Consider the following 144,179-nt stretch of genomic DNA (forward strand, 5'->3'; position numbering starts at 1 on the left):
TTAGTGACATAAGATGTTCACCTAGAAGTTCTGTAAAGGAAAGAACACTTTTCATTTACAAGAAATCATCCAAAGGCACACCAAGCATTACATGTCCTTCAGTGTTTTGGAGGACAAAAATTCTGCTATAATGGGAGAATCAACAAACTTTGATCCATTTTTATTTTATGAATAGTTCAGGATATTGAAATGAGGTTCTGTCACGTGATAAAAGGCAGAGGGGCATATACTTTTGCTACACAGGTACTACTCTTAATGCTTGTATCAACTGAGATACTGAAATAAGTGTGGTTTTCTTTATAGCCAGATGTAATTTCTTATGGCATTTGGTACACGAGTACCATGGTATAACACTTGTTAATCTTGGAATTGGAATTTTGTCACAAAAATATCCAAGAAATGGTGCTCCTATTGTTTACTTGTTTGTCGAAATCTTTTCAGTTAAAAATGAGCATCTACACTCACTTGAAATAGCTTTCCTAAGCATCTTCTGATACACTAGAAGTTAGCTCACAGTCCATTTACAACAATCATAGTTGATTCTGTACCCACATTGTATAAAGTTCATTTACCTTAGGGGCATAGGTCTATCTTCTTGCTGTATAGAACAATGAAGCTTAGCATGAATATCATCGTATTTACCTTTTCAGGAGCTTCTGAATGACATTAAAAAGTATACTGCACCATTTTAGAAAAATGGTGTACTTGTTTTAATATTTTAATTTACACAAAAGTTACAAATATTAAACATACAACAAAATTATATTTCATCTTGCCTACTTTCGCTTTCCAAAATTCTCCTTTCATTCCCTTGAACCATTCATAAAATAAAAGGAGTGCAAGTCTCAGGTTGTTCAGCATTCATACATTGTCATCAGTACTGTTGTTCTCTTTAGGTCTGGCTATCATACCATATTAAGGAGACTTCAGTTCTGGCACTGCAGCAATTAAAAAGTTGTTTCTAAATTACAATGATCTGAGGAAATAGAAATGCAATTTCTTGGATCATATCAAATCAGATGATGAAACATTTGAAGGTTGCCATCACAAACTTAAGTCTATGCAACACTCACATAACAACAAAAAATTACAAACTAACCTCAATACAGAGAACTATAGCAACCATTTTTTGAGTCAGGAAATGATAACTTCTCAATGAGGGCCCATTAGCAATTTGAATAGCTTCTATAATATGCAACAATAGCTGTATCACATTTCTGAAGTCAAACACTGAGGTGTGTTATTACACAAACTTAACTGGATGACAAAATTTGTGTGTATTCATGGCGAAACAGTCCTTTGAGTTAGAAGTTTTCTGAAACAACTATTGTGCACTATAGCTCTGGCACTTATTAACTTTTAGTAGTTACTTATTTCAGAGCCTGAAACTACACCTGGATAGAATAGAAAATGTGTGGGAGGTAGGGGTGGATGTGGGGGGGGGGGGGGGGGGACATTGGCAGGCAGCAATAAAGGTCATAGGAGTCTAATAAACTGACTGAAGGAGCACATAGTTCAATGATGCTGAAATAAACATTATTAGTGACGATTACATGGAAAGATAACTTAAGGTGTGCAAAAGTTAATGTGAAAATATAAGGACTTCTGGAATATTTTGGGCTGTTTCTACTTTTGTATTCTGGATAACCCCTTTGCTTGACATCAGGACCATACTCTACACTACCATTCACCAAAGTGTCAAAGTACAACTTTAGTCTTCAGTGTTTTTTTCTCACAAAGTAAATAATTTCTGTTACCAGTTGTGGTTACTGTTTGATTTTGGCAAGCCCAATGCCTTTATAAAATATATTTTCATTTTCTAATGATTTATGTAAGTTTAAAAATAAGAACACAGTGTTCTACTTCCCACCACAAACTACTACTACTACTACTACTACTACTACTACTACCGCCACCACTCTTCATCAGAAATAATCTCTTATTCACAAAGTTTAATGCCTATTTGTGACTAATTTAAATGGATGGTCAAGTCAATTTAATATAATTTTCAGAAATGACAGACAGCAAACTTCTAATTATCTGGGTGCAGATTATTCAGCTTGTGAATTATTCATCTATTTTTTTCTTTTTTTTTTTAAAAAAAAAAAAAGGAGAGAGAGAGAGAGAAGGAAAAAAAAGGGGGTGGGGTAGTATTCTCTTATAAATACAGTAGTGGATATCAGTACAAAGGCATGGATATTTGCAGGAAAATTAACTTTGTTGGTTGGAATAGCTGTGCACAATGTGTATGCAACAGTATGAAATCCAGTATGACAATATGTGGAGTCAAATGGTATCGAATTGGTGTCAGTAGTAGAGTGTGTAACAAGACATCAACAATTGGTGGTAGAAGATGGAGCTCAGTATAAAGACAGTCAGCTCTGTTTGGTGTTAATGTGTGCATACATACCTTTACTGCAGACAGGAAACAGACACCATTAGTGACAGTGAATGTTGTGCACATAAACCATGACTGTGACAATTCCGTGCAGAAAACAATTATCATGGTGATGAAAAAGAAAAAAATGCTACATACAAGGAAACGGGACTCTCTAATCATCAAATTGCCAAGAAAAAGAACAGATCAAGTACACTGATTGATAATTTTGTCAGACTAAGCACACCATGTGGACAAAACGGAAAATGTGGCCAAAGTAGAAAACTATCTGAGGCATAGAAAGAGTTATTTTTGCACAAATCCAGAGCCACAAGCCATTATTCTTCTCAACTTGTTGCTGATTTACAGTTACCAGTAACTGCCAGACATGTACAACAAATTTTGCCACATGACACAAGAAACAAGTGCAGAAACCCACATTAAAACCCAAATATAAACAGGCTAGATTTAAGTTTACTGAAAAACATATGTCATGAACTTCAGAATGGGATAAAGTGATGTTCAATGATGAGAAGACGTTTAATTTAGATGGCCAGGATGGATTTCAATATTATTGGATTTTTTTTTTCAAAGAACAGAGCAGCAGGTAAGAATGAGGAGTAATTTAAATGTGAAAGTGTTGTTATTTTGGCAGCCTGCTGCGCTGAAGGTAAATTACGCATTGGTTGGCTGAACACTAGAGTGAACCCTATGTACAACGAAATGCAGAAACAGGATTGATTAGAATGTATGAGGATCCAGGGGATAAAAGTCAAATGTTTTAATACATTAAAGCATCTGTGTATGGTTCTGTTACAATCAAAAAGTGGTTCGAATGTAAAGGTATAGATGTCTTGCCCTGGTGTGCACATAGCCTAGACTTGAAGCTCAATACACTTGCAAGGTATGTTTATTGTAATGAAAGGTAATTTGAGGCTGTGCATGAGCTGAAAAGAGCAATATACGAAGAGTGGGCGACAATCTCACTGCTGAAACTATACACCCTAATGAAATCTATGCCGAAGAGGATTTTTTAGGTAATTAGGAGATTTGTTTTGAGGCAATTAGGAGGATTGACAATGTAATAACAATGAAATAACACAACTGGACACTGAGTCCTTTATACCAGTTCCCATCCAGGAGATCCAAGCTCCTTATATTATTATTTGTGTTATGAAAGAAACTTTTTAGTTCTGTTACAGCTGTTTATGTCTTATATGTATCTACTACTTTCATAGTGAATTCGATACATATACGCTTCAGACATTGTACTATTGCTTTCACAGAACCCCACCTTTACACTGATTTCCACTACTATAGTTCTTTAGTTTATAATAAAAATTTCTGGATGTGAAGACACAGATGAGAAAAAACATCCATGAGTGATTTAACAGCAATACCTGTGAACTGAGATGAGAGCAACAAAGAGGCACAATATAGGGAACAAAGTGCATTTGGTACAGAAAGGCAGCAAAGATGAGGTGATTAAGGAACCTTTTATTAGGCACACCAAAGCACTGAAATGCAATAATCTGTTATCAGAGTATGCACAAAAATTTCTTCTGACTGTGCTAATTTTTTGACTCTCAGGAGAATGAGAACCTTTGTCAGGAAAAACAAGTGAAGCAAGACAGAAGAAAATGGACAGTATTTTCTGAATGTGAACTGCAAGTGAGTTAAAAAATGAATTACAGTGTGTCTTAAGTGCCTTTTTGTAAATAAGACATCAGTTTCCTGTGTGTATTGCACAAATAATGCAGTGGGCTTTCAAATATGATTTTTTACACATTTATACATATAGGAAAAAGCAGGCTGCAGTAAGAACATAGTATTTGGGATTATCTGTGCTTTTCAGTTATTTGTGAAGTCTCAGTTTCGTATTAACTCAGATATTCAGGAGCTTGCTACATTTGTGAGTAAAGAAGCACAATAGTCAGTGTGCAGTTAGAGGGTTAGGGTTCAATGTGTTGTTGACAATGAGGTCACCAGAGATAAGGCAAACACTCTGAGAGGGCAAGGAAATCAGCCCTTCTTTTCAAAGGAACTACTCTGACGTTCACTGTAATCAATTTAGGGAAACCACGAGAAAACCTGAATCTGGATGCACACAGAGAGATTTGAACCTTGGTTCTCCCAAATCCAAGTCCAGTACCCAACTCCCATGCCATTGCTTAGTAATGTACTATTATCTACACCTGTTTATTCTCCAAAGTAGAAGAAAGTGTAACAAACTCATTAACATTGGCTTCATAAATAGTAAGCACTAATAACAATTACAGTCTTAACTACCATGTCATTACAATCCTTGAATAGTATTTTCCTCAAACAATGTATTGGATACTTTATTAAACAGCTTTACAACTACCTAACTGTATATAAATGAACTGTGGAGATTAATAAAGCTTGTTATCATGCATTTTTACAACAAAATACAACACATTTTCTCACACATAATAGAATTGTACCAATTCATAGTACCAAAAAGTGATGGCTTTTATACTGTTCTATAACAGATGCTTTTACCGATTCTAAACAGATTTGCTGTGCATTTTCATATGAAGAAACAAATTCTGCATATTCAATGGGATTTTTGAACCCTGTATGGTAGAGATCATCTCAGCAGGCATTTCTTTTAAATGTGGTACAGATACAACAGAAAAAGGCCTTTTGTAGTTGACATTGCTTGAGAGTGCCAACTGTAACTATTTCATTTAAAGGGCTATAATGTTTGCAATATAAGCAATTTTGTGTTTGTCTTGTTGGCCTCACTGATGCAGATGACGATAATGGAAGGGAGAGAATGAAACTCAGTGCTGGTACTTAGTCTACTCCTCTCAAATAGTTCGAAAGAAGGCATTGAGATTAATATCCTGACCCAGAAGGCTGATCATCAATAGTGTTACTTGCCTTTATTCTATGAGATCTTCCCCTCCCCCCCCCCCCCCCCCTGTCCAAAAGATGGAGGTCAGAAATTTTTACATAATCAGGTTTTAAACAGGCTGCCTCTGAGTCAAGTTACACCACAGAAGTGTGAATTATCAATGTAATTACAATAATGGAAATTCTTGGGTGGAATATAAATTATGAAATGAGTGAAATTAATTCACTGTACAGTTGAGTTGTTGTGCGGCCAATAAGCACATAAGAAGACTGAAAATACTGTTAGGCTTTCGAAGGAAGCTCATTTTGAGAGCTAGCTAGTACAGAATACACAGCCACGCACACAGACTGTGAGTCCTGTCCAGCTGTAGTGCCAGGGCAATATAGTCGATCAGGACAATGAAGATGTGCAGTTGTATATATGTATGTGTATACTGTGCGTGCTGAGGGAATTGGGTTAGAAAATGAGACACTATAAGTACTTGGTGAGTTTTGCTTTCTGAGCAGAAAAATGACTGATGATTGTCAAAGTAAGATGATACAAAATGAACGCCTGACTAGAACAAGAAAAATAAATATTAAAAGGAGGAATCTGTTGAATCTAATATAAACTGATGTGTTAGGAATTAGTTTCTGAAGATATTCATCTGAACTTACAACTGAATGAAAATGACTTGTATGAATGATCAACAGTTCAGACACAAGGAGAATAGATTTTCAAATGCGGTGCTACAGAAAATGCTGAAGATTAGATGGATACATCGAGTAACTAATGGTGGGATATTGAACCAAATTGCGGAAAAAAATGTTTATGGCACAACATAACTTAAACAAGGGATTGGTTAATACAGCATTAGGGAATCATCAATTTGGTAATGGAGGGAAGCACAGAGAGTAAAAACTGTAAAGCATGATCAAGTGATGAATACAGTGAGTAGGTTCAAATGGATGTAGGTTGCAGTAGTTATGCAAAGAAGAAGAGGCCTGTCTTGGGACTGAAGACCACAACAGCAAACTGTTTACTAGTTAGCTCTGAGGGAGGAAATAGTTCCGAAGCCTTGAAATATTTTCAGTCTCATTTATATCTATTGACCATTCAACACCTAAACTACACAGTGAGTTGTTACTTTTCCACTTACCAGTCATCAATCAAATTTGTGGAAGTGAGAGTGTTGGATGATGTCACAGAACAAGTGAGGCAAAGATATGTTTGAAATTGTACAATATCAACATGGAAAGCCATTCCCGAACTTTGTGGTTTTCATTTGACTATTCTGCAGATAGTAAGGAAATGTCTTCTTAAACTATACAGATTTCCAATAGTGCAAGAAATGGATAACACCGATAAAGTAACTAACAAGGAGATTAAAATAGCAATTAAGTGGTTAAAATCATATGTGTGTGCATGAATAATAGGATTTAATTAGTACTTCAACTATCAGTGCCCTGTTAACAACCTATATTCACAATCATTAGCTATTGTCTTTCTGGTAAGTTTGTATTCGTCAATCAAGTGGCAATATCTGTACACACTTAAACATATAGTCTTCAGCATTGGAATGGGAAATAAAGGAGCGTGTTCTGGGTAATTAAAATAAAATAATAAAACTCAGAAATGAAAAAAATAATATATTTGCTTAATAAAGAAAACAAGAAATACACAATATGATCATAATCTGGTTACTGAATCAAAGGTTCAACAGTATCTGTGACACACTGCAGCTACTACAGTAAAGTCTCTATAACAGACAATTCTTTAAAGCTTATTTTATATTCTGGAATTACTCCAGCACCATTTAGGAGCACATTTCATGTATTTCTATAATGAACTATTTAAATAGCGTAAATATTTAACTGTACCCTTACATCACTGTCACGGAAGACTGCATTAGTTTCTGTCCTGAACATATATCAACAAAGAAAGTCAGCACTAAAGGCAACGGTGCATCGGGACGGAATATACAATACTGTTTTGCATGATTTGTGTACAAGATCAATATTTACATATGTTCTGAAGATGCCAGTGAAAGCTGAACATCTATTTTACTACACAACTCTGATAAATACCAACTAAGTATTTTTGCATGCTTTTTCATCAATTACCTTCAATCTGCACAGAATCAACGCTCTCACAACAAAGCAACAATAGTTGTATCTTTAAAGGGGATGACACAGGATGATTTGTCACATCTTGATGATATAAGGCAAGGAAAAATCTGACAAAAGAGGTGAGATTCTACTTTTAAAGCTCATACAAATGAACATGCAACGATATTCAGAGCACCACTCTGAAAGTCACATTCAGATCAGCAAAACACAAAGACAAAGGAAAATTCAATTCCTGGGAAACTGTGGTATTCAAAAACCAATGTAGCCTCTCACTCAGCTGAGGAATGAAATTGAATAATGAGCAATGTAAGTTAGTATCAATACTATCAAACTATTTACTTTACTTACTGATAGTGAAAGCGAAATGTTGATTAAAATTATGAACCAAAAAACAATGTTGCTATGTATAAACTATTCAACTCACTCAACGATATTTTTTAATACTGAATGCTGTATGTTTAAATATTCCACAAATCACACACAAGACAGTGAAAGAACAAGCAATACTAATAAGCATAACTTTAAGAATGTCTGCTGATTGTACGTTTCAGAAAATAAAATACAGTTGAAGTGAACAAAAATAATACATACAGATACAGTTTTTTGTGCCTATTATTGCTGGAACAAGATAACGCAGATATAAAACAAACAAAATTCCAGAATTTCTGGACAAGTAATACAATGAAAAACAAAAAGTTTAACTTAGATCACATCACATACAGTGATAAGGTTATATTAAATACATGGGACCTAGCCATAAGACAACATTTAAGTATAACAGAGATTAACAGAACAAAAAGCTCTCTGTTAGGCAAAAATGAAAGTTTCAAAATATGCACGAAATACCAGCAATCAAGAGAGTGGTATAAAAGATAAGTGAACCACAAAACAGGGAAACTTTTAGAAGCAAACAATATACTACAATTTGATGCTCAAACTGACCATAAACACATATGGTTCAGCAAAAGGCAACAGCTACAATTAGATTATGAAATTTTCGGCCTGAAAAACTTCAACAAAAGAATGAAACTTATATATTGTTTACCGAAACATCACAACCCCCCCGCCCATGATAACAGAAAAATAGCAACAAAATGATTAAGTTAATCCTGCTTATGTGTTATAGGGCTGAAAGAATGAAGAGCAATGTGTATGTAGTCAAAACACAAAGGAAGAAATTGTAAATGAAAGGGGACACACCTCTTCCACTTCCGGAACTGAAATACCTGGCTTCAAAATCTGGAATGTCGTCTTACTATTGGCCTTCTTGTCATATCCAATTTGGTAAGTGATCCTTCATGTCTGATATGTCACTTTACAGTCACATATCACACGACAGCAGAAAACTAGCAAAATATAAGCTGCCAAAAATTCATTAATTTTGAGAGAACTCTGTGATGGCACAACATTAACAGCAATAATGATGGTATGAATGAATAGAAAAGAACATTATCACATTACTGACAAAATATGTGGGGCTTTGGATTCAGTTTTACACTATATAACACTTAACAGCTGGCAATGTATATGATATGGAGGCCATTCAGGAAAAACAACAGAAAAACACAATATGCGAACGAAACATAATAATAAACACAGCATATTTTTGAGCAGCACACTGAATACAGAAGACAAAAAATAACAATTTACACGGTGTGATACTTCAACATAAACACTATGAAAGTATAATACCAAATAATTCACTTTCTTTAAAAATTAGCTGTCATTACAATCTCAGTCAAATATACAATAACAAAACTAGCAGAACACTTATTATATTCAGACTTACTAAATATGTCTACTCTCAAAAAGGAACAAGCATGAAAGAAGAACAAGAGACCACCCCATGTAGACAAAACAGGTACATTTCTTCAGTGATCTTTTCACAACTAACAAGATAACACACAAAATATTGTGCATTTTGCAATTGAAGTTGAATAAAGTAGTGAGAGAATGTAAATTAACATGATTGTTTATATGTTTAAGGCTATTAGTTACACTAATTACACCAGGACATGCTCAAATCTGTCTACAGAAGCACGAGCCTCAAACTACAACAGTGCAAGAAACTATAAACACAATGATTACACAACTACAATAACAAAATATATTATAACTATAACATTTCTTTGGAATGGAAAAATATTGGCTACATGTGTACATTCATCTTGCGAGCTGTTGAATCAGAGAGCACTTTCAGTTATCTCTTGTTTAGAAGGTGGTTGCCGATTGGCTGAAATATTCAGGCATTACACATTTCATTCAGAAAATATTAACAAGTCTATTACAACTTGCAATAATTGCAAATCAATGCCAATAGCTGAAGTTTTAAGAAGTTAGCAGTGCAACATGCCACATGCAACACAAAATGTTTTCTGCCTTATCAAATGATACAAATGTTAATGTGATCTCTCAAAACGTATTGGCTAGATCGAAATAAAAGTATTTACCAAATTCATATTTTTAATATTGATTAGATACTTAAATTATATTGTAATTGTAATGAGATTTTTAATAAGCCAGACATTTTTAACAACACACACACACACACACACACACACACACACACACACACGTAATTCCAGAAAGACAGTTCAAATTTTATCTATAAATTAGTGTGAATTTAGAAAGCATCACCTGTGCAAAACACAGTTTGCCCTTTTCATATGCAATATCCTGTGAACCTTGGATTCAGGTCAATAGGCAGACTGTCCCTCGACACAAAAAAGCTCCAAGCATATGGCACTGTTTTGAAAATACGCAAATGGCTCAAAACTTTTTTAGCCACATAACCCAGTATTTCACTCTGGATGGCAAAAGTAATAGAGACAAAAATTTTCTCTGGAATGTCCCATGGAAGCAAAACCACATAGCTTAAGGACACCTGTGCACTGCTTACAAACAAACAGTGTGGTGGATCATAACAGCAGCAAACAACTAGTATGGTGTAGCATTATGCTGAGTAGGGAATACATGAAAGTTACACAGTGACTGTTTTGAAATTATTTTATGTTATTCATGTGGTGTGCAGGTCAAATTTGTGGTCATAATGGACAAAATACCTTCCATATGTTGTGTGTCCAGGTGTACAGGAAATTCTTCAACATGACTGAAAGTGCAAGTTTTTTCATATCCAAAGAAAAAAATAATTATTCAAAAAATGGGAACAAGCTAGCCCAAGGGAAAGTTCAACTAGTAGCAGAACAACAACAGTAAGTCATATACATTACTTCATGACTATACTGCTGTATAACATAAATAATGTGAAGCATGATCTTCAATTTACACATAACTTACTACTTATTGTGTTACTGTTTTGACAGTATTATATTATTATTATCATTATTATTATTATTATTATTATTATTATTATTATTATTATTATTATAATTATTGCATAGTGGGATATTGAAACTGAATAGTGTGCATGAAATGTGTCCACAGCTCTAGATAAACTCTATATACAGATTTAATACCTGTTCATTTGAAATTTTCCATGAATGTTTCAATGTTGTCATTGCATTCATAACAGTTAGAGGACACTAAACTACCAATTTATTGTTGGGCTATGCATGTAACACTTGTCTGCAAATTTTAGTTTACAACATTTTATTATTTCCTGTTCCATATCAGTGGTTTGCTTGCTGTGAAGTGAAGTCTGGTACGAAACAAAAGTGCACAAATGTTTTGGTATGCTCTGTGTCATGTGTTTAGAGAGATGCTTTTTTTTTTATCAATTTAGAACACTACCTATGTGAGGTTATTACTATGTCAACTGAGCTACTGGTAGAAATTTAAACAAGGCATCAATTCAAGGAAGTTGGCAAGAGTAGAGGTTTACATCTTACCCCCAAAAGATTAGAGAACCGACTCTATGTTTGTGTTTTATTAGTTGGCTTCTTCAGAGTAACAAACCTGCTTTTTGAATAATGTAACTTGGGAAAGAACAGGCAGCCTAACATGAATGGCCAGACACCAAGGTCTTTATGATAACTAGAAATAGTTATGAAATGTAGTATTTAGTGTTTACAAATATGAAAGTTTCCAAGATAAACTATCTTATACTAGTCCCTAACTAATATTATTACGAGCATCAGTTCTGTGTAATTGCCATGTGGATTATTGATTGTAGATGTATGAACAGCATTTTCATGCTCATGAAATTATATGATCTTCTCAGGATAGCAGAAGAAATGGAGAAGTACATCACACACTCAATGGACCAAATCTGCTTTCAACAGAAGTTCCATCTGTTTCCCAAGTTGTTCTCTCTACTTGAGCAAAGCTGGAAGCTACAGAGTGGATCCCGAAACAAAAAGACAGAAACTTGAAGAGGAAAATATTCAGGCAGTCGTTCAGTAGAGTCTGTAGGAGAGGGAAATGTATTTGGAAAATCAATTCTTTCTACAGCTACATATATACCCCGATAGCCACCAAGCGGTGTGTGGCGGAGGGCACAATTCACGCCAAAGTCATATTCCCCCCCCCCCCCCCCCCCAATCCCACTCGTGGTACGTGCACGGGAAAAATGACTGTCTGAACGCCTCAGTACAAGCTCTAATTTCCCTTATCTTTGAATGGTGATCATTGTGTGACTTGAAAGTTGGTGGTAATAATATATGCTCTACATCCTCGGTGAAGATTGGATTTCGGAATTTAGTGAGCAGCCCCTTCTGTTTAGTGTGCCGTCTATCTGCAAGTGTGTCACACTTCAAACTTTCTATGAGATTTGTAACACTCTCGCGATGGCTAAATGTACCAGTCACGAATCTTGCCACTCTTGTTTGGAACTTCTCAACCTCTTGAATCAGACCCAACTGGTAAGAGTCCCTTAGAGATGAACAATACTCTAAGACTGGACAACCTAACATATTGTAAGCTATTTCCTTTGTTGAAGGACTGCATTGCTTCCGGATTCTATCAATAAACTGCAATCTAGAGTTTGCCTTACCTGTTACTGTTAATCTGATCATTCCATTTGAGATCATTTCAAATAGTCACACCAAGATACTTGACGATGTTACTGCTTCCAAAGGCTGGGCATTTACTTTGTACTCATACATTAATGGGGATTTTCGCCGTGTTATATGCAGTAGGTTACACTTACTAATCTTGAGAGATAACTGCCAGTCATTACACCACGCATTTATTTTCTGCAAATCCTTACTGATTTGTTCACAACTTTCATGTGGTACTACTTTCCTGTAGACTACAACATCATCGGCAAACAGTCTAATGCCGCTGTCAGTACCATCAACCAGATCGTTCATCAAGTTGCTGTCTGAGGAAAAGCAACAATTTTCAATGATAAAACTACCTGATTTCAGGGATATTGTTACAAAACCTACATCTGTATGGTTTGCTAACATTCAAATAGTTCCTGCTCCTGCGATAAAATATTCTGTTCTTGTTAGTGAAACTCTTGATGTGTCAGTATTTGTTTGACCAAGCAAACAAACAAACAGGGTAAGCCTAAACGGGGATAAGTTTTTACCAAGTGTGTCAAGCTTGGGTGAATTAGGTAATGTGTTAGACTGTGTGGAAAAAGTTGATATGGACATGAATGCACTAAATGATATTGAGCAAATTTTGAGTTTTGTATGTGAGATTCTTCAGACACTTGTTTTATCTGAGTACAGAAAGAGCAAAAACATACACTTTCCCATTGAATTGTTGAAATTACTAAAATCAAAGAAACTTTCACACACTCCACCACACATGATATTTTATTGTTTATCTTACAGTACTTCTCTATGTGGTTATACATTTATCAGAGATTCAGGTTTTTTGTAGGCCCTCTTCTATCAACAATTCAAAGAGTGTTTTGGTATTACTTAGGTCCTCAGAAGGAGCAATGTGAAAATCATTTTTTGCCATATATAAGAGATAAATGTAAATTTCTTAAACTGGATGAATATCATGTCAACCTTCTAAAAGATGAAATATATCTAAAAGAATATTTTGACTACAAAGGAGAAAGCGTTGTCTGTATGGTTAATGATGAATGTTTGACAGCAAATGCAAAATATGTCTTCATGATTAGCAGTATACTGAGGAATTTTAAATATGTTGTTCATATCATACTACCCTAGAAATTAAAAGGTGATAATTTATACCAATGAATAAAAGAATAATACTGTGTCTTGAAGAGACAGGATTCAAAATATTGTCTGTAATTTCATATAATAATTCTGATAAGAGAAAGGCAATATCATAATTTTTAAATCCACCTTCAGTCTCTCATGTACATAACCATCCTAAAAATTCAGCATGTGACTTTTTTTTTTTAACTTACTGAGTGAACATTATGAACTGCATCTGGTATAGCTGTTTAAAGCAAAAAACAAGAAAAATAAAAAAGAAAAAGATAATTCCTGTATGAACAATGTAGGAAAAGATGGATTGCTACTGACAGTGAAGAAGAGACATTAAGTTGCAGACAGGCACAATTAAAACACACTTACATAAAGCTTTTGGTCAGAGCCTTCATCAACTAAAGAGGAACCCTCGCTGTTCATACACACTAGCAAGCACACCTCATGCACACATGACCAACAACTCCAGCATCTCAGGCCGGCCTGAGGTGCTGGATGATCTTCATTGTGTATGAATGGTGAGTGTTCCTCTTTTGTTGATGAAGGCAGTGACAAAGTTTTATGTAAGTGTCTTTTAATTGTGCCTGTCTGCAACTTAATGTGTCTTCTTTATGGCAAGTAGTAGTCTATCTTTTCCTACATTATTGGTATTCCTACCTGGAGTTTCCACTGTTTAATTCCTGTATGATTTATCCCACATTTCAGAAAAGTGATTCTCATATGCATTACGCATGTTTTGACACCTTACTGATGACCCTGAATATGAAAAACTGGCAACATATTGTTATGGTCTAATTTTGAAAGTAATAGGACCAAATAATTTCTAAAAACAAGCTGCTAAACTAGTTCCGCAAGTTTTTGATGATGTCACAGCTAATGCCCTTCAAATACTAGAACACTAGGCCCAAAACACTCCTTATCTCACACTGTAGAAACAGAATATTACATTAGTTTGTCTGTAAAATGGTAGAAAATAATAAATGTGAAAACACCATTCAAATGTAACAGGTTAAATGATGCATTCATGAGCCCTTTAAACCAATGTACAGCAGCTGAATCCAAGTATGCATAACTTAAGGGAACAATTGAATGGCTAAATAGATGGTAAAAAATAAACATCCGACATCCTTAGGGCTCATTAACAAAAGAAACTTGTTCAGCATTAATGCAAACAACAAAGGGTTTTATAAAATTTTCTGAATATTGTATTACTGAGTTGCAGTTTTCCTACTTTCTTCTGGAAAGTTTCAAAGTAATTTGCTAAGGGAAAGATTCGTAAATGATGGGCAGTTATGTGGAGGTCAGCAAAATGCATCAGGCATATGTATCAGGTAGAGCAGAAGCTTTACTTGCAATTTTGTAACTAGGCTAAATTTAAAATCAACAGTTTTCGGCAAGATTAGTATAAAATCCATAAAAGATATTTTGTCACATGTACCAAATAATGACACTGAGAATTCCGCTATATGATAAAACAGAAGTTAATTCATCATAAATTACTAAAAAGTGAAAATTTGGCTATTCTTACATACATAGAAGGCTACTGTTGCTATTTTGTTTTGACACACACAAACTGTGAGTTTTCAAAAGATATTTTGCTGTTAGATAACATTTTAGATGACAGCACAATGCAATCCCTAATACAGAATGCAAGTAGAAAAAAACTAATTCCTTGCTCTCAAATTTTCAGTGTGGCTGTCCTCTTATCTGATTTAAGAAATTGTGTGATAAGTTTGAAAAGTTTCTTAAAGTACCACACCAAAAAGAACTCATTTCAAACCTGGCTTGGGACTCAGTTTTAATGAATGAGCTGCTTTGGGAAAGGAATGTGGTAGTCACAGTGGCCCCTTTTGCTCTCCATGTGTATAAACAATCTGTCTATATGTACATGAACTATCTGTCAGATTAGGTAGGCAGCAATCTTAAGACTGCCTGCTTGTGATGCTGTTGTGTATAAGAAAATGCTGACATTGAATGACTGTAGGGATATTCAAGGTGACTTGGAGGGGGTTGGGTTGGTTGGGGGAAGAGACCAAACAGCGAGGTCACCGGTCTCATCGGATTAGGAAAGAGTGCGGAAGGAAGTCGGCTGTGCCCTTTAAAAGGAACCATCCCGGCATTTGCCCAGAGCGATTTAGGGAAATCACCGAAAACCTAAATCAGGGTGGCTGGGTGCAAGATGACTTGGACAAAATTTCTATTTGGTGCAATGATTGACAGCTTGTATAAAATGTGAATAAATGGAAGTTGATGTGGATTAACATAAGTTAATGTGAATGGATGGGACGTACATTCTTGTAATGCTTGAAAACATTGTTAATGATAACCTGCTTGACTCAGCCACCTCAATTAAGTATCTAGATTCAACATTGTGGTGTTGAGCAGACTAAAAGCCATTTCCTTCAGTGTTCCTCATCACCAACCACCTGCACCATGCACGACCTTATGAGAGCTACACCAAATGCACTTGAAGTGTCCAATTTTTGGTCTTCTTTTATGTATAATTATGTCAAATATATATATACACACACACACACACTTTTGACATGATAAATAAATACATTGCAAAATGACATGACATGCAATGAGCACATAGCATTAGTTCAAGGAAGATAAATGGCTAACTGGTTTATTGGGTGAGTCCTGCACCTACACAGGAACTACAGACAGAGCAATTGTTTGAGCCTTTTGAGTACTACATAAGAGTTACAGATCACCATGTGCTGTTGTATTTGTCACTGGTCAATTTCATTACCACAAGAGTGTTGTGCAAATGTTTTGTAATCTTGGATGGGAATCCTGGGAGGGACAAAGAGAATATTTTTGTGACACACTATTGATTTTAGAAAACCAGCATTTGCAATAGATTGCACAATGATTCTACTATCTACAATGTTCATCTCGTGTAATGAACAAAGTAAGGGAGATTAGTGCTCTTATGTGGGCATAAAGGTAGTCATTTTTTCTCTCACTCCATTAGTGAGTGGAACAGGAAAGGAAATGACTAGGAGGTTAAAAAGTACCACTGCCACACACTGTACACTGATTTGGTGTTTTGTGTGTGTGTGTGTGTGTGTGTGTGTGTGTGTGTGTGTGTGTGTGTGATCAACTGAAGGTATAAACACACAGTGATGGCAATGTCACCCCCACTGATGGCTCGGACACTTCCATCAGTGGAGTGCATGCGCTCTACTCAAATGATTACCAAAACACAAATGAGGGAACTGGCCTCAGAAAAGTTTCATATGCTCTTTTACACTCCCACTGGTAGCTTACATGCTGAATCAAACTTTTCTGACATTGTACAAACATACACAACTTCCTTTATAGTTAGGATGTAGAGTACATTGTGAAACAAGTTTCAATATGCAGAGGATGTCTTTTTTATGTGTACAACACTGACTTGTGTCTCAAATGTGCTAATATGTGTGGTGTAGTGTCGTGATCATGTTGGAGATGATGACAGAAGGGAGAGGGTGAAACCTGGTGCCAGCACATAGCCTCTCCTCGCAAATAGCGTAAGGGGGCCACCAAGCTTAACAGCACTAGCCAACGGACGGATCACCATCAGCAGTGACACATGTCCTCAATTCACAAGACAATTGCGGAAAGGTTTGGAACTTAATCAAAGATGTTGGCGCAAAAACTGGTGATCAAGAATCATATGCCACCACCTCTGCTTCCCTTTCATCTACCAACAGGATTCGAACCAGCTGACATCCAAGTCAAGCACTACCACACAAGCGTGCTTTAGTGATCTTCGTTATGGATCTTTCTGTTCTGTATGTTGTATGTACTGCAAGTCTGGGGAGTTCTGTGCTTTTTGTGTTCCCTTTTTATTTACATTTTTCTTTAGTTTTATTGTGATTTTATGGTGGAGTTTTTGTATTACATTGGTGTTGTATCCATTGTTTTTTAATATGAGTTGTATTGTTTCCAATTCTTTTTCATTTTCTCTGCAGAGAGGAATTTTAGTAAATCTGTGTATCATATGTTGGAAAGCTGCTATTTTTTTATTTTGTGGGTGGTTTGATGTAACATGTATATTTATGACTGTTGCTGTTCGCATTCTGTAAATGTTAAATTTGTGCTTATTGTCATCTCTGTTTATTCATATATATGGGAAGACAGAGAGAGAGAGAGTTGGCACACTACATCATACAGCAAATAAACCACACTAAAACACAGCAAACTGTAGAAGAGAGGTGTTATGTTGAAATGTGTTCATAAAATGCTGAAAACTGGGACAGCCTGGGTACACAAACCGTCAAACTATTTCTCCAGCTAAGCACATATGCACTAATAAGACCACAAATCATAAGTAGAAACAAATTTTAATTTAACACACTGAAATTGCGCTACAAAAAGCTGTTTCTCACCTAATAACGGGACAATTTTAACTACAAAAAACTATAATGTAATACCAAATCTATGATTATTATGTAACAAATTATTATCTACAAAAACAAACATGTATTACATTTAACAAATTAAACGAAAAATCTGGAAAGAAGAGCAGCTTCCAGAAGGTTGCACATCGGCACTAATACATATCCTATACACAAGCAAAGCGGTAAGACGGAACCTGGGAACTACAGGGGAATTTCTTTAATACCTGTGGCCTATAAGGTATTGTCAAAAGCACTGCTAAATAGAGTGGAAGAACAACTAAATCCACAGATTGATGAGTACCAAGGGGGCTTCAAAAAGGAGAGATCATGTGCAGAACAGATCCTGAACCTAAAACTGATAATCACTTATCAAAAACAGAGGAGCAAAAAGGTTGTGCTTTCATTCACAGACTTCAAGAGAGCCTATGATTCTGTAGACATAGTGTTCCAAATTTTAGGGGAGACGAGCTTTGATAGAAAATCCAGTAAACTGGTTAAACAAACCCTAAGCAACACAACATTCAAGGTCAAGTTCAGAGGAAAGCTGTCGGGGGCCTTTAAGATTAAAATCGGGGTGAGAAAGGGAGACGGACTCTCCCTCTGCTCTTTAATTGTATCCTTGATAAGGTGATCAGAGAGTAGTGACAAGGAATGAAAGGAATGGGTGGAATACAACTAGGGTGTAAGAATAAAGGAATACGGGTAGATTGTCTAGCATTCACAGATGATATTGTGATCTTGTCCGAGTTACTAGAAGAGACTGTTAACCACACCTCAGAACTGCACATACAGGTAGCTAAAGCAGACCTACAGATCTCTATTGAGAAGACACAACATATGACAAACATCATGACAGCTCCTAAATGGATGACAACAGGAGGAGGGAAACTTCAGAAGGTGGAGAGATTCGAATGCCTTGGAGAATGGATAGACATTGGAATGACCAAAAAAGAAGCAATGGGAGCATGAATAAACAAAATGAACTTAGCTTATAAACTAACTATCAACACCTATAATAAGAAGAATATTTCAATAAACGCAAAATTGAAACATTACCAAATAGTGATCCACCCTGAAGCTCTATACGCAGCAAAAACTCTCAACTTAGCAAGAACCGGAGTGATCAAGAGGCTAGAACTGATAGAACGAAAGATCCTCAGGAGAATATTAGGATACCGAAGAACAGAAGATGGTCAATTTAGAAACCGAGCCAACCAGGAACTGTATACTAAGACAGAAAAAAATTCTGACGTCATCAGAAAAGAAGGAGCATGTTCTTCAGACACATCCTCTGAATGGACCAGGTGAGGTTAACATGGTGAATCGCACAATTTCTAATGAACAAGAAAACCAAAGTACGATGGATCCAAGAGATACAAAGAGATCTGGAAGAAATGAGAAGACACGAACAAGATACACAAAAGGGTGATTTTTAAATAAAAAATTCAGGCCTTCAAAGCTTTCAAGCACAGAACAAGACCCAGAACAAAATCATCTTCAACAGAAGAATGAAGAAGGTTGCAAATAATGAGAATGAAAGAATATTGGGAAAGAAGAAAGACCAGAAGAAATGAAGCTGAAATGAATTACATAGTCCTAAGATGGCCAAAACAAAAGAAGAAGAAGAAGAAGATAACGGAACATGTAAGATAATATGAGAGTAATCCATAAGGTAACAACCTACACTCCATGCTCCCTGTGCAGTGTGATATCAGACTTCTACACATGGTCAAACTCAACCTCAGCATCTTGTCTCAGTGATATGTGAGTGCCAGTCAAACAAATTATTATTGTGTATTCTGTAACTGTTTAAAATGAACTGTGCAACACAAATTATTTCCAAATGTGATGCTAGAGGTTTATTTGATTTTTAAATGCACTGAAATTGAAACCTGAAGGAATTTACAGTCAACTGTAGGGAGTGGTGACACAGTAGAAATGTGAGAAATTGGTGTTAAATGTTCAACAATGGGTGAAACTCACCCTGATCTGTGTCAATACTCATAGATGACTTGAAGATTCAAATAAAGAAGAAACCTGTGAAACACGATGTGTTGCCCTAGAGCAACAACACATTTTTCCCCAAACATTTTTGCACCTGGTGATACTGTATACTAACACACAGGCCCATAGTAAAGTTTTTGCCTGACTAGTTCCCCTACAACTGAAAATTCCTGCATCACTGATATTTTTGATGTGGTATGAAGCAGATGCAAATGCCCTTCTTTATCAAAAAGTTACTAGAAATAAGACATGGGTATCTCACTTTATCACAGAGATCAAGTGTCAACCACTCAAGTGGCATCATCCCTCATCACAGAAAAAAACCTGTGAAAATGCAAACAAACTTAAAAAACAACAATGCAACAGTTTTTTAGGATATAAGTGGTTTTCTCAAGGTCAATTTAATGCCAAGAAACACTAGAATCAATGAAAACCAATACAGTGACACCCTACAACAACTACAAGTAGCAATCCAAAATTGTAGGTGTGGAATTCTTTCTTGTAGACTGTCTTCACAACAATGCTTAGCTTCATATTCACTAGAGGCTTGCTTTGTTTTCCCCACACTGCGAATTGAGTGAGATGGGTTTTATGTTACTCAATCTGTATATTGAGAAAGCAGTACAGGAAAAATAGAGAGAAATTTGGAAAAGGTATTTAAATTCAGAGAGAAGAAATAAAAACATTAAGATCTGCCAATGTCATATTAACTCTCTTAGAAACAGAAAAAGGAGAAAGTTAGTGTAATTGAATGAATAATGTGTGGAAAAAGAGGTTAAAGGGTGATGAGGAATAAAAGTAAAACTAGGGTAATTGAGTGTATTCAAATCAAATCACAAGATTTGGAGAGAATTAAATTAGTAAACAAGACACCGAAAGCAGTAGATGAATTCTGTTCTTTGGCCAACAAAGTAACTGATAAAGGTAGAAATAAATCTGTAATAACATGTTAAATCACACTAGAAAGAAAAGCTTACCTGAAAAAGAGAATTAACATAAAATGCAATTGTATGAAGTCTTTTCTGGAAGCATTTGTCTTGCATGTAGCTCAATACCTCACAGGGTCAACCTGCCATCACTTTTCTCCTTCTACCTCTTAGAATTTGGTCGTAAATGTCCCGACTTCAACTCAGTGAAAATGAAGAAGTGTTAAAAGTGCCAGTCCCTCCTGAATATCCTTTATCCAGCAGAGTTAGTGCTTTTGTTAGCAAGAAATCTTCTGTGAAGTGAGGGAGGTTAGAGAATAACATTTCACATCAACTGTGGTTTCCTATTGTAGGAACTGTTCTGGCAGTCACCTGAAGCACTTTGGAGTATCACAGAAAATTTCAACCAGTGTGGTGAACACACACACACACACGCACACACACACCACCACCACCACCACCACCACCACCACCACCCCAAAGTTCACGGTCTTCACCACCACTTGGTGACTGAAGTTTAGAGTGAAATGAGACTGGGTAAAGCAGACTGAAGTCGTGGAATGGAAGCTCAAGATATATGCTTAGCTCACTGTAACAAAGTTTCAATGAGAAAGCATACGATTTCTAATCTTCTTAAAAACAAGAGTTTGAAGATGATGCCTCAAGGATAAATGTAGCTATACTGGATCAAAATATGGTGTCAGATGTACGCCTTTACTAATATTTGTTTCAAATTTATTCGTCAACTGCTGATCCTGTATATCATAAGGGTTTTGGTATGTACAAAACAATACAATTTATATTAAAAATTAGACATAAGATTTATATTTTACATTAAAAAATAAATGTTTGGTTTAGGATACCACAGTGTTATAGAATTATTCTACTTCATAAACACGGCTGTCAATTAGTAGGTTCTATGCATACTTCTCACAAAAATTGTATGGTAAGTCTGTCACTGCGAAGGGTAGCTTATTATACGGATTTTCTGCCAGTATATTTGAAAGTTTTTTGGAACTTTCTAGACATTATAAGCCTATATTCTTTCTGTTCCTTGTTCAATAATTGTGGATAGACAGAAGACAGTCTTTGAAATAGAGAGAAGGCAAGTTAATATGTTTAATTCTTTGAAATGTGGTCAGCATGACACTGTTTGGAATACAATGCACAATTGATCTGCTTGAGCATTCCACTTAAGATGTAGGTCCAAACTGATTCTGTCTGACAGATTTATTTTTTCACTTTTTTGCAAAGTAGATGTAAGTACTTAATTTCTGTTTTGTTTTTATTTAGTATTAGCTCATCCTTTTGCATCAGTTGAACAGACTTGTCAACCATTCTCAGTGTTTTCCTTTCCATTTCATTTGTATTAGGATTTGTCATTATAAGGATTGTATCATCACCATATATTAACCCTTTTGAATGTCAAGGCAATAATCTATTGTTATCCCTTACCGACAACAGTACTGTCAGAGTGCCACTTTGTTGGTACTCTGTTTACTTTGCTTAACTTATAAAATTCACCATTAGATGTATCTAGTGTGCTTGGTATGATGCTCGATGTTTTGATTTGTGTGTACACCACTTGTTATCAACTTTTGAGCATTGTCACTGTGATATTCAACAACTGATAACTCTGCTATTGCACTGTTCATTTAGACATTTTTCTTCATAATACTTGTTTGCATTTAGTTATTTCATCTACAGTTGCTGTTTTTGTGCGGTTTTGTCATTTAATATTGTTTCTGTGCAATTTTTCTCTAAGTTAATGATTTTGGTTTGTGTTTGCATTTGCATTAGTAATTTAATTTTTTTTTAAAGTGTCGAACAATGTAATTCATGAATTATTGAAAAATACTAGTGATACAGAGTATTTTAGTAAGTGTAGCAGTTGTATAGAAAGTGGCAGTGATGTTCTTGCTGGTATATTGCTTGAAAATGAAGACAGAATGGGAAATACACATTACATTGAAGTGAATGCACTTGAAACACTACAGTTGCTGCCACATCCAGTGGGATCTTATGCAACTGAATATTTCAGTTTATTTTTCACTGTAGCATTACTTCAACTGTCACCAAAATAAACCACTCGGCTAAGCAATTTACATCCAAACATGCTGCTACTTTGTCCAGCCAAATAAAGAGTGGAAGAACATCACAATAGCTACAGTAATAGGTTTTACAGCCTGCTTACTGAATATGGGAATCAACAAAACATACTGAATACAGAACTCAACGAAAGACCTACACTGTTTTCATTCAGGAGCACAAAACCATCTAAGGCATTTCCATGGTATGGTAAAATGTATTCTGCTCCAAAACACAAGTGTCAGGTGATACAGAACTGCATACTTCAGGAAGACTATAACACACTGTCCAATTATTATACTTATTATTTCTGTAAATAATATTAAAAATTCATTTTTCTTTTGTCATTTTACTACGAAATTTGTATTTGTTTTTGAACATTTGTGAACTTTCTTGAAATCAAGTGTAGTGTTAATTATATGGAAACAAAATCAAATATATATATTATAAAAACAAAGATGATGTGACTTACCAAACAAAAGTAATTTAATGATCCTAATCCTACAACTAATGATCCAACTCCCCAAGACACTATCCAAATTGAACCCTGCCTGGAACAGTTCCGTCCTCCGTCACAGCGGGACCCACCTCCTCTTCCTCAAAATCACCCTCTCCAAACTTTCCAGGAATTTCTGACTTCCAGCCTTGCCTCTCAATTCTTCTTAAAAAAACCTTAATCCTACTCCCAACATCACCACTGCTGAAGCCCAAGCTATCCATGATCTGAAGGCTGACCGATCCATCGTCATTCTTCCGGCGGACAAGGGTTCCACGACCGTGGTACTCAATCGTCGGGAGTATGTGGCTGAGGGACTGCGTCAGCTTTCAGACAACACTACATACAAAGTTTGCCACGGTAATCCCATTCCTGATGTCCAGGCGGAGCTTCAAGGAATCCTCAGAACCTTAGGCCCCCTACAAAACCTTTCACCTGACTCCATCAACTTCCTGACCCCACCAACATCCCGCACCCCTACCTTCTACCTTCTTCCTAAAATTCACAAACCCAATCATCCTGGCCGTCCCATTGTAGCTGGTTACCAAGCCCCCACAGAACGTATCTCTGTCTATGTAAATCAACACCTTCAACCCATTACATGCAGTCTCCCATCCTTCATCAAAGACACCAACCACTTTCTCGAATGCCTGGAATCCTTACCCAGTCTGTTACCCCCGGAAACCATCCTTGTAACCATTGATGCCACTTCCTTATACACAAATATTCCGCACGTCCAGGGCCTCACTGCGATGGAGCACTTCCTTTCACGCCAATCACCTGCCACCCTACCTAAAATCTCTTTCCTCATTACCTTAGCCAGCTTCATCCCGACCCACAACTTCTTCACTTTTGAAGGCCAGACATACCAACAATTAAAGGGAACAGCCATGGGTACCAGGATGGCCCCCTCGTATGCCAACCTATTCATGGGTCGCTTAGAGGAAGCCATCTTGGTTACCCAGGCCTGCCAACCCAAAGTTTGGTACAGATTTATTGATGACATCTTCATGATCTGGACTCACAGTGAAGAAGAACTCCAGAATTTCCTCTCCAACCTCAACTGCTTTGGTTCCATCAGATTCACCTGGTCCTACTCCAAATCCCATGCCACTTTCCTTGACGTTGACCTCCATCTGTCCAATGGCCAGCTTCACACGTCCGTCCACATCAAACCCACCAACAAGCAACAGTACCTCCATTATGACAGCTGCCATCCATTCCACATCAAACGGCCCCTTCCCTACAGCCTAGGTCTTCGTGGCAAACGAATCTGCTCCAGTCCGGAATCCCTGAACCATTACACCAACAACCCGAAAACAGCTTTCGCGTCCCGCAACTACCCTCCCGACCTGGTACAGAAGCAAATAACCAGAGCCACTTCCTCATCTCCTCATACCCAGAACCTCCCACAGAAGAACCCCAAAAGTGCCCCACTTGTGACAGGATACTTTCCAGGACTGGATCAGACTCTGAATGTGGCTCTCCAGCAGGGATATGACTTCCTCAAATCCTGCCCTGAAATGAGATCCATCCTTCATGAAATCCTCCCCACTCCATCAAGAGTGTCTTTCCGCCGTCCACCTAACCTTCGTAACCTCTTAGTTCATCCCTATGAAATCCCCAAACCACCCTCCCTACCCTCTGGCTCCTACCCTTGTAACCGCCCCCGGTGTAAAACCTGTCCCATGCACCTACTCCAGTCCTGTAACCCGGAAGGTGTACACGATCAAAGGCAGAGCCACGTGTGAAAGCACCCACGTGATTTACCAACTGACCTGCCTACACTGTGAAGCTTTCTATGTGGGAGTGACCAGCAACAAACTGTCCATTTGCATGAATGGACACAGGCAGACAGTGTTGGTTGGTAATGAGGATCACCCTGTGGCTAAACATGCCTTGGTGCACGGCCAGCACATCTTGGCACAGTGTTACACCGTCCGGGTTATCTGGATACTTCCCACTAACACCAACCCGTCAGAACTCTGGAGATGGGAACTTGCCCTTCAGTATATCCTCTCTTCTCGTTATCTGCCAGGCCTCAATCTCCGCTAATTTCAATTTGCCGCCGCTCATACCTCACCTGTCTTTCAACAACATCTTTGCCTCTGTACTTTCGCCTCGACTGACATCTCTACCCAAACTCTTTGCTTTTACAAATGTCTGCTTGTGTCTGTGTATGTGCGGACGGATGTGTGTGTGTGTGTGTGCGCGAGTGTATACCTGTCCTTTTTTCCCCCTGACGAAGCAACCATTGGTTGCGAAAGCTAGAATTTTGTGTGTATGTATGTGTCTGTTTGTATTTCTATCGACCTGCCAGCGCTTTCGTATGGTAAGTCACATCATCTTTGTTTTTTATATATATATATATTAAATACTTTTTATTTTGTCACTTATAAACAATTTAAAGTGATGAAACATGAAAATCTGGGTATACCATAATAAACTACTTACTTCTGTAGGTGAATGGCATTTTTTCATAGTTTTATACTGAAAGCAGCATGACATGTGGCAATTTAAATAGAACACTGTTTGACAGTATAAAGACTATATGACATTTTTAGCATTCACCACTCAAAATGGCTGACTGTAAAAGGGTTATGCCTTGCAGGGAAAAGAACAAGGCAGAGCATTCTAATTTGTACAAGAAAAACAAAAAGGCGTGGGACAGAGTGTTGCGACACTCCTGTAGTAACAGGCAGGGCACTTGATCTATAGTTATTTATGCTAACAACTTGTTTCCTAGCTACGAGATACTATTGATACATTATCCTTGATGCCATATTTTTCAAATTTAGATTTAGGAAATCACATGACACAGTTCAAATGCTGTACTTAGATCCAGGAGCACAGTACAGGCAAAAGAATGGCATTCAAAACATCCCACAACATCTGTAACCAGAGATTTTAGAGCTTCAGTGGTGGACAGACCAGGCCTACAGTTGTATAGCACAGAAGATATTAGCAGATTGTTCGCAATGTAGCTGCAAAGTAGTTGTTTCACGCAGTATTCTATGACAACAGATACAACAGGAATGAGGGATACTGACCTGTAGCTGTCAGGACTGTTTCTATCTCCCTTATTATAAACTGGGGCAACAATTGTAAATTTCAAGACACCAGGGAATTTTCCAGCTTGAAGCACACAGTCTATAAAGTAAGTCAGAGGAAACATTATAATATCAATTACACATTTTAGGATGTAATTTGAGAAGCCATAGATATCTTCACTATGTGAGTTACCTTGTTTAGACACAGTTTGGTATACAATCTGGCAATTAATCTGAGTCTACTTGAAAGTAACAAATCAGGTACACCTATATTGCCCAAAGTAACTTCAGAACTGTTTTCATCTGTTGCTGAGATAGTAGATTCTCCATGACTTGCACTGCTTATGAAGAAGTTATTTAGCACATCAGGTGAGACTGGAGTCACTTGCTTCATTATGAGTTTCCCCACTATGAAGTTTAGTACCTTCCAGGCTGCTTTGCATTTCCTGCTATTTGCGTTTCTGTCCTGTGTGTGTTTATTATTATTCTACCCCATATCTCTGTTTCATAACAGGATTGCCAGCTTTTGTCATGGTGTACAAGGCAAAAAGCCCACCTCTTAGTTCTTTTACATAGGGGAGTAGTTATTCTTACTTGTGGGCAACATTTACTGAGTAAGTTATAGAGGCTATCAATAAACATATCAAAGATAGGGCCAATGTTGTCACAGTTACTCTGAATTCCCCTCTCAACCTCGGATAACCCATACTTCAAGTGCATAATGTAATCTGCTTTTAATGTTCTGAACTTCTTAATATAGGAGGGTTGCTGTACACTATAATTAACACTTTCACTAGTCATCCATAAGCCTAGAAGAACCGACAGCACAGGATCTACTACAACACACTGTAATTCAGTTTCTTCTGGGTTGGAAATTATATTGTCCAAGAATACATTCATGTTTAGTTAGATGTTCATGTGACACACATAATGAGTCATATAAAATGAACTGTGTAGTTGACACAATAATTTGGATGATTATATATAGACTGTTGATAGACATTTGTAAAAGAAGTTAACAGACAAAGCTATGAATGAAAAATGAAGCTGATTATAAATTCAGAAGTATGCCTGTTCAACAGTGAAGTAGGCCCGTAAACCTCAAGAAAATGATAAACTACGGTGCTGTAAAAGAGTTGGAAATAAACAAATTGTGACCAAAGAATAATGTCAAGTACAGCTGATACACAAAATAACTTTAATACAGCCATGCTTATGATATGTTGGTTATGATTCTAACAGTATTCTTATTTTTTACATATCTGGCAATCATTATTATTTACTAGTCATTCACTTTCAAAAGCTGCATGCAGAGTTAACAGACAAAGTTAGTACATGTTGCTAAAAACTAATACTGTTGTTCCAGTTACAGAATGGTACTTACTAGATGGAATGTGACATTCCTTGTACAGCAGGTAACAAGTGCCAATAGCAAGCATCAGCAGTGTTCCCATGACGACAGCAACAGCTGCAACCCATACACGGGTGTCAAAGTTCTCAGCTCCCTCCAGCAGATGTCTGGCTAACTCTGCAGCAAACATGATAACTACAAAGATAAGCAATCATAAAGAAATTTCCTAGTCTTACAGAGCTTGCGATTTTTCAAGTACCACAGTGTTGTTAATGAAATAAGCAAGTGATTTTTATCTTACTAAGCATTATGAAAATTACATCTTGTTTTAATACATGACTCTCAGTTTAACTGTCCATGAAAGATAATCAAATTACATAAAGTTACTTCAGTGGATATGCCTTTCATGACACATATGGCAAAAACATTATAGCTTATAGAAAAGTATTGTGGCAGCTTTTGCACCCAACAAATGAAGTCTTGCATTACAGCCTCAAAGTCTTCAAAGTGCTGCCCAATCGGAGCATTTTTAGGGGATCTAAACAGATGTACACCACTGGAGGTGAAGTCAGGGCTATAAAGTAGATATTCCAAGCATTCCCTATGAAATATCTGAAATAACATGTGTTTATTTTGTGTGAAAGCAGGCATTGTCATTTAGAAGAATCACACCCATTGCCTGGAGCCCATGTCATTTTACACATATAACTAGTTGAAGTACCTACAGATCATTCAGTAAGCTGTGGCATTAATAGTCTGATTATGAGGCTGGAATTTCAACAATATGTATGTTCCAAAAACATAGTCACCCTAACCTTGCAAGACTCATGGAAGTGCTTTATACATACAAGTGCATGTGTGTGTGCATCCTATAATGAACCCTGTTAGAAAATCATCACATTCTTCAGTTTAATGCAAGAGGTGCTGTGTGGATAGACCTACTCTGTTCCATTTATGAGATGGAGTCAACCATTGTGGGTCCAACATACATGAGCTACAACCTTCTAGAAACATACAACCATAAAATTTAAAATAATATGCAGTTCAATATTACAGCATTTGTGACATATAAGGACCCGGCTCCATATATGTAAGACAAAGCATTATGACATCCGGCAAGAACTGGTCATGTTGACAGGCTGTTCATCAATTTCATACGCAGACAACTGATTGAAATTTCTCTCACCTTTACAATGTATGCAATTTCTTGAAGACATGTTTGTGATGGAGGAGGAAGGATAACTAGATCAATTTTCCATCTAATATCGCATTACAGTGTGCTGTGATTTACATAGATTCTAATTCTATTCATGTGCATCTCCTGCACTAGTTATACGAATTACGTATTGGTTTGACGTCATAAGCACGTGACTGCGTGAGAGATCACACTCTAAGTTTTCATATATTTTTAGGTTTCAGATACATATTTTAATGGTTTTTGTGATAATATTTGCTATATAAGTGACTTATTAGTGGTTTCTTCATTCACCTCTGCCTTTCTTGTGTTGTGACCTGATATTTATGAGTGTTTTGTATCGAGCAACTTAACCTCTTACCTGTGTTTACATTCCACACTGACCAGTTGCAGCTGTAGCGGCGCATCGAAAGCTAAGTACTAATTAATTGTTTGTGTATAGTGGTTTATTCAGGAACTTTAGTAGTCTCCAACAGGTGTTCTTGGTGTTTTCTGGTGAAATAATTTCAGAAGAAATTTTTGGGAACTGTTTTCAGTTTCATTACTGTGTCATTAGACATTTGATTTTCTTTCTGTGTTAGTCTTTTGTTATATTCTCATTTGCTGTTGATTAATACTGTTAATAATAGTAGTTACTTCCCTTGTAGAGTAAGTTTGTGATTTTTGTAGTCAGTTTTTTTAACATCTTCTTATTGCACTAGTGGAACTTAGATAAAGTAGTTTTCTTGTTTCAATAACTGTAAAATTTTACCATGAGTAAGAAGTGTGGGCTTTGCCGTAGGTTCGAGAGTAGTGGAGTGCGGTGTGAGACTTGTTCAAAGTATTTTCACTGGGGGGAATGCAGTGGGGAAGCCAGTGGGCATTCTGGTGAGATCCTCTCCTGGAACTGCAGATTATGTAGCAAGAGTAAATTGATAGAGGAGCAGGAGCGTAAGATCTGTGTCCTTCAGGTGCAGTTGAGAAACACGCAGGATGCGCTAGATAGGATGAGGAGGGAGAAGGGGGTTGGGAAATGAGAGCTGGCTGTTGGCAAGAGATCTGCTAGGAGAAGGAGATTTTCAGATAGTTTTACTATTGGTGTTTGCAATAGATATGATCAACTGTCAGAGTCTAGTGGAGAGGAATCTCTAGTAGCTGTAGATGTAGGAAGTATGCAGCAGACCTCAGCAGTTACGGTGACTAGGACAGTTGCAAAGTCTAAGAGAAAGAAGAAGGTTCTGCTATTAGGTAGTTCTCATGGTAGAGGTGTAGGCCAGCAGTTGCAGGAAGTGTTGGGGAATGAGCACCAGGTCACCAGCATTGTGAAGCCTAATGCAGAATTGGCTCAGGTGACTGTTAACATAGGGGGGTTATGTAGGGATTTTGCTAAAGAGGATCAGGTAGTGATTGTGGGTGGGGCTGGTAATAGTATTGATAGGGATGGGGAGTATGACATAGATGGTGACCTGGAAATAATAGCCACTCAGACTGGCAACACGAATGTGCATTTCGTGGAACTGTTTCAGCGTCACGATCGGCCTCATCTTAATACAGCCGTCAAGCGTAATAACATGAGACTTGGGGGTGCGCTGATGACAGAAGGCATGAGTCACATTTCAGTGGTGTCGGTGGAGTCTATCACCAGGACGGGTTTCACTAGACATGGCCTGCACCTCAACAGGCATGGAAAAGGGGAGTTGGCGAAGCACTCATGGGAAATTCTTGTACTAGTGGGTGTTAGAGCTGCACCTTTTTTAGATTGAAGTCAGTTGATAGGTATTCCTGCTTAAGGGGAGTCTCTCTAACAAAGAAACCACTTTCGACAAAGCTTAGGTATCCGAGTAATGAGGGAATTAGTATATTTCATCAAAATATACAAGGTATTAGAGATGAAATTATTGGTATATCTGAACACTTCTTAAATAAGTAGGTAATTCAGAGGCTTCCTTTACCAGGATACAGGTTGGCTGGCAGCTTCTCTAGGAGCTCTTTGCGGTGTGGGGGAGTAGCCATATATGTGAAAAATGGTATCCCATTTGAGTCAATTGATGTTTGAAAGTACTGCACTGAAAAGGTGTTTGAATGTTGTGCAGGTGTGGTTAAATTTAGTGGAGTTAGACTTCTAACTGTTGTTATTTATAGATCCCCAGACTCCGATTTCACAACATTTTTGCTAACGCTACAGGAGGTTCTTGGTTCACTTTATAGGAAATACAAAAAGTTAGTTATATGTGATGACTTCAATATTAATTGTATAAGTGATTGTGCAAGGAAAAGGATGCTGGTAGACCTCCTTAATTCATATAATCTTATGCAAACCGTATTCTTTCGAACGAGAGTGTATGGGAACAGTAGAACAACCATAAACAACATTTTTGTTCATTCCTCATTACTAGAAGGGCATTCTGTTAGCAAAAAAGTGAATGGCCTTTCAGATCATGATGCACAAGTTTTAACTCTAAAATATTTTTGTGCTGCAAGACACGTTAAATATAGTTATCAACTTTTTAGGAAAGCTGATCCAGTTGCTGTAGAGACCTTTGTAAACCTTATCAAGGAACAAGAGTGGCAAGATGTTTATAGTGCTGATACAGTAGACGATAAATATAATGCTTTCCTCAAGACTTTTCTCGTGCTTTTTGAAAGTTGCTTTCCATTAGAACGTTCAAAACAGGGTACTAGCACAAACAGACAGCCTGGGTGGCTGACTAGAGGGATAAAAATATCCTGTAGAACAAAGTGGAAATTATATCAAAACGTTAGAAACAGTCAAAATCTAAATGCAACAGCCCATTACAAACAGTATTGTAAGGTGCTTAAAAAAGTTATTAGGAAGGCAAAAAGTATGTGGTATGCAGACAGAATAGCTAAGTCTCAGGATAAAATTAAAACCATATGGTCAGTCGTAAAGGAAGTGGCAGGTCTGCAGAGACAGGTCGAGGATATAGAATCAGTGTGTAGTGGGAATGTCCGTTTTACCGATAAGTCGCATATATGTACAGTATTTAATAATCACTTTCTGAATATAGCAGGTGAACTAAATAGAAACCTAGTCCCAACAGGGAATCATATAGCGCTCACAGAAAAAAGTGTTCCGAGACTGTTACCTGAAATGCTCCTCCATGATACTGACAAGAGGGAGATTGAGTTAATAATTAAATCACTAAAGGCCAAGAACTCTCATGGATATGACGGGGTATCTAGCAGAATACTGAAGCATTGTTCTATGTATGTCAGCCCAGTACTTAGCCATATCTGTAACTTTTCCTTTAGGAGTGGTCAGTTTCCTGACCGATTAAAGTACTCCGTAGTGAAGCCACTTATTTACAGTTTGGTTTTAGAAATGGTTTAACAACTGAAAATGTTATATTCTCTTTTCTCTGTGAGGTGGACAGATTAAATAAAAGGTTGCGAATGCTAGGTGTTTTCTTTGATTAGACGAAGGCTTTTGACTGAGTTGAGCACAAAATATTACTGCAGAAGTTGGACCATTATGGAGTAAGAGGAGTAGCTTACAATTGGTTTGCCCCTTACTTTAAGAATAGAAAGCAGAAGGTAATTCTCCGCAATATTGAGAGTGGTAGTGATGTTCAGTCCTAATGGAGCACTGTTAAGTGGGGCTTTCCCCAAGGGTCGGTGCTGGGGCCACTTCTGTTTCTTATTTACATAAATTATATGCCTTCTAGTATTACAGGTGATTCAAAAATATTTCTGTTTGCTGATGACACCAGCTTGGTAATGAAGGATCTTGTGTGTACTATTGAAACATTATCAAATAATATAGTTCATGAAATCAGTTCATGGCTTGTGGAAAATAATTTGATGCTAAATCACAGTAAGACTCAGTTTTTACAGTTTCTAACTCACAATTCAGCAAGAACTGATATTTTGATCAGACAGAATGGGCATATTATCAGTGAGACGGAACAGTTCAAGTTCCTAGGCATTCTGATAGATAGTAAGCTGTTGTGGAAAGCCGATGTTCAGGATCTTGTTCAGAAACTAAATGCTGCTTTATTTACCATTAGAACAGTATCTGAAATAAGTGACAGTTCAACACAAAAAGTAGTCTACTTCGCATATGTCATATGGTATTATTTTTTGGGGTAATTCTTCTGATTCAAAAAGGGTATTTTTGGCTCAAAAACGGGCTGTTCGAGCTATATGTGGTGTAAGTTGGAGAACCTCTTGTCGATCCCTATTTAACAGTCTGGGAATTCTGACATTGCCCTCATAGTATATATTTTCTTTAATGTCATTTGTTGTTAGCAATATTAGCTTATTCCCAAGAGTTAGCATCTTTCATTCAGTTAATACTAGGCAGAAATCAAATTTGCATGTGGAATGCACTTCCTTGACTCTTGTGCAGAAAGGAGTGCACTATTCTGCTGCATCCATTTTCAATAAGCTACCACAAGAACTCAAAAATCTTAGCAGTAGCCCAAACGCTTTAAAGTCTAAACTAAAGAGTTTCCTCTTGGCTCACTCCACCTATTCTGTCGAGGAGCTCTTGGAAGAGCTGAAAAATTAAGCAAATTCCAGTGTTAAATTGTTGATTTTCTTTATTTAAACTTACGAGTTGTCGCCTGAATATGTTTCTTGTATTTCATTTTATCTGTTTCTACTATCGTATTATAATTTCATGTATTGACTCATTCCATGACCATGGAGTCTTCTCCTTAATTTGGTCCCACAGAACAATAAATAAATAAATAAAACAATGTCAGAATTCTGCATAGTGTTAACACATTTAATGGAAAATGGCCACAATTTGGGAGTGTCTATACACTGGGTCACCACTGATTCAAAAGGTGTTCTATGAAATGGTTGGTATAAGCTTTTCCAGCAGCCTTAAGTGCTCTTTGTGATGTAGCTTGGTAGATTGTGTGGGGACTCATTTTCTTGCTCTTCAGTTCACAGTTAGACTATAGTACAAATGGTCCAACCTACATAGATCATCATCAGTGCCAAATGCATTGCACATCTACCATAAAATAACCAAATAGTGTTGTTAGTTGCAAAAGAAAAAAGTGGAGAAATAAAATTTGTGAGTTGCAGAAAAATACAGTATGAAGCTGGAGTGACGCAACATGATATGACATTAGCTAGGGTCTAGTTGTTGTAGGTGACACTACTGATGTGGCCCCTAGGAACAGAACTATAGTGGAAGAAGGAAGTAACTTTGGATATTAATATCCTATTGACAATGGAATCACTAGAGAGACAGTGCAAAAGCTCATATTGTGGAAGAACAGATAAGACAATCAACCATTTCATTTCCACAGGAACCATCTCAAAATCTGCCATACATGATTTGCGAAAACATTGGAAAACATAAATTTTGATAGCCCCAATTCTCCCAAATGTAAATCCAGTGTCTTAAATGAGTCACTCATTTGGAAGAACTATAGGATAAGCACAAGGACAAATTGAAGTGAATTAAATGGAGACAGATGCATCCCAGATGAAAATGTGCATGTACAACAAACAATATACAATGTACAAACAAATGTACAGCAAACAATGACAAAAGTTTATAAAGTCAAATGAAATAGAAGGGAAGAATGACAGAATTAGCCACGATAATGTGTGTAGCAGTCCTGTTCTGCAAGTGTCAGTTCCTGAGTGAACAAAGATGAGAGTGTTGTTCAAGAAGTTCAGTCCAGGACTATGGAGTGCTTTCTTCTGGTTTTTTAATAATCCTAAAGCTACAATGCAACACTGAACATCCTGAACAACTTGCTAAACAACTTTTGTCATAATATGTCCATTATTCTGGATGACCACAGGTGGCTCATTCATAACATGCAACGAACGAACTAACTAACTAACTAACTAACTAACAAGGGCTGGTAAGTGCTCGACTCAGGCACGCTGTCAGTTGCAGGGTCAGAATTTGTATCAACTACTGAAGTAATGTGCACACACTTGAAAGCTGTGTGCATTAGCAGTGTGTTGTTATCCGTGAGAGTGCACCACGAAAGAGCAATAGTGTGAACTTCCGATAGAGCCCGCCATGGGCGAGTGCCTATTTAACATTCTCATGCTACGCTTGCGGAGTTCTTATGTTATTACTGCTTGCATACATTTGCCTTATCTTATTGTGTTCAGTGTATATTATGGTGACTGGTGTACATACCACAGTCTAATAAAGTTGTACTAACATTCTTGGTTTTGTTGTGTGTCCAAGTTATAACGCAAGTGACGACGAGTGTGGGATTCTTCTCCATGCGGTTTTCAGTCTCTGCTTCATCCTCTGTTGCATCTAAGATGTCTGATGGCGCTCCTGATGAGATTTTATGCCAGCTGGTTGATAAGCAAGGGGTTCTTACTGTGACATTGTAGCACCTCAGTCAATAGCTGGAGGCGTTTACCACACCACAACACAACCTAACCCAGGTATCACAAACAATTGCCCTTGCTTTGGCCAGTTCGGGTCTGTCTCAATCTACATCACCTGTTGCATCACCCCTTGCACCTCCTGTTTTACCTGTTGCTACCCTGTTGTTTATCCCTTGTTTCTGGCTTACGATGAGTCTGTCGAAGAATGGGAAGCCTCCGAAAAATTGTTGCAGCAGCATTTTCAAGCATCTGGATGGACTGATGTCACTTTACGCCGAGCTTTCTTTTTGTTTTGGTTATCGCCTCACATGTGTCAACTTCTCTGCCAAATGGGCCCCCCTGCAGAATACATCTTCACTCTCTTTTGATAATCTGTGACGCCTTCTTTGAAATACTACTGTAAACGGATGCCTGTCCAGGTTGAGTTCTATCAGTGTCACAAGAAACCGAAACATTCCTATAAGACTTGGGCAGCTGAGCTTCACGATTTAAGCCATTGCCGTCACTTTTGTCACTGATATACATAAGGAGTCGTATGCCGCCCAAATGATTTGTGTTGGTTGCCCCCCCCCCCCCTCCCCACCCCCCCACCCCCAGCGTCATTGCCAGACATTCACTTCTGCCCCACGGCTAAACATGTGAATGCTGATGTGCTCTGGCATTTTCCGGCTGGCGGCTGGTCTGCACACTTTTTGATCAAGAGGAGTCACTCTGTTTCCACGTCGATGAATGAGCTCAAAAAACCGTCAACCATTTCCCAATCACTAGCACTTGGGTTGCACAGGCTCGTGCTACTGATCTAATTTTATGAAAAGTGATACACTGCATATAACATGGCTGGCCTGAGGCACCTCCATTGCAGTCACCCGACCCCCTCCGTAACTACTGTGTGTTTTGGCATCGTTTCTCTGTACTCAATGGTGTTCTGCTCCTTGATGTGGACTATTCAGCTCCTCGCATAGTGGTTCCCTCAGCTCTCTGTTTGGAGATCTTACAATTGCTGCTCACTGATCATTGGGGGTGGGGGGTTCACGCACAAGTTGTTTGCCTGCCATCGTATTTTATGGCCTGGTTTGGATGGTGATATCACTAGTTTGATTACAGCATGCTCTCAATGCACATTGCAGCACACTACCCTGTGGGCAACATTGTCTCCGTGACTGCAACCTCCACAGCAGTGGGACCGTCTCCACATTGGTTTCACTGGTCCTCTCCTTAATGCATACTGTTTAATAGAAACTGATGCATTCTCTAAGTTCCCATATGTTGTTCATTTCCCCGTCAGCTTCAGCCTCTGCCACCATGACAGTTTCGTCAAAAATATTTTCCAACCGAGGACTTAAAGCAATGTTGTTCTCTGATAATGGCCCTTAGCTTGTGTCCCAGGATTTTGCTGCCTCTGGCAATGCCCATGGGATTTACCACATCTTTGACCCGCCCTATCAGCTGCAGTCCAACAGTGACATCAAAAGGTTAGTTAGAACGCTCAAAATTCAAATAAAAAAGTATGTGACTCTGTCCCGGTTTAACATTGCCTTGGATCAATTTCTGTCTTCCCATTGGTTCACACCATTCGACGACAACAGCCATACTAAACTGCTGCATGGGTTCAACCCCAAATGCTCCTGCACTTCTTGCAGCCTGGCCAGATATGCCACCCGTGCAACTATCGTCCAGTTTCCAGCCTAGTGTGGCTGTCTGGGCACGTGGGTTTGGTTGTCATCCAAAATGGCTTCTCGCCATCATCTCCTGATGCCAGAGTCACTGTCTCTGTGACATCTGTACAAAGGAGGGCCTCTGTGCATGTCATTATGACCAGTTGCACGTGCGTGTGGATGACCAGACAACCTCGGCCAGGACACTGACATCACCACGCCAGTCTGTGCCGCTTGGTAGATCACCTGATGTGACTCAGTCCCTGGCACAACAAACGAAGGGCCCCTGTCAGCGGTGGACGAACCTGGCATAGCTTCTTCTGCAACCCTACCAGCGCCCGTCCGCATCGGAGCAGTCTCCTCTGCCTCAACCACCAACTGTAGTGGCACCACCACCACCACCACCACCACCACCACCACCACCACCACGCCTTGAACCTGATGTGGACATGGAGCTCATGCCAACGTCATCCATCCTACCATACAGGTTGACACGAGAAGGCAGACTTTGATGCTCCCCGCACCCCAAGCACTGCCAACCATACATTCCAGTATAACACCTCATCTCAGTCAGTGCCTCGCGGGGAAAGACACCACGGGCATCTCACAAATCTGGCCTGTTCCCCAAGGGAAGAGGAACAAAGCAATGTGTTCACACTTGAAAGCCACATGCATTAGCAGTGTGTTGTCATCCATGAGAGTGCACCATGAAAGAGCAATACTGTGAACATCCGATAGAGACCACCACAGGTGAGTGCCTACTTAAACCCTGTGCGCTACACTCGCATAGTTATCACGTTATTAGTGCTTGTATACATTTGCTTTATCTTATTGTGTTTAGTGAATGTTATGGCGATTGGCGTACATGCCGCAGTCTAATAAAGTTGTACTAAAACTCTTGGTTGTGTTGGATGTCCAGATCACAAAAGTATATCTTAAGTTGAAGACATGACATTAGTCTAAATGTGTCCTATGAACAGTACCATTACAATATTTTATACAATACATAACATTTCCTCCCCTTTTTACAGCTACATCATTTTTCCGTGCATCTGTGTTAATGTCATTTCTCATGTGCATAAAAACTCCCACGCTGAATGAATGACTTACCAGGTACAGGTATTAATTTGGGTTTTGTCTGTACATCAACGAATTTTATTAGGCTTGACTGATTAAATCAATCCCTCCTAAACATAATCATGGCTGGGTTTTGCATTGAGATAGGCACATAACCAGGTACACAGTTTATCTAGGTTGGATGTTTAATCAGACTTACTAGCTTCCAGTGCATACTTAAAACCTTGGGCATCTTGATCAGCTTGAGAATTTGAATTGGGGTGATAAGGTGCAATCCATTTCTAGCACATATCTTACACTTTAGTCCCTTCTGATTTCATTGCTGCTGTTACAATTTCTGTAATTCCATCTTTAATATATATTAAAAATAATTATGCAGGCTAGTTTATTAGTGTAGCCCACACTATCTGTTCCTTGAACCATCTTTTTATTCACAACATGGTACAAAGATAGAAGCATGCCTTTCTTTGAACAAAACAAGTCAAGGTACTCATTACACTGCCTCTTTAAGAACATGTGGCACATTATTTGGCCACTGATTATATCTGATACCATTACCTGTTGGCTCTGTCTTAGATTCTTCGGCCAACATTTGTTTAACGATTTTCCTGATGTTTCGCCAGTAAGAGTTGTTGGCATTGCCAGTGGCACACTGGAGTTGAGCTCAGGGTTAAAAATTGTATGTATCTTTTGTGCCAACTTCTGAGGGCTTTCCCAAGGCCATTACTGCTGTGGTTTTCCCCTTGTTAACTACAATGGTTGGTTGCTGTAAGCACAGGAATCAAGGATCCGTTTATGTTGTGGTTTTCTTCTTTCTTGATGAAGCTATTGTCATTTTTGAAGATATCTATGGCTTCCCTGGGCAAGAGGGCATAATATCTCTTCTCCACAGTGAGAACCTTTGAGTCGGTGAATTTTATGATGTGGTTTATCTCATACAATGCCTGCCCTGCAGTGACCAATTTTTCTACCTACGAGGTGCATTCAAGTTCTAAGGCCTCCGATTTGTTTTCTAATTAACTACTCACCCGAAATCGATGAAACTGGCGTTACTTCTTGACGTAATCGCCCTGCAGACGTACACATTTTTCACAACGCTGACGCCATGATTCCATGGCAGCAGTGAAGGCTTCTTTAGGAGTCTGTTTTGAGCACTGGAAAAGCACTGAGGCAATAGCAGCATGGCTGGTGAATGTGCGGCCACGGAGAGTGTCTTTCATTGTTGGAAAAAGCCAAAAGTCACTAGGAGCCAGGTCAGGTGAGTAGGGAGCATGAGGAATCACTTCAAAGTTGTTATCACGAAGAAACTGTTGCGTAACGTTAGCTCGATGTGCGGGTGCGTTGTCTTGGTGAAACAGCACACGCACAGCCCTTCTCAGACGTTTTTGTTGCAGTGCAGGAAGGAATTTGTTCTTCAAAACATTTTCGTAGGATGCACCTGTTACCGTAGTGCCCTTTGGAACACAATGGGTAAGGATTACGCCCTCGCTGTCCCAGAACATGGACACCATCATTTTTTCAGCACTGGCGGTTACCTGAAATTTTTTTGGTGGCGGTGAATCTGTGTGCTTCCATTGAGCTGACTGGCGCTTTGTTTCTGGATTGAAAAATGGCATCCATGTCTCATCCATTGTCACAACCGACGAAAAGAAAGCCCCATTCATGCTGTCGTTGCGTGTCAACATTGCTTGGCAACATGCCACACGGGCAGCCATGTGGTCGTCCGTCAGCATTCGTGGCACCCACCTGGATGACACTTTTCGCATTTTCAGGTCATCATGCAGGATTGTGTGCACAGAACCCACAGAAGTGCTAACTCTGGAGGCGATCTGTTCAACAGTCATTCGGCGATCCCCCAAAACAATTCTCTCCACTTTTTCGATCATGTCGTCAGACCAGCTTGTGCAAGCCCGAGGTTGTTTCGGTTTGTTGTCACACGATGTTCTGCCTTCATTAAACTGTCGCACCCACGAACGCACTTTCGACACATCCATAACTCCATCACCACATGTCTCCTTCAACTGTCGATGAATTTCAATTGGTTTCACACCACGGAAATTCAGAAAACGAATGATTGCACACTGTTGAAGTAAGGAAAACGTCACCATTTTAAGTATTTAAAACAGTTCTCATTCTCGCCGCTGGCGGTAAAATTCCATCTGCCGTACGGTGCTGCCATCTCTGGGATGTATTGACAATGAATGCGGCCTCATTTTAAAACAATGCGCATGTTTCTATCTCTTTCCAGTCTGGAGAAAAAAAAAATCAGAGGCCTTAGAACTTGAATCCACCTCGTATTCCAACTTACAGTATCATTTACATTTGGCGATCCTGGTATTGATGGATTGTCCAACCGTTTCCACCATGGGCTTTTCTACATTTACACACTAAGCAGCATATTCCCACACACTGCAATTGGGTTCCTTTTGTCCTTTGCCAATCTGAGACATTTTCTGATCACCTTGATCAGTTTGTAAATAGTCTTTAAACTATGTTTGCACAATATATGGATGATTCTGCTTATCACCCTGGGGACGTATGGGAGAAATGCCATGCCTGATAATTCTTCTGGTATTGATGGATTGTCCAACCGTTCCACCATGGGCTTTTCTACATTTACACACTAAGCAGCATATTCCCACACACTGCAATTGGGTTCCTTTTGTCCTTTGCCAATCTGAGACATTTTCTGATCACCTTGATCAGTTGGTAAATAGTCTTTAAACCATGTTTGCGCAATATATGGATGATTCTGCTTATCACCCTGGGGACGTATGGGAGAAATGCCATGCCTGATAATTCTTCTTCTAAGCTGTCATTTCACTGAGTGATAGGTTTTGTAACATTTCTTATGCAATTATTGTAGCACTGACTGCTCTTTAGAATACATTCCAGGTGTTGCGTCTTGGGTCCAAGTTGCTTCAGTTCACATATTCATCTTGTGTGCATTAATCATTCCTCTTTTCTGCCTCAGATGATTTGAAAGGTTTGTGCAGATATCAGTTGGTAAGTGCCTATTTAGATACAAGCTGTTTCCTAGGTTCTTACCATTCCTCATAACCAGCATACCTAAAAAGGGTAACTGTTGTTCTTTTGCTACCCCCAGTGTAAATTTTATGTACCTGGTGTTGCCGACACACCCACAACACACGTTAGATTTATGGAGTGACAAGTCTGGCGCCAGTCTTTTGAAATGCCTATGCCTAAAATAAATAAATAAATAAATAAATAAAAGGACAAACCTACTAGACTAAGTGAACTATCAGTGGTGACACCTTCAACCTGTTTATAGAAATCATCTTTCCGCGTGGTGATCTCCTGTGCAAAAAGGGAACCAATAAACTCCAGAGTCAGTGAGTGGCTCTTTGAAAAAAAAAAAAAAAAAAAAACAACCACAACCTGCAATGTCAAAACTGACCAGGGTTTTTCAGTTTCTTCAGCTTCTCAATGAAAAGTCCCAAGCCCTTCATGTATGTGTCTTTCCCACATGTGGCTGAAGAAGAGAGGTCTTCTGTTTCAATAGTTCGTACGTTGGTGAGTCAGGAGTGCTCGAAAAGGTCAAGCATAGATTTGATGCAGCAGGTCGCATGGAATATGAATTGGTTAATCACAGCATCCTCTCTCTCTAGGCAGATGCACAGAGGAACCTGCTCAACACAGAAGTCCTATCATCTTGGCTGTAATGTGATGTACCATTAAGGTCAACTGTAAGTGTTCCAAGCTCATTGACATATATACTGGCGAAAAGTTGCCCCTCTGTTTCAGCCACATATGAGAAAGTCCAACACATACATAAAAGACTAGAGGCATTTCACTGAGAAGCTGAAGAAACTAGAACTTGGAAAAAGAATCTCACTAACTGTAGTGGATGAAATGCCCACGGACTGCTCATGGGAAATGGTACTACAGAGGCAGGCAGTCATGATCCATTTCGGGTTTCACTGGATCAGATAGTAGTCCTAACTATTAAGAATGCACACAAAGCAATAACAATCTGAATGAAAAGTACACCTACGCATTCAGGTAACTCACAAAAATTCCATTAGGCAAGCTGCAATTCCTCATCCTGTATTATAGTCTAATGCGACCAGCAGTTTTCCTGTTGTTAATTTCATAACATCACTCTTAGCAAAGACACCTGAAAATGTCACCACATATGTGCACAATATGTGCGATGTTGGGCAAATGTGTTCTCAGTCTGATAGGATACTGTTGTATATTGCATGTCTAAAATTAACAGGAGACACAATATCTTATGTACATTCCATACAATCACTGTGCAAAGCCAGCAGCTTTGATGTACTGGCCATAGGGTTAACTGAATGATATATCAACAAAGCTGTGAGATTTTACTGGATCTCATTGTCCAACACCTGTCAACATAAGGGACAAGTTGTTGAAGTTTCTGCCGACTGTATCTACTCAGTTTGTTTCATACTGATGTCCTGGGACCAGACAAAAGGGACAAATGATGGGCTTTATGTTGAGGCAGTTTCCAGAGCTATGGACATGTTTAACTAGGTGATAAATCTGCAAATTAAAAGCGGAATAAAATTTGTGTCCCTCCCCCACACCATCTTCACAAGAAGCATTGCTGGGAGAAGAAGTAAAGTATTTTGTCTTGTCTTCCTTTCATGGGAATGATTCTCTACATGTATTCACTGCAGAGACAAACTGGAGGCATTGTAACCATGCAGCCCATACAGCCAATAAATGTTGTGACCTCAGCTATTCTCACTGTAAAAGGGATCAGTCACCTTATTACTGAATGTGATCGTTTGCGTAATATGCTGGAGGCTGCAGCATATTTTGAGGGCACGGAGGTAATGAGAAATAGAATAGAATCCAGTGTAGCAGCTGCTTTGAGCTCCCAATGAATCCATTAATCTTGTTAGTTAGCAAGGGTTAACTGAGATGGTGAATGGAACTGTGAAAGGCAACTTGAAAGGAAAACCAATGAACAATTTAAACAACACAGGTGCTCATATCAGTTGATTACTTTCAGGTCCTGGTGAAAAAGAGGCATTAAAGCCATCAGTGGATTCAGAACAGAAACTATTAATCCACTGAAAACATGCCATGCTGAGATGGGGATCAGTGAAGGAAAATATAATTTTGACATGGAACTGCTTAGGAGAAGAGGACAGGATTTTTATGTTATTTCTGGGAATGCTGTGCCACCTTCAGAGAATTGTGGACTTTAGGTTGCAAACTGTCCAACTAGGTGACTCAGTGCACCAATTTGTTAACGAAAACACTTCAAAGGAATGAGTGAGTCATGCAAAAAATCCCCCTTCCTTAGCTAACACCAAACCGTGTACCTTAGTGTTGAATGCTCACAATTCTGAATTTATCTGTGATGGAATGGGTAAAATTCTCTGGATAACAACAGAGATTAATGACCTCGCAGTTACTTCCTGATCAACCCACCCACCACAAACAAAGTGCAAGAACACCTCCAAGTAGATGGGAAACAAAGCATTTGCAGAGCCAAATGTATTAACAGAGAAATGTGTGTTTCTGTGTGCTTAGATAACTTCAGAGCACATGAAGTAATAACTCTACATGGAGCAGTAATGGCCAGTGTACAAGAAATAGTGTCTCAGGAAATTTATGGGACTCACAATTATTGTGTTCGAAGACACAGGAAGTAGTCCTTTAAGAACCAAAAAATGTTGATGAACTGGGAAGTGTCCCCTTCGTGCCACCTAACCAACTGAGATAAATTATTACATTTTTCAGAGTCAGTGAGGAACCCATTGCAGCAGGTATTAGACAAATTTGCAGGGTTGTTTAAGGAAAAATAATATTTACACAGACCTAAAACAGCATGAAATTCCAACAGGGGATGCTTACACTTACTTACAGTCACAGACTACAGCATTCAACAGAAGTTGGATGTTGGAACGAGACCACGAGCAACACCCATTGTCATAGTACCTGAAATGAGCATCAATGGGAGAGAAAGCTTACTGCCTTTGTGCTCATATATGAGAAGTAAATTGTGTTACAACCCAAGATACATATCTGCTGCCCCCCCCCCCCCCCTCCTCCTCATCGATGAAAGAACTCTACACCAAACTCCAAACTGCAACTATTTCACCACCTTAGATATGTGGATGGGTTCTCATTAAATACCCACAGCCCCTCAGGAGAGACCCAAGATGGCATTTGCTATGCCTTCTGGTCTAGGTGAATTCCTCAGAATGCCTTTTGGACTAAGAAATACACCTGCTACTTTACAACAGTTTGCACATTTTCTATTTTGTGGACTGAAATTCACCATGTGTCTGGTACTGCTTAGGATATCACTGTCTTCTCGTGATCAATATAGAAAAGTCCCAGAACTGCTCTCATTAATAAACAGTCACAATGCCCATATAGTACTAGGAACAGAAAGTTGGCTGAAACCAGACATAAACAGTAATGAAATCCTAAACTCAGATTGGAATGTATACTGCAGAGACAGGCTGGAGAGTGAAGGAGGAGGCGTATTTATAGTGATAAGAAGTGCAATAGTATCGAAGGAAATTGATGGAGATCCGAAATGTGAAATAATTTGGGTGAAGGTCACGGTTAAAGCAGGCTCAGACATGGTAATTGGATGTCTCTATAGGCCCCCTGGCTCAGCAGCTGTTGTGGCTGAGCACCTGAAGGATAATCTGGAAAATATTTCGATTAGATTTCCCCACCATGTTATAGTTCTGGGTGGAGATTTTAATTTGCCGGATATAGACTGGGAGACTCAAACGTTCATAACGGGTGACAGGGACAAAGAATCCAGTGAAATTTTTTTAAGTGCTTTATCTGAAAACTACCTTGAGCAGTTAAACAGAGAACCGACTCGTGGCGATAACATATTAGACCTTCTGGTGACAAACAGACTTGAACTATTTGAAACAGTTAATGCAGAACAGGGGATCAGCGATCATAAAGCGGTTACTGCATCGATGATTTCAGCCGTAAATAGAAATATTAAAAAAGGCAGGAAGATTTTTCTGTTTCGGAGAAGTGACAAAAAGCAGATTACAGAGTACCTGACGGCTCAACACAAAATTTTTGTCTCAAGTACAGATAGTGTTGAGGATCAGTGGACAAAGTTCAAAACCATCGTACAATATGCGTTAGATGAATATGAGCCAAGCAAGATCGTAAGAGATGGAAAAGAGCCACTGTCGTACGACAACCGAGTTAGAAAACTGCTGCGGAAGCAAAGGGAACTTCACAGCAAACATAAACATAGCCAAAGCCTTGCAGACAAACAAAAATTACGCAAAGCGAAATGTACTGTGAGGAGGGCTATGCGAGAGGCGCTCAATGAATCTGAAAGTAAAGTTCTATGTACTGACTTGGCAGAAAATCCCAAGAAATTTTGGTCTTATGTCAAAGCAGTAGGTGGATCAAAACAAAATATCCAGACACTCTGTGACCAAAATGGTACTGAAACAGAGGATGACAGACTAAAGGCCGAAATACTAAATGTCTTTTTCCAAAGCTGTTTCACAGAGGAAGACTGCACTGTAGTTCCTTCTCTAGATTGTCACACAGATGACAAAATGGTAGATATCGAAACAGACGACAGAGGGATAGAGAAACAATTAAAATCGCTCAAAAGAGGAAAGGCCGCTGGACCTGATGGCATACCAGTTCGATTTTACACAGACTGGACCTGATGGCATACCAGTTCGATTTTACACAGAGTACACGAAGGAACTTCCCCTCCCCTCCCCCCCCCCCCCCCCCCTCCCCCTTGCAGCGGTGTACGGAAGGTCTCTAGAAGAGCGTAGTGTTCCAAAGGATTGGAAAAGGGCACAGGTCATCCCCGCTTTCAAGAAGGGGCATCGAACAGATGTTCAGAACTATAGACCTATATCTCTAATGTCGATCAGTTGTAGAATTTTGGAACACATATTATGTTCGAGTATAATGACTTTTCTGGAGACTAGAAATCTACTCTGTAGGAATCAGCATGGGTTTCGAAAAAGATGGTCGTGTGAAACCCAGCTCGCGCTATTTGTCCACGAGACTCAGAGGGCCATAGACACAGGTTCCCAGGTAGATACCGTGTTTCTTGACTTCCGCAAGGCGTTCGATACAATTCCCCACAGTCGTTTAATGAACAAAGTAAGAGCATATGGACTATCAGACCAATTGTGTGATTGGATTGAAGAGTTCCTAGATAACAGAACGCAGCATGTCATTCTCAATGGAGAGAAGTCTTCCGAAGTAAGAGTCATTTCAGGTGTTCCGCAGGGGAGTGTCATAGGACCGTTGCTATTCACAATATACATAAATGACCTTGTGGATGACATCGGAAGTTCACTGAGGCTTTTTGCAGATGATGCTGTGGTGTATTGAGAGCTTGTAACAATGGACAATTGTACTAAAATGCAGGAGGATCTGCAGCGAATTGACGCATGGTGCAGGTAATGGCAATTGAATCTCAATGTAGACAAGTGTAATGTGCTGCAAATACATAGAAAGATAGATCCCTTATCATTTAGCTACAAAATAGCAGGTAAGCAACTGGAAGCAGTTAATTCCATAAATTATCTGGGAGTACGCATTAGGAGTGATTTAAAATGGAATGATCATATAAAGTTGATCGTCGGTAAAGCAAATGCCAGACTGAGATTCATTGGAAGAATCCTAAGGAAATGCAATCCGAAAACAAAGGAAGTAGGTTACAGTACGCTTGTTCGCCCACCGCTTGAATACTGCTCAGCAGTGAGCAGTGTGCAGTGTGGGATCCGTACCAGATAGGGTTGATAGAAGAGATAGAGAAGATCCAACGGAGAGCAGCGCGCTTCGTTACAGGATCATTTAGAAATCGCGAAAGCGTTACGGAGATGATAGATAAACTCCAGTGGAAAACTCTGCAGGAGAGACGCTCAGTAGCTCGGTACGGGCTTTTGTTAAAGTTTCGAGAACATACCTTCACCAAAGAGTCAAGCAGTATATTGCCCCCTCCTACGTATATCTCACGAAGAGACCATGAGGATAAAATCAGAGAGATTAGAGCCCACACAGAAGCATACCAACAAACCTTCTTTCCACGAACAATACGAGACTGGAATAGAAGGGAGAACCGATAGTGGTACTCAGGGTACCCTCCACCACACACCATCAGGTGGCTTGCGGAGTATGGATGTAGATGTAGATCAATCAAGGAATGTGCAGAATGCTTAAGAAGAGTACTGTCACTGCAATAACTTGGGCCACAAATTATGTTTAGTGGGCATCAAACCCATACCAAGCTTTATAGAAGCTGTTGATGACTTTCCTGCTTTGAAAAATGTAAAAGAACTACAATCATTTATGGGTCTCGCACACTATAATCACAGATTCATGTAAGATAATGCCTAGGACATAAAGCCTATATTACCGAAAAATGGAGTAACTTTCAATTGGTGCACTGAATATGATGTGGCAGCACAACAAATCAAATACATTTTGACAAAATCTCACCTACTAGTTTATCTGGACTTTGAAAAACCTTTCATTCCAGTGTGTGAAGCTCCTGATTATGTACTGGCTGTGGTCTAAGTCAAGAATAAAACAGTATTGTGAAACCAATTAATTATACAACCCAATAGTTTAATAATAAAAAAATTAATTACAGCACCACCAAGAAGGAGCTGCAAGCTTTGGCATGCAGTGCAAATTATTTCATGTGCTATCTTTATGGTAGACATTTTACAGTAACTACTGACCAAGCTGTACTACTGTGGCTTCTAAATTAAAAGACCCAAATAGCTGATGCAATATGAAGAATGCCACAAATTTGCCTCCCTACTGACATTTGTGTCAGAATATGGTATTTTATGTATCATAGCACCCTACTAGGAAACTGACTGGTAATACCAAAAGCACTTCAGTGCCATATTATTGCACAGTATCATGACAGTATTCAAGCTTGTGATTAAATATTGGCAGAAAGGTCAACAATGTGACACTGAAGATCATATTTGTGCCTGCATGTCTTGTGCACAGGATGCACAACAAAATAAGCCTAATATTCCACTGCAAACACTACCTGAGGTTTCAAACAGATCCTCTGAAATAGTAGCTTTGAACATCCTAGAAATATTTCCATAACAGAGCAAGAAAATAAATACATACTGTTGATCACTGATCACTTCTCGTATTTCCTAGTCCTGATCACCACTGCCGACATGACAGCAGAAACTGTGGCAAGAGTACTAGTCACACACTTGGTTCTACCATTTAGACATCATGATGCAATACTTTACAGTTCAAGGAACAAATTTCATTCTTCATTATTTCTTCAAGTCTGTAAAAGTTTAAGAAATAGGAAATGGATGTCAATACCTTTTTGTTCTACAGTGAATGGAACACAGTCTTATTACATGGCTGAAACCCACAATGACAGGGAAAGATATTTGCTGTAATTACATATGCCTATTATAGGGTTGACTCAATATACTCCCTTCGAGGTAGTTTAGGGGTGAAAAATGAGCTCCCTTTTCAATTAGAAAAATTAACGGCAGGTGTTGATTCAGGTGAAGTTAAAGGACTAGCAAGGAGACTGATAGTCATACAGAAGACAGTGCAACAGAACAACTCTAGGGTGGTCACTAGGCAACTAATAAGAGGTAATAAAGATATAATTTTACAATCATATCAGATGAGAAATCCTGCAATTAAAAAGGGAAGAATGATGAAATTCTCCCCATCTTACAAAAGATCATACTGGATTTTGCAACTCACATCACCTGTGAACGCTGTACTACAATTAGCTGAATGCACTGCATCATGCATTTTGACATGCTACAGTATGTGACACCACTACTAGCTGTAAGCTCTGTCAATCCTCTGCAAGCCACACCTGGTACTTCACAAAGGATTAAACAATATAAGAAGTTTTCACTCCCAGCACCCAAAAGATACGCTCTGCATCCTGATCACCCGTACGGATTAAGATTGATGACTGAACTCTGTTTCTTCTGTGTTTTGATAATGATGATGAAGAAAATTAAATTTTTATTGATAAAAAAATTGAGAAAGCTTTTATTACAAGTTAAAAGTGAACCTTGCACTAGTACTTTCTGCAGGCCAGTAAAGTTAACACTTAGAATGAATTTCTGCAATAACCAACCAAAATACTTGAGCAACCACTGAAAAACAACTTATTCTTATTGATTTTTATTAAAAGATGTATTTTATGCATGTAGTCTGTGGCTTTGTTCATAAATGTAAGTAACACTCACAGATTAGGCCTTTAAGCCTTTTCCGACTGCCTGACTGCTGCCTACAAAGTAGCAGAAGGAGCAGTCTACGATCATGGAACATGTGATCAGCACGTCGCTTATTCCTCCAGTCATTATTCCCTACATCAGAAAAATCTGAGGAGGTACCAGAAATCTAATCTGGCTCCTCCTGCATCGAAGGTAGTGACTCTAACCACTTGGCTATGGAGGTGGTGGGCTTTGTTGGTACCATGATTATTTTGTTCATCTAACTGTCTCATTACTTCACGTGCCTTGGACGTGGACATATAAGCTCATGCTATTTTAAGTTCTATTTAAGAAGTGCCACATAATTTAGAGCTGAGGTGGCTGTCTCTTTGTATTCTCTTTTGCATTCCTTTCGATGAGCTTTTTGTGAAATGTAATTTACCCCGGTAAGTGCTACAAGCCCAGTCTGTTTATGTTAACCTACGTAATGTTGGTCAGATATTTTCTGAAGACCCTCTGTCTAGTTTTTGATTCTGAAGATCAGCATCCAATTTCCTGTGTTTTACACTCTATGCTTTCTTTACCAGTAAAAAGGATGTATCAGGTTCACCTTATTATTCCCATTTATTGTACCTGTGTAACGTTGTCACTGAACATCCTGTCGGCGCACCACAATCTTTCTTGCAGTCATTACACTGCCTCTGCATTAGTATGGCAGCCCTCAGACATTACTGCATGCTGGAATGCAGTAGCAATAAGATGCTGGACCACTGTTTGTCTCACTGCTCCATGGAACACACATATAAAGTTAACAAATGACACAGCACTCATGGGTCCTGCCCTTATAATACAGAAATTGACTCGAAGAACTGGAAACAACGAATTATCCTAAATCTCTCCAACCTGCTATCTCCATGAAGGAGAAGCTACTTCATTACATGCCTTAAGGTATCATCTTGATGCCCATCTATTTACTGTGACATCTTGACTTCAGCTACAAAGGTGAAGTAGGAATCCAATTAAGTGTCCAACACTTTGGCTTTTGATACACCACGACGAACTGAACAGGCAGTCACGTCCTTTAAAACCCTTCCTAAAAAGCATCTGATAAAATGTGTCCTTTTATTTAGTAACGTACTAAAAAAAAGGTGTGCTTATTTTTCTGCTACTGCAATGTGAATGAACCCTTATATTTAAAGTTCTACTTCCCCCTGTGTCATGTATTTTCTCATGCATTTGTTATGGGCAGGCTTGAAAGTGTTTTCTACAGCAGCTAAGCAACAGTGTGGAAGATGAGTCTAAGACGTGGAAGTAACAATATTCCATAGTTCTAGCATAATTTGTTCACACAAGATAGCAGCCTGGTGCTTCTGCAGTGGGCATCTTGAGTCGGCTCATTGTCAGTGTGGGCAACGAGTATGTATGACAAGTGTTACAGCCTTGTTACTCATAAGGAAGCCAAGTGTGCAACTCACTCCTGCTTCATGCCTCCTCTCCCAGAGAGAGGGCTTATGGTACCAGGTTACTTCTCCTCCTGTTGCCTCTCCTGGGCAGCCATCACGTATTAGTGATGCATCATGAGCTCCATCCCCAATCTCTGCTATTCCGCCTCCACATGGTTTTTTGCTGAAGAGCTTTTAAATACCACATGTGAATTCCATGTACAGAAATACTTTAATATTTTCTTTCCTTTCTTCTATATAATGTTTATAGTGCTATTTTGTCACTTTTCCTAGGATTTTAGGTAAAAAATATTTTTCTAAGATTTATTTTTCAAAGAGAGTTTAAGTTGACACTTAAGTTTAACTAGCATGTTACATTTCTTGATTAATATATGTTTTTAAACTTACACTTTGATTTTGAAGCTGAAGGAGAAAAAAATACATTTAAAGTGTACTTCAAGACATAGGCAGCTACCGAGTCTGTTCACTAACTTAACTCTCTATGCAGCCATAGCAAGGAACAAAAAACAAAGTTCACTATCACACTTTTGCACTCTGTCTCTTCATCACTTATTACATTTTTTAGGAGGAACTATAGGATTTGCTTTATATAAACAAAGGTATTAGAAATGTTTTTGTGACCCTAAGAAGATGGTAACCTCATCTCTCTGGTAATTATCATAGACAGTGTTTGCCTTATCGCTTATTTTGCAACCATATACTTTGCCTTAGTATTTAAAACAATTTCAGGTAGCTGAAATACTAGTTTAATTTTATATTTGCTTTATATTGTTGTATCATATTTTGCCAGTATTCTTATTTCACAGTAATAGGGTGAGAGTTAATTTCTTTGGACTCTGTATCACTGTTTAGTTTAATCATATCATGAATTTAAGTACACAGCCTTCAGTAAACAAACTTTCAATAATACATGACAACTGTGACTTCTTTCATCACTTCCACAATTCTAATGCATATATGACATGTGTAACAACCACATGAAAATCACTAATAGATAAGATGATGAAACAAGCAGTTTTGGTTGCAAGGTTGTAGTAACTATTTACTTACAAATGACGTGTTTTGCCTGATTCAGGCACATTCATATTGGCTAATACTAGATGGTGTCAGGTACATGGGATACCATGCATACTGAATGCCCCAACAAATAACTACCCTCGTCGAATGTGGTGTCCTTGTTGTGGGACAATGAATGCAACATAGGATCAGGCCTACACAGATCTGTCACCATGCAAAAATGTAGGAAGTGTAGCTACTCATCTCTGGGCTCTGTACATAGTACTGTGCACGGGAACACACTGAAGCATGTGCCAAGTATCTGCAGCCCATATCATCTGCTGTGTGCTGATGACACTTGGCACATGCCTAAGTGTGTTCTCATATCCAGTACTCTGTGCATAGTTCGGATTTGGGCAACTACATCTCTACAAGTGGAGAAAATCAGCTAGTACATAGCAGTTGAAATACATGGTGAAAATCTTCAGCTGTTTTTTATTTTGCACAACACTACCAGTTTCAGTCATAGATCATTTTCAACCTTAGAAAGCATAAATGGCAGGAATGTCACACCATGAAGTAAACAATTAGAAGTCAATAAGTTATTGAATTTTAACAATTATTATACTGCTGACAATTTTATTGGCTATTGTTGGCCTTCAATACAACTTTTAATTGTTTATATTATGGTGCAACATTCCAGTCATTTGTGCCTGCTAAGCCTGAAAATGGTCTATGACAAACTAGTAGCAGTGTGCAAAATAAAAGACAGCTAAAAGTTTTCACCATGGTTTTCAAACATCTATGTAGATCTAATCCTCTTTTGCATTCATTGGACTATGTTGCATATTTCAACAAGTGCACCACGCAATGTTTCCAAATATTTGATGAGGGAAGTTATTTGCTGGGATATTCTGTGTTCTCGGTATCCCACATCCCATGTGCCTAACACCATCTAATATGAGCCAATCTGAGGATGTGTGAATCAGGAAAAATGTGCCACTGATAAATAAATAATTATGATAGCCCTGCAAACAGACTATTTGTTTCTTCATCTTATATTACTTGTTGACGTATCATCCCTGCCATACATTGCAAAAAGTTTTACTAACAAGTACTATCACATTGCAGCTATCTTATCACCACATGTAATTTTATATTTAAAGAAAAGTCTATGTCACATGCTATGTGCCACACACATGCTGACTTTTCCTTAATTAACGTTGGATCAGCTTCATTTATTTTCATGAGATGATTTCCCCTTAGCTGGTAGTTTCAAAAAGCTGCTACACTTTGAGAAGTAACAATGCCTACAGTTTTCATAACATCCATTCTGAGGTACTTCCAAGTCAAAATCCCTATTACAACACATTTTTATGTTTCACATTTATTATATAACTTTTATTGCATATATGTACTTGTAGTTAAGCCCTGTGAAAGTATAATTTTGATTCATTCCCAGGCAAATTTTGTCAGCTACGTATACTTATACCCTGACTGCACAAGTTTGTACGACTACAGACATGGATTTTATTTTCTATTTTTGAATGATCTTTCTTATCGTATTTAATATGCATACTATTTAGAGAATATACTTCATACACGAGGTCCGATATCCCACTATCATTAGAGCTTTTATTAACTAATGAACTTCATTAGCTGTTTCTGTGAGTTGCAGTGTAACAAGGCATTCTTAGGAATGCCCTGTTCCACTACTGGCCTTCAGGATACCTAACGATAATTTTGTCATTTAATAACTTATTAAGTAATATGTAAGTGGGCAGCATGCACCAATCTTTGGTTTGTGCAGATGGTGCATGAGCAGTAACAGTAAAGAGCAGCGGCAAGCTGTGACATGAAATAGAATAATTCACTTGCTGTATGGGCCCATTTATGCTTTGGCACTATGACCTGGTGGTGTCATGCACTTCTGGAAGACAACCACTGACAATGTCAATGGTGACCCCAAACAAATGAATTGCTGTATCACTAAATTCTAACTTTGATATACAAATAGAAAGTTGGGCATCATATATGTTATGCTGAAGTTTATTTATAAAGCTATTTGTGAGCTACTTGATTTGGGAGCTGTCTATTAGTGAGTTGGATAGTTAAAATACAAAAGAGTTTTTGTGGAAGAGCCTACTTCATTTAGTAGCTCAGAATAGTTATTACTTTCTGAAAGCACCATCCTGCAAGGAAACAAAGTCCATAGGAAGTAGTAGTTTGTGCATGGCTGTGGGACAGATTAGCTAAACCACAAGAACAGTAAAAAAAGGTGACTCTATATTTGCAAGATTTATTAAAGGTACCATTCACTGAGAGAGTGACAGATCTGTCACAACTGTGACATACCACACACATCTTCACAAAATGTATTACAGGAAAAAGTCAAGTTTAAATACCAAAAGATTTAAATCACCACTGCCGAATTTTGTCCTCAAAGTTACATTTTTACAGACAACTAATCAGCTTAATTGCCACTACTGTTCCACAGTGAATTTTTACATTATAAAGTCAATTCCATTAATTTGTTACACGATATTGTGTTACCTTCTATTACATCCATTGTGAGTATTGAGTTTAATTGTAATCAGTTTTTAAGAGGAAACCACAATGGTTGTAATCCTCTATTTTATACTGACTTATTGAGAAAATATACTGTCATTTTCTCTTTATATTTCAATAAAGCCACCGCATTTAATGCTATACTGTGGGTGTTATAATGCTGGACAAAAGTGGACGCTCCCTCTGGCTATAGCCTTCTGCCTGAAATGATGTGAACATCTCCTCTCAGTCTTCTTACTGTTAGAGCTTTGTTCTGATACCAAAATAACATCTTTCCATGATAATCTAGCCTGGCTAATGGTCTGGCTGCAGTAGCCACCAGAAAGATTGCGGGAGGCACACATCAGCACGGCGCATCACGGACAGTAGTTGCCGCAAGTAGAGTCCTGTCCACCAGAGAGCACGCGAGAATTCGGCCGGCGGAACAACAACAACAACTCAGGCGGCACGGGCTGTGCCCAGTCAGTTCACATTGGGCATGCCTAGGAGACAGTTCCCGGTCTACGCTATGTGAAGTGCGATGGAAAACGTGAACCGTGTTACTACACAATTGGCAACGAGTAGGGTCGTTCTTTCGCGTGTTGCATCGTCGTTCCGGTTTCGAAGCTTATCCACGGCATGGAGGATTTAGTGCGGGTTTTGGTTGAGCAGCAGATGGAGCTCATGACAACCATGAAACAAGTGCTTCCGGCGTTGCTCTCCACGCAGTCTGCTCCAGCGCCGTTCCCTCCTCCCTTTCTCCCGTATGACGAGACGGTGGAGGATTGGGACACACATGAACATCGCCTTCGGCAGCATTTCCAGGCGTTTCATGTTGCCGATGCGGAGGTATGTCGTGTTCTTTTCTTGTCTTGGATATCTCCCTCGCTGTATCAAGTTTTGTGGCAACTAGAGCCGTTGCAGGAACATCGTCCTTGTCTTTTGATGCATTGTGTTCATTGCTGTCTTCATATTATCACCGCAGCACGCATGTTGTGGCGGTTAGGGTCGAGTTCTATCAATGCAAGAAGCAGCCCCATCAGTCTTACCGGGCGTGGGCCGCTACCCTGCACGGTCTTAGTCGCAAGTGTCATTTTGTCATGGAGCAGTCGCGAGAGTCGTGTGCCCACGTTATGGTGCGCGATTTCATTGTTCGTTCGGCCCCTGTTAGGGAGGTCCGGCAATGGGCCCTGCAGTTAGAAGCCCCTTCCCTTGAGGAAGTCCTGTCCATTGCTCGATTGTATGAAGTCTCTCACGCCGCAGGTCAACAGTTGGAAGCGTGGTGCGACGTCGCGGCGGTTCTGGCGCAGCCGTGTCCACTGCGTCCGGGGTGGACGACGTGCGAGCAGTACAATCCGGCCGTTACGGCCGCTCCCGCACGGCGCGTAAACAGAGTTCCGGCCGCCGGCCCCTGTTACCGTCCTGTGCGTCGTGCTATATACATCACTGTCGATCAGAGTGCCCCCACAGTGTTGGGCCGTTTGTCACAAATGTAATTAAAAAGGACACATTGCTAAAGTTTGCCGCTCAGCCTCAAAAGAATCAAAGGAAGCAGGTACAGAGGACATGGACGTTGACATTCAGGAAGTTTCATTGGGCCAGGCTCCCGACGCATTGGCACACAAACTCTTTATCGAGGTGTCGGTTCGATCGCGCCGATTACAACTGCAAGTTGATATGGGCGCGGCAGTTTCTTTGTTGAATGCACAGACTTACTACGACCTTGGGTCGCCCCCGTTGGTGCCAGTTTACCAGCATCTACACGGTTATGGTAAACAGTTCATTCCCCTACTGGGTCAATTCACTACCGATGTGACTTACAAATCAGTCACTCGGCCTATTATTTTTATTGTTGTCAGTGATGTGAGTTCCGCTAACCTTTTTGGCTTGGATGCCTTTCAGGCTTTCGGTTTTTCTATCGCTGACACCAAACAGTTGGTCTCCGAAGACGTTCCCTATCAATCATTGGAAGCTTTGATCTCTGATTTTCCGGATATTTTTGAGGAGGGCCTGGGGTGTGTTTCAGACTTTGAATATTTCTATATGTTTAGATTTCAATTTTAATTTTTCATAGGGAGTTAAGCTGTACTCTTGCTCCCCTTTTTGTAAGTAATTATTTTTTCATTTACACTAAAAAAAATTAAGTAGATGGTGAAGTAGGGAAGCAGCCTACTCAAGCCTTATAAAATTCACATCAGTCTTTCCATTGTGTGCCAGCCAGTCCGCTGTAACTATCTCTGACGTCATAAATGTTGCGCAATACTTTAAAAATCAAGTAAATAACCTGAAATGTTTCTAGCATGTCAGGAGTAATACTAAATCAATATGTGTTGACTATCAGTTCAATAACTTTAACCATTTTCGAAATTTGGATGTTTTTCTGTAAAAATCATTGGCGCAACAGAAAAGAGCTAGAAACTTAAAAATTTATATTTAGATTCCTTTTGCATAATAATTTAGTAGAAACAGTATTCTGGATCTCACAAATTAAAATTTTAGTTGAAATTCATGATTTTCTGGTTTTTATCCTAAAAATTAAGGAAGCAAGATAGATTAAGTAGGCAAATAAATAAAGCTAGGATGTTTAAATTTAAGTAGAAGGGAGATCCGCTATAATCATAAAAAGTTTCAACTGAATAACTATAAAACTATAGCGATAGCGTATCTCCAAAGGGCAAGTTCAGAGCTCATCTACTGCGTGTAGTGTAATTAAATTCATTATCTCGCACAAAATATTTGACTTAGACACGTCAGACTTTTATTACGATTACTTACCTGTGTGCTGATTGCACATTTAAATTGAGAGCTTCATCGGCCATCAGCAAAGGAAGCAATGATTTATTCGATAACTTAAAAGTGGTGCATTACTAGCCCAGCGGCTAGTCGGGAGGGCAGATTTGATCAGGCGTTCCCTTAGCCGTCTGCACCGTGGCTTTATATGTAAGAACGCTGCGCGAGGAAAAAAGACCCCAGTTCTCTCCAGACGCTGATTAGCGCACCACCTGTGCCGGGAGTCGCGTCGCGTCGCGTCGTGTCGGTATCGTTGATATAAACAGCCTCGGATGCAGTAATAAGTTACTCGGGATACGCGTAACCATGAAATCGTTTTCGAGTGAAGTGTTAATTTTGGGATGACGTTAATGATCTATCTTTAGTTTGCGTATGTCGTATTTTCACGTGCCGCCGCAGGACAGACATTCTACCATTATTAGCATGGCGTTTGATGAACATTATCATCAAATTATGGCGAGCATTCACTTAAACATTGAATTTGAACAGTTATAGTGGCATCAGCGCATTAGACTCTGAACTGCTCTGGTAGTTGGATTGTGTGGATTCTTTTTGGCCTGTGACTGTCAGAATATAGTGAACATTTTAGAGAGAATGGTTTTTGATTATGAATCCCAGACAATCTCCTAATTCCTCAGAGCTATAAGCTGTAGCTATAAATGTATTTCTCAGATGAAGTGGGCACTAGGAATACTAATTACAGGCTTCACGTTTTGCTAATCACTTTCTGGTTGCCAATATTGTAGTTAGAGAGCCAGTGTTGAGAACGGCAAACAGCATAAATACAAAACATTTATTCTAAAAAATATCCACCCGCCGCCCCACATATGGTGCATCGGCCGGGAAAGAAACTGAGTAAAAGTGAAAGTGATTTTTAAATATTCGGATTCGGGAGTGAAATGCGACACGCAACTGAGTAACAGAACAGTGATAGTGTTACGTGTGCATGTAGATGACGCAATTGGATTAACAATGCATCTGGATTGACGGAGCTGGCACTGAGTCTAGCGGCGCTGCCGGCATCGCGAGAAGCCAGTTTCGCCTCATCGCAGTCGTCCGCCGGAGCAACCGGTGCCGCAGCTGCAGTTGCGGGCCCCACAAACACACAGCAGCCGTCGAAGTGCTGTCTGCAGTTCAACGCGCCGCGTCGCATCAGTAATCCTGGTACGCTGCGCCGGCAACGCCATACGTCGTGCAGAAGGAACTAAGTTAAGTGAAAAGCTGTTACAATTTTTACTATCCTGCACTAAAAGACTGTCGGTGATGGAACCGCCAGAAGAAACTGAGGTTAAACTTAAATCAGAACCTATGTCTGTTGAGGGAACTGAAAATCCAGACAACGGTTCAAGTGTAAATATGCATGAAAATAGTAATGTTAAAGTGAAATATGAAGTATTGTCTCCTGACAGCAGTGTGAAAAGGGGCAATGATTCAATAATAGAGACCCCTGTAGTAAAGCAGAAATCAGAAATTGTTAATTTATTGGATGATAGTTTCTCTGATGAATTAAAAAAGAAACAGTCATCAGAGATGGTAGAGTTTAAAAAGGAGAAGTTAGATATGACTGATCAATCAGAAGTTTCATTTAGTTTTGATGATTCTGGTGTTGGAGCTAGTTTTTCGTCACCTGAGTGTGATAAAAAGCCAGCTAGTGAGCAACCCAAAGATACTGAGGCTATTGATTTAAATGTAATATTACAAGCAATAGCTGCCAGTAATGCAAAAATGTCAGCCAGTAATGCTAGAATGACAGCTGAGTTAAAATCTGATATAATTGAGATAAATAACAGGATTGTGGCCAGCCAAACCAATTTTAATAAACGGTTTGAGGCAATGGACAATAAATTAGAATCCAAGAAAGCTGAATTAGAAACTTCCTTCAAGACTGGCTGCAATAAGTTGAAAGAGGATCTGGACAGTTTAAATTATAAAACTGATTACAACCATGAGGATATTAAGAAAAAGGTTGCTCAACAGTTATCTGAGATGTATAAAACAGTAAAATCCGAAGTTGCTGAAGTTCGCAAAGGCTTCCAAATGGAAGATGCGAAGCTGGAGCACAAGTTAACAGAAAAGATCGAGGCGGAATCTGAACTGTGGTCAGATAGGTTTAAAGATTTTAATATAAAAGTAAACATATGTCAAGCAGAAGTACACTCCTGGAAATTGAAATAAGAACACCGTGAATTCATTGTCCCAGGAAGGGGAAACTTTATTGACACATTCCTGGGGTCAGATACATCACATGATCACACTGACAGAACCACAGGCCCATAGACACAGGCAACAGAGCATGCACAATGTCGGCACTAGTACAGTGTATATCCACCTTTCGCAGCAATGCAGGCTGCTATTCTCCCATGGAGACGATCATAGAGATGCTGGATGTAGTCCTGTGGAACGGCTTGCCATGTCATTTCCACCTGGCGCCTCAGTTGGACCAGCGTTCGTGCTGGACGCGCAGACCGCGTGAGACGACGCTTCATCCAGTCCCAAACATGCTCAATGGCGGACAGATCCGGAGATCTTGCTGGCCAGGGTAGTTGACTTACACCTTCTAGAGCACGTTGGGTGGCACGGGATACATGCGGACGTGCATTGTCCTGTTGGAACAGCAAGTTCCCTTGCCGGTCTAGGAATGGTAGAACGATGGGTTCGATGACGGTTTGGATGTACCGTGCACTATTCAGTGTCCCCTCGACGATCACCAGTGGTGGACGGCCAGTGTAAGAGATCGCTCCCCACACCATGATGCCGGGTGTTGGCCCTGTGTGCCTCGGTCGTATGCAGTCCTGATTGTGGCGCTCACCTGCACGGCGCCAAACACGCATACGACCATCATTGGCACCAAGGCAGAAGCGACTCTCATCGCTGAAGATGACACGTCTCCATTCGTCCCTCCATTCACGCCTGTCGCGACACCACTGGAGGCGGGCTGCACGATGTTGGGGCGTGAGCGGAAGACGGCCTAACGGTGTGCGGGACCGTAGCCCAGCTTCATGGAGATGGTTGCGAATGGTCCTCGCCGATACCCCAGGAGCAACAGTGTCCCTAATTTGCTGGGAAGTGGCGGTGCGGTCCCCTACGGCACTGCGTAGGATCCTACGGTCTTGGCGTGCATCCGTGCGTCGCTGCGGTCCGGTCCCAGGTCGACGGGCACGTGCACCTTCCGCCGACCACTGGCGACAACATCGATGTACTGTGGAGACCTCACGCCCCACGTGTTGAGCAATTCGGCAGTACGTCCACCCGGCCTCCCGCATGCCCACTATACGCCCTCGCTCAAAGTCCGTCAACTGCACATACGGTTCACGTCCACGCTGTCGCGGCATGCTACCAGTGTTAAAGACTGCGATGGAGCTCCGTATGCCACGGCAAACTGGCTGACACTGACGGCGGCGGTGCACAAATGCTGCGCAGCTAGCGCCATTCGACGGCCAACACTGCGGTTCCTGGTGTGTCCGCTGTGCCGTGCGTGTGATCATTGCTTGTACAGCCCTCTCGCAGTGCCCGGAGCAAGTATGGTGGGTCTGACACACCGATGTCAATGTGTTCTTTTTTCCATTTCCAGGAGTGTAGATGCAATCAAAACTGATACTGCTCATATTGTGCAAAGAGTAGATAATGTTGAAATGAAAGTAGAAAATATTAGTGCTAACACTGAGAGTAAAGTAGCTTCAGTAACTTCTGGTAATGGTAGTATGCAACAAGTTGTAGCTGCAAACGCCGCTTTTATCGGCTGTCGGCAGTTCTTGCGGTTTGATCCAGATAAAAATATCCACCCGCTAGATTTCTGGAACGATTTTGAAGATGTGATTCCACCAACTTGGTCTGAACGAGAGAAAATCTCATTTATTAGAAGCCATTTAGCGGGTGACGCCATGCGTTGGTCAGCTGATGTTATATTGAAGTGTAAAACATTAGTGGAATTTAAAACAGCTTTCATTAATGAGTATTGGTCTAGCAATAAGCAAAATGAAGTGTTGAGAGAATTTTGGAGTGGAAAACGCTTCAATGCAGGCAAGGAATCTATTAAAGAGTTTGCCAGGTCATGGATCTCACGTTTGTCACATTTGGCCGAAAAGCTAAAACCTGAAATGATAATACTAGGTCTTGAAGCCAAACTGCCATGGTATTGGCAAACTAGAATTATATCTGCCCCTAGAGACAATCTGGATCGTTTCATTGAATATTTGGAACGTGTAGAGTGTGTGGCTGCCAATGAGGAGCAAGCATGTAGTAACAGAAATGCTAATAACACTAGTAGTAATTTTAAGAACGAGCAGAATGGCAATGTAAACATCAGAACAATAGGTGTTTGCCATCCTAAGAAAGGTAGGAATTGGAGAAATAATTACCAGAACCAACAATGGCATCCAAATGATAGTAATTTTGTTCCTAACAAAAATGTGTAAGTAAACAACAGTGTTGAAAGCAATGCTGTGCCAGTGAACTATAATGCAAATAAAGGTAACAGTAGTAGGCAGAGGCTGGAAAACTAGTTCCCGTCTATGAGGATACTGGCGCTCACCAGGCGGTTGCTTTTCCTAAGCCAGTAATTACAGTAATTAGTATGACAGATCAGAATACTCAAACTGAGGATTCGGATGATGGGTCGGTAGCATCCAATGATACTGCAGAAATATTAAACCACTCACAGTATTTGATAGATACCGCATTTGAGACACTTTCTAAGTGGGAAGAGAAAGAGAAGCCGCAGCAGTGTAACGGTAGGGAAGAGCTACAAAATACTGAATTGTCAGGTGAAGAAGCAGAAGAAATTCATGCTTATATTTACAATGAGGATGATGTGCTCTTATCTAAAGTGCCTGTGCAGGATGTTGATACTGTACTAATAGATTTAGAACAGGAGGTAAGTCAGAATGTAGAGGATAGCCTGTTGGGGGTCGATGAACTCAGTAACTGTGACCAGTTGTCACTAGAGAAGGAACCCGTAGATAATAGTGAAAGTGGTTTAGCTGTAACTAGCGTTATGCCTGGTCTGGAAGCGCAGAATTGCTCAGACTACAGTAATTTGGGTCGTGTTCAGCAAACTAAATGTAATGAAGTCGTGCGGTGTTTCGATTTAAAATTAATAGACCGACTGGAAAAGGCAGCTGAAAATGTAATTCAGGAAACCCCTACACACTTTGACCTAAATGTAATGAAGACAGATGTCAATCACTTTAGTTGGAGACAAATCCAAAAGGAACTATTGGATGAGTTTGAGGAACCACCTGTACAACCTAGAATAAGCCACCCTATAATAATAGTGAATATGTTGGGTATCAATGTACGTTGTCTCTTAGACAGTGGAAGTGAGGTGAGTGTGATATCTCAGACCTCCTTTGATGCATTACCTGGTAAAGACGAGCTTACAGTAATCAGAACTAAGAATAATTGGTGCTACTGGCAAGGTGCCAAAAACGGTAAAGCAAGAAGTTTTACTGCCCTTTGATATTAATGGTAATTTAATTGATCATCCATGCTTAATTGTAAACAATCTCAGTATTGAGGTTTTAATTGGCATAGATTTCTTGTCAAAATATCAGAGTGTTGTTGACTTTGAAAGAAGCCAGTTAAAATTGGTCTTGCCGATAACCGGAGTAATTACGCTACCTTTTATTGATAAACATGTAGTAACTAATGATGAAACTTGGGAGCTGCCTATACGAGTTCTGAAAAATAGGAGATATTGGGATGAAGGTGTTAATCTTAGTAAAAGTATAAAGCTTATTACAGAGGATGCATCTCAACGAGTAGTGGAAGTTGCCTTCCAGTACGCAAAAGCTGTACCCACCAGTTTTGAAATAGGTCAGTTAGTCCTTGTCAAAACCAAGGAAAAATCAAAGAAAATAAATGCAGAAACAAAGAAATTCATGTTCGTATACCAAGGACCTTTCAGGCTCATAGGAAAACCACATGCCAATGCATATAGGCTAGAGTACCCTAAGAGTAAAAAGCTATTCGGTCTCAGGAACGTGACCGACCTAAAGAAGTTCATAGGTAGTGAATGAATTCTGTAGAGAGGAGGTTGTTCTGTAACCTCTACACAGTGTGGCAGCTGTGCAGTCCCAGCTGTGTGAGATCTTCTTTCCCATTTCAGATTTCACTCTCTCTTCATCTTTTCTATCCACCTAAAATTTCGACCTCTTCTTTCCAACACATTAAATTTTCCATTATGGTTATCAAGCCAATAATAAACTAATGAATTCTGTAGGGAGGAGGTTGTTCTGTAACCTCTACACAGTGTGGCAGCTGTGCAGTCCCAGCTGTGTGAGATCTTCTTTCCATTTCAGGTCTCACTCATTCTTCATCTTTCCTATCTACAAAAATTTCGACTCCTTCTTTCGAATAAAAAAAATAAATAAATTCTGAAACTAATGAATTCTGTAGGGAGGAGGTTGTTCTGTAACATCTACACGGTGTGGCAGCTGTGCAGTCCCAGCTGTGTGAGATCTTCTTTCCTTTTAAGGTCTCACTCATTCTTCATCTTTCCTATCCACCAAAGTTTCGACTCCTTCGTTGCAATACAAAAATTTTCCGTCATGGCTATCAAGCCATGAGTTCTGTAACCATTCTATCCACCGATTAGTGAAGAAAATACCTAATGTGACAAACCTAACAGTGACATAAACAACAGAGAAGTATGATGTAATTAAGATACAAAGGTATTTGAGTAACAAGTATGTATAGACACCCTGGTAATATTATAAGTACGAAGTTGATGTTTTATTGGAAATGGTCCACCAACAGTAATTTAAAATGATATACAAATTCGTGTACAAGCAGGATCTGAAGTGGCAGTGAAACCTATTGTATGCTGTAGAGCTAACTAATTAATAGTAAAAGAGATTGCTTAGTGTTATGAAAAATATGCAGATAAGTTGTAAGAATGAACTCACCTGGTGTAGCAAGGAATGGCAGTGTAATAGAATTGAACAGTGTTTGTGGCTGAGACGTGAAGGACACGTCCTTGAAATATTTATAAGGTTGGAGCTGGCCGTTATCTGGTGTAGTGTGTGACAGGACACACCTACATGTATTGAGGTTATGAGTTGGAGGCGTGAATGCGACCATAGGTACCCTTATGTTAGATGAGAGAGAGCAGCTCATGGTGTCCCATAGGTTTAAGGAATTTAGCATTACGCTCAGCCATAATTACTTAATGCACTTTAGTGGTAGGTCGAGAGAGACTACCTGTGGTTTCAGCATCCAATCAAGTGGAAATGGATTGCAACGTGAGCAAACTGATCAGCTGCGATACACTATAGATATGAAATAAATGTGCTATCCTATGCGTTAATGTTAATAGAGTGAGTGTTAAATAAGTACATACACTAGCAACATAATTGAGTAACCTAATGGCAGATGTGAAACATTATTTATAGCTCAGCATAAATACACTTTGGTGAAGTAAGTACATAATAGCAGATGTGGAACTGACACAGCAGCAAAAGACCAATAAGTGGATTTAGCAGTCAACTAAACGTAGTGTGTTTTGAACGCTCAGAACTGTACTATTACCACAAGTTACTCACATGTACAAAGAGGCTGAGAAGACAACTACTAATCAAATATACTCATACTATCTCTAAGAATAAGGTAATCGAAGATGAGTCAGCTAAGTAAATAAAATACAAATGTATCAAGAATGTACTGAGCATTGGTTCAGTGTTCTGGCCCAGAAATAATAAATTGAGATTAAATAGGATTTATGATTGTATGCCTTGAGCATAAATTTTCTCTAGTACGTGACTAACGGCGTTTTGAGCCATTTGTTTGCCGATTTTATGACAGTTAAGTAACCACGAGAGTAAAATTGAAAAAGTTCTGTTAACTTTGTTCCAGCAACATATTGAAAGATAAAATGTATATATCCCCATTTAATTGTGACCCACCCTTAGATATTAAGTGAACAGAGTCTGAGGCAATCTTTTTGTTTGTTCTACAGGACAAACCAGATAACGGCAGCCTGGCAGCCGCGTGAAAGCGTGGAGTGTCATGATTTGTGAAATTTTCTTTCAGGTTTAGAAAAGACTGTTGTTGTTGTGGTCTTCAGTCCGGAGACTGGTTTGATGCAGCTCTCCATGCTACTCTATCCTGTGCAAGCTTCTTCATCTCCCAGTACCTACTGCAACCTACATCCTTCTGAATCTGCTTAGTGTATTCATCTCTTGGTCTCCCTCTACGATTTTTACCCTCCACGCTGCCCTCCAATACTAAATTGGTGATCCCTCGATGTCTCAGAACATGTCCCACCAACCGATCCCTTCTTCTAGTCAAGTTGTGCCACAAGCTCCTCTTCTCCCCAATTCTATTCAATATCTCCTCATTAGTTATGTGGTCTACCCATCTAATCTACAGCATTCTTCTGTAGCATCACATTTCGAAAGCTTCTATTCTCTTCTTGTCCAAACTATTTATCGTCCATGTTTCACTTCCATACAAATACTTTCAGAAACGACTTCCTGACATTTAAATCTATACTCAATGTTAACAAATTTTTCTTCTTCAGAAACGCTTTCCTTGCCATTGCCAGTCTACATTTTATATCCTCTCTACTTCGACCATCATCAGTTATTTTGCTCCCCAAATAGCAAAACACCTTTACTACTTTAAGTGTCTCATTTCCTAATCTAATTCCCTCAGCATCACCCGACATAATTCGACTACATTCCATTATCCTCGTTTTGCTTTTGTTGATGTTCATCTTATACCCTCCTTTCAAGACACTGTCCATTCCGTTCAACTGCTCTTCCAAGTCCTTTGCTGTCTCTGACAGAATTACTATGTCATTGGCGAACCTCAAAGTTTTCATTTCTTCTCCATGAATTTTAATACCTACTCCGAACTTTTCTTTTGTTTCCTTTATTGCTTGCTCAATATACAGATTGAATAACATCGGGGATAGGCTACAACCCTGTCTCACTCCCTTCCCAACCACTGCTTCCCTTTCATATTCCTCGACTCTTATAACAGTCATCTGCTTTCTGTACAAATTGTAAATAGCCTTTCGCTTCCTGTGTTTTAGCCCTGCCACCTTCAGAATTTGAAAGAGAGTATTCCAATCAACATTGTCAAAAGCTTTCTCTAAGTCTACAAATGCTAGAAACATATGTTTGCCTTTCCTTAATCTTTCTTCTAAGATGAGTCGTAGGGTCAGTATTGCCTCACGTGTTCCAACATTTCTACGGAATCCAAACTGATCTTCCCCGAGGTCGGCTTCTATCAGTTTTTCCATTCGTCTGTAAAGAATTCACGTTAGTATTTTGCAGCTGTGACTTATTAAACTGATAGTTCGGTAATTTTCACATCTGTCAACACCTGCTTTCTTTGGGATTGGAATTATTATATTCTTCTTGAAGTCTGAGGGTATTTCGGCTGTCTCGTACATCTTACTCACCAGATGGTAGAGTTTTGTCAGGACTGGCTCTCCCAAGGCCGTCAGTAGTTCTAATGGAATGTTGTCTACTCCCGGGGCCTTGTTTCGACTCAGATCTTTCAGTGCTCTGTCAAACTCTTCACGCAGTATCATATCTCCCATTTCATTTTCATCTACATCCTCTTCCATTTCCATAATATTGTCCTCAAGTACATCGCCCTTGTATAGACCCTCTATATACTCCTTCCACCTTTCTGCTTTCCCTTCTTTGCTTAGAACTGGGTTTCCATCTGAGCTCTTGATAGTCATACAAGTGGTTCTCTTTTCTCCAAAGCTCTCTTTAATTTTCCTGTAGGCAGTACCTATCTTACTCCTAGTGAGATAAGCCTCTACATCCTTACATTTGTCCTCTAGCCATCCCTGCTGATTTCATTTTTGAGACGTTTGTATTCCTTTTTGCCAGCTTCATTTACTGCATTTTTATATTTTCTCCTTTCATCAATTAAATTCAATATTTCTTCTGTTACCCAAGGGTTTCTACTAGCCCTCATCTTTTTACCTATTTGATCCTCTGCTGCCTTCACTATTTCATCCCTCATAGCTACCCATTCTTCTTCTACTGTATTTCCTTTCCCCATTCCTGTCAATTGTTCTCTTATGCTCTCCCTGAAACTCTGTACAACCTCTGGTTCTTTCAGTTTATCCAGGTCCCATCTCCTTAAATTCCCTCCTTTTTGCAGTTTCTTCAGTTTTAATCTACAGTTCACAACCAATAGGCTGTGGTCAGAGTCCATATCTGCCCCAGGATATAATTATCTGATTATGTATCATGAAGAACTGTGTTATTTTCTTTGAATTTGTGTATGAAAAATACTTACAGACAATTTAATGGATTTAAGACTTTCATAATTTTACATATTTTTATGTGTCTGTCTGTCTAAGTCAATATGTATGCCAAAGTGTTTCATTGATTTTGCTTAAATTTTGAGTGATAATGTTGCTCAAGAGGCGGTGAACATGCCAGCAATTTAAATAATTGAAGTAGGTAATAAGTTTTCTTTTAATATTTCTATATGTTTAGATTTCAATTTTAATTTTTCATAGGGAGTTAAGCTGTACTCTTGCTCCCCTTTTTGTAATTAATTTTTTTTCATTTACATTCGAAAAAATTAAGTAGAGGGTGATGTAGGGAAGCAGCCTACTCACGCCTTATAAAATTCACATCAGTCTTTCCATTGTGTGCCAGCCAGTCCGCTGTAACTAGCTCTGACGTCATAAATCATTGGCGCAACAGGAAAGAGCTAGAAACTTAAAAATTTATATTTAGATTCCTTTTGCATAATAATTTAGTAGAAACAGTATTCTGGATCTCACAAATTAAAATTTTAGTTGAAATTCATGATTTTCTGGTTTTTATCCTAAAAATTAAGGAAGCAAGATAGATTTAAGTAGGCGAATAAATAAAGCTAGGATGTTTAAATTTAAGTAGAAGGGAGATCCGCTATAATCATAAAGATGTGAGAAGTTTCAACTGAATAACTATAAAACTATAGCGATAGGGTATCTCCAAAGGGCAAGTTCAGAGCTCGTCTACTGCATGTAGTGTAATTAAATTCATTATCTCGCACAAAATATTTGACTTACCCACATCAGACTTTTATTATGATTACTTACCTGTGTGCTGATTGCACATTTAAATTGAGAGCTTCATCGGCCATCAGCAAAGGAAGCAATGATTTATTCGATAACTTAAAGTGGTGCATTACTAGCCCAGCGGCTAGTCGGGTGAGCAGATTTGATCAGGCGTTCCCTTAGCCATCCGCACCGCGGCTTTATATGTAAGAACGCTGCGCGAGGAAAAAAGACCCCAGTTCTCTCCAGACACTGATTAGCGCACCACCTGTGCCGGGAGTCGCGTCGCGTCGGTATCGTTGATATAAACAGCCTCGGATGCAGTAATAAGTTACTCGGGATACGCGTAACCATGAAATCGTTTTCGAGTGAAGTGTTAATTTTGGGATGACGTTAATGATCTATCTTTAGTTTGCGTATGTCGTATTTTCACGTGCCGCCGCAGGACAGACATTCTACCATTATTAGCGTGGCGTTTGATGAACATCATCATCAAATTATGGCGAGCATTCACTTAAACATTGAATTTGAACAGTTATAGTGGCATCAGCGCATTAGACTCTGAACTGCTCTGGTAGTTGGATTGTGTGGATTCTTTTTGGTCTGTGACTGTCAGAATATAGTGAACATTTTAGAGAGAATGGTTTTTGATTATGAATCCCAGACAATCTCCTAATTCCTCAGAGCTATAAGCTGTAGCTATAAATGTATTTCTCAGATGAAGTGGGCACTAGGAATACTAATTACAGGCTTCACGTTTTGCTAATCACTTTCTGGTTGCCAATATTGTAGTTAGAGAGCCAGTGTTGAGAACGGCAAACAGCATAAATACAAAACATTTATTCTAAAAAATATCCACCCGCCACCCCACACAGCGGTTGGCCTTCGGAATATTCAGTGCCCCGGCAATATTCCAGCGTTATCTTGAGCACATCACGTCGACAATCCCTCATTGTATTAATTACCTAGACGACATAATTGTCACAGCCCGCAACACGAAGGAACACTTGCACAATCTTCACACCCGCTTTCTCAAATTCAGGTCCGTGGGCTTGCGTTGCAACCTGCGTAAGTCAAACTTCTTCCAACCGTCTATTGAGTATGTGGGCTACACCATCTCTCGGCATAGCGTCCAGCCACTAGGACGTTTGGTCCAAGGTATCGTCGACCTTCCGCAGCCCGCATCGCTGAAGGAGTTACAAGCTTTTTTAGGCAAGATTGCCTATTACCACCGGTTCATTCCCAGGGCTTCCACCATATCCCGCCCCCTGTACTGCCTTCTGCGCTTGGGTGTTCCTTTTGATTGGTCGCCTGCATGCGAGCGAGCGTTCACCTTGTTGAAGGGCCTCCTCATGTCAGGGCCTTGTTTGGCTACTTTTGACCCCCATAAGCCGTTGGTCCTGGCTACCGATTCTTCGCAGTATGGGGTGGGGGCAGTCCTGGCCCATCGCAACGCGGATGGTTCTGAGCAGCCACTGGCGTTTGCGTCTAAAACTCTTAGTCCCGCGCAGGCCCATTACTCCAGGTGGAAAAAGAGGCTTTGGCCATTGTCTACGCTGTTACCAAGTTTCACCCTTTCTTGTATGGCACAAAGTTTCAGTTAATCACTGACCATAAGCTGTTAATATTGTTATTTGGCCCCAGCTCTCAGATTCTGGATAGGGCGGCCCACAGACTACAGTGCTGGGCCTTGTTCCTCTCTAAGTACCATTATGACATTCATTTTCGCCCTACCGGACAGCATGCCAACGCAGACACTCTTTCCCATCTTCCGGTGGGCCCGGATCCTCAGTTCGATCGAGAGGAGATTATGTGTTTTCATTTGCATGTGGCGTCCCGCCAAGCGGTTGATGGCTTCCCGATCACTAATTCTAGAGTCGCCAGGGAAACGGCAGCTGACCCGGTTCTCCGGCAAGTAGTTCGCCTCATTCAGCAGGGGTGGTCATCCCGACCTCCAGGCTGGGCCTCGGATCCTCTTCGTAATTATTTTGTTCTGCGAGACTGCCTCTCCGTCTTGGAAGGAGTTCTCCTTCTGGCTACCAATGATACAGCTCCTCACTTGGTTGTTCCTGCAAGTTTGCGAAGGGAAGTCCTCACGTTATTACATGAGGGGCACTGGGGTGTTTCCTGTACTAAAACCTTGGCTCGCACACATGTGTACTGGCCCGGTATTGACAGAGAAACTGAGCACTTGGTGGCCGCCTGTTCCCAGTGTGCGAGCCAACAGGCATCTCCCAGGTCAGCGTTCTCTTCATAGCCGTCTGCAACCCAGGCATGGGAATGTGTTCACATTGACTTTGCGGGCCTGTTTCTCAATGGCTTTTGGCTCATTGTCATTGATGCTTATTCCCAATTCCCATATGTGGTTCGCTGCTCCTCAACCACTTCAGAAGTCGCAATCCAGGCTCTAGCAAAAATCTTTTCTTTGGAAGGTCTGCCAGTCACCCTGGTCTTGGACAAAGGACCTCAGTCTATTTCGCAGACCTTCCAGAATTTTTGTAGGCGCTTCGGTATTCGGCATTTTTGCTCTCCCCCCTTTCATCCACAATCGAATGGGGAAGCCGAGCGCATGGTGCGCACATTTAAGACGCAGATGAAAAAGTATGTGCACGAATTTCCTGCGGAGGAGGCGTTGACTTTTTCCTGACGGCATACCAGACCACACCAATGGGAGAACGCAGCCCCACAGAGCTCCTCCACGGGCGCCAACCTAGGACTCTGCTGCGCCTCCTCCGGCCTGGTCCTCGCCAGTCTTCGCAAAACGGAGTACCTGGCTTTCCACCGGGTATGTCGGTCTGGGCACATGGGTTTGGTCGCAATCTACATTGGATACCGGCAGTGGTCCTGCGCCGCAATGGCTGCCGGCTCTATACCTTGCAGGCAGGGGACCGGGAGGAACATCATCACCAAAATCAGCTACGTCCACGTTTGGGCAGCCATCCTCCGACTCCTCGGGCACCGGCTTCCCCACTGACGGCACCCGTGTTGATTTCTCAGGGGATGCTACCGCCCCTCCCCCCTGTGACTCAGCCGCACTGCAATGGTTCTCAGCCTTGGCAGCCTCCAGTAGCTCTAGCAACAGCAGCGCCATCGTTAGAGATGCCCCAGCGAGAGCCGGCCCCCTCGCAGGCCCAGTTCCTCAGGAGGCTGGTTCACCTGTGGTCGTCCCTTCCCCATCGTCCCCGCCACTGGGTCTTGTCCCTCTCGAGGTGGACCAGGATCCGGAGTTCGACGGCTTGTCTCCCGTTCTGTCCCGGGCTCCGGTGGTGGGACGACGGGGGCCTCTTCGTGTGGGGTCACTTCCAGCCGTACTCGAAGGTTCTGGCTCGAGGGTTGGCAGATCCCCTCGACTCCAGCCTTCCGACGGACGTGGAGGTCATCGCTCCTGCACGACGCTCCACTTTCTGATGCAGTGGATCACAGTGGCTTCACTCCCTGAAGGGGGAGGAGTGCAATAGCTACCAGAAAGATCGTGGGAGGCGCACATCAGCACAGCGTGTCACAGACGGTAGTTGCCGCAAGTAGAGTCCCGTCCACCAGAGGGCACGCGGGAATTAGGCCGTGACCTCCGCTGGCGGAACAACAACAACAACTCAGGCAGCACGGGCCGTGCCCAGTCAGTTCACATCGGGCATGCCCAGGAGACAGTTCCCGGTCTACGCTATGTGAAGTGCGGCAGAAAACGTGAACCGTGTTACTACACGGCATTTCAGCTTGGGCACACCCCATTGTACTGTGTACACCACAATACTGTTACCTATTTTCAAACGAATTCTTTTAATTAAAGAAAGGAAAAAAAAATCACAACCAGGTCCCACTGCACTTGATACCGTCATGGAAACAAGTCTAGTATCTTAAGCACACTCCATCAGTTGATAATAGGCAAATCTCACCTCCATCTCCTCATTCCTTTCCCTCTGATACTCACAAACCATCTGGGAATCATAATATGTTTCAACTGTCAATAGCAGTGTAAAGCCTATCTGATGTGACCAATCAATAAAATTGCTATGTATTAAGGTTCTTCCCAGTTATCTTCAGTGCTTCCTCTCAAACAACAAAGTTCCTTTTTGCTGCTCTATTGCAGAACAACAGTATATAATTACACCAACCCAAAACAATGTTTAGAATTTGCTCTTTGTCCATATGTGAATTTCAGTCTCAAAAATGTAAGTGTGAGCTAATTAAGTGCACTTCAAATATTGCTACATTCTATTGGAAGCAGACTCACATAGGTCACAAATGTAACAATCCAAGACACTTTTTTATTGAAATTAAAGTGAAGTTGTATAAGTTCCAAACCAACTTACCAATCTCTTGTGTATCATGTGAAGTAGTTGCTTCCATTTCTGTCACCACTCCTTTTCCAAGCTGATTGTTTGCCCACAGTCTAAATATATATGTAGTATTTGGCTTCAAATGATAAACATCAACTTGCCTCTGAAAAAACAAACCCATAGCCTCACTTGCCTGTTTACAAGAGGAAGCAGCTGGTGGAGAAAGAGGAGAAATACTGCACTCATGCAATGTGCTAAACACTAGAAAAAATAATTAGACTTAAGGTAACTTTGAGAGTGAAACTTCAATGCCATTGTTAAATTTATTTAGAAGTCACGACAACTACCAGCTGTAGCACCATAGTAACAAAAGGCAGATTAAGTGCAAATTTTTTTACAAACAACACTGTTTATAGTTTATAGTTGTTGTCCTGCTGAAAATACAGTATTACTTGTTTCATTTTGTGTTCTGCCGTCGAAAGATAATTTGTTGATTCATTCTCATACTGGATTACTCTCACAATGTTATATATGGAGCATATTTAGCTCCTTTGAAAATAGTTATTGTGTTAAACCACATTAATGATACTAATTTGTGCTCATTACTGCACCTGTAGCACTTCATGTCAGGTGTAAAATAAAAATTCCACCTTCAGCTGCCTATATTACAAAATTTGGAGGGAACTTCATAATCTTTGGGCAAAAGCTACTGCTTATTGTGTACAGATATATTCTGTCACTTTACATGGCTTTAATGACAAGTCATTTCAATTTGGTCTCGTGGAATGGAATCAGTTCCTGGCAAAGAAACAACTGGAAATAAAATTCAATTCACAACCATACTATGTTTTTATGATCCTTTTGGCAACACCCACATATATAGAGGTCACTGGCATAAATTGGCTGTAATATTTACCAGGTCAGTAAACATTTTCATCTGGATATCACCACTGAAAAAATATGCCTTCCAAGTTCATAAATTGTGATGTACACAACTCAACTACATATACATTCTGTTCTAGTAGATGTAACCATCAAACTGAGGATAAAAATCAAAAGAAATAAATAGAATGTTTTGTTGAAGAGGATGATAAGATGGCATGTTGTTCATCAAAACAATAAATTCACAATGTAAACAAAAACTGAATAAAAGTTATTTTATTCAGAGTTTCCAATACTGCCATTTATTCTTTTGCCCGTGTGACATGTTATGCTGTACTAGGTTTTAGTTTTAGGTAAAATGAATTCAAAGTAATTACTACTACTCCATGTTACACTAAGTGCAGGGTAGCTAAATTAAAACTGGCCTGAAAAACATTTAGTGGTACATCATGACAATATAATCTAAACAATAATGAGATTATATATCAACATCAATGGTAGTCATTTGAAGCATATTCCGTAAAGAGTAGTTTTCCTGTTTGCTGACTATAATTTCATGCCAGATTTATACTGACTAACTTGAATTAAATTTAGGCTGCAATTGATCTTCAGCATGGAAGAGGAAAAGAACAGCTGAATTTTTTTGCCAGCTCATTTTTTTTTTTTTTTGGGGTGAAAATGTTTTGAACAAGCAAACAGTGGTCAAATGGTGTTGCATTTAAAAAATGTCAGTAACGATATTCAGAAGTATCAAAGAAGGGAGTGCCACCTGTAGCCCTGACAACAAAACTTGTTCAAAACATACACACTAACAGATGAGAAACTGCGGCCAACGTCCAGATGTGTCAAAAATGGTTCATTAAATGGATAGACATGCTGCGTTAGCAGAAAATGTGTGTACATAAGGTGCCAGACATAATTGTACACTGCTACAATAACTTGGGCTTTTCAAGCAGCCAATACATCATGAAAAGCTGAAATTTCACATACTGGTTGAAGCTCACAAATGAAATTCACTAGCTATCATACCAGCATTTATGCAGAAGACGATCTGTTTGACTACACTGTAGTAACATATGCCTAGCTCACTAAACTCCTGAACAAAAGTGACAATCATTAGAATGATTCCACTCTCGAAATATTAAGGAACAATTTCCATACCTCAATATCATGCAAATGAATTAATCATGATAATCATTTTTTGAGACAGGAAAATCTCTTCTTAAGAAATACTTGGCTATGGGGTACAATATGATGTTGATGTCTACTCTGAGACATTACAAAACTGTATTTTGTGACTGCACCCATGTGTACACTGTGTGTGGCACCAAGGAACTACCTTCAGATGGGAAGTATACACACACTATTGTACAATCCAAAACATACACAATGATCATTTCTCCACTTATTTCAATGTTGAAGGAAGACTTGCAGGGAAAAACTTTTGCTGATGATGAGGCTCAAGAGGCAGTGGATGAAAGAATATGAAAAGCACTTCTAACAGTGTGATAAAAAAGATGGCAATCAGGGTCTCATAACAACAGGAATAAGTGCTGATTGCAAAGAGAAATAAATAAAAATGTTCCCAGCATGTATCAAGTTAAAATTAATGCATCAGAAATGATTTCTGCTGATTGCATCTTAGCATTCTCGTTTCTCTGTAACTCTCGTACAAATACTCTAGCTTCTAAACTCTTTTGTACTGTACATTAAAGATGTATGGTATCATTGGCTGGGAGACCCCAAGGGTTAGAGCTTGCACAGGATTACTTGGCTGGTCCACAGAAGCACATCCTCACTCTCCGTGCTGGGTGAGTCCACCCCTGTGTTCCAAATGGATGGCTGCCTCAGTTGGTTATCGGTTACAGAGCTGTGAGCTTCAGCTGTTACGAAAGAGACATTCTCTGGCATGGAGTAACATACTGGATTTTTCTTTAAACTTGAGACGAGATCTATACCTGCCACCAATCTTGAGGAAACTGACTGTATGAAATGCACTCATTTCTGGTCGTGTGCTCAAATGAGAGAGGAGGTGAAATATTCATATCATCCTTCAGATCTCATACATGGTTCGAAATATTGCAATGAATTTTTGGCAAATGATTGCATGAAAAGCGGAGGGTATTAAGTTGTATATCCATCATGTGAAACTTTATCATCTACTGTGATATACGAGTGACTAGAGATTTTTTTTTCAAGGAAATAATGTAATGCTTTGATGGGCTATTGATATCTGGTGAAATGAGAATTAGTATGGATTTTGTAACACCATAAATGAAGCAATCACACTCTTATTTTTATACAAAGCACGAGCTTTTCTTAAGTTACTGATCTTCATTTGTCTTTGACAGTTTTATTAATAGTAGACTGTTGCAGGATTCTGTTGCAACTGCATTAGCATGTCAGTGAGGTGAAACTTTGTAAACACTGTTTTGTTTTGGGAAAAGAAGCTAATTTTAACATGGCAACATGAAAAAGAAAATAAGGTGAACAAGATAGGTGAAAATAAATTGCTCTCTCTGATCGAATTTCAGCATGATCCTGTACCCATTGTGGTTTTAATAATAAATGGTCGGCTTGTTGGATTATTTGTCGTACTGGCTTAACCTGTTAATACGATCATTTTCAGTCTCACTAGCTGTAGCTCACAAGTTCTGTGAGGTACGTGTTTGCACAAAGGCTTTTGCTGTAGAGCAACACCTCCACTACCGCGCTGTCCTGTCCGCAAGGGAGCCCCCACCACTACTGGTTTCCCCTCCCCTACCACGCCTTCTGCGCAACTAGTGGCCAAGTAATATTGTATGCATTCTAGGTTCAGCCAGCTAACTTGAAAATGACACCATTCCTTCACAAAGTGTGAGAGTCGTGTCTGTTGAGTGTAGGTGACTGATTCGAGTATGTACAGAGTAGTGTTTGTGTTGTTGATGACAGAGAGAGAGATGACATGGTGAAACCCAGTGCCAACACACAGCCAAATAGTATCAACAAGACCGTCTGTTGGATGGTTCACCATCAGCAGTATTACATCTATTCATGAGACACTGTGGGGAGAAATTGAACACAGGACAGTGATAGAAAGCCACTAACTCCATGTCACCATGTCCTTCCCTTGCCAAGTCAGATAAAAGTGATGAAAATTTCTTCCACCACCAGGATTTGAACCACCTACTTCTAAGTAACGTGTCATCACACACATTTTGGGTCCATGCTTCTGAGTGATTATTCCTTTCCATATTATTCTTGCAATTCTTTTAATCTCCTTCTCTGGTCTTTACTTCTGTTAAGCAGCTACCATACATTTATTTAATAACTTTTGCATTTCTATCACTTCTGTTTGAACTGCTTGCATTTTAAATATTGGTAAATAGCCATTTTTCTTCTATTATGCGTGGTTTGAAAGGCCTTTGTTTTTATTTACAGTGTTGGACAAAATATCAATGCCTTTTCTTTGTCCCCTACCCTACATCTGACAACTACCTTCAGGATCTCTAGATAATGATATAAATGAAACATTGCAGGGTTATCAGCGTAGTCATGCATTTCAATTATTTTCCCGCTTGTCACTTTCAGGCATTGTGGCAATATGATGCCATGACTAGACTGATAACCCAAGAAGATTTCATCAATTAAATCCACTGAGAAAACCTGCATTTCCATAAGAGCAGGACATGCCTGGATAATGTGATTAACCTACACAACACTTTTAGATTACTTTCTTTGCTGGTTTGTTTTGTGCACAACTCCATTTGTAACAGGGACATACTGACAATTACCAGAACAAATCAACAGTAACTATTACTGGAGTTGTTGTGAGTGGATGTGTTTAGGGGCCCATGTGTTGTGGTTATCATTTCCAGTCTGTAATTTTCATTATTGCAATAAACAAATATATCTAGACTACCTACAGGAACAACTTTATTCTTTCCAGATCACATAAACAAATGTGATAAACATGTACCTCAGAAACACCAAATACGTAGTATCTGAGATGCAATTCCTTTTTGTGAATTCAAGAAGCAAACAATTGGGTAATTTTAGATATAGCTTCTATGAAGCTACAGAAACTGATTAACAAAAATTAATCACAAAAATATTCAAGCCACTTCTTATTAATAATTTATGACTACTTCCTCTTGAACTATGTTCAGCCAAAATATATATGATGATATGTCAATAATGGCCACTGACAAAACAGTACCTTATATTAGACACTAATCAGCTGTGTAAAGTAACTGACCTAAATGTTCAAGGTGAGGGAAACCAAAGATGAAAAAGTAGCACACACTAAGTAGTAAACAACTGTTTAAAGTAAACAACTTGTCTATTTCAGTATGAGTTTTCAAGCAGAGTAGGTTACTTCTTTGTTGAAAACAAGTTGCAGCATATGTTAAATTAAAAAGTATATGTTTCCTGTACATTAACTTAAAAATCTGTGGTGTAGTACAGTGCAATTTTCAACAGGCACAATCATTATGTGCTAACACTATTTCTTCCATTAATAAATCACTGTGCTCACTACAGTGCACAACTTCTGTTTTCTTCTGTCTGCACAAGACAAATACTCACAAGTGACTCGGAAACTTACATTTAATTTTAGGACTAATGTTCCTGCATCACATCTATATGTTTAAGTCTCTTGAATATTCTGACAGATTGTTTCACCTATGCTGTTAAATTTTCAGCACAAGATTTTCTTTATTTTTGAATTATAGTGCTATGTGGCAATAAAGTAAATTAATCTGGCAGAAACGAGATGAATTTCAAGGTATATAGGTATTCTAATAACATGCACATGCCAATAAAACACTGTACTTAAAACCACATTGTGAAACTTACATAGACCTGGCAGTAAACTGCAACTGATACCTTGAAACTGACAGAAAAGGATCACAGATATTTTGGGAAATAACTCTCATCAACAAATTATTTATAGTTTTATTCATAACTTGCCTACAGACTGAGTTTAGTGCAAAAACAAAAAAACTGACTTCAAACGCCGTTTTTAGGAAGTTGTGAGATTCTCACTCATCTGCCAAATTAAATCATCTATAATGAAGCAAAAACAATGCAACCATTTCCATCAAATAGACAATATAAATTTTGTTAATTTCATGACAAATTTTTGGAAGGAAAATCAGTGTCTATTAACTAATTTTTCTGTCGTTTTAACCCCACTTTGGCCAGCTACCTAGTAAATATTTGCCGATGAAACACCTAGAGAAATTTCAGGACTAGCTGTACGTAGGAACCCTATAGTTCTCTATAAATCCGCATAAAACAATAAATGAAATGAAATTCTTGAAACAAACATTCTTCAGAGCAGACAGATGATTAGCTAGGGCCCATCATCTTGGACTTCCAAAAGGTGTTCAACACTGTACTGCATCATCAACTACTAACAAATATATAATCATGTGAAGTATGGTATCTTTGAAGATACGCAACTGAGTATTTGACTACACACCCAGTTCATTATAATGGATAGAGAACTTTCAAAATAAACTTAAGTAACATCGGGTATGTCCCATGGAAATGTAAGAGCATTTTCAATCTCTCTCTCTCTCTCTCTCTCTCTCTTTCTCTACAGATGATTCACAAGGAAAACAACAAATATTAAGACAAATAGTATCAATAACTCTGAACGGAAAACATCGGATAAATATATGTTCCATTAGCAACTGTTTCCAAGGTACCAGTATTTGAAACTGTCACAAACGAGGACACTGGGGTTGTCAGTAAATTAACAGATTACTACTTCATGGGCTACACAAAGTTGTACATATCATTTACACCATGCCACAGATTAACTGATCAACAATGAAAATTACAGTTAAGCTGTACTCTTGGATTTTCACCTGTACATGTGGGCAGAGGCACGTTGTGTTGATTTATTTGTTAGAAGGTGACGATTGGGTGATTTATTGGTATGGTAAATGTGTGGAATTATTTCATCCACAGCAATTACCCAGAGACAATACTCTTGCCTCCTTGCTCTAAAGGCTTTGATAACTGGTGGTATGATTGCAAGAACTGATCATTATTATGCACCAAATACACTATAAGTGAGAGAGAGGGGGGGATGAGAGAGAGAGAGAGGGGGGGTGGGGGGGAGAGGGGGGGAAGGAGAGAGGGGAGAGGGAGAGAGAGGGGGAGGGAGGGGGAAGGGGGGAGGGAGGGGGAGGGAGGGGGAAGGGGAGGGAGGGGGAGGCAGGGGGAAGGGGAGGGAGGGGGAAGAGGGAGGGAGGGAGGGAGGGAAGAGGGAGGGAAAGACTGCTTTACACACCGTTTACAGGTGAGCCACAGTTCTTGTCGAAACACCAATACTTCTTAACCTCTGTCATTTATGAAGGGAAAAACTTCTAGCCTATAAGTACCACTATATTCTACTGGTCATGTTACACCATACGGCAGAGGATACTTCTCCCATTCCTTGTTTCAATCATAAATTGTGCATGGTAAGAACAACTGTCAGTGAGCCTATGTATGAGCTCTAGTTTCTCTGATACTCTCATCATGGTTAATTTGTCAAATGTACGAAGAAGGAAGTAGTACGTTGCCCAACTCTTCTTGGAATGTATGCGCACAGAATTTCAACAGTAAATCTCTCGTAATGCACAAAACCTCTCTTGTAGCATCTGCCACTACATGTTGTTGAGTATCTCTGTAATCCTCTCGTGCTTACTAAACAAGCATACAGCCTATCAGAGCAGAAGCAAACCACTTTTGAGTACAACCATGCTGCATATAATTTTGCTGTTTCATTGCTGGCCAACATGAAAATTATTACATCTTCTTGATATTTGAGCTCTGCCATTATAGGTAAAATTATAGATTTTTCAACAGCTGTCTCTGTTACTATCATCAAGAATAAACCTACTGAGTGTTCAGGTGCCATGTCTGAAGGGAGAAGCTAGAAGCTTTTCACCTTGCATTCCCATAGGTGTATCTCCGAGCATCCTCTGAAAGGTTCCAGAAGCTGCTGCCTTACCTATATACAGTAAATAGGGCACATAACCAACAAGGGAAACTTGTAGTTTTACTTGACAATGATGCTAGAAACAGCTTTTAAAAGTTACAGAATTTTATTTGAAATGACTTGGTTTGAATACCAAAAAGCTTTTATTTAAAAATGACTAACAGCTGCTTCTCAACTATACCATCAAGATCAGCTGGAGACTGCTGCTTCCTATCTTCAACTTGCCCCCTTGCAAGTCATCTGTCTCTACCCTTTTGTCTTGTCCCAATCAATTACACACACCCAGAATTTCTACCTCTCCCTACTTTTCCCACCTCCCTCTTTCCCCCAGGATTTTTCCCTATTGGCATCCACTCATTTCTACAGTATTCCCCCTTCCTTGCCCCACACCAAAAATTCCTGTGTGCATGCCTGCTAGTGTCATCATCCTTCTCATCTGCCTCCTGTGCAAACAAACCTGTCTCTGAATTTCCTCTTGTTTAGTGAAGGGATTTAATCAAGGGATTAAAAAGGAAAGGGTGCGGAGGAGGGGTGAGGGAGGAGGGGTGGGGGTGGGGGGAGGGGTTGGGAATGCCTGGATGAACAGTATAGAAATTTGAACGCTAGACAACAATAATCGTGTCATATCTGGCTAGCTGCTTCACAATCCAGGCCATCTGGATCCTCATCTCCACCACCACCACCTTTTCTGAAATGTGCAGATGGGAGTTATCCTTAAACATATTCTCCACTCCCGAACTTATCCTGGCCTTGACCTATGGTAACCTACTGTCCCCACACCCTACAGTTTCCATCCCCTCTGTCCTATCACCTCCTTTATTCATGTCCACTCACCCTCATTGTGCATCATCCTCTGCCAATGCACATGCTTGTTTTTCCCCTTGCCTTTCCTCTCCTCCCCCCCCCCCCTTCCCCACCGCCTCCCTATGATGCACCTGGTGGCAGACTCATCATGCCACCACCGGATAGCGCTCTTCTCCCCAGCTATCGCCCCCCCCCTCCCCACCATGTACCCAGCTGAAAACTATCTTTACTGGAGGCAACAGATTACCAAAGTTGAAAGAAACACTTTGAGGCAGTGATGTTGAATTAGGATTCACTGAAAATTGTATAAAATCATCCAATGAAAATTCTCAAATGAAATTTCCATTATTCACGACACTGTTTCTCTATATTCTTACTGTGAACAAAGTACTTGACTCATTTCTCGCTGACATTGTTTTAATGATAATGAATGACAAATTTTACAGTAATAGCCAAGGCACCAAAGACCAAAAAATGTCAACAAAAGGAAAAATTTGTGTAGTCCCATAGTTTTGTACAGTGGTAGCAGAGTGTGTCATGAACAACACCCTAAAAACGCTAACCAGTGGTATGTGAACATAGGGGAAAGGTGGGGGCATGAAAGTAACTTGTTTAGGCTTTTAATGAATACATCGAAAACCACAACTTATGGCGAAAATTTTTTCCAGTACAAAATTAAACTTCCTAAAATAGATTGTTGAATACTGTTTCAATTGTATAACACTGATGTTCATTATTAAATAACTTGATAAAAACCAACATTAAATTATTCTAGCACATCTAAGTGCAGTTGAACATTATTATGGGATAACTGTGTTCTGGGAGGGTAACAGGGTGGAAATGCAGGGGTGGAGTTTCGAAGTATGAGGGAAGCTAGATTCCCAGATTGTGATTATACACTTTCCTACCTCATAGGTCTGCAAAATGAAAAGGGGCAGGCAATTTCCCTTTCTCTCTAAAGCACATTGTCAAAAAGGCAACTACAGGGTATTTCACAAAGTTATACCAACCCTTCTGCAGCTCGTCTTATAAATCACAGGTGGCACATTATGCAGACATGCCTTTGGGTGTTTGCTTTTCACAAAGTGTGGTCCTGCCCACTCAGCAGCCTTAGTTTCTCTGGCCACCGAGGGTGATGTGAGGCCAAAGCCAGAAGTTGCAGTGTTGATAAGTGTAATCAGCTCTATAAGCAGTGGCATATCTGGTCTCACTGCCAATCTGAATCGGACTGGGTTGCAGCACAGGCAACTGCACTGGATGGTGCTACTGAGTCACAATGCACAACAGATGCTGTCGACATGTGCGTCATTGCGCTACTGTTTTCATGAGCGTTATTAACGTACAAACAAAGAGTGGCACTAGAGTGGTTGTTGCAAAAACGAAACTGCATTAAGTCACCAATACTTCTACTCTTGATGGAGCATTTGTATTTATAGGACATAATTGTAATTTTAGTACTCTAAATAATGAAAGCTTCAGTCATAGTAACAGTTGGTTTACTGTTGCTGTTGAATAATCTGGTAGTAGTGCTCCTGCCACTGCTGGGTTGCACAGTTTTGATTCCTAATGTGACTGCTTGTCATATCTATCATATTGGTGAGACAGTTAATAAGGATCTGGGTAGGTCTTGTTACTATTCTGGTAAGCCCTTAACTCTCCACACTCATAGGAGACGCAGTGTAGAGAGTACTAAAGGTGTATTTGTTTGGTGTAAGGGCCACGGATGTTGTGAAAATGAGTTCTGAAAGTTTATTTATTTGGTTTAAAGGCCATGGATGTTGTGAAAGTGCAACTCTAACCAATGACTGCACTTTTTATCAATAAAGGTGACCTTGAACCCCGGGTGGGTGTGTGTGGGGGGGGGGGGGGGGGGGCGCTTAGAATAGATTAAAATGGTTTGGGCATGTGAAGAGGATGGGAGAGAGAAGAATACCAAGAAGAACATTGGAGTTCAAGATTGAAGGCAAGAGGCCAAGAACAAGATGGATTGATACGAAACAGATGAGTTTAAGGAGGAGAAACCTGTTCCAAATTGTGGAAGAAGAATGGTGGAAAGAGAGAGTAAAATGGTGAAGTACCATTGATTCCCCAACCCGACCAGATGTTGGGTAGAGGGGAAACGAAGATGATGATGAATGGGCCACTGATTTGTGTACGTGGTAGCAATCCAGAGGGGTTGCACAGGATTTATATCAGGTAAATTTGGTCACCAAGACATCAACATGATTTCATGCTGAAAAATGACACTGCCGCCAGAGAAGACATCAAGCATGAAGGGAAGCACATAGTTTGCAGCTGTCACAGTGTCTTTGATTACTACCACAGGTCCCATGCAAGTGCAGGAGAGGTCTCCCATAGCATAATACTGCTCCCACCAGCCTGCATCCGTGGCATGCTGCACATTTCAAGCCATCATTCACCTCAATGACAGCATTTGTGGACACAACTAGGGACATAGTGAAGCAAAAATGTGATTCACCTGAAGAGCTGACATGTTTCCATTGATTGATGGTCAAATCCTGATGGCCCCGATCCCACTGCAATCAAAATTGATGATGACATTGGATCCAATGGAAAATTGTACTGAAATGCAGGAGGATCTGCAGTGAATTGACGCATGGTGCAGGAAATGGCAATTGAATCTCAATGTAGACAAGTGTAATGTGCTGTGAATACATAGAAAGATAGATCCCTTATCATCTAGCTACAAAATAGCAGGTCAGCAACTGAAAGCAGTTAATTCCATAAATTATCTGAGAGTACGCATTAGGAGTGATTTAAAATGGAATGATCATATAAAGTTGATCGTTGGTAAAGCAGATGCCAGACAGATTCATTGGAAGAATCCTATGGAAATGCAATCCGAAAACAAAGGAAGTAGGTTACAGTACACTTGTTCGCCCACTGCTTGAATACTGCTCAGCACTGTGGGATCCGTACCAGATAGGGTTGATAGAAGAGATAGAGAAGATCCAACGGAGAGCAGCGCGCTTCGTTACAGGATCATTTAGCAATCGCGAAAGCATTACGGAGATGATAGATAAACTACAGTGGAAGACTCTGCAGGAGAGACGCTCAGTAGCTCGGTACGGGCTTTTAAAGTTTCGAGAACATACCTTCACTGAAGAGTCAAGCAGTATATTGCTCCCTCCTACGTATATCTTGTGAAGAGACCATGAGGATAAAATCAGAGAGATTAGAGCCCACACAGAAGCATATCGACAATCCTTCTTTCCACGAACAATATGAGACTGGAATAGAAGGGAGAACCAATAGAGGTACTCAGGGTACCCTCCGCCACACACCGTCAGGTGGCTTGCGGAGTATGGATGTGGATGTAGATGTAGATCAATTTGTGAATGTGGACGGGTGGTCTGCTGCGGAGCCACTTATTCAACAGTGTACGATGAATGGTGTATTCTGAAACACTGGTGCGTGCATCAGCATTACGCTCTTTCAGCAGAGATGCCACAGATCATCGTCTATCCTCCTTTACAAAGCAGTCAAGCCTCCAAACTACATGTTCTGTGAAGAGACGTGGACATCCAACCATTTAGCAGCTAGTGGCAGTTTCACTGTTGTTCTAACTCTTTCTGCAGAGGCTCATGACAGTAGCACATGAACATTTGATACTCACTCACAGGCTCTGCATAATAATAATAATAATAATAATAATAATAATAATCTGCTATTTGTCAATGTTGCTTATCCCAATGGATTTCCCCATTTCCAGCCCGCATCTTCGCTATGGTGATCCCCCAGCCATGTCTACTCTGATTACATTCTTTAGTTACTGTATCGTGTGCCCACAATGCCACCAGGCAGTATCCAATGTTGCTGTGGGCAGTGGTCATAATGTTTTGACTTAGCAGTGAAATACTCACTAAATAAACTGAAAATAGCTCTACTATATAAATATGAGTTCATTGAAGTTATTTTGTCTCCTCACATGAGAGAACTGGACAGGAAATGCTAGGTAGGTATAGTCTGTCTGTTAACTGAAAAGAGAGTGGCAATCATGGGAGGGGAAGCTGCCTTTCCCAGAAAAAAATTCAATCTGCTGTACAGGATGGCTAAGAATCAATTTTCCTCTATCTTTGTTGAAAACTGTACAGAGATTTATGTAGAATCTGTCCATATGCTTTTCTTGGGGTTGTATTATCAGCAACTCATATCTGTATTCCATGTAGTGTTACCTCACTTTGTGGAAAGTAAACACTCCCATGCATGTATGCACACTTCAATGCCAGTGTTTCATATCGCGAGTTGCAAAAGGATCTGTGTAACTTTGTGAAACACCCTGGAGTTACTTTTTTTTGACCATGTGGTAGAGAGAATTGGAAATTGTCCACTCTCTCGTCCTTCGGCAGACGTATGGAGGAGGAAAGTGCATGATCGCAGTTCGGTATCCTACTTTCCCTCACACTTTTAACCTCCACCCCACATTTTCACCCTGTTACACCCCCCAGAACACAATTTATCCCTTAACACTAGAAGTGCTGGACTTTGCCGTACCCCTAGTAGTACCATGTGGGATTTTTTGACCCACAGTAGGAAACCACAGTTTTATTCGTATTTGATTTTGAGTGTCGCCGTGTTGCCAATTCGTTCAGGAAGTCTCTAAAGTTTAGTCAAAGGATAATTTGGTCTCTAAAATGAATAGTACACTGTCAAACATAAATTTTCAAATTTTTTCTTTTTCATTTTACACAAGAAATTCCACAGTGTTTCACAAATCATCACCAAAAGAAGTAAAACAATGCTACAATGTTTCCTTTAAAAAAAAAATAAATAAAGACTGAAACAGAGCCAAAACATACTGTTTTTGTGAGTACTAGTAGTATTTTTATTTTTACAGACAAATACGTTGAGTACCAGGTTTTTGTGAAAGATTCTAAAATGCAGCAGGTGACTAAAATGCTCTGCATGTTTTCTTGCTTATTGCAATCAGGGAATTAAAGCATTCGAATCAACAACTTTAGTCTATACTTAGAAACATTTAGGAACAAAGAGTTGACAGAATTGTCTAATCTGAGATGGGCTCACAGTTCAGATAAGAGTTTGTACTTAGCAGCTTTCGCACACAACCTTGTTGCACTTGAAGCATAAGTTTGACATTTTATTTCACTTTTGTTATTTGCAGGAAGCATGAATTTGATAACGCCTTCTATTTCCATATTGGCCAGCACCAGTATCGAGTGCCTGCAAGGGGAGACTAGCTCCTCACTGCAGATTGTAAGGAGCAGCAAGCCCATCTACAACTATGAGGATAATCTCTCAGCATCAAATCTTCTTAGAGGTAAGTAATTAAGTAACTTAAAACTCAAGCTAGTGTTGATCAAGGTAACATCACCACCAGTGGGTTCCAGCTCAGACACTGCATCATCTAGCCATTTGAGCAATTACACTGACTCCACCCTTAAGACTTTACAGTTTTGCGGAAGTTTCTGCTCAATATTCTCATTCACCTGACATCCAGCATGCATGTCAATCAGAATAAGGACATATTTTCCATTTTCTCTCGGTATACTGAGAAAAGATTGTCACCTGACTTGTACAAGTGTGTTGCATACAATACATTACCTCCACTCCGCACCGTAGGATGAATCTCCTTCAGTGAAATTGAAAGCATGCCAACTATACTTGTTCCTTTTTGTTCCAGCTCATCCGCTTGTTTCACAGAGGTGATGAAGTTGTCAGTTGCTGATGTTACAACCACAGTTGGGGAATGGCTGTGCCACTTTCATACCGATATGGTGACCAAGACTCTTGAATGGATCACAAGTTTCATCTTTGCCATGGTAAGGGAATCTATTCAGGATGCAGCAGTTGTCAGCATCACACAAAATCCAGTATTTTATCCCATACTTATCAGGCTTACGCAGCAAGTATTGTATGAATGGGCACCTGCACTCACAAGGATACAGTTGGTCGTCGACAGTCATTGTCTTGTCTGGCTTTTAGCGACAAAGCAATTGGCAGTAAACAGATTCCTTATTTCTGAAGCAAGGCAAAATTTATCAGTTTTCTTATGTTGTCTTCTTGATGACACATAATCACACACAAATGACTGCATATTTCTGCAAATTTGTTACTTGACACGGTGCTTTGAAAGAAAGGAGGTCTCCACTTATTGCTTTATGTCTTTGTATGAAATACCCCAAGCACCCCACGCTCCACAAGTCTAAAGTAATCCAATAAAAGCATCTAGTTCTTCCAGGCTTAGGAATCACTCATTATTACCTACTGTGTTGTGAGCGTTTTCTTCAGTGTACTTTATCAGTTTCAGGATTGGATCACTGACATGAGCTGTTGCACGACGTGTGGCACTCAGTATACCGTGACTGTGACCAGTCCACCTTTCGCTGCTCCATGAACTGCACCAACAGCCATGCCGTCACTGTCTTGTGACATGTCAAAATTCTTTGTAACCAGTGAAAGAGTGGGAACAATGGCAAAAGATCAGCCACGACGCAATTTGACTTAAGTGTTTACATTAGATTATCAGTGACATTGCATTTGAGTTTTGAATAAAGTTTTATTTATCAGTGACTTGCTGACTCCATCAGGTAGCTGACCGATAACTCCTTTGCCCCACCATCCTTGTCCCTGTTGAAGGCCTTGTCTTACATTGTATGCATGTTTGGCTCATCATTGAGAGGAATGTTCAGACCTTTGGGTAGAATCTGTAAATCTGACATCTAAATAATAGAAGAAAGAAAGCTGTACAGTTGACTGTGTGCTCTTTGGTTCAAAAATATAGCTAGAATGGTTCATGCTTATGTTGTGTAAGAAGTAGGTCATCGTCAGATGGATCAGATGCTGCTGACTGTTCATTTGCTGTGTCTGAATCACTTGAGTCAGCGGTTTTCACTGGAACAAATTGTTGTCCTCCAATGGAATTGTCTCACTACTGGATTCATCACTCAATTGCACCAGTAAAATGTTCTCCAGACAGTAGAGAATCTCGCCCTTCATAATGCCACATCGTCTTGCAATCGTAGCTTCAGTGACACAAACTCATGAAAATAAACTGCAAGCTTACGTTGTTGGTGTCAGGTCTGCCTCAGCCTACTCAGGTCAAGTACAGATAGGAAACATTAAGTATGACACACCTGGCATCTGCTGTTGTGTATGGGAACTATTAGCAGCGCCCCAGCCTGCGATGTAGGATGTTATTCTGTGGCTCATCAGTGTCACTTTATAGGTCTGCATGTTGCCAGACCATAGAAAATGGAAAGCCACACTGATATAAAGTATCGCCCGACCTCCAAATTCTTTGTATTTCAAGGTCTTTTTGGCCCAAAGTGTCTTAATACACTCCAACATCTCATGAATTGAGTTAAGGTATGCTCAGAAACTATATAGTGTTATTGATATCAAATTGCGCTAAAATGCGTATGGGTCAGAAATCATCCACATGGTGCTACCAGAAGAACAGATAAATTTTTCATACTTCTAGGTGGGATAGAGGGATAAAATTTTAGTGAGTTGTACAACCCCATAAATGATGAAAAGTCACAGGAGCATTTGGTCCTGTGATGATTATGGAGGGGGTTAAGGCAAAACTCATGTGGGTAAAAAATTACCCACATGGTACTTCTGGTGTTCATGATGTTATACTAACCACTTAAATGATGTTTGTTACACACACACACACACACACACACACACACACACACACACACACCATTAAAACACTATTATTCCTTGCAATGAGGAAATAATTAGTCCTAGAGAAAAGGTGAATAGGACCTTTCTTTATACAAAAATTAATATGATTTAATTTCGTACTGGGAAAAAGTTTCACTTGAAGCTGCGGCTGTCAAGACATTCATGAAAAGCCTACAAAAGTGACCTTCACACTCCCCCAGCCTCGAGCTCACACTCCACCAGTCAGGATTTTTAAGATGTTGTTCACAACACTCCCTCCCTACCACTGCACAAAAATTTGTGACTACATGAAATTTTCCCCTAACTTTCCTTCACTGACTAGACTGTAACAGTACTGTCACATCTCAACAGCACCATCTAGTTGTCATTTGTAAAAACTTAAGAAGGCTATTCTCATAGACTGTTTACAGTACACTGTAGCCTAATGTGTAATGAGAAATTTCTCACAGTAGACCAAAATTAACTGTGAAGAGCGTTTTGTTTGACTACTAAGCAGGATAACTTAGACACCCATCACAATTCTTCTACAATCTGCCTCTCCTTACTTAACAACAGCTGTGAAGTATACATCCACTTGACATTCACACATTAAACTTTTTCTTCTTGTTCTATAATCGGGAAAGACATGGGAGGCACATCGCAATGACAAGAACACAATAAAAGAACATACAAATTCAAATTTCCAACAAGCACATTGATGTGACAACAGTTTAAAGCATTCACTAGTATCAGGATACAAAATGTGGATTTATCAATGACCGGTTCACTAAAACATATATCCTGAGTTTGACAGTTTTGTGATTACCAAATATGAATACTTAAATCATGCTCTTTTCACACATTTTTTCCTTAATTACAACCCTTACTGTATTTCTGCACTTTTTTCCGTATGATTCTTTTGTCATGTTTCCTTCACACACACACACACACACACACACACACACACACACACACACACACACACAGAGAGAGAGAGAGAGAGAGAGAGAGAGAGAGAGAGAGAGAGAGAGAGAGAGAGACTAATGCAAACTGTCTGTGTTCTTACCACTCCATGCTTCACTGTAGTTGCAAAATAATAGTAAAATAATAGTGAGAATTTGGAAATGTCATTAATTTATGTAATTTTACAAAAATTGTTGGGACAATTTGCCCAAGAGGTGCACACCCAAACAGACAATTATTTCTAGTAAGACATAAGTCTACGTCAGTTTACATATTCAACCCAAATAAACTTTGTCTAAGGATAAGGAATTAGTAGAATAATGATTTTTACAATCTGTACAAAGATCTGCTGCACTCATCAATGAAGTTCATTAGCTTCCAGCTAAATATTTATCTAGAAATTTCAGTCACAAACTAAACTATGCAACTAACAGATGCAGTGAGCCATCCTATTAGTAAACCAAAAATCAGGAAAACAATTTTTCTACAGTAAAGTATTCTGCACACTCCATTCTGTGGCACTACAATGCAAGGATAAGTGTTTCATAGCACAGAATTACTTACTTCTCTGTCAGAAGATACAACGATCTCAAGAACACTTCTGAAATATAGAAACGAGAGTAGCTGTACTAGAAAAATGTTCTTTTATTGGCATTATTAAGTAGATGTGACTAAGAAACCATCCAAGTCACTCAACAGAAAAATTATCTATCTAAATTCCTCTGAAAATAAACTAATTACTTACAGCAGTTGGACTGATATGTTCAGGAAGGGTTGAGCGCCAGGTGTTAGGTTGGCCATCATCAGAGGGATACTTCTGGCGGAATCGAATAGTGAAATGTGTGATTTCATACCCTCCATCTTCAGCTACATCCCACATCAACAGCGCCAATACAGTAGAGGGACGAACAGTGACATTAACTAGTGCTGGCGGAGGAGCTGAAACATATTATTATTAAGCCAAACTTCAATCCATAACCTCCATGCTCTCCCCCCCCCCCCCCCCCCCCCCAGGACACCCTCCCCACACACGCACATTCTTCAAAAGAAAGAGATACATATTGCCTACCCCTAACCTCCTCTCTCCAAGGCATCCCCCACCATTACCAAACTAACAAATTGTGGATGACTTAATCCCACATACCAAATCTTAAATTTTTTTCCTTACAATGACTCAGTTCCTACATAGTATCACATTTCAAACGCATCAAATCTCATCCCATCCACAAACTTCTTTACTCTGTTGAGTCTGCAACACAGTTCACATTTTTAGATATTAGGTCTGCCTAAAGTAAAACAGCTTTGTTTTATATTTATCATTGAAAATGAAAATGTTTTGTATATAGCTGATCCAAATTCCAAAACTAATGGCAGGGAAATATGCATAACACTGAGTACCATTAACTTTATAAGTTTATACAATTTAACACACATTCCTTAATTATACAATGGGTATCACCACACATTTTGATGTTTGTTGAAGGAGGTATTTTATTGCTTTTAGCTCTATGTATGACTGAAAGAAGGAAGGAGAGAAAGTAGGTAAATTACAAACATTTTATTAAAACCACTGATCCAGTGTTCTCTTAGCAGGGCAAGGACAGAAGAAGACAAGGAAATGGTCAGGTCTGATTGAAACAAACATCCTGGCATTACACTGTAGAACTAAAGCTGATTGTCTACCCAGAAATTTGAGCCATTGTACCTCAAAATGTGTGGTCTTTACTGTTACACCTCACTCAGTTTGAGCAGCCTGCTTTTCTTGTCCTTCTCATTTCAGTCATTATGTAAAGTAATTCTACTTCAAAAGTGGCAATTTTTATTTCTGCCTCTTCAACATTGTCCTCCCAGATTTGAGCTTCTTAAATGCCATTGTTCTAATTGTAGTTTCCAGTCAAAACACTAGTCTATCCAGTGGAAGTATTTCATTTATACAATAATGATGTAGGCTGAAGCAATGAATCAAAATTTTTACCATTGCCAGGATTTCAACCTGGATCTCCCACTTACTAGGCAAATGCACTAACTGCTGTGCCACACTGGCACTGCGGCTAGTACAGCTGCACAGATTACCCTAGTATGTCTTCCTTTCTGATACAGATTACAGTTCAGGCCTCAGCCTACTGCTGTTCCCCTTCTAAATTCACATCAATGCTGTAGAGGCTCTCCAATATTGGGAAAGCACCTTAGCAATGAGCAAAATGGCGTTAATGCTGGTCAAATATTACTCATAAATGGTTGATGTTCTTGAGACATATTGATTTTAATCTTTATGTATGATAATGATGTAGGCTGAAGCAATTAATTAAAATTTGTACCAGTGCCGGGATTTGAACTTAGGCCACCTGCTTACTAGCCATATTAGCTTACTACTGCACCACATTGGCACTGCAGCTACCACGGCCCAGCAGTTTACCCTAGTATGTCTCCCTCCCTCAACACAAATTCCATTTCAAGTCTCAACCGATTGCTATTACCCTTCTAAACTCGCGTAAGCTGCAGCACCAGTGTAGCGCAGTGGTTAGTGCATCTGCCTAATAAGCAGCTGGCATGGTAGCTCAGCATGTTCGGTCAGAGGGTTAGCTGCCCTCTGTAATAAAAAAACTGAGTTAATTAATCAACAACGAACTTAAAAGGGTGTCTTACGTCATCCGCCCCGATCAGATTCAACGAACAAAATAAAATTAATTAAAAAAAAAAAAAAAAAAAAAAAAAAAAAAAAAAAAAAAAACGGGAAGGGCAAGAGACCTGCGTTCAAATCCCAATGCTGGTATAAATTTTAATTCATTGCTTCTGCCAACACCATTATTGTAGGTAAAGGTGAAACGCAGTATGTCTCAGGTACATCAACTGTGTATGATTAATGTTTCATTTCTTGGTATTTTCCTAGTTTAACACCCCCCCCCCCCCCCCCTCCACACACACTTCCCTCCATCACCAAATTAACTATTCTTTGATGCCTCAATGTTTCCCATCAATCAATTCTTCTTTTTGCTAAGTCAGATCACAAATTTCTTTTCTCTTAGAGTCAATTCAGGACCCTCTTCATTAGGTATCTGGTATATCTAATTGTTGGACTTCTTTGTTACCTCCATATTTCAAAAAATTCTCTACTTGTCTGCAGTGTTTATAAACCACAGTTTGCATTCATATAATGCAACACTCCAGAAATATTTTCAGAATAAATATTTCCTGACAAATTTCATTTTGTCCTACCATATTTCTCTTTCTCAAAAACTCTTCTCTGATTTTATCAGTTGGCATTTATATCAAACTTACTTCTACCATTGAGAGATAATTTTCTGTCCAAACAGCAAACTCATCTACTATTTTTAGTGTCATTTCGTATTATAATTTCTTCAGACCACCCAGATTAAATTGAACAATGGAAAGTCTGGGACAAAATAAACGCATCTGATGTGACCAGCAATCTGAGGTGGATTGTGGGGATAAGGAGATGGCATTGGATGAGGAGGGCAAAAGATAGCAGGGTACAGGTGGGGGGAAGGTACTGTGCTGCCTCTGAGAGCATGCAGGGACGTGGTGGGAACAGGATAGGATTGCTGTTGCAGAGATGGAACACTGTGCTGGAGGTGGGAGGGTTGAGGAGAGAAGTAGAGATGAGGAAGAACCATTTTGGCAGAATTGAAGGTAGTGTTGTGTAGTGCTGGAGTGGGAGCAGGGAAGGGATAGATTGATGGACTAGACTAGCAAAAACAGAGGTCAGGGAGATCACAGGAACGAAGACTATGTTGTAAGGAAGGGTCTCACCTATGCAAGTCAGAAAAGCTGGTGTTGTTCGAAGGATTCAAATGGTGCAGGCTGTGAAGCAGTCTCGAAGTGAAGTACATCATGTTGGGCAACATGTTCAGCAATGGGTGGTCCAGCTGTCTCTTGGCCACAGTTTTCACCCATTTCATACCAAGGAGTCCCTTCCATACAGCCTAACTACCCACAGTCATAGCAACTGTAGGGATGAGAAGTCCCTTTCCAAATAAGCCAAGTGTCTCACTGAGGCCTTCATAGACTAAAATTATCCTCCCAACCTTGGTCAGAAACAGATACCTTATGCTTTGTCTCTCCATTGGCCTAGTACCTCCTACATACCCAATGTGTGGCAAAACAGGAGCACTCCTCCCATGAGTCAGTACCAGCAAGGACTGGAGCAACTGAACCACATTCTCCACCAAGATTCCAACTACCTCTCAGTGTATATGCATTCTCTGCAACATGCTCCCATGTTGCCCACTATCTTCCTCACCCCTATCACAGTGGTGTTCTTCTGCCCATCAAATCTGCACAATATTCTTGTACATCCCTACTCCACCCCTCTCCTAACCCATTGCCTCATGGCTCATATCCCTGCAACAGACCTAAGTGTAAGACCTGTGCCATACAACGTCTCACTACCACATACTCCCGTCCTGTCACAAGCATCCCCTTATCCCATCAAAGGCAGGGTAACCTGTAAAAACTGTCATGGACCCTACAAACTAAGCTGCAACCACTGTGCTTTCTACATGGACCTGACGACTACCAAGCTGTCTGCGCTATCACAAAATTGTGGCCAAGAGAAAGTTGGACCACTCAGTTGCTAAATATTCTGCCCAACACACTGTGTCTCACTTCAATGACTGCTTCACAGCCTGCACCGTCAGGGCCCTTCCTAATACCAACATCTAAATCAATTGTGTAGGCAAGTCCTTTCGTGACAACATATCCTCTGATCTAGCAATCCCCCTGCCTCCATTACTGCTAGTCCCAGTCATCCACATACCTATCCCCTTCCCTGCTCCCATTCCAGCACTACACAACACATACCTTCTACTATTTCTCTCCTCACCCTTTTCTGCCCCACCCCTCGAGCACAGCCTTCCATCTCTGCAACAGCAGCCCTACCCTGTTCCCACCACAACCCTGCATGATCTCCCCCCTCCCCTCCCCCCCCAATTACATGCCGCCTCCTTACCTCCATCATCCTACTCAGATTGCTGGTCTCATCCGATGCACTTGCAGCCAGCAATCTGGTCACAGCGGCCAGAGACAGTTGCCATGTGTGTATGTGTATGTGTATGTGTGTGTGTGTGTGTGTGTGTGTGTGTGTGTGTGTGTGTGTGTGTGTGTGAATGCGCATGTGCTTCCTATTTCCACAGAAGGGCTTAGGGCAGAAAGTTTAAATGTTTAGCAGTCTTTTGATTGTGGCTGTCTGCAACTCAACATCAACGCTGGGTAATGAGTAGAAATCTGCCTTTTCCATAATACTGTCATTAAATTCAGCAACACATTATCACACTCATTCTACACTAGTGTGCAAAACTTAAGGATGATAGCAACTTTTGCATGATGTGCCATTGGCAAGTAACATAGCTTGATGAAAAAAAACGTACACAGAAAGAACTGCTACAGTACAGCACAGAAGGCAACCGAAATAAATACACAATGAGATGAACAGCAATTATACTTTTATTCAAAGACAACAATTACCTTGGAACCAATGCAATTTACGATGGTCCCCTGGACATTACAAAAGGCATGACGTGGTTCTCGATAGGGCATGTGTTCACCACACATAGCATTCTCTGCCATGTGCTTCTTGTGATAAGGCATTCCATCCCTCCCCAGTGTAGTTGACGACTGCTGGATCATTGTTCATGCATGTAAACATCCTGCAATACATCTCACCAATGCATCCCACATATGCTCGATGGGATTTATGTCGCGAGAGTGGGCAGGCCAATTCATTTGCTCAATATCCTCGTGTTCCAAAAGCTCCTCCATCTGCACAGTTCAATGCTGTCATGCCTTGCCATCCATATAATGAAGTCAGGATCAAATGTACCCTGAAAAGACTCATGGGGAAGGACATCAATGTCACAATAACGTTGTAACAGTGAGTGAGTGTGACATGTTCGGAGATTTGGAGTTCAGTGTGCCCATGCAACATTATGCCTCCCGACACTGTAACAGCCGGACCACCACAAGCATCACACTCAACAATATTCCTGAGTGCATTGTGTGTCCCTCTCGCCATATGGGGGTTTGTAATTCACCCAGGAATATTGTCAAACATGATGCTTTGGTTGTCCAGGTGTTATGGTGCATGGGCATACTGACCTCCAAATCTCTGAACAAGGTACAATCACTGTCAATTTTATTGTGACATACACACCTTTTCAGGGGTTCACTCATTCCTGACTTCATTTTTATGGACGACAATGTGCGACCACATCGAATCACAAAGGTGCAATAGTTCTTGGAATGACAAAGTGTATGGCACACAGACTGGCCTGCCCAACCCCCCACTTAAATCCCATCAAGTGGGTGTGGTATGTATTGAGGAGACATATGGCAGCATGTCCACATGGACCTACGACCGTCCAGTAGTTGTAAACCATAATGGTGGAGAAATGGAATTCCCTACCACAAAAACTCCTTGCCATCCTTGTGGCCAGCACAACAGCACATTGGAGAGGATACATTGGCATCTGTGACTATCATAAATTCTATTAAGAATCATGTGCCACCTTTTGTTATATCCAGGAGACCATTATAAATCACAGTGACTTCAGTATAATTATTGTCTTTGTATAAACGTATCATTTCTGTTTGTCTCATTGCATATTTCTTCCGGTTACCATCTCAACTGTACAGTAGCAATTCTTTCTAAGTATGGTTCAAGTTTCATCAGGTTATGTTACTTGGCAGCGACACATCATGCCTGCTTAAGTTTTGCGCACCAATGTACTTTTGTTAACGTTAATCTTGGAACATCTTTTCAAGACTATTAATGCTGTTCAGTCTGTCACTGTTTCTGATTAAATTACAAAGTCACCAGCAAATATTAAAGTGTTCATTTCATCTAGTACTAGTAATTTACTTGTCCAAGAAGCATGTTACACTGATACAGAATTTGTCAACGTAACAGAAGGAAACATTTCATTTGTAAAACCGCATGATCTCACGCACCTATTTAATAAGGAGATAATAGGGCATATGTTTAACCATGACCTTATTGATGGACACATCCCTGCATTTGTCTGAAGCAACTTAGGAAAACCATGAAAAATCCTAATGAGGATTGTCAGACAGAGAATCAGCCTCCGTCCTCCTAAATCTGCGGCTAGTGTCTCAATATGTGCACTATCTTATTTGGTTATAACTAATTTATAAATTTTTCATGTTTGCACATGTTTTGACCAAGTTAGTACAGAGCAACTTAACACAGTTTCCAACAACATTATTATAAAACCTTAAACCCTAAAACACAACATTCCTAGCATAACCTTTCATGTTTTGGTAATGGGGTGCAGCAGTGATCTTCGAGAACCATGTAATATTCAATGATATGAACAAATGTGAAGATTTATCTGACTTTTTGCCTTGGGGAGGGCAGGGGGAGGGGGTGGTGGACAAATGAGTAAGCCTTGATCTTTCAACATCCTCCAAGTCATTTATTTAATGAGTTGACAATGGATTTTATTATGTTTATAAAAATGTCTAACAACTCTGAAAAAGAGGCATTTGAGTTAGTAAGCAAAACAATTTCAGAGAAACAGTATTTTAAAAAACTGAATAATTACGGTTAATCTTTGTGCAAAGAAATGAATAATAAACTAGTGTTCATTATTACTGCTAGAAAATTATGCATTAGGTCCCAGTGAAAATTGACCTTAGCGAAAAATGAACAAGGGTTACTTCCAAGCTTCCGAACATTTGCTTAAGCAATTGTAAATATCAGGTTAAAATCCTACAGAATACCTAATCAGTTTATTGCCTACATATGGATCAAGTGAACATAAGTGAGATGGAAAGAGAAGGCAGACCAAGTCACAGATCATGTCTGGAAACAGAAATTAAATCTGCACAACAGGTACTGATCCTTAAAACTTCCTAGCTGCTTAGTACTACCAGTTGAATCAGAAATCAACAAGGAACTTTTACTTTGACAGACTATGTTCAATACATAGCTGCACTATTTCTTTGCAAACACACACAACTTCAAAACTTTTACAGAATGTGCCAGAAAACCAAAGATTATAGGTAATCCGTCATGTGAAAATAATTATAAATGATTATGCTGATGATGGGGTCCCATATTCCGAGGAGCGTAGGGGACGAAGCGGGAGACCCACATCAGTGTACTAGGCAAGGTCCTTGCGGAGGTGGTTTGCCATTGCCTTCCTCCAACTGTAATGGGGATGAATGGTGATGACGAAGACGACATTAAAAATATCCTTTCTGAAAGAAAGAGTAACAGCTGATAACTAATTTTTCAGTTGTTTTTAAAGAGTGTGTTTGTGGATAAATAAATCTAGCTGTAGCAGGGAAATAGGAAAACCTCATGCGAAAGATAGTGTCTGATAAAGTCTTATGAGTCATCATTCACCTTTTTCCACTGGTTAAATGCAACAAGTTGGCTGTTGGATGATGTTCATAGGAGGCATATCCAAAAACTCCACATAGTCAAAACATTTTAATTTGTGTAGTGCACTCTACATTTTAACCATGCAGTCTGCTATCCAGTGATGTCAACATGCACACAAGTTTAATTAGAAGTAATGCTGAATAGTAAAAATTACCCAGCCCCTTACTGCAGAAATTTCAGCCACTGAGCAAATGTGTCATCAACCTACAGTTTAACATTCTATAAACAGTGAATTCATCAAACAAATATTATTGAGCAAAGTAAGGAAAGGATGTATGATGGCATCATTCATCACCTTGTTAAAGGAACAAGTCCACTTGCCATTTAATATGAATATTTAGGTATAACCTTGTCACTTTTATTATGAACCAAATGCCTAAGCCATTATCTTACCTTACTGAGGGAAATATCAAGTGCTGTAATGTACTACCAACCAATCAGCCTAATGGCTCATGTATCCAAGTTGCTTATAAGAAAATTATACAGAAGAACAGAGAAGAAAATTGAGAATCTCTTAGATGAAAATCAGTTTGGCTCTTAAAATGGTGAGGGCACCACAGAGGCAGTTCTGACATTGCAATTGATAATGTTGATAATGGAAACAAAAGTGAAGAAAAATCAAGAGAGGTTCAAAGGATCTGTCAACCTGGAAAAAGTGTTCGACAACATAAAATGGTGCAAGATTTTCAACATTCTGAAAAACATATGAGTTAATTACAAGGAAAGACAGACAATTCATATGCAAAATGTACAAGAACCAAGAGGAAACAATATGAATGGAAGACCAAGAATGAAGTGTTTGGATTACAAACGGTATAAGACAGGAATGCAGCCCTTCAGGTTGAATAGCTTGGTTTAAAATTCACAGTGAAAAAATATCAATGATAAGATTCACTGATTATATAGCTATCCTCACTAAATGTGAAGAGAATTATAGGACACATCAAATGGAATGAACAGTCTAATGAGTACAGAACATGGATTGAGGGTAAACTGATGAAAGACAAAAGTAATGAGAAGTAACAGAAATGAGATTAGCAAACAAACTTAACATCAATATTAGTGACCATTGACTAGATGAAGTTAGGGAATTTTACTATCTTGCAAGAAAACAATGAAAACAATGTGACAGATGAAGCAAGGAGGACACAAAAAACTGTTGAGTACAGGCAAAGAGGGCATTCCTTGCCAAGAGAAGTCTATTAGTATCAAACATTGATCTGATTAAGAAAGGAAGGAAGAAATTTCTAAGTATGTACGTTTGAACCACAGAATTGTGAGAAACCAGGAACGCGGAGAATCAAAGCTACTGAAATGTGGTGCTATAGAAGAATGTTAAAAATTTGCTGGACTGGTAACAGAAGGAATGAGGTTTTCCGCAGAATCAGCAACAAGAGGAACATATGGAAAGCACTGCCAAGAAAAATGGACAGGATGATTGAATATGTGTTAAGACATCAGGGAATAACTTCCATGATGCTAGAGGGAGCTGCAGATGGTAAAAACTGTAGGGAATGACAGACACTGGAAAACAGCCAACAAATAATGGGGGCATGAGGTGAAAAGGCTACTCTGAGATGAAGCTGGCACAAAGAAGGAATTTGTAGTGGGTAGCATCAAACCAGTCAGAGGACTGAGGCAATAAATAAATAAATAACTCATTATTATGTAATTTATGTCTCCTTACAGTGGAATATTGCTGTCAATGGAAAATGTGTTTTTGACTTTGCACTAAATCAAGAGTAGACAAAAGCATTCTAAAGAAGAAACTGCTGTAAAATGATGTTGCATCAACTGCCTTTTCAGTTATGAATGTACAGATGGTAACATAATGCTAATTAAATTCCAAAATTTTAAATTTATGGAAAAAAGGGTGTGTGTATTCCAAGATAATGCTTTCCACTAATGAAGCATCTAAATGTTGAAAAGCCCAAGAATACCGTTAACAAAGAAACAGATACATACCCTACGCATGTCATTTGTCACTGGATGGTAGCTCCTGCATTAGAGAGAATAATGTTCAGATTTAACTGTAGATGCACAGAACAACGGACAATATGTGTACACACACAAAATTAATATCAAAGACCACAAGTCTCAAACAGTAATACAGACATGACAGTTTTGATGGATGCCATGAACCTAGTTAATTCACCTTTCGAAACAAAAAAACAAAAAAAAAAAAAAAGATCAATTTACGGAAAGGAATAATTTAACTGACAATAGGCGATAATTCTACAACTTTTACAAAAAAGTAAAATCATTAGACTGTAAATATACACAACTCTTTATCTGCCTCACAGAGGGATACAGACTAGCATGAGAGGGTTTTGTGGCATTTCATGGGGTATATATCACCATGCAGTAAACGTGCAAGGTATTTAACTTACTTCTAACTTCCACTCTGATTCTAGCCCTGATATCTTCGTTTTCTATCGGAAAACCAGGCCTACTGTCAACAGTGCATAAATAAATTCCAGCATCTTCTCTTTCCAGATCTGTAAGAACAAGAGCTCCATCTCGTTGAATTCTTCTCCGTCGAATTTTTTCTCTTCCTTCTCTCACCCAAGAAACAATGCTGTCATTCACTGCCGAAGATTCATCAGACTTTGTACAAGGAAGAGTGATGTTCCCACCAAGATCTACAGCACGTTCTTGTAATTCCGGAATGTCTGAGGCATAGCAAAATCCTAAACACAGTATCAACAATACATGAAAATGAGTACTTTACTTTTCAAACATTTACATACCATAAACAAGTAGATGTCACATTCAGCGTGTAATTATATATTTAAGCTAAGCGAAACTTCGTTTGTATTCTTTCCAGTACGTACCTTCAGCGAAAACTGTTAAAAGAAATATATCAATTATCCTACGTATAACCATCCTCCCATTCTACGACAGAAATATTTCGAAAATAACAGAAAACAACATGTTTACTTAGATCCTGTCATTCTTCACAACCTTCCATATTTCTCGTCACTGACATCCACCCACCAAAGATATTACAACACCGGCTCCCAACATTTGCGGCGTATTATTACGATACAGATTGCGTAATCTGTTACCCGTCAAAATCATACCGGTAGCGAAATGTAGTGTATTTTATGGATTTTTCTTCAGATTACGTCTTCAAAATGTTATTAGATTTATCTGTAAACAAATAATTACAAGGAATGTGGAAACTTGAAAGGTCATCTACGTAATAATAAAAACTGTAACGAGAACCTTAATGTGGTATGTTTGAAATACATTATTGTTACATTATCGCCAATATTTGGCGATCAGGCTCTGTTTATTGCAGCTCACGTAATAAAAAATAAAAATGTGTGCATCTTGTTTGGTAACGAGAATCGGCTCAAAAGCTTTTTTGGGTACAATTTTGATGTTTAAAGAAAATAGAAATATGATTACACGGTAGATACATTCCATTAAATTATAGTGCTCTTTCTAGCAGGACCATGTGAAGGGGAGACCGGGGACAAAAGTAACATTTTGCATATTGCATTTTTTAAATCCTCCCTATAAACTTTTGAAACAAAAGGAACTAATGTGTGTGTTCTCTGAAGCTTTCCTAACACAAATGAATTTAGTTTCCACAAAATTACATATATTTGGTATTTGTAAAACTAGTTTTAAGGCATCAGTGTGCCTGTTACTTTTGTCCCCGTTACCGGGAACGATAGTAACATAAGTAGGTTACGAAAGTAACATAATAAGTTAAGCCACATTTTATTACCTAAAGGACTCATACAGTAACTTAAAGTACATTACCATTACAAAACATTAATTAAACATCAATACACTTCAGTTCTCATTCTTTTACAATTCTTATATGAATTGAAATAGCAATTAATAGCACTGAACGAATTGCCGGCCGCGGTGGCCGAGCGGTTCTAGGCGCTCCAGTCCGGAGCCGCGCTGCTGCTACGGTCGCAGGTTTGAATCCTGCCTCGGGCATGGGTGTGTGTGATGTCCTTAGGTTAGTTAGGTTTAAGTAGTTCTAAGTTCTAGGGGACTGATGACCACAGCAGTTGAGTCCCATAGTGCTCAGAGCCATTGAGCCACTGAACGAATTCAGGCTTTTATGAGTAAATGTTCAGTGAGTCAATAAAAGAGAAAAGTAATGCATATCTGTAGTCCAGTCCTATTCAGATTCACAATTGTGGCACAAGTAAATATACCCTACCCCCCCCCCCCCCCCCACCTTTGGTACAAGCAACATGAGACCAACCCTGACATTCCCAACACTGAATCCATTTCACTTTGGGACGACTGTGGCGGAAAGGCTCGACACATACAAGGCAGTAGCTATCATTGTCTTCCGATGACGATTCTTGAGGTTTTTTCTGCTTTTTAAATTTAGCTTCTTTTCCGCTTTTTTTCGCCTGGGGATGGACATTTAGCTCTTCTTCCATAACCAGTTTCTCTGGAGTGTCGGTCAAAATTGCAGACTTCCTCCTTTTTCTTCCTTTTCTTGTTTCTTGCCTTGGACCTGCTTTTGGTAACGGATGAACACCATCGAGTGAAAAGGATGCGCGAACTAAAGATGATTGTAAACCACTAGGTCCTGCATCATAGGCTGTGACCTTTGAAAGTGTTTTCTCGCATGTTGCTACTGGATCAGGATTAGATGTCCTCCCAGCTTCAGATGGGTCACTAGAAATCGCTAACGATTCTACTAAGGACATAGTTTGCTTTCTATAATTGGAAGCTTGTGCTGGGCGATCAGCGACACAAGATAGTGCAAAATCGATTTCACTGACCACATTCCTATTAAATGGTGTACTATGCCTGTTCAGTGAAACCCTGCTGCAATGTTTTTGGTAGTTGCAGCAAGTGGAAGTGCTTCCCTTACAATTGAAGGGAAGTCATAAATTGACATGGTCTTTCCCAGATGATTCTTGATCTAGTTGTCAGCAAAAGCATTCACCATCTTTTTAAATGGACCGTAAACTGAACGATCTAGAGGCTGCATCCTGTGTGTACAGTGCGGAGGGAATGACAGCGTAACAATCCCCTTGCTTTTGCAAAAATTCAGGCTCCTGATGGATATATGAGATTCGTGATTGTCGAGAAGCAGTAAACATTTTTGCTCGGAAATTGGTTTAGCAATTACGAAATGGTGCAAGAATAACAAAAATTCTTTCTCTGGCATCCAGCCACTCGCATTTCCTGCTCCAGTGGAACCAATAGGACCGTCTCGAATAAAATGGTCATGATACCTCAAGCGAGGGAATACAAAGACAGGTGATATTGATGGCAATAGCAACAAGAGCACCTCTTTCAGCCGGCTGCTGTGACCGAGCGGTTCTAGGCGCTTCAGTCCGGAACCGCAAGACTGCTACGGTCGCAGGCTCGAATCGTGCCTCGGGCATGGATGTGTGTGATGTCCTTAGGTTAGTTAGGTTTAAGTAGTTCTAAGTTCTAGGGGACTGATGACCTCAGGTGTTAAGTGCTCATAGCCATTTGAGCCATTTTGCCTCTTTCAGCCGACGTAATAACTCCTACCTGCTTTATTCTCCGATTAGCAACAATCCCGTTTGGTTTCTGAACATTGGTGACACCCGTCTCGTCCATATTCCAGAATCCATGGGCTCTAACTTGTATCTCTCCATAACGCTAGCCAGGTTGTTGAAAAAGGCATTCACATTTGTTGGATTAAAGCTCGTTGCTCGAGCAAGAGTTGTGGGTTGAGGCGACCGAATAGATAACTGGGGATTCCTCTTCATGAATGCTGAAAACTAGTCTGGACCAGCAGTTTGATTGTACACCCAAGTTGATGGAATTGGTATATTGGTTGTCGTTGCCAGTTCGTGAGCTAATTTACGGATATCCTTAGGACAAAGTCCGTAAAATATATCCGACGCTTTAATCACATATTCAGTTATAATTTTTTCTTGTTCATCAGAGAACACTCGTTTTACACTCCTATATCCAACACGAGGTATTGGTGTGCTGCTATCACTCATACGTTTCTCTTTCTTTTTAATGTACCGATGCAAAGTCACATGGCGTACATTGTGTTTCTTTGCTGCTGCTCAAATATTTATACTATAATTTGCAACATTATCTGCTGCAGTTTGATATACAGTAGAAGGAGTTAGTCCTCTTGTAGTCGTCCTAAACCGTGTTCGTGGTATAATTCCCTGTAACGAAATAACTATGTAAATAACGAGTCTGTTCAGTAACAACAAGTTTTTTCAGCAAGACACTGCTACTCCTAATAGTATCATTCCTAATTTACTGTTCGCTAACGGGAAAAAAAGGGAACCTGCAGCTAATAATACTTTTTCAGTTATGGGACGAAAGAAACACTTTTACTTTCGTCCCCAGCAGTAATGTTTCTTTTGTCCCCGACTACGCTTTTCTGTTTACATCTACATGATTACTCTGCAATTCACATTTAAGTGCTTGGCAGAGGGTTCATCGAACCTCAATCATACTATCTCTCTACCATTCCACTCCCGAACAGCGCGCGGGAAAAACGAACACCTAAACCTTTCTGTTCGAGCTCTGATTTCTCTTATTTAATTTTGATGATCATTCCTACCTATGTAGGTTGGGCTCAACAAAATATTTTCGCATTCGGAAGAGAAAGTTGGTGACTGAAATTTCGTAAATAGATCTCGCCGCGACGAAAAACGTCTTTGCTTTAATGACTTCCATCCCAACTCGCGTATCATATCTGCCACACTCTCTCCCCTATTACGTGATAATACAAAACGAGCTGCCCTTTTTTGCACCCTTTCGATGTCCTCCGTCAATCCCACCTGGTAAGGATCCCACACCGCGCAGCAATATTCTAACAGAGGACGAACGAGTGTAGTGTAAGCTGTCTCTTTAGTGGACTTGTTGCATCTTCTAAGTGTCCTGCCAATGAAACGCAACCTTTGGCTCGCCTTCCCCACAATATTATCTATGTGGTCTTTCCAACTGAAGTTGTTCGTAATTTTAACACCCAGGTACTTAGTTGAATTGGCAGTCTTGAGAGTTGTACTATTTATCGAGTAATCGAATTCCAACGGATTTCATTTGGAATTCATGTGGATCACCTCACACTCTTCGTTATTAAGCGTCAACTGCCACCTGCCACACCATACAGCAATCTTTTAATTGATATTTTAGACACAATCTATACAAGTAATGAAAAAGTTGACAATGGTGGCATAAAACTGAAAGTTTCACATAGTTAAATTATTACAGTAGACTTACGTTTACAGCGTAATGCCACCGTTATCACAAAACTAAGAAAATTGAGAAAACGTAACGTGAGACACTGAAAAACCGTTTTACTGCACCACACCCAACAGAGACTCTCCAATACTGGCCAAGTATTGGCACTTGGGAAACATGAAGGGAATACATTGTTTGAATCACGTGATTTTCGGCGCTACATGCGAAGTTAGGGGAGGGATGTTACTTTCATACCCTGTTACTTTTGTCCCCGGTCTCCCTTATAATCATGGTGGTCCCTGGGCAAGTACTGTGGGGCCCTCTGCCTGCGCGTGATCAATCAAGCGAGCTCTTTCGCTATGTTCAAATAGTAACAAATGGTTCTGAATATTTAGATTCACAGATTCGCGAATCACTTACTTTCTTCACGCAGGTCAAAGATCAGGCTACAGTACTGTAGGACTCAAACATCAGTTAACTGGATATAGCAAACAAAAGGGCCTAGATGCAAAGAAATATTGAGGCCAAAGATAGGCGACGCGTCCGTCGCTAGTGGAGTATAGAACTGTGTGCAAAAAAGAATCAAGTTACTGTTTGAATTAAGTTTGATTTTCTATCACATTACATTTTATGTTTCAAACTAAATTCTTTTTTTGCACACAGTCGTATACTCCATTCGCGGCGGACGCCTCCCCTACCCTTGGGCGCAGTATTTCCTCATGTCTAGGCCCTTTCATTCTCTGATTCAGTTAACTGACATTCTGGTCCTACGGTCTTGTAGACTGACCTTTGACCTGAGTGAAGAAAGTAAATGATTCGTGTATCCGTGTCTCTAAGGAATTTTCAGAACCATCTGTTACTACTTGAACTTGGCGAAAGAGGTCATTTGATTGATCAATTTTGCTGTTTTTCACTTTTCCCTTCCATTTTAATTTTTGTTTTCTTTCCTTCCTTCTCTTTGTCCTTGGGGATCTCGGGGCTTTGCCCGAGATGTCCCAGACTAGTTACACCCTGCTATTGTCGCTGGATAGCTACCTTAGAATGCGATTATTATTTTCCGTAAGTAAACAAGGAATCGTGACGCGACGCAGTTCTCAACAATAAATGGGTCCCTGCGTTAGCCCATAACTTTGCTTAGCAATTTGAGACGAGACGCTTGACGAGCAACATGAATGTATCTGTTCCCAATTAGCAAAATCTTAGGAAAACTATACTGCAGTAGGAGTACGGACCGTGGCAAATCGTCAAGGCGTCAAATCGATTTCAAGTTTCTGCAGATGCACAACATGAATTCTCAGTGCCATACAACTGCAATGAATACAGAAGTTATATTCAGAGTAATCTGAATTTGCAAACCAGCCATGCAGACTACCTGAAGCAGTTTTTGTTGGAGAACGTAGGCTGTTATAAATCTGGTAATTACAGGGAATACTACAAATTCCACATTCCCCTAAGCAGCTCCTGTGCAAAGGGCACTTTTACATTTGTTCATACGAATCATGTTCAGCAAGTTGAGTGTATCAGCATCGCGTTTTCAAGCGTAAGTTTTCTATACATATACCTAATAAACGATGCATTTTTTATAAGATTTGTAACACATTTTAGAAGGATTTCATATATATCAAGCTGTTTCTTTTGCGTTAGAAAACTAATTTGCTATTCAAACCAGAGGAGTCTTAAAATCTGTGGACGCAATGCAATACAATCTGAAATTATTGTTTCTGCTGGGATATAATTAAGACAGATCAGTTTTATCGCCATTGTACCAGTGCAGCTCGTATCTTCAGTCCTAGTGCAGTGCGCCCAAATTCTTGTCTCATTGTTATCGAATCTGCAGAGGTCGCTGGAATTTGAGCTGCTAATATTTTGGCAATTTGAGTTGCTAATATTTTGGGTATTTGAGTTGCTAATATTATGGTTTTCCCCGATGCCGTTTTGGTAATCAGACGATCCAGTGAGCTATAGACCTGACAAAGTAGGCATCACTGCTTAATGTCAGCTTTCGAAATCTGAAATTGTAAATACCATGTGTCCTTCATTTTCCTCCTTAGTTAAGCTTATGATGTCGAATAAATCCTGTACCAATCTTCCTCATATGATTAATTTCTTGATAGAATGGGAGATGAATCGAGGTCCTTGGTGTGGCAACCGTAGTTAACTGCACTTTGAGTTGAATTATGGAGGGCCTTCCTCTACTTAATTGCAGTTTTCATAAGCAAAGCAGACACAATAATATTGCGTGTCTATTGCTGCAGCAAGGTTGCGTTGGTGTAGATGTTATTCTGTGTAGTCGCGCTGTCGACATTGGCAGCGTGGCAAACAAAAGACTATCGGCCCCAAATTTTCCAACTATTATACGGACACTATATCGTGGCAGTTTTAGGTTGGGAGTGTTTTGACCTGTGGCTGCGTAAGATACCGGTAGAGGTCGGGCCTGAACTACCACTGCCAACCGCAGCAAACAATTGCGCTGTAGCCACTGCCAAATGGTTTGTGTACTTCAGTTTGCTTTGTGTTGCGGATTGCTTGCTTTTATTCTTATTTTGAAATGAGCGATGAGACTAGTCCTCGTGCATAAAGCGATCTGAATGCGACTCTCGCCACAACAAAAGGATCAGCGATCCCTATGACTTTTATATCAGTTCTACTTTCGTGGAAACACAGGACGCGGACGTACGATGACAGTCCTTCGAGGGGGAGGCGGAGCTTATTACCCCGGACCGTCCTCTCCCCACGAGCAATCGTGGTTCTCGTTTGTTTACGGTCGCAGAGGGTTGCCACGTTATACTGCCCGCCTAATACTGCATAACAACTTCTACCGAGTCGGAGCTTAGCTGTTTGTACGCAATAAAAGTTTGGCAAATAGTATTTCTTAAGAATTCACGATTGTTTGTGTTCAGAATCATCTGAATTGACGTTTTTGGCTTACGATGAACGACATTTTCACAGCTGATGGAACGATTATTCTATGTCGAGGATGCACTAAGTAGATCGTGAGCTCAATCGTCTAAGAAGCAAATGTTATTGCTACAAATGCAGATGACGCCAAACCCCACAAATGAATATTCCTTTGAGATGTACTCCGCTATGGTAGCTGCGAGTAATCCGTGGTACAAACTTCAGGTGCCTGAAGTACTGTGGCAACAGATTCGCCATTAATCGGTATTAAGGAAAAACTATACACATCAAAAAAAGTTGTGCATCGCCACGGTTCCGAGAGTTCCAGAACCTGTACAGAAAATTGGAATAGAGATCACATAAACATCATTTCCGCCCTTTCCATTGCTCATGAAACCCACACATTGCATGTTGTACCACCATACAGCGAGACCTTCAGAGGTGGTGGTCCAGATTGCTGTACACATCGGTACCTCTAATACTCAGTAGCATGTCCTCTTCCATTGATGCATGCCTGTATTCATCGTGGCATACTATCCTCAAGTTCATCAAGTCACTGTTGGTCCGGACTGTCCCATTCCTCAACGGCGATTCGGCGTAGATCCCTCAGAGTGGTTTGTGGGACACGTCGTCCATAAACAGCTCTTTTCAATCTATCCCAGGCATGTTCGATAGGGTTCATGTCTGGAGAACATGCTGGCCACTCTAGTCGAGCGATGTCGCTATCCTGAAGGAAATCACTCACAATATGTGCACGGCGGGGGCGCGAATTGTCGTCCATGAAGACGAATGCCTCGGTAATATGCTGCCGATATGATTGCACTATCGGTCGGAGGATGGCATTCACGTATCGTACAGCCGTTACGGCGCCTTCCATAACCACCAGAGGCGTACGTCGGCCCCACATAATGCCAACCCAAAACAGCAGGGAACCTCCACCTTGCTGCACTCGCTGGACACTGTGTCTAAGGCGTTAAGTCTGACCGGGTTGCATCCAAGCACGTCTCCGACGACTGTCTGGTTGAAGACATATGCGACACTCATCGGTGTACAGAACGTGATGCCAAACCTGAGCGGTCTATTCGGCATGTTGTTGGGCCCATCTCTACCGCGCTGCATGGTGTCGTAGTTACAAAGATGGACCTCGCCTTGGACATCGGGAGTGAAGTTGCGCATCATGCCGCCGATTGTGCACAGTTTTTTTAGTCGTGACGCGATGCCATGTGGCTGCACGGAAAGCATTATTCAACATGGTGGCATTGCTGTCAGGGCTCCTCCGAGCCATAATCCGTTGATAGCGGTCATTCACTGCAGTAGTAGACCTTGGGCGGCCTGAGCGAGACATGTCATCGACAGTTCCTGACTCTCTGTATCTCCTCCATGTCCGAACAACTTTGCTTTGGTTCACTCCGAGGCGCCTAAACACTTCCCTTGTTGAGAGCCCTTTCTGGCACTAAGTAACAATGCGGACTTCATCGAACCGCGATATTGACTGTCTAGGCATGGTTGAACTACAGAGAACACGAGCCGTGTACCTCATTCCTGGTGAAATGACTGGAACTGATCAGCTGTCGGACCCCCTCCGTCTAATAGGCGCTGCTCATGCATGGTTATTTACATCTTTGGGAGGGTTTAGTGATCTCTGAACAGTCAAAGAGACCGAGTCGGAACTTAGGTGTGCGTGCGCAGTAAAAGTTTGGCTAATAGTATTTCTTAAGAATTCATAATTGTTTGTGTTCAGGATCATCTAAATTAAGATTTTGGTTTACGATGAACGACATTTTCACAACTGATGGAAGGATTGTTCTGTGTCGAAGATACACTAATTAGATCGTGAGCTCAATCGTCTGAGAAGCAAATGTTATTGATACAAATGCAAATGACTCCAAACCCCACAAATGAATTGTCCTGTGATATGTACTCCCCTGTGGTAACTGCGGGCATTCCGTGGTACAAACTTCAGGTGCCTGAAGTACTGTGGGCAACAGATTCCCCATTAATCGGTATTAAGGAAAACTTATATTCTTTCTGTTATGAGAAGGTTCTGAAAACTGTGCTGCGCTACACAGAGTCGTCAGGCGCATTCCCTCTAGTGTTTCGGCAGAGGTCCACAATTTCGTTTTTGCAGTGTTTAGCTGGAGTCAGCCCAGTAGTGGCAGCACTACTATGGCCCGCACTGTTATTGCCATGCTGCAGCACTGCTCAGTCGCTGCTGGCGTACTGGTTATTCTTCGTGTTTAACTGTCCCTGTTAATATATATCGATAAAACAAAAATCGCACTAAGCTAATACTGAACCCCTCTAGCGAATGTGCACGCAATTGCACTTTAAAAGTCATGTCGTTTGTAACGGGAAACAAATCGGTGATATCCGTTGACACTGGAAGTTGCATGAAAAGACGTGAACAGCAGCATTTGTTTGGGCTGATTCCACCTACACGTCGGAAAAACTGAATTGCAAATATCTGCCGAAACACCAGAAAAAAATGCACCTAATGACTGTTAGAAAAGACACTATAACGTCGCAGTCTGGCTAACTCTCGATAGAGCTGTATATATTGACGTTATATAAAAAAATGTATTTGGGCTGCGCTGAAATCCCACCGAGTGCGTATTATTTGTTTCGATCAGGTCAAGCAATTACGTGTTCCCCGGCGTATTTAACACAGCTGCACGTAGGGATATATCAGTTACTATTCCCGTATTAATCATAGCTTCAGTACATACACAACACCAACATCTCCACTACAGTTTTTCAGTTTACTAGAGCCTAATAGTTCGTAACAGAGCGATAATTTGTTAATGCGGCAAAGAGTACTTATGCACGCCGCGTTCCTTGGACAGTCAATGTCGTTGCACAGATAATAACACTGAGCACACAATACTGAATGGATTGAAAGAAGTTATTAACGCAGTAATAACACAGAATGCTGGTTTATTGCACTATTATCACATCCTAACATTGCCGTAAGGTTGTAGCTTTCCCTATCTGGGTGGAATTAATGACGTACACTTCAGTCCAAGATATTATACAAGTTTCAGAGTCCATTAACTGTTTTTACGAAAGTTAATTCTTTTCTCACAATTCGGTTTCAAAGTTTAGTCTCTATATCGGTCCATCATTAATAGTTTCTAACTTTGGCTAATGTCCAGTCTTTTATTGAAAATATTCAATTTAAGACAATTTCGAATCTTTCACTATCTGGATTTTACGTGATATCCTATTTGAAGTTACTGATTTACTTCTTACAAGTTCAGTCGCCGTAGTAGATCGCAAATCTTTAGCTTTCAAAAAACGATCTCGTCGAGCCCATGTATACGAGCACACGCTGAGGTACGACTTGCTCCTGCAAACTCTCGTAACATAATAACAATGCATGGCTCTTTCTTAGGTATTACACACGATTCTCAAGGAGTACTCATAAGGAGTATTCTTTGAGATCGTTCGTCCTACTCCGTCATTTCTAATTACGGTACTTTGCGATCTACTATGATTTTATTATGAAACTAATGGGATTCCATCTTTTTTATTTCTTTCTTTTTCAAAACACTAAGCTACTTGCTACTGAATTTCTTTTCTATCTATGTGCTACTATTCAAGCAACATTATTCCAAAAGGGACTTGGTTTTTTTTCTTTTCTTTTATGAAATTTGGAACTTGATTTTTGGGACTTTTGGCCTTTGGGGTACTATTTTTTATATTCTTCATTTGTCGCCAAAGGATGCGGCGTTACAACACCCCGTGTAAGTCACCAACACATGTAGATAGCCGTCGAAGAAATAAGAGATGAACTGGGGAGGGGGCAGACAGAAATTTGGAAACACCAAAAACACATTACCATACCTGATAGGGTCTAGGAGATCCGTTGCTATTCAAAACAGCTTGCAGTCGTCTTGGAATGGATATAGGACCCGTATGGTTTTCAATGGAATCTCATACAATTCCTCCTGCTAAACATTGGCCAATTCAGATAAAAATGATGCAGACGGACAGCGATCGCGCCCCCTTCTCTCCAAAGTGGACCACAAAGGTTTAGTAATATTGGAATCTGGCGACCGTGGTAGCCGAGGGAGACGTGACAATTCATCCTCGTGCTTTCAAAACCAGTGTTGGACGGTGCGAGTGTGGGGCGGCGGGTAAATAATCAGTAAGGTCATTACTTTTGTTATGTCTTTATGAAAAACACTCTTAAATTGTCTGTGCGGGCTTCCCACCTACCTTCACCGTTTACAGGAGCCTGAAAACTAGTTTTACGGTCAGCCAGAGGAAATTAAATACGTAACTTTTCATTTGGTTCACGATTATTTCAAAATTCAAAATGGTTCAAATGGCTCTGAGCACTATGGGACTCAACTGCTGAGGTCATTAGTCCCCTAGAACTTAGAACTAGTTAAACCTAACTAACCTAAGGACATCACAAACATCCATGCCCGAGGCAGGATTCGAACCTGCGACCGTAGCGGTCTTGCGGTTCCAGACTGCAGCGCCTTTAACCGCACGGCCACTTCGGCCGGCTTCAAAATTCATTTTATGTGTTATTACTATTTGCATATTACATTCATTAGAACCTGCAGTCATTTATTTTTCTCGAAGTCCGATAATTTTTCTGAGTGCATTTATTATGAAGGTAAAGTTCATTTCTTTCTATAGTCGGTAAAATACCAAACGAATTATTTCCAAGGTAACTTTGGGCCGTAGTTGTTTTGCAGTTTTAAACTAAATGAAAATCGACAGTATTATTATCACTCTTGATTTTCACGAAATAGGTGACAGTAAACCAAACATAAAAATAGGCCCCAGTTTTTCTATATCACCGCCAAAGGTAGAATTCCGATAAATAATGTCTCGAAAAATTTATGCTCTTCATTATCAGATTCAGAATATAAGGCAAGTTTCGAGTAAGTACATGCGGTAATGTTATAATTGGCGACTTCAGATGAGGATTATCAGTAAAGGATAAGATTTTTATGAAAATATAATTATATTGTGTACAGATTGTAAAACTGAATGCTCCATTATTATTTCGTTGTGTGTCCTGTTTTTCGTGCATCACCAATGAATGAGACAAATCACAGGAACGACAAAAAAATAATAAAACGAAGGGAAGGAAAGTAACAAATGGCAAAACATCAGGAAAATAACGTGCGATTGTCGATCGCAATGCTTCAGATAAGGAAGCCGCAGTTCAAGACAAAAATCCTTGTGCTCTGAAATTAAGGAGTGAAAAGTAGATGAAAGTGGCCTTTTCTTTTTTCTCGTGATTTCTAAAAAAGAATGTGAAATTTTAATCACCAGGACCTGTCATTTAGTGTTACGCGCCACAAGATGTCGGAGTTGTGTTAAGCCGAAAGCATCATGTCGAGTCGTCGTTAGATTTTTGTTTTTTTCTGAGGTGGAATACAGTATTATATATTTTGCGATAGATTTAATAGTGAGAGTATAAGTGTGTTTAGGCATAATTCATGGAAATGCGAAAAGGGAAAAAATGACCACAAATGCGGAAATCGTCTTGTATCCTCCTCCAGTCACTCAACGACGATACCTTCTCGTAGACTACGGCAAAAAGCCGCAGATTGCTGCTCATCCTGTCCATCAGATTATTTGTCTGAAGAGAATGAGTGTGGTGCTATCACACTTCACTGGTGCATTCCTGATGATACCCTTGTCTGTGATCAATCCTCGCAGTCGAGGACAACGTACTGGATTCTATTATATAAGAAGTCTCCGAGCCACTCCCATTTTTGGGAAGCTAATCCGTAAGCTCGCATCTTCGTTGACAGTCTGCATGGAGCACAAGTCAGAACCTATATGGAAATCTAAGAGTATCGAATCTGCCTGGTGCTCTTCAGCCACTGTTCGCAGGATATCAAGTAAGAAAAGGGAAAGCTAAGTTTCGCACGGGTGACGTCCCAAGGAAAATTATTGTATTCGAACTCAGACTGTCTTCAAGAAATCTGCAGCAAACCGATGTAATTTTGCGGGTCCGTATTTTATCCTTCTAGTACACAGGAGTCTCCTGTTTGTTTTTTCCAGTCACCTGGGACCTTGCACTGAGAGAGAGATTCGCAATAGATGCAAGCTAAGTAAGGGACAAATGCTGAAAAGTACTCTCTGGTAAACTTAATTAGAATTCCATCCGGACCTGGAGACTTATTTGTTTTCAGGCCTTTCCATCGGATCCCTAAGCCAGTGGTTACTATGTGCTCCATACGAGAGTCTATGCAACAGTCAAATGACGGTATGTTTATACGATCGTCCTGACCTGTCAAACTCGCCTCCCTGTAGTTTGCCGTTTACACCCGTGGATTCACGAATCTTGTCTGACTTGCCGATGGCAGAAGGTAAGGTGAGCCAGTCTGTTTTCTCCTATGCCTGGTTGGAACGTTATCTGCAACTGGCCGGGCCGGAAACCTAGCCATGTGGGTAAGCCATCAGGTAATCAAATGAGAAGGTTGGACATAGCTTGTTATTTCGGAGGATACTCTACCGTCTTAGAGACTTTTAATTTTTATCTCTAATTCGTGGTGTACATGGTCATTTTGCATTCTTATAAAAATGGTTAAATATGCATAAAAATACATTAAACAAAGATAATAAAAAACATTCGAAAACTTAACCAGTCCACAGACCTTGGTGTCACCAAATGCAGTTAAATGTGCCCACCGGGAAATTTTCGTCATTAACATTTTTGAGCCAGGTGCTGTGTAGCTTCACAGTGACAGCACAGTCGCACGTCGGGGCATCCTAGAAACCCCAGTCATACAAACAGGCACCACACCTTCCACACCCTGTACAAAATCGGTTGAGAGCTGCCCGTAATTTCCTGGGAAGACCAAACCCATTTACACTCTTTGTAGTCGAGAATTTGCTGGAGGAAACTTCTGCAAAACACACCATATCCAAGAGGCGCATCTCGCGTTGGCCTGAGATGATTTTCTGGATTTAAATCTGCTGTCCGGCATATTCAGTAACTGGATATACACAAGTGAGTTTTGATGAGTAGCACACATCTGGAAGTCTCTTACAGCTGCTGCATCTCGTCTAATTCGTGGGGGTGCAATATAACGTAACGCAGGAAATCTTGGAAATTGTGTTGATTTAGTAGTGTCACTAATTATTCTCATTGCTTGATTTAGCTTAACAAAACTTTGCATGCATGTGCACTGTATTTGCACACTGGAGCACAGTACTCTACCATAGAGTAAACTAATGGCAACGTAGCAGTACAGGTAGTATGTGCGTTTGCACCCCATCCTGACTCACCTATTTTCTGTTGATATCAGTAGTGGTGTTCACTTTTTCTGCTGTACTTTCCAAGTAGTTCTTGAAAGTAAGGGCCCAGTCCAAAATGACTCCCAGTATTTTGGATACACGTTATGTTCCATAGGAACATTCTCAAATGCCACCGCAGTGGTAACACCGGTTCCCGTCAGATCACCGAAGTTAGGCACCATCCGGTCTGCCGAGCGCTGTTGGCAAGCGGGGTGCACTCAGCCCTTGTGAGGCAAACTGAGGAACTAAGTAAGATTGAGAAGTAGCGGCTCCTGTCTCGGAAACTGACATACGGCCGGGAGAGCGGTGTGCTGACCACATTTCAGCGAAAGAACTTGCCCCCCTTCTAACAGCCGTGTACCGCAAGTCTCTAGAGGAACGGAAGGTTCCAAATGATTGGAAAAGAGCACAGGTAGTCCCAGTCTTCAAGAAGGGTCGTCGAGCAGATGCGCAAAACTATAAACCTATATCGCTGACGTCGATCTGTTGTAGAATTTTAGAACATGTTTTTTGCTCGAGTATCATGTCGTTTTTGGAAACCCAGAATCTACTCTGTAGGAATCAACATGGATTCCGGAAACAGCGATCGTGTGAGACCCAACTCGCTTTATTTGTTCACGAGACCCAGAAAATATTAGATACAGGCTCCCAGGTAGATGCTATTTTCCTTGACTTCCGGAAGGCGTTCGATACAGTTCCGCACTGTCGCCTGATAAACAAAGTAAGAGCCTACGGAATATCAGACCAGCAGTGTGGCTGGATTGAAGAGTTTTTAGCAAACAGAACACAGCATGTTGTTATCAATGGAGAGACGTCTACAGACGTTAAAGTAACCTCTGGCGTGCCACAGGGGAGTGTTATGGGACCATTGCTTTTCACAATATATATAAATGACTTAGTAGATGGTGTCGGAAGTTCTATGCGGCTTTTCGCGGATGATGCTGTAGTATACAGAGAAGTTGCAGCATTAGAAAATTGTAGCGAAATGCAGGAAGATCTGCAGCGGATAGGCACTTGGTGCAGGGAGTGGCAACTGACCCTTAACATAGACAAATGTAATGTATTGCAAGTACATAGAAAGTAGGATCCTTTATTGTATGATGATATGATAGCGGAACAAACACTGGTAGCAGTTACTTCTGTAAAATATCTGGGAGTATGCGTGCGGAACGATTTGAAGTGGAATGATCATAAAAAATTAATTGTTGGTAAGGCGGGTACCAGGTTGAGATTCATTGGGAGAGTCCTTAGAAAATGTAGTCCATCAACAAAGGAGGTAGCTTACAAAACACTCGTTCGACCTATACTTGAGTATTGTTCATCAGTGTGGGATCCGTACCAGATCGGGTTGACGGAGGAGATAGAGAAGATCCAAAGAAGAGCGGCGCGTTTCGTCACAGGGTTATTTGGTAACCGTGATAGCGTTACGGAGATATTTAGCAAACTCAAGTGGCAGACTCTGCAAGAGAGGCGCTCTGCATCGCGGTGTAGCTTGCTCGCCAGGTTTCGAGAGGGTGCCTTTCTGGATGAGGTATCGAATATATTGCTTCCCCCTACCTATACCTCCGGAGGAGATCACGAATGTAAAATTAGAGAGATTCGAGCGCACACGGAGGCTTTCAGACAGTCATTCTTCCCGCGAACCATACGCGACTGGAACAGAAAAGGGGGGTAATGACAGTGGCACCTAAAGTGCCCTCCGCCACACACCGTTGGGTGGCTTGCGGAGTATAAATGTAGATGTAGATGTCCCTCCATATCAGCATCCAGTGACGCCTGTGGGCTGAGGATGACACTGCGGCCGGTCGGTACCTTTGGGCCTTCATGGCTTATTCGGGCGGAGTTAGGTTAAGTTATTTTCAAATGCTGCATTTAATTTGCGATTCGCTTCATGGCTATTAAGACGGTATGCATTTACCTCTGTTTTAGATGGATTTGGCTTCTGTCACCAGTCCTTGAAGTAATCACCCATTATGGGTAGGGGAAGGAGCCTTCCCAGAGAGTACGCTAAACTAGGGTGACCAGATGCAATTGTTTAAAAAGGAGGACAAACAGCTTCAAAAAGGAGGACAAAGGAAGAAAAAAGAGGACATATCAAACGGGTCAACTGCAGATGAGGATACCACCCGTCAGCTTTGGACAAGTCACGTGACTACCGGTAAAACTGGTAGTTAGTTGTTAGTGGTAGTCAGGTAGGGATTACCAGAACAATATTTTTTTTATTTTAAATTAAAAAACATTGATTGTGGTGACAGTGTGGCATCAATTGTTTTTATATTTACGCGTAGTTTCACGATTTAACGAAGACGGCTGCCTAAACGCCACTCCTGGTTGGCTATTTTCATGTGACTTGTCCAAAGCTGACGGGTGGTATCCTCATCTGCAGTATTCCCCATCAAACATACATTCAATTTTAATAAATGAGTTTATTATTTATAGACATAACATACATACATTCTTTGGTGTACAATCCATTGATCTGTAGATAAAATGATGCCTAACATTATGGAATGCTAATGCTCCTTCTCCAGCTAGAACTCTGTGGCTTATAGCAGAAGTAGATTGTTGTTGCTGAAATAATGTCTCTATCCTAGACATTGAACTGGAAGCCTGAAGGTTTTTTTATGCTCCTGAGTGGCAATGTGATGTTCAAGATCTTGCCCACCTGTGCAAAAAATTTAACATTTCAGTGACAAACCAACATGCATTTCGTTTTATAGCGTTCAGGTACCCAATAAGATTGCATGTCTCCGCCGGGTATTAAAACTAGTTGTCAATTGTTACTGATGGTCCGGTGGTAGTTAACTGAGCAATAAAAAAATTAAAAACATTGATTGGGGTGACTGTGGCGTCAATTGTTTTGTTATGTCAACAACACGGAATTGTTTACAAAGTGAAAAACGTAAGACCATTCACCTCCCTTCATTCGACGCACCGCTACCAACATCTACCATTCAAGCAGCAGCTGACGACATGTAAACTGCACTTTAACCTTCTGAATACAAATAAATGGAATGACTATGAAACAATGAAATAAAACCATGACAGTTAATCTGTTGAGTTGTTTCTCACCTTTATTGGCCACTGAGACGTACGTTCCAGCTCCACATATCTTACATTCCGCTTCAAATTCATTTCTCCCTTTCTTGAAAGCCGGATATTTTCAGGAGAGGACATCAGAAAATGTACACTTTCGTTTAGGCATAGCCAAATATTTTACGTAACTCACTCGGTTAAAAATTACATTCACAAATCAAACGTGCACTACAGGAAGCCAAGCCAATACGAAGCGAGGATATGAAACGAAAATTTTAAATAATCGATATTTGCATTCGCTTATAGGTTGATCAACGATAACATCGACGATCCTGGTGCCACCTACTAACACCGCCTTCGTGCGTGTTTATCACGAAGGCTGTGCCAATAGTTAAAGTATTTAAGAAAAGAGCAATAGAACGGGGCGAATTATGAATTTAACTGTATTACGCTCAACTTTGAGAAAAATCCAGACACTGTAAAAATCCGCCCGGACCCCGGACAAAGAGCTAAAAAGGAGGACATGTCCGGATTAATCCGGACGTCTGGTCACCCTACGCTAAACATAATATTCACGCCCGGGCATCCCATGGGCAACACTGAATCACTGGCTAATCATTCCAACAGATGCACACACAGCAAACTTGGTTACTTTTAGTTTTTCGTGCTGCTTTATCCTCCCAAAGCTACCTGAGAATTTTAAGAATTTTAGAACTGCTGCATACAAAAATACAAGCGCTTTTAGTAGAATTTTCTTGGGGACGGGGCGGAGGATCATGACGTCCCATCCCCCCCCCCCCCCCCCCCCGTCCACCACCATGTCCATCCGACCCACCGTCCTAGCCCTCCTGCATCCGCGCCTGCGGGCATCCGTGATTAAAATACATTTGTAAGTATATCCTTGACGTTGTGGACGTGTGAATATAAAGCGAGTACACGCAGAGCAACGAGCAGCGCAATTGCGGCGCATGGTCGCGCGATGCATTGTAGCACGGAATCCACAATGGCCGGTGTGCTTCTTTTGTCTTGTCAGGGACCGTGCGCGCTTCTGTTCTGGCAAGCTGTGACAGCTTCCCCCTCCTCCTTTCCCCTCCCTGCCGCTGCTGCCCAGCCCGAAGGCGCGACGGTCCTTCCCTCCTTTTAATTAACCGTAGCCCGCGACGAGCTCTGAGCGCGCGCGCGCGAGAGTGTGTTTTTGTTTGTGCTGGTTTGCGCGAGAGCGAGCGCGCTTTGAAGAGCGCGCTGGGCTGGGACGTCACTCACTCGCCCCAGGCCGCGTGACGTCAGAGTGACGTCACTGAACCGCGCCGATCGATGCCCCGTGGCCATTCCAACGAACTGCGGAAGTACGAAAAGATACCGAAGAGACTTCGGAGTTGCAGAAGAGATTTTCTTCGAGACAGAAGCCTATAAGACACACTGAAAACTACTTGTTATCTGACATTTGTCATGAGTACCTATGGTATCGACGTCCAATAACTTCTCAGTCCCCTTAGAGTTACGGAAGTGTTGAACTGTGTAGAGGAAAATAAGCAGGCGCTAATAGCTTAATGAGGATTAAAAAGCATGAAATATTTCTTAAGAAAGCGTGAAACAAAGTTCGCTAGTAAAATACATACCACGCACGCACCATGTGTAGTATACCTACACACATATATTCTATGCAAATCACTGTGAACTGCGTGGCAAGAAGATACTTGTTATTGTACCATTTCGTTGCCATTCCATTCGCGTGTGGACCGACAGAAGAATGGCTCATTAAATGCCTCTGTGAGAGCCGTAATTAGTCCAATCTTGTCCAAGAAGTTTCTACAGCAGCTATACGTAGGAAGCGGCGCGTCTTCCTAAATTCCTCTGGACTGATGATTTTTTTGGTGGGGAGGACGCGGCAGTTACCTTGTATAGAGAGTCATCCACAGATGTAGAAGTAACTTCTGGTGTGCCCAGGCAAGAGTGTAGGGGCCCGGCTGTTTATTTTCTACAGGGCGGTTCCCTAAGAGAGCGCAAAAATGTTTCAGGACATAGAGAATGCTCCATTGAACAATTTGAGTCAGGGAAGCTGGGGTGGAAGAAGCCAGCTTAAGGAGATATGGAAGTGAACTTGTCTACTGCATTGTCTGGCAATTCCGTTTTCCAACTTGTTTACAACTAACATGCATACTAGTTTACACGTACTGTGCTGTTTATTTACAATTACATTCTTTATTTCCTGCAACGAAACAAGGACGACGAGCCTTATTACTAAGACAGATTTTGTTTACTTTACTTGTCCATAAGGTGGCTTTGTTGTACCGTGTTTACATTGCCCCATTACAGAGCGTGCTGTGAATCAACAAAATGGTTCAAATGGCTCTGAGCACTATGGGACTTAACATCTGAGGTCATCAGTCCCCTAGAACTTAGAACTACTTAAACCTAACTAACCTAAGGACATCACACACATCCATGCCCGAGGCAGGATTCGAACCTGCGACCGTAGCGGTCGCGCGGTTCCAGACTGAAGCGTCTAGAACCGCTCGGCCATACGGCCGGCGTGAATCAACAACAGATGCATTCATTACTCGGTGCTATTCAGAGACGTACAGTACAATACGATGGAGCAGTACCAGTACAGTTTCGCAGAACTCACTGACGTGCATCTTGTGTCTGGGAAAGTACGTTGCAAAGTTCTCGCTGCTGAAAGGCTGTAAGGGGAACGATTTCCTAACAGGCACCATCCGTCACGAGGAGTGTTTATTTCTCCAGATCGACGAATGCGGGGACTGGTTCATAGGAAAGAAGAAACGAGGGACCTGGTAAAATGAGGACCATAAGTGGTTCAAATGGTTCAAATGGCTCTGAGCACTATGGAACTTAACTTCTGAGGTCATCAGTCCCCTAGAACTTAGAGCTGCTTAAACCTAACTAACCTAAGGACATCACACACATCCATACTCGAGGCAGGATTCGAACCTGCGACCGTAGCGGTAGCGCGGTTCCAGACTGAAGCGCCTAGAACCGCTCGGACACTCCGGCCGGCCATAAGTGGTTCAAATGGCTCTAAGCACTATGGGACTTAACATCTGAGGTCATCAGTCCCCTAGACTTAGAGCTACTTAAACCTAACTAACCTAAGGACATCACACACATCCATGCCCGAGGCAGGATTCGAACCTGCGACCGTAGTAGCAGCGCGGTTGCGGACTGAAGCGCCTAGAACCGCTCGGCCACAACGTGAAGACTACACCGGAGATATTCGTCAGGTCGTGTCAGAATGTTGCTCGCTGATATTATACTTACATTGAGGTTGATAGCCGTCATATTAAACACATTTCAGAAGACACAGTACAAATGGTACGTTCATTGTGTCAGTGATGATATTTGCAGTTAACTATAACTAATGTAAGTAAAAGAAAACTACACAGTAATGTCATTTTATTCGTATTATCCCCTTAAGCTGGCTTCTCCGACCCCAAGTTGCCTACCTCAAATTGTTCAATGGAGCATCCTCTGTGTCCCGTTAAATTTTGTCACGCTCTTACGGAAACGCCCTATATATTAATGACCTTGTGGACTATGTTAATAGTAAACTTCGACTTTTCACGGACAATGCAGTTATATATATAACAGAGTACTGTCCGAAAGAAGTTGCACAAATATTCAGTCAGACCTTGATAAGATTTAGAAGTGGGCAAGGATTGGCAACATGCTTTATGTGTTCATAAATGTGAAACTGTGCACTTCACAAAAGTAAAAAAAACTTAGTATCTTATGACTATAATATCACCAAGTCAGAGTTGGAATTGATCTACTTGTACAAATACGAGGGGCGTTAAATAAATAACGCAACACTTTTTTTCTGAAGGCAAGTTTGTGTTATTCAGAATTCCATTACATCATATTATTCCCCACTTTTCTATCTACCCTTATCCGGATCCCGCTCCAGCTACTGCCGGGTCTGGGTGCTGACGAGTCCTCTCCATATGGCTCGGTCCTCCCACCACTTTTCTTCCTCCACTTGCTGCCATGTCACTCCTTTCCTTTCCACAGATATTCTCACTCCATTTTCCACCGTGTTCTTAGGCGCCCTCTAGATCTTTTTCCATCCCTCTTTAGTTCTTCTATAATTTTGGGGAGTCTCTGCCCATGTATCATCTTAACATGCCCATACTACCTTAATCTCTTTTTTTTTCAATTTCTTCTCTCATACTTTCTTGTTTAAGGTCCTTTCTTGCAGTTTGCTCCAGTCCCTTTCTGTCATTGTCCATGTTTCTCCACCACAGGTGACAATAGGAAAATAATAATTCTTATACATAAGGAGTTTTGCTTTTTCTGAAACTTCCTTATTTCAAATCAGGTGTTTTACTGTTTGGTAGAAATTGCCTCCCTTCTGTAACCTCCCATTAATTTCGTTGGTTATTCTTTCATCCTTAGATATTTCACTCCCTAAATAAGTGAAGCTTTCTACCACTTGGAGGGGTTCTCCATCCAAGATAATATTTCCGTTGATCCCTTTCTCTCTTCCAAATACCATTACATCAGTATAACCTTTATTTATTTTTAATCCATACCTTTTCATTATATCCTTCCACGCATCAAGTTGTAATTGTACATCTACCTCTTTATCACTCCATATTACCATATCATCTGCAAAAATCGTCTTTTTGTCTTTTTCTTTTACTATATCTTTAACTGCCCTGTTCATTCCCTCCATCACAACATTAAAAAGTGCAGGAGATAGAATACTTCCTTGCTTAAGTCCTTGTCTTATTTCGAAGTATTCAGAGTTTCCCAACCCAATGGTGTTCTAATTCTACAATTGTGTCCTCTGTACATTGTCTTTATTACATTAATGTATCCATCTTCTATATCTATCTTCTTCATATCTTCCCAGAATCTTTCCTTGTTAACTGAGTCATATGCCTTTTCTATGTCTATAAAAACCAATATCACCCTTTTGTTATACTCTCAACTTTTTTCCAACAGTTGACGGATAGAAAATATCAGGTCAATCGTGCTTCTTCCTTTCCTAAACCCATGCTGTTCTACACTCAGCTCCTTTTCTATCTTTTCACTTATTCGATTTAGTACAATGCTTTTAAAAACCTTGGCTGACTACAAAACCCTATTTTTGAACATAATCTCTGTTCAATGCGACGGCCTTACGTCACCTTACTGGGAGTGTTTGTATGCCCGCATAGTACCACTCTACTGGTCGACGTCGGAGTCAACGTTTTGCTGCATCAGTAACCTCCCCAACATCCAAGTACTGCTTTTCACGGAATGCATCCTTCGTTAGGCCAAACAGATGGGAGTCGGAAAGTGCGAGATCCGTTGCGACACTGTAGGAGGCACAGCTGTGTGCGGCCGGGCGTTAATTTTCTAAAGCATTTTAAAATCGCAAAAATAAACAGCAAACGCCCTTTCTTTCTCGCTGTTTGCATCATATTGGCTCCACCTGTTTAGGAAGGTCTACAACTCGTCGTGGAGGGATAATGCTGCGGGTTGTCATTTCAAAACGTTCTTTACTTCTAAAATTACCCTCGTATGTGAATCGTCTATTTGGTACAAGCCCCTCACACTTAAGCAATGTTTTACGTTGGGGTTTGCAGACAGTCTACTATGTAGATTGACTTCCTTTTTCTAGAATGTGCCACAAATTTACTTACAATTGAATCTACGTGATCATTCCATTTGATATCAGCTGACTGTTTCTATTTGTGAGTGTAGTATTGATACTGTAGCAATAGGATTTTACGCTTCTAGGTTTTCTGAAATGCATAATCTTTTAATGCAAGTTTCCAATCTTTTCTCCACTTGGACATCTCGCCAAGATCTTACTGGATATTTATTCAGCTCTTTTCAGATAGTACTTGCTAGAAGAAACAAAACTGGCTTAGAAATTCTTCATGAACCTGAAGATACGTAACCTAACTTCCATCGTCCGCTGTGGGCGAAAGCCTTCCAGATTCACCAGGCCGTGTCACCTGGATGCGAATAAGTTGCCATCTTAAGATGCAAGAAGGATATTCCACCTTAGTTTTATTTAGTCCACATTGTACTCCATTACAGGCAATTATACCATATGTAAGAAGTATAAAGTTACTATTAATACTGTGTGTCAAATCATTAATACAGAACGTGAACATAAATGATCTGAATACACTTATGTGCGGCATGACCTAAGTTACTTTTACACCTGGTGATGACTACCCATCTAAAATAATAGGCTGCGTCCTCACTAATACGAAATCTTCAATCTAGTCACAAATTAAGTTTGGTGCCCTATATGTATTACTTCTCCTAATTAGGCGTTGGTATGGCACTGAGTCAAATGGTTTTCAGAAGTCCATAAATTCGGCATGCACCTGTATGCCTCGCTCCATCGCCTTAGGATATGTGATAAAGCATGAGTCTGGTTTCACATGGCCGGTGTTTTTGAAATCCATATCGATCGGCTCGTCAGTAGATCATTCTGTTTAAAATATCTTATTCTGTATAATGATCATAACTGTTTTCAGCAACATATACCAGTAATATTTTTTTTATAAATTCAAATGACTTTTTCTTGCTGCAATAATCTACTTCAATTTGAAGGCGAAACGCATCTGGGACGCAAATAAATTTTACATTGCAGCAAGAAAAAGGCGTCTAAGTCTATAAACTAATATTTATATATTTGCTGCCAAACTATTAATAAACCAATGACATTAAGCACGTACTGATTATCTTGGAAAAGCTATTTGGTTGTTGGTTTTTTTGATTGAAGTCAGTTTATGCAAGCAACATGATATATTTTTCCTTATTTTTCAAAGTGAGTACTTCTTGTATTTTAAAAAAATGTCATTGTGAAGTAGTGCTTTTGATCTAAATTAACTTGTAATAAGTATCGTAATAAAGCCACAGATGCAGAACATAAAATTAGTACATAAAAGTATATTTTATTAAAGTGTGTTTATTTGTACTTTAATGTTCACATTTGTGTTTGACTTCAGACGCCTTGATTCATGCAAATATGCATAACATCCATATTATGCTTTCTGTTCTAAATTAGTATCTTAGCGTTAGAAAAGCTTAAAAACATATAAAATTGCTCAGTACTCTGCAGAACTGTTGGTAATGATATTTTTTGTTCCAGTATCGTCGAGGTTTAGATATTGCTATCGACGCCACATATCGTATCGAATCTAGTTTTGGAACATCGCTATGGAAACAACAAAGTGCAGGCTGCCGGCACGAACAGAACGCGATTTTACTCACTGCAGCCGTGGACAGTTAAACTGGCTTTCTGCGGTGTCCGCTAACGCATTGCTCGAGCACGCCACATTACTCGACAACTGCAAGCGAACTCACAATGTTTTGTGTCGCACTGGCAACTACGACAGTCCGCGTGTGACGTTGTGAACTCTGATTGGAGAGGCCAAATTCCATGGCACGAATTGTCTGCTGACACGCAATTTTAATACGGCTACACTCGTCTTTAGTAGAGGAAGCTTCCTCAAATAAATTAAGAACAACTGTTGAGAAAAGTGAGATTTCGGCTGCGACAGAAACATAAAAGGTATCGACGAGCTTTATGTTATTTTGTCAAAAAATGACATTCTGAGACTGTGGCTGCGTACAAAATAAAGGTTGACTCCTCAACCAGCCACTTTTTACAATGTCATTTATTTATTTGAATAGCGCCCTTACCGGTTTCGAACATTACAGTTCATCTTCAGACGGCTAGTTCACGTTAAGATACGTTTTACATTAGCTTTCACTTTTTGTTCATTTCATTATTTGGGAAAACAAAAAGCGAAACCTAATGTAAAATGTATCTTAACGCGAACTAGCCGTCTAGAGATGAACTGTAATATTCGAAACCAGTAACGGAGCTATTTAAATAAATAAATAGCATTGTAAAAAGTGGCTGGTTGCTGTCTACTTCTATATAAGAGTTAATCTATATCGACGAGCTTTCCTGTGCACAATGCCTATTACACAGGAAGAATTTCAAGTACATCAAAAAAATGTAATGGTGACACATAGTTACTTTCCTGAGGATTACATTATTATACCTCTACATCTACATGGATACTCTGCAAATCATATTTAAGTGCCTGGCAGAGGGTTCATCGAAGCACCTTCACAAATCTCTATTATTCCAATCTCGTTTAGCGCGCGGAAAGAACGAACACCTGTATCTTTCCGTAAGAGGTCTGAATTCCCTTATTTTATCATGGTGGTCGTTTCTTCTTATGTAGCTCGGTTTCAACCAAATATTTTCACATTCGGAGTGGAATTTAGTGAGAGGATTCCCCCGCAACGAAAAACGCCTTTGTTTTATGATGTCCACCCCAAATTCTGTAAAATTTCAGTGATACTCTCTCCCCTCTTTCGTGATAATACAAAACATGCTGCCCTACTTTCAACTTTCTCGATGTACTCCGCCAATCCTATCTGGTAAGGATTCTACACCGCGCAGCAGTATTCTAAAAGAGAACGGACAAGCGTAGTGTAAGCAGTCTCCTTAGTAGATCTGTTACATTTTCTAAGTGTTCTGCCAATAAAACGCAAGCTTTGGTTAGCCTTCCCCACAACATTTTCTGTGTGTTCCTTCCAATTTAAGTTGCCCGTAATCGATATCTCCTAGGTATTTAATTGAATTTACGGCCTTTAGATTTGACTGGTTTGTCGTGTAACCGAAGTTCAACGGATTCCTTTAGCACTCATGTGGATAACCTCACACTTTTCGTTATTTACGGCCAATTACCAATTGTCGCTCCATACAGGTATCTTTTCTAAATCGTTTTGGTATTCTGATGACTTTATTAGTCGATAAAAGACAGTATTATCTGCAAACAACCTAAGACGGCTGCTCAGATTGTCTCCCAAATCGTTTATATAGATAAGGAACAGCAAAGGGCTTATAACACTACCTTGGGGAACGCCAGAAATCACTTCTGTTTTACTCGATGACAGGAAGCCACGAATCCAGTCACATAACTGAGACGATATTCCATAAACACGCAATTTCGCTACAAGCCGCTTGTGTGGTACAGCCTTCCGGAAATCCAGAAATACCGAATCAGTCTGAAATCCCTTGTCAATAGCGCTCAACACTTCATGCGAGTAAAGAGCTAGTTGTGTTTCACAAAAACGATGTTTTGTAAACCCCTGTTGAGTATGTGTGAATAGACTGTTTTCTTTGAGGTAATTCATAATGTTCGAACACAGTATATGTTTCAAAATCCTGCTGCATATCAACATTAATGATATGGGCCTGTAATTTAGTGGATTACTCCTACTACCTTTCTTGAATACTGGTGCAACCTGTGCAACTTTCCAGTCTTTGGGCACGGATCCTTTGTGTAGCGAACGGTTGTATATGATTATTAAGTATGGAGCTATTGCATCAGCATACTCTGAAAGGAACCTGATTGGTATACAGTGTGGACTAGAAGACTTGCTTTTATTAAGTGATTTAAGTTGCATCACTACTCCGAGGATATCTATTTGTACGTTACTCATGTTGGCAGCTGTCCTTGATTCGAATTCTGGAATATTTACTTCGTCTTCTTTTGTGAAGGCATTTCGGAAGGCTGTTTTAGTATGTCTGCTTTGGCAACAATGTCTTCAATAGTATCTCCATTGCTACTGCGCAGAGAAGGTACTGATTTTTTTCTTGCCACATACGATCAGAATCTCTTTGGATTTTCTGCCAGGTTGCGAGACGAAGTTTCGTTATGGAAACTGTTATAAGCATCTCGCATTGAAGTCCGCTCTAAATTTCGAGTTTCTTTAAAAGATCGCCACTCTTGGGGATTTTGCGTCTGTTTGAATTTAGTATGTTTGTTTCGTTGTTTCTGGAACAGTGTTCTGACCCGTTTTGCGTACCAAGTAGGATCTGTTCAGTCGTTTGTTAATTTATTTGATATAAATCTCCCAATTGCTGCCGATACTATTTCGTTGAATTTAAGCCACATCTGATCTACATTTATATTGTTAATTTGAGAGAAGGAGTGAAGTTGTCTCTCAGGAAGGCATCAAGTGATTTTTATCTCCTTTTTTGAATAGATATATTTTTCGTTTATTTTTGGAGGATTTGGGTGTAACTATATTCAGTCTCGCTACGACAACGCTGTGTTCACTAATTCCTGTAACCGTTTTGATGCTCGTTATTAACTCACAATTATTTGTTGCTAAGAGGTCAAGTGTGTTTTCACAACTGTTTACTATTTTACCCATGAAGTAACTACTCGAAATAATTTTCACAGAATGCGTTTAGCATAATTTCGGATGATGTTTTATGCGTACCTTCGGAATATTTTTGCCAACATATCGAGGGTAAATTAAAATCACCACCAACTATAATCTTATGAATCGAGTACGTGTTTGAAATCAAACTCAAGTTTTCTTCGAACCTTTAAGCAATTGTATCATCTGAATTGAGAGGTCGGTAAAAGGATCCAATTATTATTTTATTGCTGTTGCCAACAATGGCTTCTGTCCATACTAACTCACAGGAACTATCTACATGAATTTCGCGACAGGATAAACTACGAGGGCAGTTCAATAAGTAATGTAACACATTTTTTTTCTCGGCCAATTTTGGTTGAAAAAACCGGAAATTTCTTGTGGAATATTTTCAAACATTCCCGCTTCGTCTCGTATAGTTTCATTGACTTCCGACAGGTGGCAGCGCTGTACGGAGCTGTTAAAATGGCGTCTGTAACGGATGTGCGTTGCAAACAAGGGGCAGTGATCGAGTTTCTTTTGGCGGAAAACCAGGGCATCTCAGATATTCATAGGCGCTTGCAGAATGTCTACGGTGATCTGGCAGTGGACAAAAGCACGGTGAGTCGTTGGGCAAAGCGTGTGTCACCATCGCCGCAAGGTCAAGCAAGACTGTCTGATTTCCCGCGTGCGGGCCGGCCGTGCACAGCTGTGACTCCTGCAATGGCGGAGCGTGCGAACACACTCGTTCGAGATGATCGACGGATCACCATCAAACAACTCAGTGCTCAACTTGACATCTCTGTTGGTAGTGCTGTCACAATTGTTCACCAGTTGGGATATTCAAAGGTTTGTTCCCACTGGGTCCCTCGTTGTCTAACCGAACACCATAAAGAGCAAAGGAGAACCATCTGTGCGGAATTGCTTGCTCGTCATGTGGCTGAGGGTGACAATTTCTTGTCAAAGATTGTTACAGGCGATGAAACATGGGTTCATCACTTCGAACCTGAAACAAAACGGCAATCAATGGAGTGGCGCCACACCCACTCCCCTACCGAGAAAAAGTTTAAAGCCATACCCTCAGCCGGTAAAGTCATGGTTACAGTCTTCTGGGACGCTGAAGGGGTTATTCTGTTCGATGTCCTTCCCCATGGTCAAACGATCAACTCTGAAGTGCATTGTGCTACTCTTCAGAAATTGAAGAAACAACTTCAGCGTGTTCGTAGGTACAAAAATCAGAACGAACTTCTCCTTCTTCATGACAACGCAAGACCTCACACAAGTCTTCGCACCCGAGAGGAGCTCACAAAACTTCAGTGGACTGTTCTTCCTCATGCACCCTACAGCCCCGATCTCGCACCGTCGGATTTCCATATGTTTGGCCCAAGGAAGGACGCAATCCGTGGGACGCACTACGCGGATGATGAAGAAGTTATTGATGCAGTACGACGTTGGCTCCGACATCGACCAGTGGAATGGTACCGTGCAGGCATACATGCCCTCATTTCAAGGTGGCGTAAGGCCGTAGCATTGAATGGAGATTACGTTGAAAAATAGTGTTGTGTAGCTAAAAGATTGGGGAATAGCCTGGTGTATTTCAATGCTGAATAAAACAACCCCTGTTTCAGAAAAAAAATGTGTTGCATTACTTATTGAACTGCCCTCGTACTTCTAACAGCAACAAACACGCTACCGCCAACCGTATTTAGCCTATCATTTCGGAACACCGTTAGGTTGTTTGTAAAAATTTCGGCTGAGCTTGTATCCGGCTTTAGCCAGCTTTCAGTGCCTATAACTATTTGAGCATCAGCGCTTTCTGCTACCGCTTGGAGCCGTGTTACTTTCCCAACACAGCTCCGACAATTTACAACTGTTACACCAATGGTTCCCGTATCTACTTTCTTCCTGTGTTCGGCCTGCACCTTTTGTGACTGAAGCTCTTTTTGTGTTTTACCGAGACCCTCTAACCTAAAAAACCGCCCAGTCCACACCACACAGTCCCTGCTACCCGTGTAACCGCCTCGTGCGTATAGTGGACTCGTGACCTATTCAGCGGAACCTGAAACCCAACCACCCTTTGGCGTAAGTGAGGAATCTGCAGCCTACACGGTCGTAGAACCGTCTGAGACTCTGATTCAGACCCTCCACTCGGCTCCAGAGGTCTGCAGTCGACTATGCTGCAAATGGTAAGCTCTGCTTTCACCTTGCAAGCAAGACTGTCAGCCTTTACCACTTCTTTTAGCCGCTCGAAACGAGAGAGAATCTTTTCTGATCCACAGTGATACACATCATGGGTACCGACGTGAACCACCACCTGCATTTGGCTGCACCCTGTGCTCTTCATGGCATCCGGGAGGACTCGTTCCACCTCTGGAATGACTCCACCCAGTGTGCACACAGAGTGCACATTGGTTTTCGTCCCCTTCTTGGCAGCCATGTTCCTAAGGGACCCCATAACACGCCTAACGTTGGAGCTTCCAAGTATCAATAAACCCGCCCTCTGTAATTCTAAATATAATTCTTGGTTGCAGCCATCTGCATAAAATACTTCATACGGTAGACTATTATTGTTGTTCTAATCTTTGAACCTCTTTGACTATTCCTTGATGCTTTAAGATGTGTATTACTAACTAGTCCCTTCTTTTAATCAGGCCATAAATTCCTTTTCTGCTCAGTTCTGCTCAATACTTCCTCATTAGCAGTCCGATCTACCCGACTAATCTTCAGCATTCTCTTGCAGTGGCACATTTCAAAATCTTGTATTCCCCTCATAACTGAACTAAACACAAAACAAGTTCAGAAAAGAAATCCTATCACTTAAATTTACATTCAGTATTAACAATTTTTTCTTTTTCAGAAATATAATTATTGCTAGTGGCAGTCAGAATTTTGTATCCTCTCTACATTGGCCGTGTTTACTTATGCCTTCTTTCAGTCAAATTATGCCACAAAGCTGTTTCCTCTGAGTTCGTTGCAGCATATCTGTTTATTTATCAAAACTGCCTAGCTATTCATCAGGATCTATATGTAGCTTCACTATTATTTGGTACATTAGGATGTTCAATATCACCCGATTCTTTATTCTCGAGAGGTTACGCTGTAAATCCCTTTAGCTAATCTCCCATTAGTTCATCGATCTGCTCACCGAATCTTCATCAGTCTTTTGTAACAGCACATTTGAAAAGCTCCACTTGTCTGTTTAACGCCCACATTACACTTACGTTTGAGGCTACAGTCCAGATAAATGCTTTAAGGAAACACTTCAACGTTAACAAATTTCTCTTTTGCAGACAAGTTTTCTGTACTGTTGCCAGTCTGCGTTTTATATCCTCTCTAAACAGCGATCGTCAGTTATTCTGTGGTCCAAATACTACTCTTAGTGTCTCATTTTTTAACCTGATTCCCTCAGCATTACCTGATTTAATTGCACTATTTTCCATTACCTCATTTTACTTTCACTGATTTCATCTTACAACGTCTTTTCAAGACATTAATCATTCCATTCGAATGTTCTTGTAATTTCTTTATCATCTCTCACAGGTTTTTATGACAATGGCAATTCATTAAGCTGTCATTTCTTCCTCCCGACTCTTTAATTCCTTATAGGGTACAAATTTCTTCTAGGTTTCGCGTAATCCTAGTTGTAAGTATAGGGTGGGGCAAATACACTCCTGGAAATTGAAATAAGAACACCGTGAATTCATTGTCCCAGGAAGGGGAAACTTTATTGACACATTCCTGGGGCCAGATACATCACATGATCACACTGACAGAACCACAGGCACATAGACACAGGCAACAGAGCATGCACAATGTCGGCACTAGTACAGTGTATATCCACCTTTCGCAGCAATGCAGGCTGCTATTCTCCCGTGGAGACGATCGTAGAGATGCTGGATGTAGTCCTGTGGAACGGCTTGCCGTGCCATTTCCACCTGGCGCCTCAGTTGGACCAGCGTTCGTGCTGGACATGCAGACTGCGTGAGACGACGCTTCATCCAGTCCCAAACATGCTCAATGGGGGACAGATCCGGAGATCTTGCTGGCCAGGGTAGTTGACGTACACCTTCTAGAGCACGTTGGGTGGCACGGGATACATGCGGACGTGCACTGTCCTGTTGGAACAGCAGGTTCCCTTGCCGGTCTAGGAATGGTAGAACGATGGGTTCGATGATGGTTTGGATGTACCGTGCACTATTCAGTGTCCCCTCGACGATCACCAGTGGTGTACGGCCAGTGTAGGAGATCGCTCCCCACACCATGATGCCGGGTGTTGGCCCTGTGTGCCTCGGTCGTATGCAGTCCTGATTGTGGCGCTCACCTGCACGGCGCCAAACACGCATACGACCATCATTGGCACCAAGGCAGAAGCGACTCTCATCGCTGAAGACGACACGTCTCCATTCGTCCCTCCATTCACGCCTGTCGCGACACCACTGGAGGCGGGCTGCACAATGTTGGGGCGTGAGCGGAAGACGGCCTAACGGTGTGCGGGACCGTAGCCCAGCTTCATGGAGACGGTTGCGAATGGTCCTCGCCGATACCCCAGGAACCACAGTGTCCCTAATTTGCTGGGTAGTGGCGGTGAGGTCCCCTACGGCACTGCGTAGGATCCTACGGTCTTGGCGTGCATCCGTGCGTCGCTGCGGTCTGGTCCCAGGTCGACGAGCACGTGCACCTTCCGCCGACCACTGGCGACAACATCGATGTACTGTGGAGACCTCACGCCCCACGTGTTGAGCAATTCGGCGGTACGTCCACCCGGCCTCCCGCATGCCCACTATACGCCCTCGCTCAAAGTCCGTCAACTGCACATACGGTTCACGTCCACGCTGTCGCGGCATGCTACCAGTGTTAAAGACTGCGATGGAGCTCCGTATGCCACGGCAAACTGGCTGACACTGACGGCGGCGGTGCACAAATGCTGCGCAGATAGCGCCATTCGACGGCCAACACCGCGGTTCCTGGTGTGTCCGCTGTGCCGTGCGTGTGATCATTGCTTGTACAGCCCTCTCGCAGTGTCCGGAGCAAGTATGGTGGGTCTGACACACCGGTGTCAATGTGTTCTTTTTTCCATTTCCAGGAGTGTATAAGTGACCCAGAGAACAGAGATCCATGGTACAAAAATACACAGCAGAGGAAAGGAAATTCAGAGCAGATGTTGAAAGAGACCACCAATCATATCTTGGCACTTCTGGGCCCCGGTCAGCAAGTTGCTACAGGCGGATCGAAGCTGGACTGCTGGAATTGCTGCAATCTCATTCGAAATGTTCTGCTGTAGTTCTTGTGACTACGAGGATTGTTGCGATACACTTTAGACTTGAGGGCTCCCCACACAAAATAATCGCACATTGATAGATCAGGTCACTTGGGTGGCCAGCAGGGCCCGCTGCCAGACTGGCCTCTGCTGACAACTCTGCCAAGCGTGAAGAGTGTATACTTGTGCTCCAAAGTTCGTCTGGCTCTATGGGTAGTAGCTCCATACTGTTAGAAGTAACAGTAGGTCTTTTCCTCCTTTCTTAATGCTGTCAGAACCTATGATTTCATGAGTTGACATACGCACTCAGGTGCAACCAGGCTTCATCAGACATAAAGAACAGATCCATGTCCAAGCCATTCATTGTCATCTTAGTAAACAGCCACTCACAAAACTGGAGGTGCTGAGGAGCATCTACTGGTTTTAACACGTCAACAACAGACACTCGGTAAAGATGCATGTACGGATCCAAGTGGAGTATCCCGTTCGCGTGATCGACGTGATATTCCAGTGTCTTTCGACAGACGTCGGTTTCATTTGGTAGGACTCTGAAACATTTTCTGGTGAGCCGCAGTCACGTTTTCTGGCGTGCGGCACATTTCGGAATGTTTTTTGGCTCGTTCAAAACAGATCCTGTCTGATAGACCCTGACCCAGCACCATGCGACTTTTTTGTGTGGAGTTACGTGAAAGATTCAATGTTTACGAAGTAGCAGTGCCTGTGTCCGGAGAAACAGGCACAGCCGCCAAGAAAGATTGGAAATATGTTCATAGTTGCGAGTATGAACCACCTTCGGCTCTGTATTGGAATGACGACAATGAACATTTGTGCTGAATCGGACCTCAGATTTCCCTCTTTACGCGAGTGGTCGCCTAACCGCTTTGGACAACCGAGCACGAATCACAGTCATCGCGAACTTTCATATGTCGTCGTCCATGTGTCACAATCCGCACTCGTACGTTACGTATATTCCCTTCCAGGAAGGACATGTTTAATGAGAATCGAGAGCCTGGCATTGTCGTCATTCCAATATGCAGGCAAAGATGTTTAATATTCTCAACTGCGAATACATTTCCTGTATTCAACGTTTACTCTTCCTCTACCAATAAACCTAACAGAACTGTGAGACTGCATCTATAATACTTTTGAACAGATTGATGGGGACATGCGGTGCCAAAGAACTGAAGAACTTGATTATCGACTTGATATCTGCAGAATCAGTAGGGGACACATATGGATCACACGTAATACGTAAAAAACTTTTTTAGGTGTTCTATGTGAGTGAAAAGTCCTGTGACAATACGTCAAAAAACATAGTTGCAGAAAATCTGTGGAATCGCTTCAATCATTATAATGACTTTGTACACATTGAGCAACGTAGGAGACTACAACTCCACCTCACTCCTTTCTCAATTACTGCCTCTCTATCATGTCCTTCGATTCTTATTACTTTAGTTTGATTTTTGTAAAAGTTGTGTTGTATATAACGTTTCGTCACCTGCATTTTACCCCTACTACCTTCAGAATTTCAAAGAGTGTATTGCAACCAACATTGTTAAGCGCTCTCCCTATATCTGCACGTGTTAAAACGTACCTTTGCCTTTATTTATTTTACCTATGCTGGTGAGCCAAAAGAATATGATCACCCATTTAATAGCGTGTTGGTCCATCTTTGCAGTGCAATACAGCAACTATTCTGCGTGGTTTGTGTTTGAAAAGTCCCTGGTACGTTTCTGAGAATATGTGTCGACAGACGTCTAGGCACAGGCCACGCAGTTCCCATAAATTAAGAGTTAGTGGTTTGTAGCTATGAAGCTGGCGCCCAGTATGATCCCAGATGTGTTTAACTGAGATCAGTTCAATGAATTTGGTGGGCAAGACATCAACATGAGGTCATATCATACCCCTCAGACAACTGTGATATGACTTGACCTTCTAGTATGGGAGTTTTCTGCTGGAAGCTGCCGTCGTAGTTGACAAAGGCATCAAGCAAGAAATTATGCGCGTTCGCAATAATATTCACGTACCCCACAGCTGTCATCCTGCCTTAGATTACTGTCACAGGTCAAATGAAATCCTAGGTGAATGATCCCCAAAGCATAATAATGCCCCAACCAGCCTGCGTCCGTAGTGCAGTACATGTTTTCAACGGGCGTTCGCCAGTCTGGTGAGACAAGAAGTGGCTTGGTTTCATTGATCCATGGTCCAATGTCTAAGATCACCATTTTCACGGCTATCGTAATTGACAACGTCGTTTGGTCTACATGGGAATACGTAGGGGTCGTCCTGCAATGTTTTTATGTTTGTCTTATTTGGGTAAGGTAGTCATTAAGTTAGTATTTGTCCAAGTGTTCCTACGGTCCTCTGGAATCTAAACTGTTCTTTCCCAAGATTGGCTTCTACCAGTTAGTACATCTTACTAACAGAGGATCATGGGGAGCTCTGACAGGGATTACATGGACATCAGCGTCAACATTTCACGAATGGATTAAAACAGCATCATCTCTCCCAGAACTGCTGATGCAAGCGTCCAGCACTTGTGCAGTGTCATCATCCCTCCCCCTGTAGGCAATGGCTTTATGTTAATGGGTCCCTGTATTAACAATGGCGTGCAAGCTTGGCCCCATCCTTAAAGCAATTTTAATTTTTATAGTTCAATTGTGTGTTGTCTGTCATTTTTTGGCTGTCTGTTTGCTTGTCGAGAATGAAGCACTGCCAGCAGCAGCAGCGATCAGCTGGGAAGAAGAAGACTGTCAGTAAGTTGTGACGTGGGACACAAGCTCAATGATACTTCAACTCAAACACAAGACAAAAATTACCAATCAAAGGCAAACTCTGGCTTGTAATTTCCAACAGATTTTATGTAACAATACCCCAGAATAATATACATAACTGCCCTAGAATTTGAAACATTACTAAGCAGACAAAATGTCTACGGGCGTCAAGGTCCACCCCAAACAACAATAATTTTAAAACCCTCTTTACATAAAGCTTAAGAACCATACGAACGATAAATGGTTTACCGAAAAAACTCCCACAGAAGTAGGACACCTTTTAAGACATATAACAGCAGAAACAAATCACAATTTATCTCTCATAATCAGATATTAAAAACTCAGTACAAATTTCAAATGGATCAAATGGCTCTGAGCACTATGGAACTTAACTTCTAAGGTCATGAGTCACCTAGAACTTAGAACTACTTAAACCTAACTAACCTAAGGACATCACACACATCCATGCCCGAGGCAGGATTCGAACCTGCGACCGTAGTGGTCGCGCGGTTCCAGACTGTAGCGCCTAGAACCGCTCGGCCACCTCGGCTGGCGTACAAATTTCAGTGACAAGTAGCACATCAGAGGTACGCGGAAACTACATCCGAGATCGAGTCTGAACGAAAGCTGAAAGGAACGGTGAGGAAGGAAAGATGGACGCATCGGCGTCACCAGGAACAAATAATAAAATACTCAACTTAAATTCCCTATCGGTTACAATTCAGCTGGCCGTCGAAAAGGCGTCGTCCCCTAGTTAAACTACCAGCTACAACGGACGACGCGCACCGCTGATTGTACCACTGAAACAACATAAAACCACATAGCAACTGGGCAGTATCCAGGGTAACGATCCGTAAAGCATTAGAAAATTTTCAAAACAGGAATACGGCTACAAGGGACCCATAAGCCATTTACATTCAGCGCTTCCAACTGTCATGAAACAGTGATGGACACAAATTACTCTTACAAAATTTTTCGATCACAGTCACACATGCGGGACAGAACTAAGTTATGTGCTCCTCTACTCGATGCCACAGTTCTGCGGCATACTATACTTAACAGCACTTGAAACAACATTAGCTACGCCAGCCGCCCGTGACCGAGCGGTTCTAGGCGCTTCAGTTCGGAACAGCGCTGCTGCTACGGTCGCAGGTTCGAATCCTGCCTCGGGCATGGATGTGTGTGATGTCCTTAGATTGATTAGGTTTAAGTATTTGTAAGTCTAGGGGACTGGTGACGTCAGATGTTAAGTCCCATAGTGCTTAGAGCCAACATTGGCTACATTGCGACAAGACTGTTGCTATTTGCTTGGTAAATTAATAATTAACATGTTCACAACATAATCATGTTGCAAATACTGAAGTTTATAACTATACCACTGGTTCTGTCCTTCCTCTGTTTACAACTTCATCACTGACGGACCAGAACTTAAAAGTAGTTGCTAATTGAAACAATACTAATCCACGATTACCTTCTTCTGGTAACAGTAACACATTAATAATAAACTTCTCACATTCTCTCGTGTCGTTTATCAGCATAGATGAGACCATCACCCTCTCTCTAGATGCCGTACACACTCGACAACCGCACGCAAGTCTCTGTCCGCAGCCCCACTGCCCACGTGACAGAAAGATGTAGCGAAAGCGCAATGAGCGACCGCCAACAACCAGACCGCACACCGGAACGCTAACCAACCGACCAAAACCAGCCCTCTCCCCACAGCGTCGTGCGCTGAAATAGCCGAAAAGCGACCAAAGAGGTAATCCGCGGCCACGCGATACAGAGTCGATCGCAGAGATCTTAAATGAATAGAGAGGAGCGACTGGCACCAATGGTGCCACGTATCAAAGTATTGATCTATATCTAATTATTATTATTATATATGTGTGTTTCGCTGTACTTAGGGATTTGTTATTATTATTGTTACAGATGATAACACACATATGTCCCCATTTGAACCACAACAGTGTCATCAACAGCAAACACTGTCCATAGGATGTCTTCCTGCCGTTTCGGACGTGGTCTCATTCGACTACGTCACACCGCAGCCATAGCAGCAACAGTCTCTCTTAACAGGATGTCTTCTCAACCTTTCACCCCTATTAGTGTTGTTCTAAGCATATGAATGTAGGCCTAGCACCTCACAGTGATTTTGAAATACTGGTTGAGACAGAGAGTGTTCAACGTCTTCGTAATATACTGCAGTATTTGTGGCGTGAATGATACTATCTGTGTAGTGTGACAGACTTCATAGAGAAAAATATGGTTGAATTCAACGCATTGCATCCTGCTATTAACATTAACATGTTAAAAGGTGAGGCATCAATTGTCAATATGTATGGAGAGACAGTGCTTAAGTTAAAAAATAAATAAATAAATAAATAAACTGAAGGTGCAGTCATGTACTGGATGATCAAAAAGTCAGTATAAATCTGAAAACTTAACACACCACGGAATAATGTAGATAGGTAAAAATTGACACACATGCTTGGAATGACATGGGGTTTTATTAGAACAAAAAAAAAACAAAGTTCACAAAATGTCCGACAGATGGCGCTGGACAGCAAAACGTCAGTGTCTGCATATGACAATCGCGTATAAAAGGAGCTGTAATAAGAGAGAGAATCAGATGCGCCAGTCGTCGCAGCATGTTGCCGTTACCTGAAAAGGCGCTTTTAGTGAAGCTGTATTATCAGAATGGGGAATGTGCTAGTTCGGCGTTACGATCCTATCGCCATAGGAAGGGGATTCGAATGGGTAAAGGCCCGTTCACAAATTGAGCTGTTGCGAGAATGATTTCGAAGGTCGAGGCCACGGGGTGTTTAAGGCGTACCCTCCGAAACTATCCGTACGATCCATCGGCATCATGAACTGTTACCTGGCGATTTAGTGAAGCGGAGGGCATTTGCGGTGGGGGCGTTTCAAAAGATGGCGATAGATGACGATTGGTTGAGTAACGTGTTGTGGACCGACGAAGCTCATTTCACGCTCCGAGGGTCTGTCAACGCCCACAACTCCAGAATTTGGGCTACCGAAAATCCTAGAACTGTCGTGGAAACTTCACTGCACGACGAGAAAGTCACAGTATGGGTTGGATTTACCACATCTACCGTTATCGGGCCTTTTTTTTCGAGGAAATGCGTGATTCTGGTTTTGTAACTGCTACCGTGACGGGTGAGAGGTACGCCGATATGTTACAGAATCGCATCATCCCCAGCCTCGCTGATAAACACCTGCTGGAACGTACGATATTTATGCAGGATGACGCTCCACCCCATATTGCTGGACGCGTGAAAGATCTCTTGCGCGCACCGTTTGGTGATGATCGTGTGCTCAGCCGCCAATTTCGTCATGCTTGGCCTCCCAGGTCCCCAGACCTCAATCTGTGCGATTATTGACTTTGGGTTTACCTGAAGTCGCAAGTGTATCGTTATCGACCGACATCTCTAGGGATGCTGAAAGACAACATCCTACGCCAATGCCCCACAATAACTCCGGACATGCTTTACAATGCTGTTCACAACATTATTCCTCGACTACAGCTGTTGTTGAGGAATGATGGTGGACATATTGAGCATTTGCTTTGTCTTACTTTGTTATGCTAATTATTGCTATTCTGATCAGATGAAGCGCCATCTGTCGGACATTTTTTGAACTTTTATATATTTTTGGTTCTAGTAAAACCCCTTGTCATTCCATGCGTGTGTGTCAATTTGTACCTCTCTATCTACATTATTCCCTGATTTATTGTTTTCAAATTTATACTGACTTTTTGATCACCTGGTATATTAAACATTCAAATGTGGTGGATTTACACACCCTGGAAGTAATGAGGCTAGGCAGTTTCTGGCACAGCTTTGCTATGTTGCCAAATTTAACCAAAATGGCAGATACAATGTGTGTCAATTTGTACCTCTCTATCTACATTATTCCCTGATTTATTGTTTTCAAATTTATACTGACTTTTTGATCACCTGGTATATTAAACATTCAAATGTGGTGGATTTACACACCCTGGAAGTAATGAGGCTAGGCAGTTTCTGGCACAGCTTTGCTATGTTGCCAGATTTAACCGAAATGGCAGATACAAGTTAGTTGCCATAGATGTGGCAATGTCACACTGATGTTATGGCGGGAAGTTCAAATTTTAGCTGGAAATAAGGCAATTGGAGTACCTCCAATAACCTAAATACCCCCACTCCTCCCCAATTCCTATGATGTCACCAACCCCTACCACCACCCTGCCCCTGGAAATGGAAGGGAACGGTCAGTCTTCCCCAGCTGCTGGAGAGAAGATTAGGTTAGTGTACTTTATTTATTTTGGCGGGAAACGTTTTCTTGGTGGTGTTGACCTGCAAATTGCCTCCCCCCCCCCCCCCCCCACACACACACACAACTACACTTTTTCTGATGGCATGTGTATATGTTCACTTCAAAGTTTGAAGACATACTACCATAGTCCACAATACTGCCAACAGAGGGTGCTCAAAATTATCCTACAGCTACTGTGCTGTTCATAAATAGGGTTAGTTTATTGTCGCTGCTGGAATCAGGGATGTTAAGGCACTTATTTTTTATTTTCACACTTTTAGAAGCACAGTTCTATGATGGCTGCGTTGGTGTCTAAGCACATATGGGAAAATCAGAAAAACTATGTATCTAAAAGTTCGTAATATATTTCGAAACACGTAACAGATCGTGCTAAAAACACAGACACACAGCAGATTGGTTGTCTAAAAGATACTCCAAGAATTAGAAGCACTGTCCTACATCGAAGAACAATGGCTGGAAATTTCAGTGAATTTTACACATCCTACAAATGCTGGTCTGGAGATGCGCTAAAGCCACAGTGGCAGGTGGGAAACATCATCCCACCTGTCAAACCAGAGGAGGTTGGTCAGCCTGGACTGGTCTCTGAACACTCGAACAAAGAAGACATCACGTGCCTCTCTGATATCACAGGACTTTCCAAAGATGCCTTGTTCTGCTCCTGTCTTGTTCGAACTAGTCTGTAGAGACTCCTATGCCCTCCCCCCCCCCCCCTCCTCCCCCACAGAGGATGTCTTGTGACTCTCCGACATCATGGAATTTCCTGTGAATGGAGCATCCTGCTGGTTCTTAGTGAATTTACGAGCCAAAATGCTGCTACTGGTGTGGGAGCACTGTCCACCGCTTTCTACAGACAGACAAATTACAAGAACGTCAGTAGAAAACTATTTTTGTACCGATCGAAAAAAAGACATAGAGCAGTCATTGCACTGACAGTTTAGTCCTGCAAAAGTGCTCTACAGATCATGAAATGTTGAAATCTGCTACTGTCAAGAAAGGCTTGAATTTTCCGATCTCCAACCAGGCTGTACCACTACAAGCGATTGTACCACCAAGCCATGTCGCTACGTCACTGTAGTAAACAAAATTCCTATCCTACGCCATATAAAATCATAACATCTGCTTCCTGGTTACAGCTATCGGCCGCGAGATACTGCTAGATATACCACAAAGACACACAGATCGCAAAACAGAAGTACATGCGCCCTATATTGTCGCTGTACTAGATATCCCCTATGTCAGTTGGTCATTTACCGTGGCCAACGGTCACGAGGCAACTGCTCCTCGTATACGCTGCCCTGACGTGTGATGGGGGCTCTCTCCGAGGACAATGGTCACTCGCCGAACTGGTGTACAAAGCTGGGCTGGTTCCTCCTGCACAAAGACGTCTGCTAACACTATTGTTTCTGGTCGGGCCTTTATGCTGCTGTGGTTTCTTCTATGAGCTGCGACCATCTCCAGACTCTAACTCTGTGATTACAAGAATATTTACTTTCTGAGCTCTGTCAGTGAAAAATGATCGTCAATCGCGAATTAATTTTGCGATCTCGAAACTCATATGAGCTGCGTTTTCTGACTTTACACGCCAATAAACAAAGATATTTGGGACACTTTTATACCGAAATCATCGAGTATCATCATCATCATCATCATCATCATTTAAGACTGATTATGCCTTTCAGCGTTCAGTCTGGAGCATAGCACCCTTATGAAATTCCTCCATGATCCCCTCTTCAGTGCTAACATTGGTGCCTCTTCTGATGTTAAATCATTTTTAACCGAATCCAGGTACCTTCTCCTTGGTCTGCCCCGACACCTCCTACCCTCTACTGCTGAACCCATGAGTCTCTTGGGTAACCTTGCTTCTCCCATGCGTGTAACATGACCCCTCCATCTAAGCCTGTTCGCCCTGACTGCTACATCTATAGAGTTCATTCCCAGTTTTTCTTTGATTTCCTCATTGTGGACACCCTCTTGCCATTGTTCCCATCTACTAGTACCTGCAATCATCCTAGCTACTTTCATACCCGTAACCTCAACCTTGTTGATAAGGTAACCTGAATCCACCCAGCTTTCGCTCCCATACAACAAAGTTGGTCGAAAGATTGAACGGTGCACAGATAACTTAGTCTTGGTACTGACTTCCTTCTTGCAGAAGAGAGTAGATCGTAGCTGAGCGCTCACTGCATTAGCTTTGCTACACCTCGCTTCCAGTTCTTTCACTATGTTGCAATCCTGTGAGAATATGCATCCTAAGTACTTGAAACCGTACACCTGTTCTAACTTTGTTCCTCCTATTTGGCACTCAATCCGTTTATATTTCTTTCCCACTGACATTACTTTCGTTTTGGAGATGCTAATCTTCATACCATAGTCCTTACATTTCTGATCTAGCTCTGAAATATTGCTTTGCAAACTTTCAATCGAATCTGCCATCACAACTAAGACATCTGCATATGCAAGACTGCTTATTTTGTGTTCACATATCTTAATCTCACCCAGGCAGTCTATTGTTTTCAACATATGATCCATAAATAATATGAACAACAGTGGAGACAGGTTGCAGCCTTGTCTTACCTCTGAAACTACTCTGAACCATGAACTCAATTTACCGTCAACTCTAACTGCTGCCTGACTATCTATGTAAAGACCTTTAATTGCTTGCAAAAGTTTGCCTCCTATTCCATAATCTCGTAGAACAGACAATAACTTCCTTCTAGGAATCCGGTCATATGCATTTTCTAGATCTATAAAGCATAGATACAATTTCCCGTTCCACTCATAACACTTCTCCATTATTTGCCGTAAGCTAAAGATCTGCTCCTGACAACCTCTAAGAGGCCTAAACCCACACTGATTTTCATCCAATTGGTCTTCAACTAATACTCGCACTTCCTTTCAACAATACCTGAGAAGATTTTACCCACAACGCTGATTAAAGAGATACCTCTGTAGTTGTTACAATCTTTTCTGTTTCCATGTTTAAAGATTGGTGTGATTACTGCTTTTGTCCAGTCTGATGGAACCTGTCCCGATTCCCAGGCCATTTCAGTTATCCTGTGTAGCCATTTAAGACCTGACATTCCACTGTATTTGATGAGTTCCGACTTAATTTCATCCACCCCAGCTGCTTTATTGCACTGCAATCTATTGACCATTTTCTCCACTTCCTCAAATGTGATTCTATTTCCATCATCATTCCTATCCCATTCTACCTCGAAATCTGAAACATTA

At 40.6% G+C, this 144,179-nt stretch overlaps 1 protein-coding gene across 2 annotated transcripts; it reads right to left on the reverse strand.

The window, feature by feature from the left end:
* Nucleotides 1-6,873: 6,873 nt before the first annotated feature.
* Nucleotides 6,874-100,991, reverse strand: LOC126475434 (protein turtle homolog A). Of its 2 annotated transcripts, none has more exons than XM_050103298.1 (6): nucleotides 100,841-100,991; nucleotides 100,397-100,696; nucleotides 90,327-90,520; nucleotides 72,337-72,466; nucleotides 27,801-27,944; nucleotides 6,874-9,599 (listed from the first exon to the last, which is right to left on the reverse strand). In XM_050103298.1, the coding sequence occupies exons 1-6, from the start codon at nucleotides 100,890-100,892 to the stop codon at nucleotides 9,550-9,552; spliced, it is 870 nt and encodes a 289-aa protein (XP_049959255.1). In that variant the 5' UTR covers nucleotides 100,893-100,991; the 3' UTR covers nucleotides 6,874-9,549. The 2 variants fall into 2 exon arrangements, with proteins under 2 accessions (XP_049959255.1, XP_049959246.1); XM_050103289.1 differs by having other exon boundaries at nucleotides 27,801-27,962.
* Between the last annotated feature and the right edge of the window lie 43,188 nt (nucleotides 100,992-144,179).

The sequence above is a fragment of the Schistocerca serialis genome, chromosome 1 (assembly GCF_023864345.2).
Source record: "Schistocerca serialis cubense isolate TAMUIC-IGC-003099 chromosome 1, iqSchSeri2.2, whole genome shotgun sequence".
NCBI lineage: Eukaryota > Metazoa > Arthropoda > Insecta > Orthoptera > Acrididae > Schistocerca > Schistocerca serialis.

Excerpts from the sequence above, each read along its gene's own strand:
- LOC126475434 (XM_050103289.1), bottom strand. The coding sequence starts at position 100,892 with ATGGTTATACGTAGGATAATTGATATATTTCTTTTAACAGTTTTCGCT. Across the intron at positions 100,697-100,840 it reads TTTAACAGTTTTCGCTGAAG|GATTTTGCTATGCCTCAGAC; the intron begins GTACGTACTGGA and ends TACTGTGTTTAG. Across the intron at positions 27,963-72,336 it reads ACATGATACACAAGAGATTG|TTATCATGTTTGCTGCAGAG; the intron begins GTAAGTTGGTTT and ends TTATCTTTGTAG.